Raw genomic sequence first — 144,179 nt, forward strand, 5'->3', positions numbered from 1 at the left:
TTCAAGAATGGTAAACATCATTAAATGCAAATTAGTTTAAGAAAATAAACTGGTTCGTTCTGTATTCTAAAGTTATATATTTTGAATTATAATAAAACAAACTAAATGACGTTACAGTTTTTTCGCATTTTTTATAAAATTCCATTTGCACCAAAAAAAATCTTTCCTAAATCAGAGATGCTCCTCTTCCCCCTCAAGAACAATGACGTCCCCTCCCCTCAAATGCATCCCCAAAATGAGATCCCCTCTCCCTAAAAATTTCAATCATGCTGTCTGCTCTGAAGTCCCACTCGTTGCACTTTATTTATCTATTTATTTAGAAGCTAGACAGCTTCACATAGATAGAGGACTGCGTGCCAAGCGCCTTGGCTCCGGACACACACAGGAAAGATTTACAACACTAGAAAAGGAAAGAACACTCAAGGCACAGGCGGGATTCGAACCCACGATCTTCGGCTTGGAAGACGAAGCTTCTACCACAGAGCTATGGAGGCCCCCTCGTTGTACTAACTACCTTAATTTTGATAACATATAAATTGACCCCCTTGAGTGCCCACTCAAGGGGATCGTGGCACGAACCGTACCATAGAAATTTTAAAGGGGTATCCTGGGTGCTGCTCACGATTGGGGGAGGGGACAACTACGAAACACATAGATGCAGAGGGGTACCCACCTTGGGGAGGTCATGGCGCGCTGCACCATCGAAATTGTTATGGGGGGAAAGAAAGTATTTCGAGTTGGTATTTTCCCTGTTATGGGGTCTTATTTTGGAGGGGGTGCATCCTTGCTCTTAAGCGGAGGGGGGAACCCCTAGATGCAGTAATTTTGCAAACTTTTTCTGCAAAATAATAGTTGTAACATTTTTTATTAGAAATAGTTCATTAAAAATTTTAATATTTTCTCTCTTTTTCTTTTTTTGTAACATAGATACAGCATATGCAACTTTCAAGAGAAACAATATTAACTTTTGTGTCAAAAGAAACTGTATATCGCTTTTCCAACCCCGTGGCGTTATGCATAAGCTTTGGAAAAAGCAGCAATAAATAGTTGGATACTGTGGTAATAAATATTGAGAGTTCAGAGATTGGTAATAAAATGATATGTATGACTTATTAAGAACGTGAGTAAATAGCCCAAGCAGTACTTCCTTTCAAATGAAGAAATTCACAGGACATCAGTGGACGCCCAAAAACAGAAGCACAACCTTAGATATTGGGCTTTGGGAGGGGGGGGGGGGTACCTTCATTGAGTCTCAAGCAATTCTCACTAATCCTTGAGTGCTTATGAAAACACGAAGATTGCTAATGAGCCACAAGTAAGTCCGTCGTCATTTAGGGGGTTCGGGGCATGGGCGCGCATAAGCAAAATTTTAAGGGGGGAGGGGGTCAGATATTTTTTCCATGGTTTAGTAAGATACTTTCCGCATAGAAACCGATTTCAGTACAGTTTAGAGTTATTAAAATTTGACATTTTTAATGATTTATTCATTAATGGCTGGAGAAATGTTTTTACTTTTTGCTAGAAAAAAAGTACGAAAAGCAAGGAAGTTCTAATTTCCAAGGTGGGGCTTGAGCCCATACTTGCCACCCCCCCCCCCCTCCATGTGGACGAAAGGGAGGAAGGTCGAAAGTCCCCCTTGTTTTGGAAAAATAATGCTTTTTATTAGTTATAAGTGGATAGCGGGCGTGTTTTTCGTTGTTTTCCCCAAGTCAATTCCCATTGAGTGCACACCCCCCTCCCTCCATGTCAAATTTCGAAATGAAGGACCGCAGAAAAATATTTCCGATTGTGCTGCCCCCTAATAGAGAATATGTTAGAATCCCCCCCCCCCCTCCATTTCAAAGTAAACGCAAACCTACCTGGACTTAAGGCTACCCACCGATTTGTTACGTTTAAACTATTATTTATTAATTTATTGCAGCGAAAAGGCAAGGAGCAAGTCACTACTTCATTAAGTTATTTACTTAGCCCAATTTATATAATATGTGCATATATGTATACAAAGGGCAAATGTATGTTCAAACTGACAAACTAAAAAAAATTCCTATCCTCTCCTACTCCATGAGTAACAGACATTAAATTAACGTGACTAGGGGTGCACCCCCCCCCCCCTGCCCGTTTACAAATTCCCTACTCTTGATTTTCTCCTGCAATAGAAACTGAGTATTTTCCGCATCGTTCCCTTGGTTTTTTTTTTTTTTTTGAAATGACGAGCCTGTCGGATGCTTGTACACTCAAAATAGCCTTCATTAAAAAAAAAAAAACGTTTAATACAGAAAAATGTTCATATAGCAAACGGATTAAGGAGAGAAAAAAAACGATAACACTTGTTTAAAATATAAAAGAATTTTCCAAGTAATGTGTTTCATATGATACATGATAGAATTCTGAATGGATTAAAATTTGACAAACTCTTAATAAAACTCTATGCGAAACATAAAGTTAAATAACAATTCTTAATAAAACTATTTAATATATAAAGCTGAATAATTTTCTTGTAAATATACAGGCGTCTCTCGTATTCGTTCCGTGTAATATCGAAATCGTGTTATACGAGACTTTTTTAAACTTATTAACATATTTTTTACACTAATTAATCATGTACATCGTAAAAATCATGTCAATATGTATCGTGTTTTATCGAAACCGTGTTATACGAGACTTAGAAATAATGTAAATCAAAGCATGTCTATCGTGTTATATCGAAACCAAGTTTCATGAATAACAAAGTAAAACCGCATTAGAGTTATCATAAAGCATATCTACCACTACTATTATACACTTAAGTTTTGCTGATACCTTTTACTTAAAATGCAATGTTGATTTAATGCTCATTTTCTTCACTCACTAGAATACTTTGCTTAATTTCTACTTTCCTCATACCCCTAATTTCTTACACCATAAAATTACAGATAGTGATCTCCAAGTTTTAATGCCAGCATGCCAAAGAAGTTTTGTAAATGCTTTTCTTTTGACATTTATGAAACTTATGCACCAGGAAAAACTAGAGTAGAGCTAACTACAGGAATAACTTAGAAAAGCATATTCATTCTTGGTATGATAACAGCAAGAATTTATTTTAAAATAAAATAATACACAGATTTTTTTAAGCCGGCTGTGTTACAATTCTAAGCAAAATAATTGTACCAGAAATAAAATATATCTGTGACCAAGTAAAAATATTCAAACCAAACTTTTTATCTCGAGGAAAATTAGCCAAAAAATGTTAGCATTTATAAAGAGGGTTTTAGTCATAAATTAAGTGACAACATCCCTTTATATTAATTCTGTAAATGCTTTTTAATACATCAGACACAAGAATCATATATTTAGACTATACTATATGACTGATGTTGAATGCACTTGAATTTCAACAAGTCGGTTTTAAAGCATTATTGCCAGCAAAATTAGTACTTCACAGCAGACTTTAATAAAATAACTGTTGTGCAAGTTCTAAATTCAACTAGTGTGCTTTAAGTTTCTATAACCTCATCCATCTTCTTATTATTCAGGATCAAACAATTGACATCTTGGTAAACTATGGAACCCTTCTGAAAAACAGATACATTAATAAACAAAAATGTATTCATAATTCAAAATACAAATTGAACATTCAAGTTTGGGCCACATTGAAATAATTATTTTTATACTTATATTCACAGGAAGTTTGTGCATTAGATAAACTTAAAACTGATTTCTGGCTGCAAAGCATAGACCCACCATTTCAAAGATTCTATTGGTTGTTCTTACTCATTGAAAGTTCCAGTTAAAGCATTATTACCAGCAAAATTAGGACTTTGCAGCAGACTTTAATAAAGTAACTGTCATGCAAAGTCTAAATTCAACTAGTGTTGTGCTTTAAGTTTCCATGAAATCATTCATCTTCTCGCTATTCGGGATCAAACAATTACCATCTTGGTAAACTAACATGGAGGAACCCTTCTGAAAAATATACAATAAGCAAAAAATGTATTCATAATTCACAATACAAATTGAACATTCAACTTTGGGCACATTAAAAATTATTTTTATACTTATCCCACAGGAAGTTTGTGCATCAGATGAACTTAATACTGATTTGTGACTGCAAAGCATAGACCCAACATTTCAAAGATTCTAATGGTTGTTCTTGTTCATTGAAAGGTCCTGTTAAAGCATTATTACCAGCAAAATTAAGACTTTGCAGCAGACTTTAATAAAGTAACTGTCATGCAAAGTCTAAATTCAACTAGTGTCGTGCTTTAAGTTTCCATGAAATCATTCAACTTCTCGCTATTCAGGATCAAACAATTGACATCTTGGTAAACTAACATGGAGGAACCCTTCTGAAAAATAAACAATAAGCGAAAAATGTATTCATAATACAAATAGAACATTAAACTTTGGGCACACTGAAATAAAGCATTTTTATACACATGTCCGCAGGAATTTTGTGCATCAGATGAACTTGGAACTGATGACTGACCAGTGAAAACCCACAATCTCAAAGATCTCAATCATTGCTGTAACAATGACTGCTCACTGAAAGGTGAACTTATACTTCAGGTTCTATTGACGAATGTACCAGGTGCCCTACTAATTTAATAGAATAGTGTTTCATGCTTAAATAATTTAGCTCTTAGCAAACTACAAAAATCTTTCATTTGTTGCTAGACAAAGTTAAAGTTCAGTAGAGATTAAAAATCTGGCATATAATTTTAAGTAATGAATTAAAGAGCTAAATAGTTTCAATTATGTAAGGATTAGGAAATAAGTATTTTACTCATGATAAACACCTATTTGTTACACATCTATAATGCTGGATAAGAATAATACCTAAAATTCATGAATTTTGACAGTAAATTAAACAGCATACTGATTTCTGACACCAAGAATATGAAAATTAATAAATGTTCATTTTTGGCACACCCGGGAAGGCTAATAGGGAGAATATTCAACAAGAAGAAAAGATATGATAGTTGAAGGGAAGGGGACTTAACAGGAAGAACCTTTACAGAGTTAATTTTTGAAAGAAATATTTTGCCAGGAAATTGAACAGTTAAAGGGCTATTCCACGGAAAACGGTAATTTTTTCCCGCATGTGACGTTTCGTATATTTCATAAAAAAATAATAATTAAAAAGGATAATGAACAAAATTTTGTTGCTTAAGACACACAAATGCATGTGTGACTTCCTTAGCCAAAACTTTCTTCTAAAATTATTTCTTTTTTTATGAAATACAGAAACCGTCACGTGCGGGACAAAATGACTATTTTCAATGGAATAGGCATAGACATATTTTTTTTCTTCAATGGTTTAAATAATTATTTCTAAACTTATGAGTTATGTTTCCTTTACATTGGAACCATAGCTTTCAAAATCTGCAATTTGTTTCGTCATTGCTGTATTAATAGAGCAAAAATATTAGCTTATCCACAAGCAAGTTACCAGAGGTTGACTTTAGATGTTCTGTACGTGACGCATGTAAATAAATTTTAATTTAAATAACAAATTGTTTCAGAAGTATCTTTGTATCAAATTTAAAGATTAAAATAATTGCTTACCCCAGGTTCATTGAAATATTAAGAGATATGATGAAATGTTAATGAAATTTAAGCGTATTTTTGTCCCACATGTGACGGAGGAATGGCCCTAAATAGTTTCAACTATGCAACAGGAAGAGAAAATAAATGTCAGAATGAAGTCATTTGATGCTCAACTACACAGGAGACAGAAAGAATCCTTACTTAAGACTTGATATCTGAAAGAAAGTTAATTTTGGCAGAAAATTAAATTTGCTGCTAAATATTCCTAATTGTTCAAGGAACAAAAATGCTTTACAGTACAATTTTCAATAGCGTTCATTAGAAACACATCTTTGCATGCTAATGGCTAACAGGAGGAATCTGCCCTTAAGAATAGATGAGAGGAATAAATTTAATTCTGGCAGTAATTAAATTAATCATACATCAAAATGGTTTTACTAAATGAAGGAAATTAAACAATTTACTCACGATAATAGATTTCCAGTTGACGCAGATCTACGCACGCTAAAGGCTGACAGGAACAATTCTGACAAAAGTCAACACGTCTGAGAAAAATGATTGTTAATTTTGGATAATTAAGCAGTACAGCAACTCAGTAGCTTTAATTATGCAAGGAAAAGGAAACATCTAAATGTTTCACAAAGGATAAACGTTTAATGATGTGAATACATGCACGCTTACAGGAAGAATCCTTAAGGACGTCTTAAAGAAATGTACGTAAATTTAGGCGGGAAATTATAAGAAGCCTAATAGTTTCGATTATTCAAGGGGGGGGGGGAAGCAAAAATCTCAAGCACACGAGAAACGTTTATTTAATGCACACCTATGCAAGCTAACGTCTAACAACAATTTCCCATATTATATTAGATATGTGAAAGACGTCTAATTATGGCATAAATAAATATAAATTTTGTCCGGATAGAAAGTACAGATGCACAGAATGATAATCTAGAAAAAAACCTAAGGCCCAGCCATAACAAATCTTAATACATGCTTTTAATTTCATGACCGTTGTACTGTCCAACCACAGATTGCATGGAATTTTCAAACGTCCAAATCAACGAATCTATGTGAATAAGGGGGAAAAGTAAAAATTTGATGCGCGTATTCCGCTCATTTGAATGAGACTCTGCTTCTGCAAAATCTGACATCGGTAAAAAAATAATAAATTTATCCATTTCCGGCTGTAAAACGGTGTTTGTCATTCCATAAAATCCGTGGTCAGACAGTAAGCATAAATAAAGGAACACGATCTTTTTCAAAATAAAAAAAACAAAAAAATACAACTTAATATAGTCACATCCAAGAAAATGTTTCACTTACTTTCATGCATATCTAATTGTAAAAATCTCATCATAATAAATACATCAACACATTTCTCATCTTCAAGCCGTTTTTTAAACCACACACGAGGTACAGGAAGAATCCTTGTCGCCAAGTCTGAGAATGATATCATTTAGCACCAAAATATAGGGTTGCCTCCCGTTTATCTGTCAGGATCGTTCCTGCATTGACCGATTTTCAATTAACACACGCGGCTAAGACGCTACATTTATTTTACATTAGGGTTTGGGGGGATCGATCCTAAACAAAATAGGCTAGAGATTTCCGCAGCGTACCTCTCCTCTTCGTCAGCATCCATCAGAGCCAATCGGTCAGAGCAAAGTTTTGTTCGAATAGTTGACCAGTTATTCCGGAGATTCAGGTTTTGTCATAATTGAATTGAACGCCCCACTAAAATGAAAACTACATTTTTTGAAAAAATTAAGAGCCTTTTCTTAACCTTTATCCAGTGCCCGACTAACTGAAAGGGAGGCCCTAGACCCAAATATCGGGAAGACCAACCCCCCCCCCCCCCCAAAATGGAAAAATACCCCTCAAAACTCCATTTTCTAAAAATTTTAATGGAGCAGTCTGCGCCATGACCCCCTAGTTGAGGGGGGGATACTCCTGTGTTCACGGTTTGGCAACGGTCCCATCAGCTGTCGGTCTGTGGGTATTTTGACCATAGTGCTAAAAAAACTCGTTTTTAGGGACTAGAAAGTCAATCGTCAAGGTGTGGCGTGTGAAAATGGCTTCTACTCCTCTACATTTGAACGAAGCCATTGCCTATTTGGTGATATTTTGATAATGAAATTGTAATCCTCACTCCAGTAGAATAACCCTAAACTCTGGTAGGTAGCATTCATTAGGGCCGTGGTGGCTTGATCTGTAAAGCGTCGGACTTGTGACCGGAGGGTTCCGGGGTCAATCCTTGCCGGATGGAAGTTTCCACTGTCTTCATTAATGGTGACTGGGGGGACGTTAAATATGAGAGTGGGTACAAAGTCCTACGAGAGAATCGATACCTCTGGGGGTGCTGGACCAGGGATTGCTCGGTTTCTGGTCTGGTTCAAAACATCAGAGCTGTCTTCAGGGTCCCATCCGACTGGTTAAGCTACAATTAATGGTAGGTACGGGGGACTCTGGGATGAAAAGTTAGCTTTCATTGTTGACCATTTTTTTGTTTCTTCATTCCCTTGAAATCAGTCTTACTAGTAAAAGAGTTAAGTTACCAGATCGAGTTCAGCCTTATCACAACAACGGTCTAGAAAGATTGGGCGCCAGTGTAGAATATATTACCGCTAATAGCGTTTATAACTTACATCCACCATGAAAATAACAATTTCCGTCTGTTGAGATCAGAAGACACTTATTTAAAAGCAAATCTTTTACTGAAGATATTATAACATACATGAATTTCATATCTACAATCTTTGTTGCTAACCAAATTAACGGCATAACCTTCTAAAAGCAAAAACATCTTGTTTCCTTAACTTATAAGGACAGAACATTTGCATAATTCAGTTCACGGTTTGCAGTGATCCTTTTCACTTTAAAAATATATAAGAAAATATGCAAATGTGCTTTCAAATGTACGTACGAAAAACAATCAAATTAAAAAAATTCTAACAATCGGCCCCATCGGGCGTACATTCATTCTTTCTTAGTTCAAAAATAATATTTACAATATACTGAAGTTTTTCCTTTGATAAAGGTTTTGTTAAGAAATCTGCTAAATTATTTTTACTACTGATATATCTTAAACTAAATAAATTTTCTTTGATCAGATCTCTTATGAATTGATATTTTATATCTATATGCTTAGTTTTAACATTTTCTGGTGAATTTTTGGAAAAATATATAGCAGATTGATTATTACAAAATTGTATAGGAATATTTAAGTTTTTAATGACATTAATTTCTTTTAATACTCTCGAAAACCATACAAGTTCTTTAACACTTTCTGTTAGAGATACAAATTCAGATTCCATTGAACTAAGAGCGATTGATTTCTGTTTATTCGATTTCCAGTTAAATGGAATACCGGCAAAATAAACAATATGCCCACTTGTAGAATACCTATTCGTTAACTTATAACCCCAGTTTGCATCAGAATACGCAATTAAACTAGAATTGTTAACATTCGACAAATTAATTTTTAAACTTTTAGTATTAAACACATAATTCATGATATCTACAGTAACAGTCCAATGTTTAAATAAATATCCATTGCAAAATTGAGACATGACATTTACTGCAAAAGAAATATCTGGTCTGCTTCTCGCAGCTAGAAATGATAAACACCCAATCAAAGTTCTATACGGGTATTTTTTCATTACATCATTTTCCACAATTTCTTTCTCGTTAACCCTTTGAGGTAATTCAACACTGTTTTTGAAAGGTAAATTAACATGATTTCTTGGCAAATCTTTAAATTTTTCCATTAGTTTATTTATATAAGTTTCTTGATGCAAATAAATTTTATTGCCAATCTTTTCAAAATTTACACCCAGTAAAAATTTAATTTCCCCCAAATTTACGACGTCAAACTTACTTTTTAGTAATGCTATAATTTCATCAATTTTACTTTTACTTTTTCCAAATAATATTAAATCATCTACGTAAACCAACAAAACTATTTCATCTTTAAGTTTATAAGTACAATTACACCATTTCATTTTTTCAAACCCAAGTTTGAGTAAATTAGAGTCTAACTCCAAATTCCATTGTCTTCCGCTTTGATGAAGCCCATACAGTGCTTTATTAAGCAACCAAACCTTATGTTCTTCACCTTTAACTTCATGTCCAACAGGTTGGGTCATGTATACCTTCTCATTTAGACTTCCATACAAATAGGCAGATTTTATGTCTAAATGTACATGAGACCAACATAGCACGGATACAAATAAAATGAAAAACAATCGAACAATTGAAAAACAAATGACTGGCGAGAACACCAAATTGTAATCAATGTTTGCCCGCTGTTTCCAACCAAGAGCCACTAATCTTGCACGGAATTTTTTAATTTTATTCTTATCATCCCTTTTTATGCTATATACCCAACGGTTTCCTATGATTCTAGAATTTTTGGGGGGTTCAACTAAAGTAAATACTTTTCTTTCTTTGAATATTTTTAATTCTTCATTCATCGCTCGATCCCATTCAAGTTTTTCTGGAACATTTTGACTTTCCTGGAAGGTTTTAGGTAATTCTACGTTATTTACTTCGTCCTGAAATAAAGCGAAATCTTTTTCGTCACAAGTAAAATTATTTTCGTTCTCCGAATTCGATTCGTCACTATTTTTATTTTCCGACTCCGGTGTTTGATCATTTTTCGGCTTAAACAAAAATGCATCAGGTTTAAATTCGATTTGTTGCTCCTCACAATATTCTTTTACTTTTTTTAAAGATCTTAACCTAGGTTTTCCCTCAGGTGGATAGTAATAGACGTCAACTCTATTGCTCTTTTTTCGCGGTCGTTCTTTTCTTTCCCACTCAGAAATGTTTAAAGGTTTTAGTTTTCTATCAGCGTCAGATTTTTGTTCCTCAATAACTTCATGTTCCTCTTCAATCGGCCAATTTAGCGTACCAATTTTAAAGTTTGCGTACTCATTTTTACGACCTTCACCGAAAAGACTTTCTACCCCGTTTTTACGCTCGTCTATACTAACATGAATAGTTTCTTCTATAGTTTTTTCTTTCGGTAACCAAATTCTATACCCTTTTCTATTTGTTGCATATCCGACAAGTATGCCAATTTTAGCTCTGTCGCTTAATTTATGCCTTTTAACTTTAGGAATATGTACATATGCTAGCGATCCAAATAATCTGAAATGTTGTACTGAAGGTTTATGACCACTCCAAATTTCAATTGGTGTTTTACCTTTTGTAAGTTTATGCTCACAACGATTGTAAATGTGAACGAAAGTATGCAGGGCTTCAGCCCAAAACCTTTCTTGCAATCCACTGTCATGCAATAATGCTCTAACTCCATCTAAAGCTGTACGGTTAAATCTTTCTGCTACGCCTACTTGTTGAGGTGTATAAATAGAAGATCGTTCAATTTTTATCCCCCGTTCATTTAGAAATTTTTCGAATTGCTTATGGCAAAACTCTAAGCCATTATCAGTTCTAACTGATTTTAATTTACAATTTAATGTACGGTCAGATCTGGCTAGATAGGATTTAAAACAATCAAATACTTCACTTTTGTTTTTTATCGTAAATACATCTACTTTTCTAGAATAGTCGTCTATTATCGATAAAAAATACAAACTACCTCCCAGCGAACGAACTGGAGCGGGACCCCACAAATCCATATAACATTTATCCAACACATTATTAGTTAATGTTCCATAATTTCTGTTTAAAGAAACTCTAGTAGATTTAGCAATTTTACAAGTCACACAAGAATCGAAATTTCCCGTTACGTTTTCAATACCTTTGACACTCTTGTTAACACTCATATTTTTTAGTAAATTAGCATTAACATGACCAAATCTTTTATGCAGATCATTTATGTTAATGGAAACATTATATGCATTCACATTAAATATTTCAGATTTCCTATAGTTAGGTATACCGTAAATAACATACAATTTCCCCACTCTATGAGCTGTTAAGAAATATTCATCATCTTTAGTAAAAATTCTCATTTTGTTATTACACCAAATTATTTTGTACCCTCTTAAATCAATATTTGCACCTCCAATTAAATTCCTACGCATATTAGGTGTATAATAAACATTTTTAAGAATTAATTTCACAAAATTTCCATTATCTTTTACATAAAACACTATATCACCTATGCCCTTTATTTCACTAGTGCAATTTTTATCCCCAATTAAAACTTCACGTTTAGATACAGGATAAATGAATTCAAACCATTCTTTGTTGTTGCAAAAATTTCCTGTTGCTGCACTGTCTATCAAAAATTCCCCGAGTTCTATCGTATCTTCATTACTTGAGACTGACGAATTCTGCACTTCCATATGTTCCGTGTAAAAAATGCGGCTGTCTGGTCGAGACGATTTACTTTTGACATCCGGCTTTCTTCTGTTCTTGAAATAACAGTTTTTAGATAAATGATTGTTCTTTCCACAAAATGTGCACGGCCCCAGAAGATTTCGTCTTTCATGCGATGTTTGCCTCAGCTTGCTTCCACTGTTAACGCTCGAGAACTGACTTTTCTTCCATTTAGGGGTTGTATTCAAGTTCGAACCGTCCTCCAATTTGGAAATGTGTGCGTTATCTACGGGTAGATTTCCCTCGTCTTTCATTTTTAACTGAATTCTTCCCGATTCGCTTATTAACTGCTTTTCCACACTGTTGTAAGTGAATTCATTATCATCCAGGCGATATAATATTTGAACAAGGTTTTCAAACTCTTTGGGTAGTCTTCTAATTAACTGAAATGTTACTAACAGTTCAGGTATTTCAAATCCAGCATCTTTGATTTGAAGTTGCTTTTCCTTTACTCTTTGGTAGAAGATTCCAACTGTTTCTTCATCTGGATAATATCTCAGTTCATAAAATTCATCGATTAAAGTTGCTATACGAGCACGGGAACAAGGTTCGAAGTTTTCCTTTAAAATAGTCCAAGCTTCTTTTCCATCTTCGGTACACTGAATCAATTTTAAATATTGCCGTTCAACACTTGTGTAAATTGTTGTGTAAGCTCTGGCTTTTTCCTCTGCGCGAAATTTCTTATCAGTGCTTCCGGGGATGTTTCTGCTGGTTGTTTTGGTTCCCCGACGATGAATTCCCAACATCCTCTGTCAATTAGAACAACTTTTACATCACACTTCCATGAACTATAGTTGAACGCATTCAGCTTTGGAAAGTTGATACTACTGTAATTTTCTTCTAGGCTGTTCTCCATTCTTTTCTGATATATCAAGTCCAGCGATATGACGAAAAGTCTATAGTTATTTATCAGGGTTTTTAAGGCCCCATAACCAATGTAGAATATATTACCGCTAATAGCGTTTATAACTTACATCCACCATGAAAATAACAATTTCCGTCTGTTGAGATCAGAAGACACTTATTTAAAAGCAAATCTTTTATTGAAGATATTATAACATACATGAATTTCATATCTACGATCTTTGTTGCTAACCAAATTAACGGCATAACCTTCTAAAAGCAAAAACATCTTGTTTCCTTAACTTATAAGGACAGAACATTTGCATAATTCAGTTCACGGTTTGCAGTGATCCTTTTCACTTTAAAAATATATAAGAAAATATGCAAATGTGCTTTCAAATGTACGTACGAAAAACAATCAAATTAAAAAAATTCTAACAGCCAGGAACATTGGGCGCCGTGGCGCAGAGCATATTGGGTGCCGGGAACATTGGGCCCAATGTTCTCAAAGGCATTGGGCTTAATGTTCTCTCTCTCTCTCGCTCAAAGTGCTCAGTGCCCAATCTTCCCATTTCGTCACAATAAAGCTTTTCCTTGCATGTTAAACATTACCAAATTACATCAATATACATTCGTTTTATTTATAAATTAAAAGGGGTTTACACCAGCTGGAAGTCATGGCATGGCTGAAACTGAGGAGTTGAAATCTTTAAGAGGCATCCTTTCAGGGACTTTTTTTATTTGGTCCCGTTCGTAGTGGGGGAGGGAGGTGGCATTACTCTTGTGATGGAAATCCCTATAATTAATACGATTATCATTATTTTTTATTTGGGGGGGGGCGCAAAAAGTCTTCGCCCAGGGCCCCGCAAAACATAGGGCCGCCACTGAAAACGAATGAACAACTTAAACTAGTTAGTTTCTGTATGAAACACCCCGCTAGCTCAGTCATTTTGGCAAGGACTGCAGTTTCGTGTTTATTAGCACTCATCGCAGCCCGGCATAGGAAAGTGACTGAGCTGGAGATGGAAACCATTGCTTCGGTCACTCGTCTGGTCTGCTAATTCTATATTGGCTACCAGTTTGTTTGGCACTCTATGCCTCCTTAAGAGGTTTTCCATCTCCAGCTCAGTCACTTTCCTATTCCGGGCTGATGAGTGCTAATAAGCACGAAACTGCAGTCCTCGGCTGGAAATGACTGAGCTGGCGGTGTATTTCATGTATTTCTGCTTTAGCCCTGGCTAATGGGCGGTAATTTACTGAATATAGTTAGTTTCTGGTTTCATTTTACATTCTGAAAAGGAAAAATAAAGTAGAAAAAGTAAGATCTTAAATTTATTCACAAGAGAACTATTCTCCAATTTATGCTTGAACAGTTTACCTCCCTTTTCAGAGCCAGATTTAGAGGAGGGCAGGCAGGGATACTGCCCCTGGGTCTCCACAACAAAGGGGGCCCCACAGAAAGTTTTTTTACAAAATATCCTAACTTTCACGGGTCAGCAAATTTTACATTTTTTCTCTCCTATATATAATAATAATATAAAAAAAATAAATAGCAGTAACTTTAGGATGTATTTACTATTAAAAGTGCTGATCGAAAATATCGGATATATATCTAAGTATCGGATATTTTCGAAAATATGATGATCTTTTCGAACCCTGATTAGAGGCCTCCACTCCTTCGTTGCCCCGGGGCCTCCACACTTCCAAATCCGGCCCTGTCCCTTTTTATTGTTTAGTTCTAGCTATAACTAACAGGTGAAAGATCTGAAGAAAAAAGCCCATGCTGCGGTTGGAGGCCGTGCCCAAGGCGAGTGTTTTAGGGGCTATACTTATTGTTGGAAAATATACTTTATATCAAAATGAGCTGTCAATGATAATGTTCATTTCAAAAACATTCTTTTACTGTTGAAAGGCAGCTCATGTTGCAACTAAACCCTAGACTTAGCTTAAGTAGCGAAATGACTGCCATGTTGGAGCTGAGTGCTGCTTTCTTCTTATGTCTGTTCTGATGAAGTAGCATGTTTTGCTTTTTGATTGTGACCTTTCTTGATTGCGGATTAGCAAGCAGGGCCGACGAGAGGCCATGTCAACTTAGTCGGAAAATAGGAGCCCGTCCTTTGAGGGAGACCCGGCGACCAAACTGACAAGAGGCCCACCTTGGCTTTTCGGCGGCCTTGTTAGGAAGGAGTTAATAAGAAACCTCGATCACGGAGCAAGACACACAGACGCTACTTCATCATAGCAGACACTGGGAGAAAGCGTTGTTTAGCCCCAAGGTGGTGGACGTGTCGCGCTGCTTGAACTCTACGATCGAGGGCTTTAGCTTAATCTTAAAAGTTTAAATTAAACTTTTTTATGTTAATGGTTCTATAAAGTATCTATAAGTTTCAGCATAATGTACAAGGCAACTTGTTTCAACTTGTTTGCAGCGAAAACTTTTAGTCAACACATAACATTACAAATTACAGAAAACTGTTATATCTAAAACTAATTACTAATGCCAAAATAATTCATAACTAAAAGAAAAACAGTTCAATCTCTGAACCAGGGGAAAGAAAAAATAAACTAATGAAAGTCGATTCCGTCTTAAAATAAATGTCGAGTGCCAAACTATAGATAATGCTGCCAAAGTTTTCGCCAAACCCCCACACCAGTCACATGATACATGTTTGAACCAATTTTCTTCATCAGCAAGAATGAGAAAGCTCAGTCTACTCCATAGAGTAAAGAAATTACATAGAGAGGCCCCGCTATACTAAGAAATTGAAGCCGGAAGTTGCACCGCTGTATCCCAAGTTCCTTATCTTCTTGAGTGAATAAAATATGACAACGTATATAAAGTACAAATTGAGAATGAAACGAGCTGATGTGTGCATCACATGACTTCCTTTTACTCCAATTTAATATCATTTCCCCATTATTCGCTATTTTAATGTGATTCAATATTTATTCTCTAAATATCACCAACAATGGCCAAATTGAAACCAAAAAAAAAAAAAAAAAAAACTCCGCCAAATTTGTCGCCAAGTTGGCGACAAAACTTGGCGACCAAAAGACTGGCGATATATCGCCAAGTGTCCGACAAATTATAACGCCACTTGAGTTTACATCGAAATTAACAATGATTTCCCCTCAAAAAGGTGCAAAAGACCCCCTTAGGAACATCCGAAAGCAACCAAAAGGGGAGGTGCACAACTAGACCCCACTACGAGTCTATGTACCAAATTTCAACTTTCTAGGACATACCATTTTTGAGTTATGCGAGATACATACGCACATACGCACATACGCACATACGCACATACATACAGACGTTACGAGAAAAGTCGTTGTAATTACCTCGGTGATGGTCAAAATGGATATTTCGCGTGTCTATACATTCTTAGGCACTTTTCCGCATGTGGTCGAATCGAAAAAAAAACTCAACATTCATTTGGGGGTGAGCAAAATGGAAATTAAGGGCGATTTTTGAGTGAAAATTTTTTCGCGAATACAATACTTCCTTTTTTGTAAAAGGAAGTAAAAAGGTTAAAAAACCAGCAAACAGTCCTCTGGAGTTCTGACTATAGTGCCTAGAAAGAATAGTGTGCCTATCGGCGCTTTTTCCCCTTCGATTCTTGAAGACAAAATGTATGAAAACCGCTAGAGGGCAGTGCGGTCGAGGTGTACGTTCAATTTCGCGGTGTTTACATTAGTAGACGCGGGATTTTGTTACAATTTAGTTCCGCGTTTCTCTTTTTTACCTTTATTTCATGAATATTTCATGAAACAGCGTTTAAGGCTTTTAATGGAGGCATCAAAGTTTAATATTAGAAGAAGTAAAGCTTCATCTTGTTTCGTACCAGGGTGCAAAAGTGGATACAAAACATGCAAAGAAAAAGTTTCGCTTTTTAAAGCTCCAGCAGATGAAGAAAAACTAAAGAAGTGGAACTCGTTAATTCCCAGGTTAGATAAAGTTTTTGATAAATATTGCTCAATTTGTGCTCTGCATTTCGAAAAACATTTTATTGAAACGCATTATAAGCATATTCAGAAGCTGCGCTTCCTTTTAAAAGAACATTTTAAAGATATCATAAGCAATGTTAGACAAAGGAGAGGGACGAGGAGGTTCCCCATTTTTTTTTAGTTTTTAAGGATACATTTCTTTCGCTGTTTTACATATGAGATAAAAGATAAAGATACATAAATACTTTTTTTGACAGTGATAGCGTCAGATTCAAAAACTACTTCTATTTCGAAAATTATCGACAACAAAACCGTTTGCTGACAGGTTCTAAAGAACGTTGTAAAAATAAGCAAACTAGCAGTTTGACGTTGATGAGTATTACCGAAAATTCAACAAATAATCAAGCCAGCTGTTTGCCAATTGCAGTTATTTGCAAATTAGTATGTAGTTAAATATGTGATCGGAGCAAGTGGCCCCATTATTTTTTTAATGTAAGGAAAGTCCTTGAAAATTAAAAAAAAAAAAAAAAAAAAAAACAGGTCGGAGTCGGTAGGTTTTCAAGCGACTCCGACTCTTCGACTCAGACTGAGAAGCCCTGATAATTTTAATTAGCTTCAAGAATTTAGAAGCAGTTTTATTTTGTAACTAGCGGTACCCGCACGACTTTGCCCGAAGGAGAAAATTAAAAGGTCATTTGATTAGCCTGTATATTTACAAATAATGGATGATGAATTTCTCGCCAATTGGCTATGTTCATTCTCTCTTCCCCATGTTACGATTCCACGTGAGGATAATTTCGTAATTTACTCGTCCATTTTATGATAATTCTGCTTCGGAAACTGTTTTTTAAATTTAAAAATAAAAAAAGAACAAAATCGAATTTTCGATAAATCGCTTCGAGGTGCACACCCCCATGCTACAAACTAACTTTGTACTAAATTTCATGAAAATCGGCCGAACGGTATAGGCGCTGTGCGCATCACAGGGATCCAGACAGAATTCCGGACAGAAATCCAGACAGAGAGACTCATTTTTATTATTAGTAGAGAAATAAGAGACGCGCTGTTATTGAATACTTAAGGGCCATTCATTAATTACGTAAGGATGATTTTGGCAATTTTTGACCCCCCCTCATGTAAGGGTACGTAAGAATTCCCCCCCTCCCCATTTTTATGTAAGATTCCATTTTGTTTTTCAAAATGATAAAATAACAAATCTTGAATCGTTACATCACTGGAATCGTTATTAAATTCACATTATTAAATTAAACCTTTTGCGTAAAGAAATAGTTACTGAAAAGAATCTAAACTGAATGTTTTTTCGACTTTTTTTTTTTTTTTTGATGTAATATTAATTACAAATAAAACATGCCGTACGCAATGCGACTCCTTTATTATGTTTTACACTATAAATTCTTTGTAAAACAAATAAAAAAAAACATCTTATCCTAACACGTTTCTTACCTTCCAGACGCAAATGGAACATAATCTCTGCCAAATCACTTGACCGCGCAATTTCTAATGTGAAATATCGACTTGGAAAATATTATGTAAGAATGAGTTTGACCCTCCCCCCAAGTAAGGGTACGTAGAGGCTTTTCCAACCCCCCTCCCCCTCGGGACCCTTACGTATTTAATGAATGGACCCTTATAGTCTACTATTTTCATTGAAGTAAGGTAGTTTTATAATAAGGTAATAAGGTAATTTTATATGCTTCAAAAAATAAACGAACATCCATGTAACAATTAGCACTTATTACAGAATTTGTCTTTTGCGCAAAAATAAGTTTAATCCGAAAAACGGGGCTTTTAAACTGCGAAATCAGCATGCAATCGCTGATTTAAAACGAGTCTGATTGAGGAGCATAACGTACTACTCGAGTGTAGCGCCACCTGGATTTTCCTCAGATCTGACCTCACTTTTTCCCCGCCGATCGGCACACTACTCTTTCTAGGCACTATAGTTCTGACGTAACTTGACGTCATTGTTTCCGGTACTGCTCTCATATCTTTTACAACTCGTCTCTCATTCCATTGTTCGCCTCGACTGTGTTTTAGTCGGGTGAACCTGTCTTCGTTTTTAATGCACTGATGACGGCACTTGTATTTTAGAGTGCCGAAACAGCTGTTTGCTGTTTTTTTAACCTTTTTTCATTCTCAATTTGCACTTTATATACGTTGTCATATTTTATTCACTATGCAGTACAAAGTTTTCGACTACTTTTTACGTATCCTTAGCTTCTTGTTAACTATCTTGAGATACATTTTGATTCAAAACATTCCATTAATGAATCTCAATTGGTAGTTAATTTAAACTTAGATATTGTTGCAAGTTTATGAAGCACGCTTTTGAAAGTGCATTACAACATAAATTAAAATATAAACCAATCCGCAAGCTACTTTATTTGGTTGCTTTCATAACCCCGCCCATAATTGCACCGCTGTATCCCATAATTCCGGCTTCAATTTCATCTCCTTTTTACCATATACGGGGCCTCTCTATGTATATTTCTTTACTCTATAGTCTACTCTTATTACTGTCCAATCACGGATTGTATGGAATTTTCAGACGTCCAGATAAGACGAATCTACCTGAATTAGGGGGGGGGGGAGTAAAAATGTGATGCCGGTATTCTGCTTATTTGAATGAGATTCTCATAGACTAATAATAAGAGTAGACCGAGCTTTCTCATTCTTGCTGATGAAGAAAATTGGTTCATAGATGTATCATGTGACTAGTGGAAGGGCTTGGCGAAGACTTTGGCAGCATGGTTGCTAGATGGCAGCATTATCTATAGTTTGGCACTCGACATGTATTTTAAGACAATGTGTTTTCATTAAAAAAAACTTCCAGGTGCAGAGATTGAACTGTATTTCTTTTAGTTATGCATTATTTTGACATTAGTAATAGTTTTTGATCAGTTTTCGGTAACTTTTATTTCATTTGGAGCTGTCAGCGTTGGCGTGAACGAAATGGCGTAAACGTTTTGCGTTAGCGCAAAAATGTACTAATCGGTATCTTAAATTGAAACTGTAGGTAAAAATCTTACCGTTTGCTGATTCTTCTTGGTCGCTTGCTTCTTTTTTTGCTTAGAGAGTTATTGAAATTGACTGAAGAAAATGCACAATACTATCTAAACGAAAAACTCACTATATTAACAAAATATTTACAACTTAGAATAACAAATTTACAAATCAGACTCCATAAAAGATCATTCTTCCGTGTTCCATCAATTCTATTTATTTTATTTCGCGCTGGCGTTGATCGTCTGCTACGATTAACGCCCGCTGTTGCTAGGATATCCACCAGTCACATGGTTTGGTTTATGAGCAGCAAAAGGGTTGCCATAGCTCGGTCTACTCTTATTATTAGTCTATGGAGATTCTGCTTCTGCAAAAGCTGGCATCGCTAAAAAATAATAGATTCGTCCATTTCGGGCTGTAAAAGGGATGTTTGTCTTTCCATACAATCCGCATGGAGCATAGACTAATAATAAGAGTAGACCGAGCTATGGCAACCCTTTTGCTGCTCATAAACCAAACCATGTGACTGGTGGATATCCTAGCAACAGCGGGCGTTAATCGTAGCAGACGATCAACGCCAACGCGAAATAAAATAAATAGAATTGATGGAACACGGAAGAATGATCTTTTATGGAGTCCGATTTGTAAATTTGTTATTCTAAGTTGTAAATATTTTGTTAATATAGTGAGTTTTTCGTTTAGATAGTATTGTGCATTTTCTTTAGTCAATTTCAATAACTCTCTAAGCAATAAAAGATGCAAGCGACCAAGAAGAATCAGCAAACGGTAAGATTTTTACCTACAGTTTCAATTTAAGATACCGATTAGTACATTTTTGCGTTAACGCAAAACGTTTACGCCATTTCGTTCACGCCAACGCTGACAGCTCCAAATGAAATAAAAGTTACCGAAAACTGATCAAAAACTATTACTAATGTCAAAATAATGCATAACTAAAAGAAAAACAGTTCAATCTCTGTACCTGGAAGTTTTTTTTAATGAAAACACATTTTCTTAAAATACATGTCGAGTGCCAAACTATAGATAATGCTGCCATCTAGCAACCATGCTGCCAAAGTCTTCGCCAAGCCCTTCCACTAGTCACATGATACATCTCTGAACCAATTTTCTTCATCAGCAAGAATGAGAAAGCTCGGTCTACTCTTATTATTAGTCTATGGCATGGAGCATCGCGATGATTTACTTTTTAACTGTTGCCATTTTGTGTTTGTTAACAAATAAATGTTTGTAGTTATTTTAAGAAAGGCTTTTAAAATAATTTTTAATTTTCCTTCTTTGCTTTGCTTTTGAGATAAATCGGGAATTGGTATGGTCGTCAAGATTTGGCGTGTGTAATTTTGTTTTTGTTGGGAATATTGCTTCTTCGTCAAGCATGGGGAGGGATCAGAATTATAAGAAAGATTTTTTTTATGAATATGCTTTCTCGATTTTTTTTCGATTTGGTTGCCGAAAAAAATGCATAAATAATTATAATAACCATCTTTGCAATTTTATGATCTCTCTCCTCTTCCTTACAAAAAATTGCATCTTTGAACTTGAATATCCTACATTTCCAGCGGAAAGGGCTGAATCTCATGCCTTTGTCTATTGCCACCAAAGATGGCGTACAATTGCATTTTTAGGACTTGATGGAATCACCCCCTCTATCGAAGATTGTCCGATGTTGCGTTTATGGAACTCCAATAACAAAAAGTGACTGAGGGAGTTCCAAAACAGATTCCTTCCCATTAAGCTCCTAAGGACGGTTTACCTTAATCTCTTCCCCTCCCCCCTTCTTTAATGCAAAGTAAAGAAAACTATGTACAAAAGTTTTACACGTGTGAAATCTTCTGTAAAAACTTACTAAATAATTTCTGCATTAATTTATGATAATTTTCTTTTTGTCTTTCAATTTAACTTAGGAAAATAACTTCACAACGTTTTTGCATTACATGTGGTTAAAAAAAGTGGTTCCAGAATTTTCTAAAGTAAAAACTAATTAAAAGTCTTTCTTTGGCAATTTGTGACTATCATAGTGAAGAATTTGCTGTGATGGCATTTCTAACCCCCCCCCCCTAACAAAAAAGTAAGGAAAATATGGCTTCTGAATTCCCAACCAAGTGTTTTTTGTCTGTTTGTGTGATGCTGACATTACAGGTCAGTTAAAAAATTTCTTTTACATGCGAATATAATAAAACAGCTTATTTGATTGATTAAAATAGTTTTTATTATGTAGTATTACACATATCCATCGTTACAAATAACGAGTTTTTCAAATGATACACAAACATATTCAAAAGGTTTCTAAATCATTGAAGAATGATTTCTTATTTTGATGAGAGATTAATAAAAACATATATCCAGCAGAAAAGGTTCAGCAAAGTATCTTCATGTTCTTAGTCTGCACTTTCGGTATTCATGAACAAAGGATTCACATCTTTCGAAGGAATTGTTCACCTTCAAATAGAAAATAATCCTCCGAGAAGGATGTTGCTGAATTCCATAGGGGAATGAAGTTTCTCCATTCAATGGTTGAACTACAGATTGCACCAAAAATAAAGTTCAAAATCAGCAGAATTTGAGAAAAAAAAACTATAATCTATACATGTTGTGCTTGGCGAAAATTTTCAAGCGAATGTACAATAAATTTTCACACCAAGAAGCGATAACTCGCGGGAATGAAACAAATCGAAACTGGAAATTCCACGGCAGCACAGAACGACTATCAACAAGGCTTAGTTTCAGCCAACCCTTTTTTCCTTACTGCAAGGCACTTCAAAGGACACTTCGAGACTCATGCTGGATGGCACGGATGAAGTTTCGCATGTCAGCGCTAGTCAGGCACAGGAAGATGATGTCGATGCACGTCAACGGCAAAGGAGACAACTTCCGGGAGAGGAGGTAGAAGCACTCGAGACACCGATCGGCAAGATTCCTCCTCTCCTCGACTTGCTTCAGTTTCGAAGCGAGGAGGTGGCCGTAGACGGGAAAATCCCGCACTGGGCCATCACCGACCGAAAGCCGTCGGATCACTTCATTGGAAAGACACGGGGCGATCCTGGATGCGGGTCGCCTGGCAACGTGGTAGAAGGACAGCCTGGATCCCTCCACCCGGGAATCCCTCATCCTTCGGATCTCGGCCTCTCGCACCGAGAGCAATAGGATGCAGCGCTCCATCTGATCCGGTGGAAGCTTCATCTCGTTCCAATCTATCGCGATGCCTCTGCAGGCGTACGTTGCGAGGATCACTCCCCTGACGTCGTAGTGATTTTCTCTCAGAGCGATGTGCAGCGGATACCTTCCATCGTCAGCTTTGACGTGCGGACACACCCCCCTCGACACTAACTCTCTCGCTATCTGCACAGAACCCCTCAGTGCAGCGTAATGCAGAGGGGTGCGCCCCTCTTCATCCGGGCTGTCGAGTGCAGAATCGGCCTCCAACAGCGATCTCGCTGCACATTCATGTCTCAAGGCCAGGGCAGTGTGCAGGGGCGTCATTCCACGAACATCCTTCAGACGTGTGTCTGCACCACTAGCGAGCAACTTCTGGATGATTCCGACGAGTCCCCTCACCGCAGCGTAATGCAGAGGGGTGAATCCGAGTGCATCCTGGATGTTGTTCTCGCCGTCTACATCCGCTAGGAGCTCTGCTGCTGCCTCATTCCAGCACCACAGAGCCAAGTGGAGGGGTGTCCTTCCCTCTTTATCCGTGGCCCGGGTGTCGCATCCAGCATCCAGTAGATCTCTCATCCTCTCCAAGTCACCATCCCCTACTGCTCCATGCAACGCAAAGGAAACAGGTGCGACCCGATGTCTCCTAGAAGAGAGAGTAGCATAGACTAATAATAAGAATAGACCGAGCTATGGCAACCCTTTTGCTGCTCATAAACCAAACCATGTGACTGGTGGATATCCTAGCAACAGCGGGCGTCGATCGTAGCACACGATCAACGCTCACGAGAAATAAAATAAATAGAATTGATGGAACACGGAAGAATGATTTTTTATGGAGTCCAATTTGTAAATTTGTTATTCTAAGTTGTAAATATTTTGTTAATATAGTGAGTTTTTCGTTTAGATAGTATTGCGCATTTTCTTTAGCCAATTTCAATAACTCTCTAAGCAATTAAAGATGCAAGCGCACAAAATAAATCAGCAAACGGTAAGATTTTTACCTACAATTTTAATTTAAGATACCCGATTAGTATATTTTTGCGTTGACGCAAAACGTTTACGCCATTACGTTCACGCCAACGCTGACGTAGCAGTTCCAAATGAAATAAAAGTTTCTGAAAACTGTGATCAAAAACTAATGCCAAAATTATGCATAACTAAAAGAAAAACAGTTCAATCTCTGCACCTGGAAAAAAATTATAATGAAAACACATTACGTCTTAAAATACATGTCGAGTGCCAAACTAGAGATAATCCTGCCATCTAGCAAACCATGCCGCCAAAGTTTTCATCGAGCCTCCCACTAGCCACATGATGTATCCATGAACCAATTTTTTCATCAGCAAGTCTGGGAAAGCTCGGTCTACTCTTATTATTAGTCTATGGAGAGTAATTCCCTTTAACACACATTCGACTTAAGCTCGACACCGTTTACCTTCTTTCTAAAAAATCACACTCTGAAAACACTGACGAGGAACGCCGCCCGCTTTGTCTGGTGGTCAGAGTAGTACGACTACGATCGGGTTCGAATCCAGGATCGGGCATGAATGTACCTTCTCTCTCATGTCCTAGTCCTTTCTTTGTGTGAATGTGTTGTTGTGCTGTGAATGGTTGCCTACCCTATACTGCCGTGTGCAGGTAAACGGCAGTATCTGCAGAAAAGAGTTTTTGAGATATTTGAAGAAACGCGTTTTGGATTCAATACTAACAAAAGGGGAAAGTTGAAATTAGACGGCATTTTCGCGCCTTTTTTTCAGCGGAAACCAAATAAGCGAGCTTGTACTATAAAGATAACGTACAATAGATGACAAAAATGCAAAAAAATGAAAAATTTGTAGTTACTGCCCTTTACCTGCACACGGCAGTATAAACTAGCACTTGTGGCATGTGGGTACTGTGGAAGTCCAGACTTTACACCAAACTACGATACAAGCGAAACAGCGCACCCGAAATTGCCAGCTTAGCTGCCACACGACAAAAAACAACCGACGAGAAACGAAAACGATCGGGATGACGTTCGGAATGGACGTCTTGCACGATTTTCAAACTCATTTTCAAATGAAAGAGCCTGAAAAACTACGAGTACATCGAAAATGACCAATTAAACTGCAATTAGTAAGCATTAGTCATAATCGAAACACGCTTTAAATTGCTATGACGTCACGGACTGAAGGAGACAGTGAAGCTTGTCATCACGGGCAGTGACTTCCCCCAACATACCGGTTTCCAAGCGTACTTTAGCAGCAACATTATTCAAGTTTTTAAGGAAAGCTTTTTTTTAAAAGGATCGCAAAACCAGCATAAATGAAAGAAAACGAGGTGTGAAAAATATTTGCTGTTTTCAGAAAGCAATATTGTTTTTAAAAAAATTAAAACCTGGTAAAAAATGAAACATAATTTTTCAAATAGGCATATCTTTCAATTTTTCGACTGCGTATTGTTTATTTGTATGGTATTTTGAAAACATGTTTTCGCAAGAACTAAGAGTTATTATTGCTTCTAAGATTATCAGAGAAAGCGAGTGCGTTATAAGCGTGTGGAGGATTTCATTCCTTTTTAATTTATATAAGCCCAGGTAGCATCAACTCATCGGATTTTGCTCGGCCCGATCATCGACTCCTCCTAAACTCATCGCGTAATGCACGCTGATATCGTTGTAATCAGAATCCGAGAACGGTTTTCGATGAGCTGTTTTTTATCGGAAAAGTATATCCTTACGATCAAATTTTCCGATGAAAATTTGCCGAGCTGCATTTCATCGGAAAAAGAGATCGTAACGATAAAATTTTCCGATGAAAATTTGCCGAGCTACATTTCATCGGAAAAAGAGATCGTAACGATCAAATTTTCCGATGAAAATTTTCCGAGCTGCATTTCATCGGAAAAAGAGATTGCAACAATCAAATTTTCATTGCCGAGCTGCATTTCATCGGAAAAAGAGATCGTAACGATCAAATTTTACGATGAAAATTTTCCCAGCGAAATTTCATCAAAAAACGAAATCGTAACGATCAAATTTTCCGATAAAAATTTGTTGAGCTACATTTCATCGGAAAAAGAGATCTTAACGATCAAATTTTCCGATGAAAATTTGCCAAGCTACATTTCATCGGGAAAAAAGATCGTAACGATCAAATTTTCCGATGAAAATTTGTTGAGCTACATTTCATCGGAAAAAGAGATCTTAACGATCAAATTTTCCGATGAAAATTTGCCAAGCTACATTTCATCGAAAAAAGAGATCGTAACGATCAAATTTTCTGATGAAAATTTGCCGAGTTACATTTCATCTTAAAAAAAGTAGGTCGTTTAAATTTTCCAATAAAAATTTTCCCAATCTAAAATTTTTGGAAATCTCCCAACTGTTAAAATAGGATAAGTTTTATTATTCGAATATCCGACTGTTGATCAAACGTAAGGCTATACGGATCAAAATTCAGGGTTGAGAATCGGAGGAGAAATGACTGAGACTTTGACTCCGAATCCGACTCCTGGATTTTGGAAGGGTTTACTCCTATTTGCAGCAAAATCAATTCAATTTTAACTCCACGATTCCAACCCTGATTACCTCACTGGAATTGTGAACAAAATGAGACTTCGACTCTTGAATGTTTCCTCTCTATCTCCAAAACAATTCCACTCCGTTCAATTTGACTCCCAAAATTACTGACTCCGACTCGGTTTGCGGGCAAAATGATCGACTCCGACTCTTCACTAGCTGGCGTCAAAAGTATATTCACTGAATAAAATTCTCACTTTCCGTTCAGAAATCTGTCATGGCCTTGCCACCCGATAGATGGCGTCACAAATGATTTTCCATTTAATACATTATTTTCCTCCTTGGACAGCGCATTACTTGTCTAATGGTTGGCACATGAATCTCGTATTCCAGAGGTCTCGGGTTCGATTACCGGCTAAAGCGACTTAGATTGAACTCATGAATCACGTTCATCAAAAGTTTTTTAATTAGAAATTAAATAAACAAGTTATTAAAAAAATTAAAATATATTAAATAATCGTCACAAATGACGTCATCCGAAAATACCCCATCCTGAAAGTTTTCAAGATGGCGGAAGGGTCACGTGATCATCCAAGATGGCGGACTCCCCTTCCCACTGTTATTTTTTCTCCCTCCTGCTTCTTTCTATATCGCAGTTGTTACTACTTCTCATCGTATTTTCATCCTAAATTCATCGCCTCGAACAGCACTGCTTATATATTGCTCCAAATCTCATGGTATTTTCATCCAAAGTTCATCGCCTCGGAACAGCACTGCTCGTATATTGCTCCAAATCTCATCGTATTTTCATCCTAAATTCATTGCCTCGGAACAGCACTGCTCGTATATTGCTCCAAATCTTATCGTATTTTCATCCAAAGTTCATCGCCTCGGAACAGCACTGCTCGTATATTGCTCCAAATCTCATCGTATTTTCATCCAAAGTTCATCGCCTCGGAACAGCACTGCTCGTATATTGCTCCAAATCTCATCGTATTTTCATCCTAAATTCATTGCCTCGGAACAGCACTGCTCGTATATTGCTCCAAATCTCATCGTATTTTCATCCAAAGTTCATCGCCTCGGAACAGCACTGCTCGTATATTGCTCCAAATCTCATCGTATTTTCATCCTAAATTCATTGCCTCGGAACAGCACTGCTCGTATATTGCTCCAAATCTTATCGTATTTTCATCCAAAGTTCATCGCCTCGGAACAGCACTGCTCGTATATTGCTCCAAATCTCATCGTATTTTCATCCTAAATTCATTGCCTCGGAACAGCACTGCTCGTATATTGCTCCAAATCTTATCGTATTTTCATCCAAAGTTCATCGCCTCGGAACAGCACTGCTCGTATATTGCTCCAAATCTCATCGTATTTTCATCCAAAGTTCATCGCCTCGGAACAGCACTGCTCGTATATTGCTCCAAATCTCATCGTATTTTCATCCTAAATTCATCGCCTCGAACAGCACTGCTTATATATTGCTCCAAATCTCATGGTATTTTCATCCAAAGTTCATCGCCTCGGAACAGCACTGCTCGTATATTGCTCCAAATCTCATCGTATTTTCATCCTAAATTCATTGCCTCGGAACAGCACTGCTCGTATATTGCTCCAAATCTTATCGTATTTTCATCCAAAGTTCATCGCCTCGGAACAGCACTGCTCGTATATTGCTCCAAATCTCATCGTATTTTCATCCAAAGTTCATCGCCTCGGAACAGCACTGCTCGTATATTGCTCCAAATCTCATCGTATTTTCATCCTAAATTCATTGCCTCGGAACAGCACTGCTCGTATATTGCTCCAAATCTCATCGTATTTTCATCCAAAGTTCATCGCCTCGGAACAGCACTGCTCGTATATTGCTCCAAATCTCATCGTATTTTCATCCTAAATTCATTGCCTCGGAACAGCACTGCTCGTATATTGCTCCAAATCTCATCGTATTTTCATCCAAAGTTCATCGCCTCGGAACAGCACTGCTCGTATATTGCTCCAAATCTCATCGTATTTTCATCCTAAATTCATTGCCTCGGAACAGCACTGCTCGTATATTGCTCCAAATCTCATCGTATTTTCATCCAAAGTTCATCGCCTCGGAACAGCACTGCTCGTATATTGCTCCAAATCTCATCGTATTTTCATCCAAAGTTCATCGCCTCGGAACAGCACTGCTCGTATATTGCTCCAAATCTCATCGTATTTTCATCCAAAGTTCATCGCCTCGGAACAGCACTGCTCGTATATTGCTCCAAATCTCATCGTATTTTCATCCTAAATTCATTGCCTCGGAACAGCACTGCTCGTATATTGCTCCAAATCTCATCGTATTTTCATCCAAAGTTCATCGCCTCGGAACAGCACTGCTCGTATATTGCTCCAAATCTCATCGTATTTTCATCCTAAATTCATTGCCTCGGAACAGCACTGCTCGTATATTGCTCCAAATCTTATCGTATTTTCATCCAAAGTTCATCGCCTCGGAACAGCACTGCTCGTATATTGCTCCAAATCTCATCGTATTTTCATCCTAAATTCATTGCCTCGGAACAGCACTGCTCGTATATTGCTCCAAATCTTATCGTATTTTCATCCAAAGTTCATCGCCTCGGAACAGCACTGCTCGTATATTGCTCCAAATCTCATCGTATTTTCATCCAAAGTTCATCGCCTCGGAACAGCACTGCTCGTATATTGCTCCAAATCTCATCGTATTTTCATCCTAAATTCATCGCCTCGAACAGCACTGCTTATATATTGCTCCAAATCTCATGGTATTTTCATCCAAAGTTCATCGCCTCGGAACAGCACTGCTCGTATATTGCTCCAAATCTCATCGTATTTTCATCCTAAATTCATTGCCTCGGAACAGCACTGCTCGTATATTGCTCCAAATCTTATCGTATTTTCATCCAAAGTTCATCGCCTCGGAACAGCACTGCTCGTATATTGCTCCAAATCTCATCGTATTTTCATCCAAAGTTCATCGCCTCGGAACAGCACTGCTCGTATATTGCTCCAAATCTCATCGTATTTTCATCCTAAATTCATTGCCTCGGAACAGCACTGCTCGTATATTGCTCCAAATCTCATCGTATTTTCATCCAAAGTTCATCGCCTCGGAACAGCACTGCTCGTATATTGCTCCAAATCTCATCGTATTTTCATCCAAAGTTCATCGCCTCGAACAGCACTGCTCGTATATTGCTCCAAATCTCATCGGTATAGGGAGCAAAATTCATCGGATTCCGATGATGGGATTCTACTATTGCCGATGAGATATATTGGAGCAATTTCCGATGAAAACTCATCGGAATCAGATCATCGACCGATCAAAGTTTGATCCTATTTCGATGAATGGCGGATGATCGGCCGATGAGTTGATGCTACTCGGGAGGCGTTCTTTTGATGAGCGATTGAATTATTTACGAGTCATCACAAGACATCAAGCTTTTGAGTCGCGTTGGAAGAGAAGTTTCAGCACGGGGTATCAAGCGAGAATCAACTATAAACGCCACAAAAAATTGTAGCGCGGGAATGCCACAAATTTATCTACAGAATGCAACATCCAGCTCTGTTTTCGATCACGTGACTTCGCGTCACAGTGTGGGAGCTCTTTAAGTTTTTTTAATGCGAAAATTTAAGGTTATACGCAAATTTTAATGTTGATTTTTGAATTTTATTATGATCGAATACGTTTAGAAAAAACATTTTCAAGAATCTTATTTTCCAGCATATAATCCGCGGTTTATCTGTTAAAGAAGTGTAATTTTAATGAGATGCAGATTATCTGCTTCCGTGGATTATCCGTGTTTTTTTACTCAACACTAACGTATCGAACCTCAATGTTTACAACAGGATTCACCAACAGAGACCAGTGCACTGCCTGTAGGTTGTTTATTTTACATAGCTCTAATGTTCCTCTTACACTAGGGGTTCTCAAACTGGGTGCCACAGCAACCTGGTGTGCCATGGTAAGAGGCAAGGAGTGTGTGTGTACAATGTATGTTACATGTCCATGTTATTAATTGTATGTTGGGTTTGCCACATAAGGTCATATAGACCAATAAGGCAATCCACCTGTTTTTTTGATTTAGTATACTAAAGATTCACTAGAACGTGACTTTATCATCATCAAAAAGCCTAATTGATGGTAAAGCATTATGCTGGGCAGTTTATAATAACCAGGCCAAACTTATTACAGAAGACTGATGTATAAATTTGTTACTTTTTTTAAAAGATATTATGTTTCTGTAAGTTTTGCTTCAACATGGCTCAGTGCAGATTACTAGTATAAAAAAGTTGCATATTGTTCTCTTAGCCCAATTTGTGTAGCCGATAAATTTCCAAAGATATATGTCGAATTTTTTCCCTGTGATTTGATAACATAGAAAAGTAGATTATTGGCCGAAGGCCGTGGTTAGCTTTCTTAGTTTCGCTCTGGTGTCTTTATAATATCCGGTGTCTATATAACACCACAGCATCGGGTGGGGGATATGATCATATGCTGCAGATATATGCAGAGTTGTGTGCATAAGTAACAAAAAAAAAAAAAAAACTATTTTGTCCCAAATATGACGATTGATCTTTCTCCTTTCCATGGAATTTCTAATAATGTTTTGAAGTTATCAAATGTGGTTTACCATAATTAAAGACTATATCAATTCATTTTAGTTTTATAGTACTTTTCAGCGTTTTTGTCTTCAACTTTGTGTCGAGTAATCTTTGCCCCGAGTTTTCCATATTACGGCCCATGTAATGAGACCAAATCGCTTTTCGTTGCTAAAACTGCTGAAAAACAAAATTGAAACTTAAATTTCCACTTAGTATTATTTTTTTCTTAGTTTCTATAAATCACAGTTCGTGATTTTTTTTTTTTTTTTTTTTTTTTTTGACTTTTTTTAAGAAACCAAAAAAGTCGGATTTTTTTAATTCAAATCAATTTTTTTTTAATTTCTGAAAATCTTCAAAAAATTGTAGTTATTAATTACTTTACCATTTAAAAACTTAATATATTTCATTCAGTAGATAAATTCATTCAGTTTACTTTTTAAACTAAGATAAGTTCTCTTGACTATTCAATACATTTTTAAGATTTATAAATACGCGACAATTATGGTTTGCAATACCCGATCAATACCAGTATTGGGTATTTTTAAAACGTAATATCGGTATACGGAACTTTCAAATACCGGTATTAATACCGGTATTTGAAATTTCTGAATAAATGCTTGAAAACATATTGTTTCGTTGCTACATTTCATAATTCTGCACAAAAATTGTACTATTTATGAAAACTTATTGTGAACAAATATAAAATGAAGGAACAAATGTCATAATAAAAAATCAATAACAGTAAAAAACATAATGCATCTAGTGAATTGTCTCTAAACCTGGAACTCACTTTAGTGCTCAACTCTCTTACAGTTGAAAATACTCTTTCTGAATTCGCGCAGATCGGTGGTACTGTTTGCAATGTGCAAAACACCTCCTCTAATTGTCTAAAAGTCCTTCATTTTCAAATAATTCGGTCTCTTGCGTGTTATTTTTGGATGAATTCTTTTGTGCGTATGTGAGTGTGTTTCTTTTGTATTGAGTGTATTATTGATATTATTTTTTTAATTTACGGCTAGTTGTAATTTCTTTCCGAGAGATGATACTTTTTTAACATCAACATCATTGTCTCTTGAGCAGGAGAGATTTGTGTTTGCTTTTCATTGCCCTTTTGCTTTTTGGTTTGATATTTACGATAAACTTGACTAAATATGATCTTGTTAGTTTCTCTTATTTGTTTTGGCCTTCTTTTCAAAATTCTTCAATAGGGAAGTTGCAACCTATTAAATGTTCATATTTTGGCTATTGGATAGTGTTAATTGACCCTCAAAACTAAAAAATTCACCATCGCCGATTTTTAAAACACCGTGATTGATTTTTAATGAATTTTTAAAAATCCACGCGCAAAGGTGCTCTCTTCTGAAACGTCACGAGCCTACGTAACAGGGCACTAATGGGCAGCCTTCTGCCGAAGATCCCTTGTTTTCGCTAGGGACATTTTGAGCGCGCTGACATTTTTATTTTTTAGAAATTCAATAATCCTTTTGAACACACTATGGAGGCCGGATTCGTTAAAGCACAATCTAAATAATCTTCCTCAAGTAACATCAATGATGATATTCGAATATTTCCGAGAGGATGAGAGGTTTAATGCTCCAGAAACGCGAGGAGATAAGCCTTTTACGTTTCGTCTTCAAAGTCGAATGCACGTCCTTCGGTTTCTCCCCTATCGGAAGAGCGCATGCCGTCACTTCCTATGCCATTTGACGTCACAAGCGCTTGAACTTTAAAAATTAATTTAAAAAAAACTACTTATCGTATCGCAAAAATTTTTTCACCTATGATATTCACACATGTTACTCTATCATATAAGAATAAAATTGAAAAATTGAAAACTTCCCTATTATAATAATGTAAATATCTGAAAATATGTTTTAATTGAATATGCTTTACCCCTATGTAAACTTTCAAGGCACTATACAATTTCTAAATATTATCTTGCCAAGAATAAAGCCTAATAGAGAAACAAGACAACAATCCAATACTGGTGACAACAAATTACCATTTGTTATACTAACATGAAAAAGTTTTTGTCGACATTTAGTACAGTTGAGACAAATAATTAAAAAAGAAATCATCAAGTATTGCTGCAATTGATGGTTGGAATAAATTGTCCAGGGTTCGTACTCAATTTCTGAAATAAAATAAAGGAGTTTCGAAGGAGTAAAATGAGATTTTAAAGGAATACTTTTGGGCTATCCCTAAATGTTCTCACACTTCGTTTTCGACAGATTTGACGCCCTTCCCCCTTTGTCACATTTTGCCTTACTCCTTCCCTTGTCACATGTCATATTTTTCATAAACATATTGCTATAATAACTGTATGATGTCACTTTTTGTCACCCTCTCTCTTCCCCTCGTCACAATTTCATGAACCCTCTTTCCCTCAAGGCATGACATCACTTATGGATGACCCTTTTTGCAATATCATAACTTCAACTTAATAAACAATTGTTTTTTAACACAACCACATAATATAGTATATCCTCTTGTGTATTTTTAAATAATAATTAGACAAACTGACTTTTGCTGCTGAGAGTGTGAAGCAACAATCATAAAACTTGAAAATAACAACCAAGCACCATTTCAGCTTGTTTTACTTCACTTATGAAAAGTCTTAGTCGTCTAATAATACAGTAGAAGACCATTATGACGCCGACCTGTATAATGCAATTCTCTATAAACTGCACAACTTTTCAGAAGTAAACAATAGGTTTTCGAAGCTTAAAAAATCCCTCTGTTTTGCTTTGCAAAAATAAAAATTTTTAGGCAAATTAAATTTTGAAAGTTTTTAATGTTTCCATCTTAATTCAAAGCTTTTAGATTTAAAATTAGTACTCATAGTAAACAGAAAATACCAGATGGCTCTTGAAAATGCAGCTCTTATGCAAACCATGAAGCTAGCAGAAGTGCAGGATTTTGATTGTGAAACATTTATTTGTGAATAACTAATTGTAGTGCTTTCATACTCATTGCAGATAAAACTCATTCTGAAGTGCTAATATATAGGTATATTCTGAATGTTAGTTTCAAAATTTATGAAATGATCTATATAATGCAAAAACCTGTATAACGCAAAAGCTCTGGTCCCAAGGTGTGCGTTATAACGGTCTTCTACTGTATTTTCACCTTCAACATTAATGACTTCGATGATCATTTTGCAAATCACATCTTCATGAAAAAAATAAATATATACGAAATTACTACATTAAAATCGCCTTTATGACAAAGTTAAGTTGTCGATCGAAGGATTTTAAGTAACTATCATAGAGGAATACTAGCTGCGTTGCCCGGCATTGCCCGGTCTACCTTGAAAATAAAAATTGTGTCAAGTGACGTATATTCAACAATCAAGCGTAAAAAATAAATAAAAAATAAATCATGATTTTCCTCCAAACAATGACGACAGATATTAAAATACTTTTAAGAAATTAAATCCAGAAAGATGGATTTAAAATGCATAACCATGGAAACACAAAATAAACTAAGTTTAAGGAATTAAAATGCGAAAAAAAAAATGGTTCACAATTTGAATGGAATCAAGATTTCTTAAACTTGATTTAAAAAGGCTTGTCACTTTTTTTCCTTTTGAGATAAAAGCTTATTTTTTCGACCATAGGTCGAGTTAGATCTGGAGTAAAAATGGTCGCTTTTTCCTATGGCGTCAAAAAGAAAGCTGTGGGACAATTCCTTCACTTTTTATTGATTTATTTAATGAAGAAAGTAGTACCTAAATTTCAGCTAAGTCTAAAACAATTCGAGCTAAAAACGCAAATAACTCCCGCCGTAACAAAGTTAGAGCATTAAAACAAATTACGTAGAACGCGGAAAATTCTACCCTTTCTAACGATATGTAATATTAATATGTGCAAGTAATTTTTCACCCCATATTTAAAAATTTATGTGAAAATTGGACGTATATTTGAATAAAAAAAGAACTATTCATCAAATTTTATTCGAACTAGTTTACAAACCTTTTCAGGACTTAAAGGAACAAATTGTGAAAATCTCAGCGCAATCGACCGGGTAGTTCTTGAGCTTTGCGGGTTCAAACACACAGACTTTTTTGGGGACTTCATTTTGTACTATGTAGAGATTATGCAGTCTTGAACCAAAAAAGAAGGAGTATTGAAGGAGTCAAAACCAAAATGAAGGAGGTTGAAGGGCCCTTCAAAAAAAATTTCCTAAATGAAGGAGTATTGGAGGAGTTTTGAAGGAGCGTATGAACCCTGGATCTGGCTGTCATTCAGCTCGTCCTGGACACGTTGACTCGAAAGAGCCACATGTTGGTTAGCAGATCTATGACCTCTCTGAACCACGCCTAATCTTCGGCCAGTAATTCTTTCGATTCTAAATAGTAGTCGAGTCTTCTCACATCTATTTTCTCCATAGCCGTTCCCACTACGCTAGTTAATGAGATCGCTCTATAGCTATTAAGATTATCAAAGTCTTTATCCTTCTTATGTATAGGTATAATGATACAGTAGAAGACCATTATAACGCACACCTTGGGACCAGAGCTTTTGCGTTATACAGGTTTTTGCGTTATATAGATCATTTCACAAATCTTGAAACTAATGTTCAGAATATGTCTCTATATTAGCACTTCAGAATGAGTTTTATCTGCAATGAATATTAAAGCACCAACATTAAAATTAGTTATTCACAAATAAATATGTTTCACAATCAAAAGAAAGTGCATTATCCTGCACTTCTGCTAGCTTCATGGTTTGCATAACAGCTGCATTTGCAAGAGCCATCTGGTATTTTCTGTTAACTGGAAGGTACTAATTTCCATTTGAAAGCTTTGAATTAAAATGGAAATATGAAAAACTGTTTCAAAATAACAATTTTTATGTTTGCATAGCAAAACAGAGGTATTTTTTTAACTTCAAAACCTATTGTTTGCTTCTGGAAAGTTGTGCGTTTTATAGAGATTTGCGTTATATAGGTCGGCGTTATAACGGTCTTCTACTGTAGAAGATTTCCAGTCAGCTGGTATGATGCCGGTTTTCCAAATTAAATTGAAAAAGAGTCAGAATGGTTTCAAAAGCTCTAGGTCCAAGGTGGACAAGGCAAGGGGACAAGACAAAATAATCTGTACAAATGTACAGATATATATTTTGAATATAAACTTCAAAATTTTTGAGATGATATATATAACGCCAAAGCCTGTGCAACACAAAAGCTCTGGTCCGAAGGTGTGCGTTAAACTAATTATTATTTGAGCAAAAAGTAAAAATGCTTTGCTTCATTTTTGTAATTGAGATATTACTTTCTTATTTTGCAAAAAATGGGGCCATTGCATTCATCAGCCCCGGCTGGTTCAATGGATCACTTTTTATGTCTGGGATTAGCGGACCACAGCCAGTTTTGAGCCCTGTGTAACGTGGAAGTTAAACAAGATTAGATCTGAAATACGTGAAATACACCGCCAGCTCAGTCATTTCCAGCCGAGGACTGCAGTTTCATGCTTATTAGCACTCATCAGCCCGGCATAGGAAAGTGACTGAGCCGGAGATGGAAAACCTCTTAAGGAAGCCAAGAGTGCCAAACAAACATACTGGTAGCTAGTACAGAATTAGCACTGACCAGACGAGTAACCGAAGAAATGGTTCGGTTCAACTCGAATTTTGAAGGCAAGGCAGGTATATTCAGTAAGTTACCGCCCTATAGCCAGGGCTAAGGCAGAAATACGTGAAATATACCACCAACTCAGTCAATTCCAACCGAGGACTGCAGTTTCGTGCTTATTAGCACTCATCAGCCCGTCATAGGAATGACTGAGCTAGAAGTGGAAAACCTCTTAAGGAAGCCAAGAGTGCCAAACAAACTGGTAGCTAATACAGAATTAGCACAGACCAGACGAGTGACCGAAGAAATGGTTCGGTTCAACTCGAATTTTGAAGGCAAGGCAGGTATATTCAGTAAGTTACCGCCCTATAGCCGGGTTAAGGCAGAAATACATGAAATACCCATCAGCCCGGCATAGGAAGGGTACTTCGGGCTGATGAGTGCTAATAAGCACGAAACTGCAGTCCTCGGCTGGAAATGACTGAGTTGGCGGTGTATTTCACGTATTTCTGCCTTAACCCTGGCTATAGGGCGGTAACTTACTGCAGGGGCGTAGCTAGGGGGGGGGGTTTGGGGACAAAACCTCCCCCGAAAAGTTAGTCTCAAAAAAAAAAAGAGAAAAAGAAGAGAGAAGAGAAAGAAAAAAAAAAAAGAAAAGGAAAAAATTCCAAGCGATTATACATATATATATATATATATATATATATATATATATATATATATATATATATATAGGGCATATTCCAAGGTATTTTTGACATTTATGTAGAGTCCGTAACATGACCTTTTTTGCCATAACTTTTTAATTTACTGTTTGATTAGCATATTATTTTATTTTGATCTTTTCCCACCAACACACCAGCTCAGATTAAAATAATTTGCAAATCAAACGGTAAATTAAAAAGTTATGGCAAAAAAAGGTCACGTTACGGACTCTACATAATGTCCAAAATACCGTGGAATGCCCCATATATATATATTATATATATATATATATATATATATATATATATATATATATATAAAAGAAGTAACCGGGTCTAGCTACGCCACTGACTTACTGAATATAGATTAGATCTGTACACCAAATGGGAATGGAACCCCAAGACCTCCCAAGTTAACACTTTATCCCCATGCAATGTCAGCTTCTGATGCATGGGCTCCACTCTAAAAATTGGCCAGGACTGAAAAGCGCGTGGCTCCATTTCGCGACACCAAAATGTTAGCGCTTAGTTTGTTTGATGTTTTAGACATATATAATAATGCTAATTCTTGATGCTGTAACTATATAGTAAAACCAAATTGTAAGATTAAGTAAAAATTAAAACCTAAATAAAAAATAACATAACATTGTCCCAGATTTTTAATAAATTACAATAAAAAAACTTACTATTTGCTACTGCAGAAAAAAAGCTTCAGATTTTATAGTTCATGTTACATAAATAGTTCATATTTCATACAAAAAAATAGTAATTAAAAAAATTCAGGTATGAGATTCTTGGCTATAAGATGCATTGTGATAAAAACTTTAATAAAATTTTCCAGATTAAGATAAGAATGGTTGAAATCAACAGATTGAGTGACTTATTTAATTATTTTTTAGGGAAAAAAAAACAGCTCATCATTTTAACTTTAGCAGATGGCCCAGTTTATTGTCCTCAGAAGAATAAGACCTTTTTTGAGAGTGAGAGATTCAAAAGTAAAGATTTGTTTCACCTATAAAAATCATTTTGAACATGGAAAAAAAAAAAAAATTCGATGGCCGAAATTTTTGAAAAGACGGAATTCCGTCCCTTGGACGGAAGTGTGGCAACCATGTTCTGATGATTCAACAACATACAACTTACTTGGAGGGCTGTCCTTTGCAATCTTGGGAGTGGCGCTTTGGTGTTGACGGCAGCTCACCATTTGCTTCACGATCACTTCCCTAGAACAGAGGTAACACAGGGTTCTTAGGAAAGAGAACATACAGTCGGACCTTCGTATATCAAAGTAGCAAAGTGTCGGAAAAAAATTCGATGTGTAGAAATTTCGATATATAGAAACGATCTTATTTTATCCTAAAAGTCTCCTAAAACATTAAAATTAAAGCTAATTTATACGCGTATGAAACCCAATTTCTAATTTATACGAGCATCGGATTAAATACAAGTTAATAATTTAAAAAATACAGTCGAACCTCCATATATCGAACTTCCACATATCGAAATATTCTATATATCGAAATCCCAGCAAATTTCAATGTTCATTACGTAGAAAAATTGTTTCTATATATCGAAAAAAATTTCGAGACATTCGTAGATTTTTTTTTTCCACTTTTAACTGTTTGTTTCTGAAAACTGAAGGTTACGGAAGAAAATTACGTTCACCAAAGGTTGCTACGAAACTCATAAGGAATCTGGGGTTGAGGGGTGTGTAGATAGGTCGTTGTTTCATTCTGGAGTTCTTAAATTCCCTCAAGTTTATTTCAAATCTTAGTTTTAACCAGTAGCACTGTAAAATCAGTTTCAAGTTCTCCCTTTTCTCTGCTGATTATCATTCCTAGCCTTTTTAGCTTCAGTAAAAATCATTCAAGTTAGGTAGAATGATTTTTTACTTTTCTCTCGATTACGTTGTCAAAACGAAAATCCCCCTTATGTTGCGGATCAAGTTGAATTGCCGAAGAATGAAGATGTATAAAAGCGCAAAAGTGTGTAATTTCTGTTAATTTTTTAATTCTTAATTTCCATTTAATCCGATGCTCGTATAGATTAGAAATAGGGTTTCATACACAAAAATTAGCTTTAATTTCAATGTTTTAGGAGATTTTTATGATAAAATAAGATAATTTCCATAAATCGAAATTTCTATATATCGAATTTTTTTCCGGCAATTTGCTACTTCGATATATAGAGGTCCGACTGTAATAGAAATAACATATTTTTGCGCCTTCATACATCGCCATTCTTCCTCAATTCAACTTGATCCGCAACATTAGGGGATTTTCGTTTTGACAATGTAATCGGGAGAAAAGTAAATAATCAATCTACTTAACTTGAATGATTTTTACTGCAGCTGAAAAGACTAGGAATGATAATCATCAGACAAAAGGGAGAACTTGAAACTGATTTTACAATGTTACTGGTTACAACTAAGATTTGAAATAAACTTCAAGGATTTTAAGAATTCCAGAACGAAACAACGACCTATCTACACACCCCTCAACACCAGATTCCTTTGTAGCAACCATTAAGAAACATAATTTTCCCCCCTAACCTTCATTTTTCATGAGACAAACAGTCTGGGAAGTGGGAAAAAAAAATCTACGAATGTCTCGAAAAAAATTCGATATAAAGAGAATTTTTCGATATATAGAAACAATTTTTCTATGTAATGAACATAGAAATTTGCTGGGATTTCGATATACAGAAAATTTTGATATGTGGAAGTTCGATATATGGAGGTTCGACTGTATTTGTGATTCGCTACAGTGGCGGATCCAGCCGATTGTTTTGGGAGGGGGCCATCCGAAAGTTTCGAACAAACTCCGAACTCACCAGAAATTTTATTAAAATGAAGTTTTAAAAACTCAATTTTCGGGGTATCGAGACGTTAGGTGATAAGGTGGATTTGGGAATCTCTCTCAAAAATGTTTCAAAATTTAAATTTCCGAGTAATTTTTGAAAATTAAGAGACTAAAAACGCATTTTGTCTATTTTTGATGATGTATGGAGAAAGCTCAGGTTTTGGGAGCTGACCCCAAAATACTTTTTGAAAATAAAGCTTAGAAACCAAAATATTCTGCCAATATACATTGAGAAGTTAGAAGAGGAGGGGTGCTCTTCTAGCTCTTCAGCTGTCCAGCCTAAAAATGCACCTTTAGGTAATGTTTGCTTACATTAAAGAAAGTGTGAAGGTGCTTTCAATCCTTCCTTCCTGGAATTATTTTGCCTTTGAGGCTCTAAAAATTCGATTTTTAATTATATTTATACATGTTTTATAAAGGGATGGAAGATTCGTGAGCTCCTCCAAAAAACTCCTTAAAAGCTATCATCACGATATAAACTAGGGAGGGGGTCCTATCAAAAGTCGTTTGTAATTGAAGTCCCAAAAAATTTCATTTAATTTGCTTTTAAGCAAGTTAAGTCATAAGAGCTGGATAAGCAAGTTTCGGTTGACATTTTTTTCCAAATAAAAGACTTAAAATGCAATTTTTTGCTACATATCAAGGCATCTGTGTAAGGGCATGGGAAAAGGGGGTTCTCCCCCTAGTTTCGAATTAAAGCCATAAAAACGAAAATTTAGGCTCTCTTTGGTCTTGTGAGCAATAGGTATACTCTGAGACCAGCAGTATTTAGAGGTCGTCCAAGTGTTTGTAGTTGGAATCAAGAAATGATGTAAAAGATGGAGAAAAATTTTGCAAATAAAAGTTTTGTTTTGAGGATAGGGATATAATTTATCTCCCAATTAAGGCCTATACTTCTTTTTCAGTAAAACACATGTGTTAAATTTTGTTATCGTCTCATAATATTTTTTCCTTGTTTTTTCTTTAAAAAATTCCTACAATCACAAGGCTTTGGGAGGGGCCATGGCCCTCCTCTAGATCCGCCCCTGATTCGCTAACAAAACAAACACTAGTTAAAAAAATATAAAACAGTGGCGTAGCCAGGGGGGGTCAGACCCCCTCCGAAATGACTAAGTATAGATACTGTCGGCCCCGCTTAATAGAACATCGTTGGTTCCAAGAAATATTATTCGATTAAGCGGGGAAATATTTCTTGTCTTTCTGAATTGACAATATTTGTTTTAAAACCTAATAATACTAAATCAATAGCTATATAAATGAAGTAATTAATATTATTGCTAAAGCATTTTTTGAAATCTGTATTAATAATAAAGCTGAAAGTCTGTCTGGATCTCTGTGACGTGCATAGCGCCTAGACTGTTCGGCCGATTTTCATGAAATTTGGTACAAAGTTAGTTTGTATCATGGGGGTGTGCACCTCAAAGCGATTTTTCGAAAATTCGATTTTGTTCTCTTTCTATTTCAATTTTAAGAACATTTTCCGTAGCAAAATTATCATAAGATGGACGAGTAAATTAGGAAATTATCATGACATGGAACCGTAACATGGGAAGAGCGAATAAACATAGCAAATCGGCGAGAAATTCATCATCCATTATTTGTAAATATACAGGCGAACCAAATGACTATTTGAATTTCTACTCCGGGCAAAGCCGTGCGGGTGCCGCTAGTAACTTGAATAAAGAACAAAATTGTTTAAGACTCAGTTTACATGTATATTACAATTACAACCACGTGTGAAAATTATAAAAAGTAACTCACTACTAGAGGTATGAAATCTTTATTTTGGCACTTTTTTTTGAGTACATTATTTTTTAAAAAAATTAACTTGTTCAAGGTTATTTTTTGAACACTTTTCTGACTCCCTTTTGCCTCTCCTCTTCTACCGTGTTTTGCATTTAATATTTATCAATTTACTATAGTCTAAAATGTGTACACTTCTTTGTGTTATTCAATTATCAACTGTGCTATCATTTTATTTTTTGGTATGGCAAAAAAAAAAAAGAAATTTTACAGACTAGTGGAATCTTTTTGATGGAATAGTGATGTGGATCGGGTAAATACCCAGCGGGTGGGTAAATATTTTTTGGGTATTTACCCAAGGCCTGGGTAAATACCCAAAAACTGGGTATTTTACAAAAAAAAAAAAATGCAAAAAGTGAATGGGAAATTTTTTTTTCAATCCAAATATAAAATAATTGGTAAAACTGATACATACATATGTATTACACAGGTTGTAATATTTTTCATTGAAAGACTTGATGAAATTATGAAAGAAACATATTGTGTGAGCCAAAGAATCTTTCTTTTCAATGTCAAAATTGAAGAAGTATTAACAATTCAATGATGAACTTCAGGATTTCAAAATCACAAGCTAGGTTAGACATTTCCAAAATGAAAAAAAAAAAAAAAGAAGCATGAGGGATGTTTGGAAGAATAAATTAAGAAGTTATTAAGACACTATGATGTTATTTATTTATTTTATTGCTGTTTAAGTGATAACATGGCAAATATAGAAACAGTTTTCACATTAATAAGCAAAAAAATAATAAAAATATTGTTTTCTGTTGCCTTGCTCATTTGCACTTGCTCCCTAGTACTTCATGATTCATTCAAACTATTTTTAATACATGGAATTAGTGATGTAGGGTGGGAAGGTAAATAATTTTTTTGGTATTTATCCGAAGGTAGCGTATAATAAATCCCCTAGTACTTGTGCATTTTGCAAAAAACATTTAGGTGGTATCAAAATGTGATGATTTTCTTTTTAAAACATAAACCGTAAAATGAAAGATTAAAAATATAAAAATTTAGATATTATAATTTTTTTAATTAAAGGCTTAGTAAAATTTTATCAAAAAAAAAAAAAAAAAAAAAGAAAAAAAAACCTCAGAATTTAGAATGAACTATTCTAAAACTTAAATAGGATGACAGGATAATTTACAAGAGAATTTTGATATAATTTTCGTGAATTTGTCTTTGCCGGTGGTAAATGATTATTTCCACACCAGGCATTTGTATTTTCATTACATTCTCTCCCCATTTTTTATCTTTTCAAAATTTGGCTGCCGCTTCAAAGTATGCATTTTTTGGATTTGTAGTGCATTTGCCTAACTATCCATTTGTGTTGCTTCCTCGTTCTGATACTGAATGCTTTGAGATTTCCAATGCTGATGAGTTCAATCTCAAAGCAGCTTTTCTTTTTCTTTGGCTTTGTTTATATATTTTTTATACCCCCCCCCCTTTTTTTTTTAAATGCTTAATTCCTTTTTGTTATTTGCCATTATATATACATGAACAGCAGAATACACCTGAACACTTGAACTAGGTTTGAAGGAAAGTTCTATAAAAGATATAAGTAAATAAATAGTAATAATAAATTGGGAGCGACATTTTGTTACATTTTGATGTAATGCAGGGACTTACTACTGGGTTATAAAAGATTAGGACCTTAAAAAATTAATGTTTGCTTTTTTTTGTAACCAGTTAACCTTTTTACGTTTTGTAGAATGGCTTTTTATATCTGAAATTTGGCTATCAACATTGATTAGGCATAATCCAACACATTTCATGTGAATATCATATTAGATTGCTAAGTTGTTTCACACAATTATTCTTTAAATATGTGATCAAAATACAGTTTCTGGACAAAAATTTATTGTTTTGTATATGGTTGGTTATTTATATATATATACATAGTGGAATACATACAGAAAAGTATTTTAGTTGAATATAAATTTTTGAAATAAATACCCGGGTAAATACCCATTTTGGGTATTTACCCCTAAAAATAAATTACCCGGGTATTTTACATCACTAAATATGAATGATGTTTCTCTCGCCTTTTGTCCGCAAAAAATATTAATTTATATTTTTACGCCAGTTATCATTCTTACTTAATTTATTCTCAGCATTATTTAATTTTTTTTAGCAAAAATATCTGTGAAAGCTGATCAATATTATTCGATTATCCATGGAAATTATTCGATTAAGTGGGGATCTCTAACATTGCGTCTATGGGGAAGTATTCGGTTTCGGGGGATCTTATTCGTATAAGCGGGGTATTTGTTTATCCATCACCCGATTACACGGGGCCGACAGTATACGATTGAAGAAAAATGCATTTTGTTGAAAACTAGAATTTTACTCAAGTAAAACAAATGGAACAATAAAAAATAAGCATATTTATTTCTCTTGTATCATTGAAGTACAGTCGGATCCCGCTACAACGCGATCCGACTTACGCGAAATGGCTATAACGCAAATTTTTCAAGAGTAATGAATTTTTTAATGCGGACACAAATTACTCCTTGCAACATGAAATTTTTTGGAAAAGAGTGGCGGAGAGTTAGAATGGGCTTCGTTGACACTAAATACTGGTTTGGTGAATGGACTTTCATCCCTTTAGCATCACTGAAAGTGGAAGTTCACCCACTGTATTAGCATAAACAACGCTTTGCTTTAGTTGATACAAATAACCGCTCCGATTCTTAACTTTTTTTTTCATTTTGCATATGAACGTTCATGAAATACAGTCTGATGACATTCTGATCCCGCTGCATAAACCTTCTTCATTTTTTAAATTATAAATATATTTACTATATCGATATTGTTAAGTGCTATAATAATGATGTAGTGTACATACTGTAAGTACCCCATACTGCGTTATTTTAAATTTCTCTCCCCCATTAATCATTGATTTTGTGCTAAATTACAGAATTTTACGTCAAATAATAAAGCTTTTTCTAAAATACAGAAAAAGTCGGTTCTTCGTAAAAGATATTGCAATATATAGTTAATAAATGGTTTGAAACAATATGAGGGGTGTTTACAAACGTTTGAAACAATTGGGTATGCTTATAAAGAATTACTAAACATACCTTGTTCCACAACGCGAAATTCCGACTTACGCGAGGTGTCTTGGAAAGCATCCCTCGCGTAAGTCGGGACTCGACTGTAGATGCTAATTCTGAGAATATACCTGTTTAGAATCTAACTAAAGGCACTTCTCTGTCTAGCTCCCCCCAAATTTCTTGAAATTTTGTCCCTGTGTAGGCTTTTTGGGGAAGTGGGGAATCTTATTTTGCATTAAATTTTGCTGCTTGTTTTAAATTCAAAACCATTACTTCTCATTAATAAGAGTTAAATAAAATCTTCAAAAATTAATTTTGGTTATTTATAAAAAGATCTCCATATCAATTTGTCAAATTTCCTTGCCCCCCCCCCCCTTCCCCAAATAACTTCCTGGCTACGCCATTGTTGTAAAAGGAAGGTTCCTTTTCCTGTAATCTTAACTAATAATAAATCTGAAAGTCTGTCTGGATCTCTGTGATGCGCATAGCGCCTAGACCGTTTGGCTGATTTTCATGAAATTTGGCACTAAGTTAGTTTGTAGCGTGGGGGTGAGCACCTCGAAGCAATTTTTCGGAAATTCGATTTTGTTCTTTTTCTATTCCAAGTTTAAGAACATTTTCCCAAGCAAAATTATCATAAGAAAGACGAGTAAATTACCAAGTTATCCTAACGTGGAACCGTAACATGGGCAAGCCAATTGGCGAGAAATTCATCATACATTATTTGTAATTATACAGGTGAATCAAAAGACCTTTTAATTTACTACTACAGGCAAAGTTGTGCGGGTACCACTAGTAATTTATAAATCAACAGATGAAGGAGCAGAACTATTTTATTTGTATATTTTTATTCATGTAACTCATGTATAAGTCTTTTCCATTTTTCATATGCCTTTTCACTAAAATAGACCCTAGAGAATTTTCTTGCAACACATTTTGTACAATGTGTACACTTGTACAAATCAAGGTTGGCAAGGTTTTGGACACTATGGTAAAAACCATGGTAAAAATCCTGGTTTATACCGTCCTGTCCAAAACCCTTGTGTCCAAAACTGTCCAAAAGTGTACAAAACTGTGTTTTTAGAAAAATTGTATTTTGTGAAAAAACATTAAAAACAGAATAAAATGTATTAAAGTAATGCTTTAGATTGAACATTTATTCAATGTGAACATTCAACTTATTTGTGCAGCTGATTTTAATCTAGTTACGTAGAAATTAAAATCTTCATTAAAAATTTTAATTTGTACGCAAGTTTTTTTTTTTTTTTTATCATTAACCAAATTTTTTGACATTTATGCATGTGTGCAAAAGAAAGTGTTCAAAATATAGTTCAATAATTGACTCAAATGCAATAAATTACAAACTTTTGTAGTTACAGAATGTATTGTATTAAAAATATCAACGAAAAAAAGAATATCACAAGAATTTTATAATTAAGTGTTTAATCATCAATTTCTTGTTCTTTAATCTGTGATTAAAAAAGTAATTTTTATTAAAACATTATGTAAAAATTATTTGCAAAAACCATTAAAAAAATTTAGCTTTTTTTTTTTTTTTCACCTCAATATTTATTGCACATTTAATAACATTCCTTTGAGTTATAAATGGAACTGAAATGAGTTGTCTTGGTAGTGTTGTGTATTTCTTTTCAGAATTCTACCAACTGTTACATAAGGAAGTTTTTATGTACTAGTTACTGGCATTTCTTTGAATAAAATATTTTTTAAGTGAAAATTTGGAGAAAAATATTATCAAATACTCATTAATTAAACCTCATTAATATCTATATTTATGTATTATGAATATTGCATTAAAACAAATTGATTAGATTACACCCCTTTAGCTTCAGCGTAGTTTTGGACAGTTTAAGACAGTTTCGGTCACTTTTGGATAGTTTTAGACAGTTTTGGACGGTAAAAACCACCTGTCCTGTCCTAAACCAGTTTTGAACAGTCCAAAACCCAACCCTGGTACAAATAAGTTACAATTTCTATTGACATTTGGGGCTAATTCTGGCTCAAATATTTCTTGAGCAACATTCAATAAACCGAGCACAAGAAAAAAAGTTATTTTTTACAAATAAGGTTTTTTTTTGTAGTTAAATTCTTAAAATCCTGTTCTTTTCTTGTTAAAAATAATTATAAAGCCCGATCCTGCGAACCTGAATATTAAAATTAGCAGAATTTTGCACATTAGTGGAATAATCACGCATTTTTGTAACTCGTATGAAATTAAAACTTTAACTATGAAAGTAATTACACATTAAACAGTTAAATCTCATCAAATTCAATCGAGTTTTCTACATCAGTTTTAACGCTGCATAGAATAAAGTTAGTTCATAATTTATTCCCAACCTACTTTGAGTAAAGATAAGGTACAGTAACACCTCGTTATATCATGCTTTTCGGGGGGGGGGGGCAAAGAAAAAGCGCAATCTATCCGAAAGAGCAGCTATAACAGAGGTCATTAAAAATAGTTATTCATACAACATACAAGTAAATTAGCATTTGTTCATCTTGACATGATTTTCAAATGGTTTTGATATAGTTTGCGAATGTACTGTCACACATATTAAAATTTAAATAAGTCTAAAATTTAAGTCAGGGTTCATACTCAATTTCAAAAATGAAATGAAGGAGTTTTGAAGGAGTAAAATGAGATTTTGGAGGAGTACTAATGGGCTGTCATTATATATATATAAATATCACACTTTTTTTTCAACGTATTTGAGCTCCTTCCCCTTTATCATAAAGTGTCACACTTAAGCGTCACTCCTCCTTTTGTCACATGTCACATTTTTTATAAATATACTAGCTGCGTGCCCGGCGTTGCACGGGCTACTTAAAAAATGAAAGAGATGTCCAATTGATGTTTTTGTATTACTCTGGCATCAGTTTCTAAAGCGCTAAGGAGTAAATAAATAAGCGTAATGCAAGGTTTGCAAAACAACAGTAGAGCATATTTTTGGCAAAAATCTCTTTAACGTTAATCATAGTTATCAATGATACAAGTAATGAGTATTTTCAATAAGCACAAAAGATGAAAATATATGCATTATCAACTATAATCTGTGCTCACGTTAAAATGAATTACATCTGATAGACTATATCTGAACTATATTCAGTAAATTACCGCCCATTAGCGGTATATGGCGGTGTATTTCACGTATATCTGAACTATTTATGAACAATTACCATCAGCTTTTTACATAGAATGACAGATACTTTTTGGTTGATTACGTGAAACTAAAGCACCAAGACTAAATAACTACTAATAAGCATTAATTTAATACCAAGTCATCAGATTCCAATTTAGCTTTAGTTAAAATCCTTAAAAACAATCTTTTTTGCTCAACTCTGTTTTTCACATAGAAATCCAAACAATCTTAATGTAACATGTTCTTTTAACGATATAAACTGTATTTTAAAAATAGAAACAGGAAAGAAAAAGAGACTTGTTACAATTCGAAAACTCATCCATGTGACGGGAAAAAGTCCAACAAAATAAACATAATTAGTCGCACATCCTAAGTGTACCAAAATATGAGGCCTGTGAATGATAAACTTACACTACAATCAATAAACATAGCTAAAGAAACAACTTTCATATGCTGAAAAGAGTTAAGAACACTGAATGTAAAAAATAAAAAAAAGACAGACGATAAAATAAAGGATATGTCCGAATAGGGCAACCAATTTTTAAACTAATTTAAAATGAAATTCTAGATGGAAGCGTTGTTTTAAAATTTGGACAGCAGCCAAAAAAAAAAACATTTATTGGATTTTTACTTGCTCACGTATATGCAAAATGGCAACAGGAAAGAAATAAAAATTCCTGAATAACGTTATGTTAATTAACGTTTTAATTAATATCTCCGCTAATTAAAGTTGCACAATTACGAGATTGGTCCTATTGTTTTCTTTGGAAAATTTTAAATTTATCGGTATCTCGTTTGACTCTCGAGTCGCAGCAGTTCTCGAGAAGATAGATCTTCAGACAGACAGACAGACGGACGCGAACAGATTTTAATATATAGTAGATTGTTACAATAACTAAATAACTGTGTGATGTCGCTTTTTGTCACCCTCTCCTCTTTTTCTTGTCACAATTTCATGAACCCGTCTCCTCCTCAAAGCATGACATCACTTGTAGATGACCCTTTTTACAATATCTTAACTGCAATTTACTAAACAATTGTGTTTTTAACGCAATCACTTAATATCTACTTATGTATTTTTAAATATTTATATAACAACTAGACAACCTGACTTTTGCTGCTGAGAGTGTGGTAGTGGGAAAAACAATAACCATAAAACTTGAGAAACAGCCAAACACCATTTAAGCATATGAAAAATTATCATATAAGCTTTTGGTTGTGTTGGTGAGCTTTTTGCACTGATGAAGAGGCTCCATTGTAGCCTTGAAATAGCTATATGCTGTATCTACTCCAATATTTGTGCTTTATTTACGTTGTTTTTCACTTTAATCACGATTTAAGCATGTTTTACTTCACTTATGAAATGTCTTAGATATCTAATAAAATTTTCACCTTCAACTTTTATGACTTAATTACGATCAATTTGTAAATCACATATTTATGAAAAAAATAAATGCACGAAATTACTACATTGAAATCGCCTTTGTGACGAAGTTAGTTGTCGATCAAAGTATTTTAAGTTACTGTCATAGAAGAAGATTATGCAGTCTTGAACCAAAAAAAAGAGTTTTGAAGGAGTTAAAACCTAAACGAAGAAGAGCTTTTAGAAATGACAAAGGCGGCCAAAACCACCAAGGATACCGACTTTGGTGACCACAACCAAAAAAATCATTGTGAAAGCTACGCAAATCCTAATCACAGCATTAACACGCTGCCAAGGTAGGTTTGCCCGAACCAGAGTAAAAAACTAAAATCCTAATTGCGCCATAAAAATACAACTCATATGAAAAATTAACATAATAAAATTAGGCTAACAGTATTTTGTTCACTTACTTCAAACGTTCATATTCATTAATAAACTTGTTATAGACATTTGGTGATAACATTTTTATTTCTAATTGAATTTCAAATTGAATTTTACTTCCATCACTCAGAAGAATAATGCAAGAAATGAAAACCAGACAAGAACTCTGGAAAATATACAAAACAATGAATAAATAACTTTAAAGGGAAAAAGGCATAAAAATATATTGGAGAAAAAAATAGATTTAACTGTGTTAAATCTTTATTTTTTTTTGCGTGTGTACCGGCAAGGTGGGGGGGGGGGGGCTCGAAGTTTGGTTTTTTCCGGAGGGGGTACGCGATGGTCTGAAGTTTGGGAGTCTCTGGCTTATTGGTTGCATTAAATTTCTATGAATTGGTGCAAGGGGAGGGGACAGAACTCCTTAAGTTCGCCAGGGGCACAAGCCCCCATTGGCGCGCCACTGGTTTCCGATATCCTTAAATTTAGGTATTTAAAAAAAGGAAAACGTAACACTTCAAAAACAATCAAACTTACAGATTCCATCTTTCTTCGAAACAATATTTCACTTTTTTCTGAAGGATACTTCAGGAGTCTTTTAAGGAAAGTTCTTTTAAAATGTATTCTGAAAAGAAAACCAAAAAAGGACAGCACAGGTGAGACTTATCAACAACGATTTTGCAATTTTTATGCTAGAAAATTACAAAAAGAAATGGAAAGATAAACATTGCAAAAACAGCCATTTAAATTAACCAATTAAAATAATTTATTAATAGTAACATGAAAAATCCTCTGGAAAGAGTTCAATATCTTAAGTGAGAGAATTCTGTCCATCTCTTAATAATTAGACCTTTGTCTCTACATTTGCTTTTGTCCGCAGCTTATACCTTCATCCTCACATCTGCAAAAAGGTGAATGTACATGAGGCCATGGTGAAAAAATATTCACTAACTTTCCGTTATATGGCCTTCCAGTGTTATGCACGTGACTTTTTGACACTTTTTTGCAGATAACTATAAAAACCAATTGATATTTTTCTATTTTTCTCAATAGTTTTTATTGGAGTAACAGAAGACATGCAGGAGTTTTTAGGTGGTAGTTTTTTTTCATATGATAATTCTAAATTTTGCTTACAAAATTTTAAATGCAGCGTTACATACTCAGAAAATCTGAAAATAAGCTATACCCAGGGTTTGAAAATATCATGATATTTTCAAAAATATCAGACATTTTGATGTACAGTGGCTCCCAAAAGTGTTCGTACACCTACGACTTTCAATGAAATAGGCCCTTATCGATTGGTTAGAATTAATATTTCCGAATAGGTATTTTATTATAAGATCTATGATCTATTTTTAACAAAACTACATGAAAACTTTTAATAAAACATTAAAACTCAATTTTTTAAAAATCAAAAACCAAAAAGTGCCGGAAATTTTATCTCACAAAAGTCTTCGTACACTTTGAAAAAATGTCAAAAAATTAGTAAATAATCAAACTTTTTACTAAGTTATTATTTAGTAGAATATCATGCAGTAACAACAACAGCCTTTAAACGTCTGGGAATAGATTTCATTGTTTTTTCTTTCTTTTTTTGTGCAATTTCTGAGTAAGTGTTCAGCCGCACTACGAGTCTTACTGTTTCTAGTTCGCTTTTTATTTCAATGGTGTATTTTCGTAATCTAGCCACCAGATATCTCCAAATATGTTCCATTAAGTTTAAATCTAGCGATTGAGGAGATATTTCTAAGCTTAAGGACAAATTTTGAGGCGCCAAACGCGAATCGTTAGTTCTTATCGTTATCAAGATAAAAAACAAAGTTGTTTCCGATTACCAAATTTTGGGGTAATAGTTTCAAATTGCTTCTTAAAATATTTAAATGAACAGCATAATTCATTATTTCATCAAAAAATTCTAAATTTCTGATTCCTGATGCTGAGATGCACCCTCACACAAGAACACCTTCACCGTCCTGATTAACTGATCCAACTAAGTTCTTAAGATTAAATTCCTCATTTTTTTCTTTCATTTACAATTATACAACAATTTAACCCAAAATGTTGAATTTATTTCCGTCTATGAGTAAGACGTTGTTCCAAAACGTTTTGACCTTATTTATCATTGATTTTACGACGGAAAGTGTAAGCTTACTGTTTTTCGTACGAACAAGAAAATTTCTGCGGGAAGCGGTCCTATTTAATCTAGCTAATCAGAGAACTTAGCGAACAATTTTAGGTAAAAATTAAACGTAAAATGTTTCATTCAATTCTGCAGAAACATTTTTAGTTCTGAAATGTGTATTTTTCATATTTTTTTTAACTGTAGACATTCGATCAGACTTTGTTAACTTTGCCAGTTGACCTTTTCTTACCTTGTTTTCGATCCGATTCTTGACTTTAAAGCATTTTATCAAGCCCTTCACCATAGAATGGTATAAATTAACCAATTTAGAGACATTTCAAACCAATTTACGGCTACTGTGAGGGAAAAAATCAAATTTCGAATCGTGTTTGTTGTTTTTTACGCATACCTGCCATTTTAAAATATTAAGCAAAATATTAGGGAATGAATACACAAAAAATTAAAGGCAAATGACTTTACAGTATCATTACAATGATTACAATGCAAAAATAATAAAAAAACCACATATGATAATTCTAATTATGAATTTATTCGAAACTATTTCAGTGTACGATGATTTTTGTGGCGTATTTTTTCTCTGACTCTTCGTTTTTTTACAAATTTCAAAAATAAAATCTGGCAATATTCTAAAAAAAAAACTACTGGGTTTTATTCAGAATGACATAGGAATGGTGTGAAAAAAAATTGGACTTTATATTCGAATTCAGTTTTGAGTTATTTTGGTTTTACTACAAAATTTCAAGGTGTACGAACACTTTTGGGAGCCACTGTATGTTCAGTAAGTTACCGCCCTATAGCCAGGGCTAAGGCAGAAATACATGAAATACACCTCCAACTCAGTCAATTCCAGCCGAGGACTGCAGTTTCGTGCTTATTAGCACTCATCAGCCCGGCATAGGAGTGACTGAGCTGGAGGCGGAAAACCTCTTAAGGAAGCCTAGAACGCCAAACAAACTGGTAGCTAATACAGAATTAGCACTGAACCAGGCCTTCAAAATTCGAGTTGAACCGAACCATTGTTTTGGTCACTCATCTGGTCAGTGCTAATTCGTTATTAGCTACCAGTTTGTTTGGCACTCTAGGTTTCCTTAAGAGGTTTTCCACCTCGGTCACTCCTATGCCGGGCTGATGAGGAACACGAAACTGCAGTCCTTGGCTGGAATTGACTGAGTTGGCGGTGTATTTCATGTATTTTGATGTATATTGGATGTTTTGATATATATCTAATATTTTCAACTCATACAAACTAAAGTCTTCAAAATAAGTAAATGCATCCTCAAAAACTCTTTATTTTCATATATAAAGGGTGTTTTTTAGAGGTTTAGAACTTTAGGTTGGCAACATTGTTTGGTATGCGCGCCATTTTGAAAGTTGTCACTTGTTTTGTGTTTAATTTGGTTTGCCATTTCATCATGAATAGACAATAAGACAATGCACCCTCTCACACAGCACGTGTCACAACTGATTTATTGAAAGAAATGTTCGGTGAACGAATAATTTTGCGTAATGAACCCGTGAATTGGCCTGCAAGATCATGGCTATTAAACACTGCAGGACTATTGTTTGTGGGGCTATGTAAAGTCTCTGATCTACATGAATAACCCACAAACGATTGATGCATTGGAAGAGAACATTCGCCACGTTATCACTGACATATGGCCTGCACTGTGACAAAAGGTGAGAGAATTGGACTTCCCGATTGGACTTACTCCGAGCCAGCAGAGGTGGCCATATGCCGAAAATCATATTTAAATAAAAATGGCAAAGAATCCTCCTTTCGAGTAAAGCCAAATTCATGGCAATTAACACCATATAACTATGTTTTATTTGAACCTAAAGTTCTATACCTCTAAAAAAAACACCCTTTATTATTACAATATGTAGACTTAAAATTAAGACGTCTTTCATAATTTAAATCTAGTATTTCATTTTACATTTTTATCAACATTAATGGAGTTAATTTAGCATTAGCTTTTTTACTTATTTTTCTTCTGTTAGCTACTTTTACACAGTTATATGATACAGAAATAAAAAAATATGCATTTGTCAATGCACAGTCAAAAGACATTTTCTTTTTTTTTCTGCCCAGCTATTAATATTTAATTAAGCACATTTAGTTTGAATTAAAATTGTTACATTACTAATAATTTTATGAATATAAAATACAAGTAAAAAAAGGAATATTATATTACTTTGTTATATTAATGATGCATTAATACACCATAAAAATATATTATTTAACCTTTTGGCTTTTTTTTAATAATAAATGAACAATACTACTATGAGTAATATAAATTTTTTAATGAAAATACAGTAGTTAAAAAAATAGATAGAGAAAATATCATGATATTTTCAACATAAATATTGGATATATATCGTGATATATATTGACTGATATGTATCGGCGAACTTCAGCTATACCTCATATAATTTTGCGATTTTTTGTCAAGTTTTGAAAGATAAATGAACAGTATTTTTTGTACATGTGTCTAAGAGTACTCGTAGCAAGACAATATAGATGCACGCGTACATGCCGTGGCTGGATACATTTGATGCTATGCAGATACATTTGCTGCAGATATGTACATTGGCTGAAAATTGTTATCAAACACTGATTATCTTCAAAACTTAAAGATAAATTAATGAAAAATGTTCATTATTGCTTTCACGAACATAAGATTGAAAGCAAAAAGGCATTTTCTTACTAAACATTTTACCTACCCACTGCATGTTGATTTTCATTCCTGGAGATAGTTTTAAGCTATGCCCACAGATACTTTATATTTTTATCTTGCTATGAGCACCTAGATATTAAGTAAATATTCCACAATTTTTTTCCTAAATCTTGTACAATGGCAATAAAAAATATTTTTTTAGCATTATGTATGTGACTACATGCAGCAATGGGGGGGAGGGGAGGCAAACCTCCCTCTCTAGGTTTTGTTTCTTATTAAAATCCGGTTTACGTCGGATCTTTGCCAAATCCGGTAGAGGTTCTTTGGTACTCAGGAACTCAAATGGGGATTTTTTGTCCCCCTGGAGGGGAGGGTTTTGACCCCCTGGGAGTTTTCCTTACTCAAATTCAGTTTCCATCGGATCTTTGCCAAACGTGGCACAGAGGTCCTTTGATGCTTAAGAACTTATTTTGCCCCTGGAATAAACTTCTATACGAAGCAAGTCTTTAAACTAGACAAAAAGTTGTCTTAAAATGGAAAATAATGTGCGTATTTGTAAAAAGATAAAATAATCCATTAAGTAAAAACAATGACATTAAAAAAACCTGAAAAGTGCATAAAAGCACAAAAATATCCCAATTGAAATGCAGGAAAATAAATAGCTCGAGTCATTAAAAGTTTCATTAAAATACGATAAACTCTCCTAGCGTCACTTCTGATTAACTAGAACGAGAGATGCAAGAGCCAACTTTGTCCTTAAATTTTAATTTCATAGAATACATTCGAATCAGAAATTAATTCATTTCCTACTTTTACGAAATTAAATTCTGTAAAATAGTCTGTACCTTTATTACTTTCGAGAGGAAATGTTCCAGTGCTACGCAAAACAGAACTGCAAACACTAAGCACGCTAAGCACAGTGGTTAAGTAAAGAAGAGAGGTTTCTGCAAAGGGTTTCTTCTCTCCAATACGAAGCACATTTTCCGCGCGTTCGGGGAACCTCACTGGTCGACCGGTGAGTAACCGGTAACCGCAGCGTTCTATCATATGTGGGTTGCCTCACCGGTTACCATTTTAAGCTGTTGATTGGTTGATTGAAACACGTGATCAGTATCTGTCAGGAGATCGGTTAACCGGTAGCAACCGGTTGAGTTCGTCGAACGCAAGCAATAAAAGCTTACGTTCGACGAGCACAACCGGTTAGTTAATCACGTAACAGCTAATGATCACGTGCTCCAATAACGCTGCGGTTAGTACCGGTTACTTACCAGTAGACCGGTGAGGTTCGTCGAACGCAAGGTAAGGAGTTTGTGGTGAAGATGTTCTTGTGTGAGGGTGCATATCAGCATCAGGACTTGGTAGTTTGATTTTTTTTTTTCATCAAAGTAATGAATCATGCTGTGTACAGACCCCGAAGTAGTTTTTTACGGAAAAAAGTAAGAAATAATGAAACAAAAATTAATAAAGTAGGAAAAAATTCACTTAAAAAAGTAGGAAAGCCCGTCTGATGAGTGCTAATAAGCACGAAACTGCAGTCCTCGGCTGGAAATGACTGAGCTGGCGGTGTATTTCACGTATTTCTGCTTTAGCCCTGGCTAATGGGCGGTAATTTGCTGAATATACCTTGCCTCGCGTTCAATCTTCGAGTTGAACCGAACCATTGCTTCGGTCACTCGCGTCTAGTCTGCTAATTCTATATTAGCTACCAGTTTGTTTCGCACTCTTGGCTTCCTTAAGAGGTTTTCCATCTCCAGCTCAGTCACTTTCCTATGCCAGGTTAATGAGTGCAAATAAGCACGAAACTGCAGTCCTCGGCTGGAAATGACTGAGCTGGCGGTGTATTTCACGAACACCTAAGGTGTTGGTTTAAAGCGCCCAAATCACTCGAAAACTTATGTACGGCTCATAGCATCGGTCTTGAAAGCTTGTTGAAACATTTGGTAAGCTAATCCGTTGCCCACTTTTCAAGCAGGAGAGCAAAATTTCAACTTTAGTTTGTTCTTTTAAATCTGCCATGCAATGAGTTCGCAGGCGGAAAGAAACAGCACCTGAGAAAACCAACCCTACGAACAGACGGTATCAATTAAACTGACGCCACTTGCACAGCTGGTTTGTGAAGGTCTCTACTTGAGTCATCTAGCAGGAGAACACTCTACTACATCTAGGATTGGCATCGCACCATTAGTCCGGTTTCATTTGGGTCCCCCCCCCTCGTATATGGACATTTTTTAAAGTGTACGAAGACTTTTATGAAAATTTTCGGCACTTTTTGGTTTTTTAATTTAAAAAAAATTAAGTTTTAATATTTAAAAAAACAACGAGCTGATGTGTGCATCACATGACTTCCTTTAACTCCAATTTTAATGTCATTTTCCCATTATTGGCAATTTTAATGTGATTCAATAGTTTACTCTCTAACTATCACCAAATTAAAACCAGATTTAAAAAAAAAATTGTCGCCAAGTTGGTGACAAAACTTGGACTGGCGATATATCGCCAAGTGTCCGCCAAATAATAACACCACTTGAGTATACATCGAAACAATGATTTCTCCCCAAAAAGGGGCAAAAGACCCTTTTAGAACCACCCGAAGGCAACCAAAAGGGGAGGTGCACAACTAGAACCCACTAGGAGTCTACGTACCAAATTTCAACTTTCTAGGACATACCGTTTTTGAGTTATATGAGATACATACGCACATACATGCGTACGTCACGAGAAAAGTCGTTGTAATTAACTCGGGGAATGTTAAAATGGATATTTCGGGTGTTTATACGTTCTTAGGCACTTATCCGCGTGTGGTCGGGTTTAAAAGGGCAGATCAAGTTAGGTTACTCCAAAAACGGATAGGGGGTTGGAATTTTTTTAGGACTGGCCCGGTCGCATATTAACAACCTTTACTCAGCCAGGGACCTTGTAACAGTTTTGGGATTTCTGATTGGACAGCCAACGCAAATGCATCAGTCATGTTTTTTTTATTCATCCAACGCATGATAACAAATTTCCTCCTCAGAATATCTGAATTCACGTTTGAATCTCCTTCGAATAATGTCTAGAAGATCTTATTTCGAAATGAAAAAAAAAAAAAAATAGAGCATGTAAAACAAGTTATAAACAAGATGGATGGCGTTTTCACTTGGTAGCCAATAAGTAGTCTCCAAATTTGTACATGGTCTCTAGCAAAGTAAAAGTCGTTTATATGCGGCGCGCGGTCATTCGTTCACGCACGTAAGTAGTGCTGATCTAAAAATCAGCAACTAGGCTAAATCTAAAAATTAGTAAGTAGTGTAGATCTAAAGCCGTAAAAAAATAGTTTCATTTAGTCGGGTTTCGATAACATTGGGAAGTTTAATGTTGTTGGAAAGGAGGTTGAAGAAAGAAATAGGAATGTCTAAAAATAAATTTTAGTACTTTTTAAGTAAAGATGTCAGCATTCTACACTCAATAAATCATGGCCAGAAATACTTTTTTTTTAACTGTGCCCGCAGATAATCGGGAGTTAACTGTATTACTTCAGATAACATGTTAAGATTCTGCGTAAAATCATCGCGCCACTTAATTCTTATAGGCCGTGACAATCGCTGAAACTCATGGCAACAAAGAGGTCGCTACAGGGAACCCCCGTTTCCATTCCGTTGCCATTGATTGGTGGATGCAGGGATTCCGTTCAGCGCCTCTTGCGGTCAAAATGGGCGACGTCCAATCAAAACTAAACAGAATTTGAAGTGTTGGCATTGATTGGTGGATGCATGAACTGCATCGGTTTAGCACAGAAAAGTCATAAATTGTCAACGCCCGTTAAGCGTCAGCGCCATCTAGTGGGGAAATGGTAAAATAAATAGAAACATTAGGTCATGTGACACATGACTGTCATTTATTGAAAATTAAAATCATGGTTTTGGTCACGATAGATTTTTTACAGCAACAGAACCTACATTAACAGGTAGGAGGTATTATTTTTTATTTTTCGATAACTTTTTTTAATTTTTTTTTCGCGTGATAACCGAACTTACTCTATCACTTATTGTAATATGTGCAGTGGTTTCGAAAATATGATTTTTTGAAACAGGGTCCATCATTGGTGTTCAATCTGTGTTACTACATTTATTTAAAAAATATATATATACAATAAATAACAGAAGACAGAAAATGTAATATAAATTCAAAAAGACAATATATTACACATTGATCTTTGCTGTATTATTTACAATATTATAATAGTATTTTTTGTTCCTTAAAGTTTAAACATAAATATGCAGTAAAAAGCACTTAATAAGACAACGGAGTCATTTTCAAACAGAGTTATTTAGTACATAAAATACACCGCCAGGCCAGTTATTCCATCCGAGGACTAGTTTCGTGCTTTTTAGCACTTATCAGCCCGGAATAGGAAGTAACTGAGCTGGAGACGAAAAACCTCTTAAGGGGAGCCAAACAAAGTGGTAGCTAATGTAGAATTAGCACACCAGACGAGTGATCGCAGCAATGGTGCGGTTCAGCTCAAAGATTGATGGCAAAGCATGATAGTTTGCTGTAAGTTACCGCCCTAAGCCAGAGGGCTAAGGCAGAAATACATAAAATACACCGCCAGCTCAGTTATTCCATCCGAGGACTGCAGTTTCCTGCTTATTAGCACTCATGAGCCCGGAATAGGAAGTAACTGAGCTGGAAGCGCTCCTCTAGCTCAGTTACTTCCTGTTCCGGGCTCATGAGTGCTAAAAAGCTCGAAACTGCAGTCTTCGGATGGAATAACTGAGCTGGCGGTGGTAACTTACTGCAGAATTATTTAGTGTTCCAAAAAGTTACTGGTGGGTTTGAAAAAAAAAAGTTGGAAATGCTAGGAAAGCATAGTTCTTGCTCTTATTCCTGCACGAACCACAAGGTTTGACACCTTTATGTTGATAGTTTTTGAGTTAATGATGTGAACTGTCAAGGAACCTAAGTCACAGTGGTGTCACATGTGTTCGAGTTTCTAAGAGCAGGAAACACTGCAATAAATGATGTGATGAGTACAGCTGAAGTTGTACACAAGAACTTTGATTGGCATCGCAGATAAAGATGGCAGGAGCATGGGCACCCATATAGGGAAGGGGGGGGGGGGGCAAGTAGGGGCTCAAGCCCACCTTAGAAATGAGAACTTTCTTGCTTTTAATTCCTTTTTTCTTTGCAAAAACGTAAAAACATTTCCTCTCCAGTCATAATTGAATACGTTATTAAAAATGACAAATTTTAATAACTCTGATCTGTACAGAAATCGGTTTCCATGAGGGAAATATCTGAGCCCCCCCCCCCCTTAAAATTTTTCATATAGTCGCCCATGGGCAGGAACCACGTGTGTCTGAAAGGAGCTCATAACCGCTTATTAAGCATAGTAATTAGTACACTAGACGTTAAATCATGAATATCAGAAATTTGCGACTGCGCATGCGCGCGGACTTAGCTCATTGGGCTTTCTGTTTTAATTTTCCAGTTTTTTTGAGCAATCACGATTGCTTATTGCTTTCATCTGACTGTTTTTGGCGTCCTATCATTTTATTTTCCCACCGCCACCCTCCGCACCATCACCGTCGACCGGCTCCTCACGATGCTGCTAGCCGTCTCCAGGTTGCATCCATGTCCTACACACACAACTACACACACACACAAACACATACACCTACACATACATACACACAAGCATACATACAGACACCTACGCGTACACACACACACAACTACCCACAAATTCATGCCTGCACACAGACACAAACACATATGCCTACACACATACAAATATGCCTACACACATACACATATGCCTACACACATACACATATGCCTGCACACATACACATATGCCTACACACACATACACATATGCCTACACACATACACATATGCCTACACACACATACACCCTACACACAAACACACATACCCCCCACACACAAACACTCACGCCTACATACACACACTCGTGATTGCGAAAAACATAATTTGAATTCAAGATGTCAAAATTCAAATTATTATTATTTTTTTTTTTAAGCAGAGCAAAGAATTAATGAATGAGACTATAATGGTGTCTGCCCAGTTTCACCGACACGAAATTTCCTTCCCCCTTGTTTTTCAGTTTTAATCATACCTTTTGGTATATTTAAGGGGAAAGAAGGTTTAAATGTCGGAGAAACTGGGTTAAACTTTTAGAATATTTTGCGTGACACACTATATGAAGGTATACACATATGAATTAACTTTATAATTGTAAGCGAAAAATGGCACTTCAATATTTATTGGTTTGCTTATTTTCTAAATAATGCATTTGACACAAACATAACACATTATGAGTTTTAAAATGTATGAAATATGAGTGTGGATATCCGTGTTTCGCAGCGATTTGTCAGCAGGTATAATTTTTGTAATTAATTAAAGCAATACTGATGAAATGAGTCCGTGCGCATGCGCATTAACTGTGGCAAATTTGTGATAGCCGCGATATAACGTAGAGTGATGAGAACAGCTAATGTTGTGTCACACAATAATCTTGGTGAACATTTTCCAAGTTCTTAGGTCATAATTGTTGAGAGAGTGTCAGATATCCAAGCCGAAGTATTCAACAACAATTCACCATTCGACAAGTTCTGATATTTTCTCAAAATTAATGTTAGACCAATTTACTCTAAAGTCGTATGTTCGAAAATAGAAGTCGTAAGTCTGTGAGTCCAGCGCGTTTACGCTTCTTGACTTCTATTTCTCAAGCAAGTGTCAGACGTCGAAGCAACAATAAACTAGAAAATGTCATGGAACGTTTAGTGAAAATCATTTCAGCCAAAGGACGAATAAAACAAAAGTCATCAGTCTTTGTGCATTGAACGCAAAGTTCTTGAGTCATTACCGTTGGCTGAGTGTCATGTATCCTCAAGCAGTAGTCATCAACCATGATCAGTTGGCACAAATTAGTATTGGTGCAAACTAAGAGCAGTTGGCACAAAATTCGTACGTAGATAACATAAATTAGTGTCATCAAAAATGCAGAAACTTCAACTGTAGTCGAAACAAATTTACAAGTCCGCGCTAAAATACTTTCCACGGTGTGTTGCGAAAAGTCATCACTTTCAAAATTGAGGTCTGATAAATGAGCCGTTCAGCTGTCAAATCAACTAGATCCATAAAGAGAGATATATATACACACATATCTCTTATATAATTAAAAACTGAGCGTATCTATCTATGTCCAAGCTTCTTCTCCCGAACGACAGTGAACTGACCATCGAAGCAGGTATCGATGGATTCGTCATCTACCCGTCTTTATGTTCGGCTATTTAACCTAATCCTCCGATAATAATTAGCGGAGATTTCAATTAAAAACTATTCATTATGACACTTAGATTTTGACATAAAATCCCTATTTTTCGAAGGCTTTCCTCCATTCAAATGATTATTCAGTGCTTCATCTCAACTTTCCGCAAAAACGCTTTTATAAAAATGTATAGCGGTGAAGAAAATCATTGAGATGAAAGGTCTGTTGGCACTTTTTTTTTCTCGAATATGAACAGGAAAAATTCTTGTTTTTGTTTTGAGGCTTTTCCTGTAATCAGGGGATTTTAAATGTTTACTTTTTGGGGGGTTTTCCGCAATCTGCCGCAAAATTTCACTGACTTTTTTTTTTGTGTTTTTGGTTCAAGCTTGAGTGTTGAACTCGCGTCACTTGACATAACTTTTATTTTCGAGGTGGGCCGTGCAAAGCCGGGCGACGCAGCTAGTATATTATATATATATATATATATATATATATATATATATATATATATATATATATATATATATATATATATATATATGATTTGTATACTAAACTACTTATATGGCGACCTTTACGAATTAAAATAAAGCAATACTCCAAAGGTGGAGTTAGTCGACTTGACTTGAGAACAGCTCAATTAAGACACAGATAATCACTTGAATGACTTCAATCAAAATCATCTGACACAGCAGTTATTGGCAAACGATAAAAGCTCTCTTGTGACTATTTCACAGGGGGTGGAGGGACTCTCGATAGCTCATCAGCTAATAATTGCTTGAAGGTCTTGCTCGTAGTTCGCAATGAGCAGCATGATGCTGATGCCAGTAGATATGCCCAATACTTGCACGGCTAGCTGATATGCTACGGAACTCTGCTCATGTGGCACTGATGAAAGCTCCGGTAACTGCAAAAGAATGGATTGTAATAGATTCGAAATAATATAACACTTTTCGCATTATTGAAGTTGAACAGAAAATTTCGAAAAGGACCTACTGTCTGACCATCGGTTACATGGAAAGGCTAATATCCGGTTTGTAGGCGGAAATGGACGTATCTATTAGTTTATAGGGGTGTTAGTTGGTTTGTTTCAAATGTGCACTTTTGCCTCTCTATTATTTAGCCTTCGTTTTGTAAAAATGAAAATTTGCTCACAGCAACATTTTTTAAATCTAAAGTATATTCGATCTATATTCTCACGGCAGAAATTGATTTATTTATTCACAACAAAGTTTTGAGCTTACTATTTTGCTTCTACGTTCCTGAACGAAATGAAAATATTTTATTTTGCTTTTGTTGTTTCCATGGTAACTATTTTTGTTTCCCCTTATTTTATTTTTGAGAAATTTTATTTTATTTTTGAGATAAATGATTATTTTATTTTTTTTATATTATATTATTTTATTTTTTCTTATTTTATTTTTGAGATAAATGAATAAGGCACTAGTGACATTATAAAACGCGTGCATCAAAATCCCATCGCTATTTTTCCTTCTCCCCTTCTAGATTCATTCAGATGGAATCGTCTTTACTTGGCAGATTGCCAAATTACATACAATCCGTGGTCAAACAGTATTCGCAACTCCAATAAACTATAGTGCAGCTACTGTCTAATGGCGGATGAAAAAGGTAAAATAAACAAATGCTTTAACATATAACTTGCTTTGACGCTTAGCGAATGACAATAATTTTTCATCGTGTTGGTTGGTGGGAAGCTTTCTTTTCTATTCTTCTGAAATTATATTACACCATAAACTGTCTGAAGCCTATAATTTACCCCAAAGAAAACACGTAGAATGGAATGTTTTACCTCTTTCTTTAGTAATATTAATCACCGCAAGGTATAGCGTATTCGAAATCTGGAGTTGCGAATCTCGAGTTTTTTTTCCCTCCAAAATTGACCTTTATACTTTTTTTTTTTTCATGTATACACGTATAAGTCTACATTTTTTAGCAGAAAAAGTGAATACTGGTGAAAAACAGAAGACTTTCCGCAACCAATTCCGAAAAGGTTCGTAGCTCACCGACATTAAGCCTTTTTGAAGACTTTCTGAAGGTATTTGAAGTCTTTCGTGAAGACCTTCAGCAGTAGTAGACGATAGATGCGGTATCAGAGACGGACGTTGAAGAGCGTTTGTAAGTAAACATCATGGAGGAATATTTTTGCATGAAAATGTTATCCCAATGTTTAAAAATATAGTGAAATGTAAAAGCAATTTTGAATTTTTTTTAAATGTATGTCATCCAGTTATTCCGTCTTGCTACCAAAGTCACAACCCAAACACTTTATTACGTCGGACCCCGATTTAACGAACCCCTATTTAACGAATTTCGCGATTTAACGAATATTTCTTTTTCCTCGACAAAAATGAAGGCAAAACCCCCTATTTACCAAATAATAAACCCCGAATTAACAAACTATTTTAACAGCCGAAAAATTTTATTTTTGTTAATTGGAGTTAGGAAATATTGAATTGTTTTCCAAATGTTATATCCATATTGTTCGAAATAGAAAAAGACTTTTCTTGGATTAAATAAGCAATTTTTGACGTGCAAGGGGGCAACCAATGACTATTGATAGAAAGCGATAGTAAAACTCCCATTAAAACTTACTTTTTCAAGTGCTCTACATGGTCTGGAGACTAAAAACTTATCTCATGCAGTAGGCTGCAAATGATACAGTATTTTCCAAGCTCCAATAAGTCGAAAGAGAACTATTTCGAGTCAAATACCAAGGAAATTGTCAAACATCTATTACCCAGTAGTTTAAATTTTCAAATTAACTAGGGTGTAATAAGTCGTGAAATGCTGAATAAAAAGTTTCTAATTTAGCTTCACTTTCTAATTATGGATATTTTTGCGTAGTTGCTCATCGGGCTCCATATGCTGGGCTCCCAAAATGCTTGGCGCCCAAAATGCTCGGCACCCAAAGTTCCCGGCGCCCAATCTTCCTAGACCGCCACAAGTCGAAAAATATTGAGGGGTGTTCTGTTATCTAGAAGAAACTTTTTTACATGTAGTTTTGAACCACCCATAGACTAATAATAAGAATAGACCGAGCAATGGCAACCCTTTTGCTGCTCATAAACCAAACCATGTGACTGGTGGATATCCTAGCAACAGCGGGCGTTGGTCGTAGCAGACGATCAATGCTGGCGAGAAATAAAATAAATACAATTGATGGAACACGGAAGAATGATCTTTTATGGAGTTCGATTTGTAAATTTGTTATTGTAAGTTGTAAATATTTTGTTAATATAGTGAGTTTTTCGTTTAGATAGTACTGTGCATTTTCTTTAGTCAATTTCAATAACTCTATAAGCAATTAAAGATGCAAGCGCCCGAAAAGAATCGGCAAACGGTAAGATTTTTACCTACAATTTCAATTTAAGATACCGATTAGTACATTTTTGCGTCAACGCTAAACGTTTACGCCATTACGTTCACGCCAACGCTGAGGTAGCAGTTCCAAATGAAATAAAAGTTACTGAAAACTGTGATCAAAAACTAATTACTAACGTCAAAATAATGCATAACTAAAAGAAAAACAGTTTAATCTCTGCACTTGGAAAAAATATATATAATGAAAACACATTACGTCTTAAAATGCATGTCGTGTGCCAAACTATAGATAATCCTGCCATCTAGCAACCATGCTGCCCAAGTTTTCGCCAAGCCTCCCACCAGTCACATGATGTATCCATGAACCAATTTTTTCATCAGCAAGTCTGGGAAAGCTCGGTCTACTCTTATTATTAGTCTATGGAACCACCCTATAGTACATAGGTGTATTATCTTACCATGTCGACCAGGGCTATGTAGAGGAACATGCCGGCTGTTCCGGCGAACACCCAGCTGGTGGCGGAGTGGACGTTCCCCAGGGAGACGCCGATCACCATGCCGACGAAGCACAGCACCGAAGACAGCAGGTTGTAGAAGAGGGCCTGCTTCACCTTCATGCCCGTCTTCAGCAGCATCGCGAAATCGCCTGCAATAAGAGACAAGGAACGTTTTTTAGAATATCTGCCACCAGCAGTATCCTCAGGTTGTGTTCGATGAGCGTCCGGTAGCTCATCGGTTAAAATAATGACGTCATCTCCAATGCTTTAGCATTAGCTGACGTCACAGCTGTCAGGGCCGGATTTGGAAGGATGGAGGCCGCTAATCAGGGTTCGAAAAGATCGTCATACTTCCGAAAATATCCGATACTTTGATATATATCCGAATATTTTGATATATATGTGTGTATCCGATATTTTCGATCAGCACTTTAATAGTAAATACATCCTGAAGTTACTGCTATTTATGTTTTATTATTATTATAATTTATAGGGGAGAAAAAACGTAAAATTTGCTGACCCGTGAAAGTTAGGATAGTTTGTAAAATATTTATTGTGGGGGCCCTTTTGTTGTGGAGGTCCCGGGGCAGTAGCCCCGCCTGCCCACCCCTAAATCCGGCCCTGACAGTTGTCATGTGATCAATCGACCGGTCGTTACCGGTTGAGCTCGTCGAACGTAAGCTTATTCTCAAGCAATAAAATTAATATCTGAGAAATTCAAATGGCCGTTCTTTAACCCTCACAGTCCAATTTTTACCTGTCGCTTTTTTTTTTAAAATTATTATTTAACTAGAAAGTTTCTCGTCATGGTATGAAGGGTGAAAATTGCTTCTACATTTGAACGAACACTGAGAAAAATTAAGTTTTCAAAGATGAGTATATTTATGCTTTCAAATTTTCTTGGAAACCTTTTGTTTCAAATACGAGGACCCATGTTTTCAAATAGAGTGCTGAATTATTTCAAAAATGTGTACATACAATACTCAGTTTTGAAATTGTTAACATATTCAAAACTGAGCACAAATAGTACCTCAAAAATGAACACACATGTTGATTTGAGTATTTGATGAGTATTTGAATGTTTCAAATTTGAATACCACGTAGTCGGAGCCATTTTGACTCTTATCTGAAGAAAAATATTTTTGTATTGGAAAGGGTTCAAAGAAGGGTAACTAAATTAGTAAGGGGACTCTCAGATTTAGATTATGATACCAGACTTAATAGGCTTAACATGTATAGCCTGGAGCAAAGGAGAGTCAGAGGGGACATGATTCAGTTATTTAAATTTATCAAAATGAAAGATGTAAATGGATTAAATTTTTGCGGGGAAAGGGGTCATTGTTTCAAGCTATTTAAATCTCAGGCTAACTTGGAAATGAGGAAAAACTACTACTTTAGCAGGGTCGTGGGCACTTGGAATAGCTTACCGGAAGAGGCGGTAATGAGCAAGGGAGTGGATAGCTTTAAGAGGGCCATTGATCTTCATTGGGGACTAATTAACTGACTAGGGTCAGCCTAGCTGGGCCCAGAGCCTGTTGCTGGTCGTCACATTTGTATTTGTATAAATTTGAGTACTTTTTCGTCATTTTTGAAATGGTTGTTTTTAGAGTGAAGCCATTGCTTGTTTGGTGATATTTTGATGGTTGAAATTGTAACCCCTAACTCCAGTTGATTAACCCTACACTCCAGGAGGTAGCGTTCATTGTTGACCATTTTCACGTTTCTTCATTCCCCTGAAATGACACAGTCTTACCAGTAAAACAGTGAAGTAACCGGATCGAGTTCAGCCTCGCCACAAGCCTTTCCCTGCATGTTGAACATTACCAAAACATATTATCGAATAATCATGCCGTGGCGCGAGTTTCATTGTTGAAAGACGGGGGTTACTCGATCGTCGGCTATTACATATAAGAGGACGTGTTTATTTTGATGAGCTTTTTATCGTTGATTGTTTTTTGAGCAATCACGATTGCTTATTGCTCTCATTTGACTGTTTTGAATTCCTATCATTTTATTTTCCCGTCAGCACCACCGTCGCGTAGACCGGCCTCACGATGCTGCTCCTCTTGCGAAAACCGTCTCCAGGTTGCGTCCATATCCTACACACACACACGCATACACACACATGCCTACACACACTCATGCCTGCGCACAGACACAAACACACACTCATACCTGCACACAGACACAAACACATATGTCTACATACACATACACACACACAAACGCCTACACACACAACACGCACACACATGCATACATACACACACACACACACGCATCCACACATGCGCCTACACAAACACACGCGCATACATACATACACACGCTCGTGATTGCGAAAATCACAATTTGAATTCAAGATGCCAAAAATTCAAACTATTATTATTTTTTTACTTTTTTTCTGAAACCGATTAAAGATTTTTTTTATGGAAAAAATATATTAGCCGCATTGTTTAAAAAGTGCTACTACTTGATCCGTTCGTTTATTTAATTCTTAACCTATTGTTACAAATTCTGTAAATAGTAATTATTGTAGGAACGTAACCTGTAAATAGTTTCCCGTAATGAATATACAACCCCTTTTTCATTCGGCTAAAGTATACGACCCCTATTTTCTTTCTTTTCATTGATAACGGTCTACGCATTTCGCGAAGAGGTAAGAATGTTGTGGAAAATTCTTTTCGGTGTATTTAAGCCGTTAGCGATGGATAAACAGTCAGTTTGGATTGATATTTCGAGCTGAGGGCATTTTGCTCTGTTTATAGCGAGGCATTTCGCTGTGTTGTTTTCGTATTTGGAAGTAAATACGTGTGTAAACGTTGAGTTTACGGTGTTGTGTGATAATTGCTTAATTGCTGATGAATAATTTAGCAGTGGTTGAAGATCTTTCCTGTACATAGTGTAAATAAATTTCCTGTGTTTTTATCAAGAACTGTGTCTTCATTTCAAGAAAGTGGAAGTCGCACCGAATCCGTTACAATTGGCGCCCAACGTGGGGCCACTTCAGGACTTTCTTGCAGTAAGTGTGACTTTGGACATTTTTTTCATAAAGACTTTTTAAATTTGGACTTTAATTTTATGGTGATTACTCGCGCAATGGATGAACAATTAAAACAACTGCTTGATGCAATCAACTCTGTGAAGAGTGATATGGCGGCTAATCAAGAACAATTAAAAAATGATATGGCGGCTAATCAAGAACAATGGAAAAGTGATTTAATGGTGCTGAAAAAGGATTTAGCTTCTAACCAAGAGGAAATTAAAAACGACCTTACTTCGGTAAAGACTGTGATGGAAAATAAATTTAATGAGATAGAGCATCGAGTTGATGCTTTTGATGAAAAATTTGAAACAGTAGAAAACCGTATCGCAACAGTTGAGAATCATGTGGATGAGAAAATTAAAGACATGGAAAGGAGATTGGCGACCGCGGAAAGCAGCTCTGTACAGTTTTGCGCTCCCACATCTGTTGCTCGACCGTCCATTAAACTGGCCACATTTGATGGGAAAAGTTCGTGGCAGGTGTACAAAACCCAATTCATGATAGTGGCGGAAGCGAACGGATGGGACTCTGCTACCAAGGCCTGCCATCTTGCAGCATCCCTGAGAGGTGACGCAGCGGACATTCTTCAGACCCTTCCGGACAGCCAGCGCCTGGATTTCGCCGCCCTCACATCTGCGTTGGAGCTTCGCTTCGGTGAGAAGTGCCAGAAAGATTTCAGCCGACTCCAGTTGAAGTCCCGTTTCCAGAAAACCGGGGAAACCCTACAAGAGCTAGCGGCGGACGTCGAGAGACTGTCTCATCTTGCTTTTTGCGACTGTCCTGCGGATGTTCGAGACAACCTGGCACTCAACTACTACATCGACGGGGTTCGAGATCCGGAAATCCAGAAAGCTCTACGGATGGCGGATGTCAAAGACCTGAATTCTGCTGTTGTGTATGCGATGAGATACGAGGCCGCCCAAGAAGCAACCCGTGTGGATCGCCATCTAATCCGGACTCAGGAAGCTGTTGAGTCTGATTCCAGGTCGTCCCACCTCGCTGAACTTGAGAGGCAACTCGGTGACTTGACAAGACATCTGAGCAGCATAACAGCCCAAAAGAAACAAGAGCAGAAGTGCTGGAAATGCGGTAGTGAAGGACACCTGCGAAGGAGTTGTCCGGCTCGCCAAGCTACGCGAGGGAAGGAAATCACCACCACTAGAGCTCTGCAGATTTCCTCTTCTAGTAGTGGCAGTGATGGACTTTTCATTTACGCACATGTAAATGGGAACCCCTGCAGACTGATTGTCGACACTGGAGCCAATGTGACAATCATTAGGACAGATGTGGCTCGTGAATTTGGATTGAAACTGCTGTGGACATCGCCACGCGTAAGTCTCCAGACTGTGACAGGTGACAAAATTGAGATTGACGGTAAAGTGGACTTGGAAATAGTGTTTGGGAATGCCACCTACCATCATACGGCATTCGTCGCTAATATCACGGACCCCTTCATTCTCGGATTGGACTTTTTGAAGAAATATGACTTCACTCTCGACTTCAAGACTAATGAGCTGCACTCGATGAGAGAAGACATAGCCGTTTTCCCTGCAGAAAGTGATATAAAATCCGCTCATCAAATAATAGCTCAAACAGATTTATAGATTCCCTCAAGGTCAGAATCATTAATACCTGGCTCCCTTGAAGAAAGCAATAGTTTTCGATTTGGACTCATTGAATACCCTAACCTAAGCAATAACCTAAAAGGAGTGCTGGTAGCATCTACGCTTGTAGACCTTTCTAAGGATGTAATTCCTGTGAGAGTCGCCAACGTGAGTGAAAGGCCAAGGAATATCCGGAAAGGTGAAGTGTTAGCAACTTGTACTCCAGTAAACTGCATCATTAGAAGAATCAATTCCCCCGAGACTGTGTCTTCTGAGTCCTTGACATCGAAGTTAATTGGGAGTGCACCATTAACGAAAGACCAAAGAACTGCGGCGGAACAATTGGTGGATGACTTCAAGCATCTGTTTTCATCTACATCGGAGGATGTTGGCCGTACGAATTTAACGCAGCATAGGATCTACACTGGAGAACACCCCCCTATTAAACAGCATCCAAGACGACTACCGTTCGCCAAGAAGGAAGAGGTTGAGACCCTCCTGAAAGAGATGAAGGAGAATGATGTAATCGAACCTTCATCCAGTCCTTGGGCTTCTCCCATCGTCTTCGTCCGAAAGAAAGATGGCTCCACCAGATTTTGTGTCGATTACCGACGGCTGAATGAAATCACCAAGAAAGACAGTTACCCTCTTCCACGGATAGACGACACCTTGGACACTCTTTCCGGACACAAGTGGTTTTCGACCCTGGACTTGAAGAGCGGCTACTGGCAGGTTGAGATACACCCTGATGACCGAGAAAAGACAGCATTTACAACTGGACAAGGCTTATGGCAGTTTAAAGTGATGCCCTTCGGCCTCTGCAATGCACCAGCTACGTTCGAGCGTCTTATGGAGACAGTGTTAAGAGGACTTTTTTACGAATCCTGTCTGGTCTACTTAGACGATATCATCATCGTGGGACGCAGCTTCGAAGAACATCTGGCAAATCTTAGGAAGGTGCTGCAAAAGCTTAAGGAAGCCAATCTGAAGTTAAGCCCGTCCAAATGTAATTTGTTCCGCCGGGAAGTGAACTACCTTGGTCACATCATCTCTTCTGAGGGTGTGCAAACCGATCCAGAGAAGGTATCTGCGGTCAGGAGTTGGAGTCGTCCCGAAAACATCCATCAGTTGCGAAGTTTCCTGGGGCTCTGCACGTACTACAGGAAGTTTGTGAAGGGTTTTTCCAACATTGCACGACCTTTGCATAAGCTGACGGAGAGCAAGCAAAAGTTTGAATGGTCCAAAGAATGCGAAGATGCATTTCTACGACTGAAGGAGGCTTTAACATCAACGCCTATCCTCAGCCTGAAAAATCCTTCATCCTGGACACTGATGCGAGCAACGAGGGAATTGGAGCTGTTTTATCCCAAGAAATTGACGGAAATGAACATGTCATCGCTTACTGGAGCAAATGCTTATCAAAGTCGGAGCGAAATTACTGCGTCACCAGAAAGGAGTTACTGGCCATAGTGAAAGCTGTAGAACACTTCCATCATTACCTCTACGGCCGAAAATTTCTGCTTCGGACAGATCATGCCTCGTTAACTTGGCTTTTGAACTTCAAGAATCCAGAAGGCCAGATAGCCAGATGGATACAGCGGCTCCAGGAATATGACATGGAGATCAAGCATCGAAAAGGGTTATCTCACGGTAATGCTGACGCTTTATCAAGGAGACCCTGTCCTGAGAACTGCCACTATTGTTCCCGAATCGAGAAACAGTATGGAACGACTAGCCCTACCGCCTATCAGGTGACAGTGACTCCAACATCATCAGAACCTGATCCATGGAGTGATGACCAAGTTCGAAAAGATCAACTTGAAGACCCCGACATAAAACCAATTTTAGAGTTCATGGAAAGTGACAGTCGACGCCCTAGCTGGCAGGACGTTTCCATCTTCAGTCCTGCAACAAAAAGATACTGGGCTTTATGGAACTCACTCCATTTACGGAACGGCGTGCTACACCGGAAATGGGAATCTGACGACGGCAAGACATCTAGGTGGCAGTTACTACTTCCTCGATCCAGGATTTCAGATGTTCTGAAAGAAATACATAGTAGTGCGACTGGAGGACATTTTGGTGTCTTGAAAACTCTCAATAAAGTTCGGGAGCGCTTCTTCTGGAGCAAGGCGAAGGACGACGTGGAGAAGTGGTGCCATTCTTGTGACGCCTGTGCTGCTCGTAAAGGACCGAAGAAGAGAAGCAGAGGGAAGCTACATCTGTACAACGTTGGAGCTCCTTTCGAACGAATTGGGATCGACATCCTGGGTCCTCTACCAAGAACTGCTGATGGGAACAAATACATTCTTGTTTCCATCGACTACTTCACCAAATGGCCGGAAGCATATCCCATTCCAGATCAAGAGGCTACTACCGTAGCAGAGACTCTAGTCCAACATTGGATCTCGAGATACGGAACACCTTTGCAGATTCATTCCGATCAAGGGAGGAATTTCATCTCTGCTGTGTTTAAGGGCCTATGTCAAATTTTCGGAATTGAGAAAACTAGGACAACACCACTACACCCACAATCGGACGGCATGGTGGAGAGATTTAACCGCACAATCCTGAACAATCTCTCACTTATGGTATCCAGAAATCAACAGGATTGGGACAAGAAGCTACCTTTGTTCCTGCTGGCCTACCGCAGTGCTGTCCACGAGACTACTGGATTTGCCCCATCTCAGATGCTCTTTGGAAGAGAGCTTCGGCTACCTTGTGATCTCGTCTTCGGTCGTCCTCCGGATGCGCCTTCATCGCCTGAGGAGTACATCCAGGATCTCCAGGCCCGGTTGGAAGACGTTCATAACTTCGCACGAGAGCGAATCAACATCGCGGCGGAGAAGATGAAGACCCGATACGACACAAGGTCTACTGGACATGAATTCAACGAAGGCGACAAGGTTTGGTTATGGAATCCCATCCGACGGAAAGGTCTGTCACCCAAATTGCAGTCGCATTGGGATGGACCCTACAAAGTCCTTAACCGACTGAATGACGTCGTAGTGAGGATCCAAAAATCACCTAATGCAAAACCTAGGGTTGTACATTATGATCGGTTAGCCCCATACTATGGCCATAGTTCATGAGTATTACGTAAACAACCATGGTTGATAACATAAAAGTTGTAGATAATTTTTGCTTTTAATGTTTAGTAATATTTCTTGTTATTATTGTGTTTTCTGTATCTGTTAGTTATTAATTAATGTGTATATTTGTAAACTTGTGATAGAAGTTTGGCACCCTTTCTGGGGATTGTACTGCCCGGGACGTGCAGTCCTTAGGAAGGGGGCAATGTTACAAATTCTGTAAATAGTAATTATTGTAGGAACGTAACCTGTAAATAGTTTCCCGTAATGAATATACAACCCCTTTTTCATTCGGCTAAAGTATACGACCCCTATTTTCTTTCTTTTCATTGATAACGGTCTACGCATTTCGCGAAGAGGTAAGAATGTTGTGGAAAATTCTTTTCGGTGTATTTAAGCCGTTAGCGATGGATAAACAGTCAGTTTCGTTTGATATTTCGAACCGAGAAGATTTTTGCTCTGTTTATAGCGAGGCATTTCGCTGTGTTGTTTTCGTATTTGGAAGTAAATACGTGTGTAAACGTTGAGTTTACGGTGTTGTGTGATAATTGCTTAATTGCTGATGAATAATTTGGCAGTTGTTGAAGATCTTTCCTGTACATAGTGTAAATAAATTTCCTGTGTTTTTATCAAGAACTGTGTCTTCATTTCAAGAAAGTGGAAGTCGCACCGAATCCGTTACACTATCTATTTCATCAAGTGAGCGAGGCATAGAAATTAGCTCCAAATGTTAAAAGGATAATTTGCAGTCTCGGCTAATTTAGAGAACATTGATCAAATGCTAGGAAGTCGATGTTGGTATACGGGAAAGTAGGCTCGCTTCATTCTAGACGGAACTTCTTGTTGATTCCTTGTGATGTGTCTACTTATTAGATGCAGGTATGTGTGCATACTCGTTTTTTATCATTTGGCAAATGTCGGAATTTCTTTCTGTGAATTCTGTACCTCAGTGCTAGACTAACATAAGTCCAACGAGCTGATGTGTGCATCACATGACTTCCTTTTACTCCAATTTAATGTCCTTTCCCCATTATTGACAATTTTAATGTGATTCAATTGTTTACTCTCTAAATATCACCAACAGTGGCCAAACTAAAACCAAATTTTAAAACAATTTTTTTTTTTTTAATCTCCAAACTTGCCGCCGAGTTGGCGACAAAACTTGTCAACCAAAAGATTGGCGATATATCGCCAAGTGTCCGACAAATTATTAGGACTCGACCGATGCATCGGCTTGGCCGATGCATCGGCGCCGATGGTTCAACAATTTAGCCATCGGCATCGGCGGCCGATGCTAACTTGCAGGAAACATCGGCCCATCTGCCTTAAAAAAGATCGAAAAGCCGATGGAATTGGCCGATGTTTTTGAAAAAAAAAAAAAGACTTTTGCTGTTTTACTTTTTTATACGAAGTAAAGGGAGTTATGGTTTTCATATAAAATTGTTTAATTAAATTTCAGTATGAATTTCCATTTTAGTTACCCCTGAAAGAGTTTTTAATACTGCATTCAGGTACCAAACAAGTTAATTATTGCGTTGTTTCTTGCAGCTGGATGTACGTATGTATCTCTCCATAAGTCATAACTCAAAAATAGTAAGCTGTAGAAGGATAACTTTTCGCATGTGGGGTGTGCGTACATTCCAGTTGTGTACTTCCCTTTTCGTTTTCGATCGGGTGTTCTGAAAAGCCTGTTTACTCATTTTTTGTGGCTATTAATTACTTATTTCAATGCAAAACTAATATAGCGTCTCAGACTGACGATCATTTGGTGATATATTGCCGAATTGGAAACTATGGAAACAAATAAGAGATGGCAAAACCGGTTTTGTTTCATTCTGTTAGATTCCCGTTGAACCGACGGTAATTTTTAATTTTTTGATATTTGAATCACAGTAATGCAGTCTTTTCTGTCTCGCTTCGGCGGAGCTACAAGTTTGGGTCCCGTCGAAATGCATTTTCGGGGGCCTTATTTCTCTATCACAGAAGTTGTAAAACATTTATCATAAGCATTTTTGTAACTCCCACGGTGCCCCTATGGTTATGGGGTCTCTCGCTCAATTGCAACATTTGCTATATTTTAAATCCGCGACTGCACGTCAAAACTAACTCGGGTGCAAGTTTTAAAAGGGTTTTTTCTGCTCAATGTTTACGATTATTTTGAACTCTATTTTTTACGACTATTTTTTGTATTTCCGAGAACACTTGTGTGCCCCTCCTCCCACTCTCTCAATTTCTGAAATTAAACTCTAGTGGTACTTCTTAGTTCAGTAAATTACCGCCCATTAGCCAGGGCTAAAGCAGAAATACGTAATTAATAGCACTCATGAGTGCTAATAAGCACGAAACTGCAGTCCTCGGCTGGAAATGACTGAGCTGGCGGTGTATTTCACGTATTTCTGCTTTAGCCCTGGCTAATGCCCCCCCCCCCCCCGGTAATTTACTTTATATACCTTGCCTTGCGTTCAATCTTCGAGTTGAACCGAACCATTGCTTCGGTCACTCGTCTGGTCTGCTAATTCTATATTAGCTACCAGTTTGTTTCGCACTCTTGGCTTCCTTAAGAGGTTTTCCATCTCCAGCTCAGTCACTTCCCTATGCCGGGCTGATGAGTGCTAAAAAGCTCGAAACTGCAGTCCTCGGCTGGAAATGACTGAGCTGGCGGTGTATTTCACGTACTTCTTAGTTGTTTAAAACTAGCACCATTCATAAAACTAGTATGTTGTGGCCATCACGAAACTTTCTTCTATATTTTTCCTTTTTCTGATCCCTCCCCATGCTTGACGAGGAAGCAATATTCCTAACAAAAACAAAATTACACATGCAAAAACTTGACGACCATCCCAATGTCTGAATTATTGTAAAAACAAAACAAAGAGCGAAAATTGAAAGTTACTTTAAAAGCCTTACTTGAATTAATTACAAATATTTTATTTATTAACGAACATAAGATGGCAACAGTTAAAATTTTTAAATCATTGAGATAATATTTCCTATCATTTCCATACAATTAAAATCACGAGAAATACGCAGACGACAATCTATTACGATTTATCTTTCTTATTGTTGCATTAATAAAACTATTTTTATTCGCAAAAAAAAAAAAAAAATCAACACCTCTTGGAGCGATTGGAGTCAAAATTGAACCAAAGCCTGTTTACGTATGGATTCACATATATTCCAAATTTCAACCAGAACGTAGCATTACTTCTTGAGATAGGGCACTCACAATGGAAAAAAAGAACGGGCCGATTGCGCTACCCCCTTTTTAGCTGTTGACACCAAAATGAAATCAGCTCTTATACCCACTAAGGGCTACTTGCCGATACATTTTTCTTTCATTTCGTTCATTATTTCTTGAGATACAGCAGTCACAATTGACGACAAAAAACGTTCTATAACTCAACCCCCGTTTGAGCTATTGACACCAAAATTGAATCAGCACCTGCTCCTGTTAGGGGCAACATATGGACCAAATTTTGTTTGATTCCGCCAGTTACTTCCTGAGGAATAGCAAGCACGCGTAACTCAAAAAACGTCCCATTGCTCCACCCCCCTTGGAGGAATTCGCGCCAAATACCAATTTGCACAAGTTCACATAGGGGCACATATGTGTACCAAATTTCGTTCAATTTCATGCGGTAGTTTTTGCTGTAGAGCGGCCACAAAAAACTGGTCACACACAGACGTGACACACATACACACACACACACACATACACACACACAGACAGACAGACATTTTCCAAAAATAGTCGAAATGGACTCAGCACACCTCAAAACGTTCGAATCCGTCAAAATTCGAAATTCGAAAATTTGCACGAATCCAATACTTTCTTCTATATATTAGATATAGAAGAAAGTAATTAGAGAATTTTTTTTTCAAGCTTTATCTATTGTTTAGGAAGAATTTAGAGCATTAATGTAAGAAATTGATTAAAGACGTTTTGAATGGTGACATAATTCGGAAATCAAAGGGACTTTTGAATTTTTTTTTCGGAAGTGATGAAGCAGATTCAGAAACTCTTCCGAGGCGTTGGTGGTAGCTGCTGATTATTTTTAACTAAAACTAATTTAATATTTGCTTTGCTTTTTGTATCATAGTTTATGACAACAGGAGCTGAAAGTGTTAGTATTTTCAAATGATAAATGGATGCTCTCGAAGGAATGTTTTCGTTTTTGACAAAACAAATCTTTAACAAAAATGGTTTTATTGCACCAAAATATGAGTTTTATTTTATTATTATTATTTTTTTTTTTTTTGCGATCGTTACATTGCAGTTCACTCTTTCACACTTAAAAATTTTATTACTGTATTGTTTAAGGGTGTTTCTTTGTTTGAATTTTATTTTCATATTTTTGTAATTAATATCTTTGTTCCCACTAGTTTATTTTAAATACTGATGATTGTCAGCTTCTTTCTTTTGTTTTGTTTCCGCAACTCGGTATTTCATTAAATCCCTTGAATACTTCAAAAGAACTGTTATTTTATTTTTGGGGCGGTTTTAAATCAAAAATACTGTTAGTTTATTTTACATCAGAAATAAAATTTACGCTAAATTTGTTTCCTCTTGATGTGTGTGTAGTCCTATCTCTTCCTATTTCTTACTACTTTTTTAAGTGATTTTTTTCCCTACTTTTCCTACTTTTTTAATTTTTGATTCCTCATTTCCTACTTTTCCCCCCAAAAAACCCTCTTCGGGGTCTGTACTACGTACGTATGAGTTTTCAACGTACTATTTCATAACGTTTTTGAGTGACGCAAATTTACGCGCATGAAGACATCACAAGAGAATTTGCGATAATTAACTGAGGAGGCGTTCAAAATGGATATTTCGGTCATCTATATGTTCTTAGGTGCATATGCATGTACAGATGTGCCGAAAAAACTTGTGAAGTATAAATTGGATGATCGTAAAATAGAAATTTAGGTCGAAATCTATTTTTTTTTTGTGATTACGATTCCTTATTCGTAGAAAGGAAGTAAAGTGAAATGAATTAATGATCCTTTAAATCCCTGACAATCTTATCAATACATTTCTGTTTGACTTTTTTTTTTGCCATCGGCCAACGGCATCGGCCATCGGCAATCGGCCATTTGGAGGAAAACAATCGGCCATCGGCCATCGACCCTCTTTGAACAATCGGCCAACAATCGGCATCGGCCCATCGGCCAAAAATTGCCATCGGTCGAGCCCTACAAATTATAACACAACTTGAGTTTACATCGAAATTAACAATGATTTCCCCCCCCCCCCCAAAAGGGGCAAAAGACCCCCTTAGGAACATCCGAATGCAACCAAAATTAAAGGTGCACAACTAGACCCTACTAGTCCACGTACCAAATTTCAACTTTCTAGGACATACCGTTTTTGAGTTAATAATATAATACACACATACGCACATACATACGTACATAAGGACGTCACGAGAAAATAAGTTGTAATTAACTCGGGAGTCGTCAAAATGGATATTTCTGGTGTCTGTACGTACCTAGGCATATATCCACGTGTGGTCGGGTCAAAAAAAAAACTCAACATTCATTCGGGGGTGAGAAAAATGGAAAGTAAGGCCGATTTTTGAGTGAAATTTTTTCGCGAATACAATACTTCCTTTTTTGTAAAAGGAAGTAAAAAAGGCTATTGTTACGAGTTCGGTACAACTTCAAACTTTCTTTAAATGACGACAAAGTTCTTGAGAAAAACACGGGAGATTTATTTACAGCTATGTACAAGAAATGTAGTAAACAACTGCTAAAATAACCATAGCAGTTAGGCAGATACGGATTAACACCGTAAACTCAACGGTAGCACACGTTTTCACATCAAAATACGCACAAACACAGCGCAAAGGCTTCGCAAAACAGAGCTAATACACGCTCTGCAGCCAACGGCTGAGACCAGTCTGACTTTTTATCACGCCGCGGAGACTATTTATAAATCCTTGAAAAGTTTCCACAATATTCCATTGTGACATTTGGATTACGTTCTACCAATTTCTCGTATTTTCTTTTTATTCCATTCACAAATCTTATCGGGGGACCATATACGTCATTCGAATGTAAGGGGGCTCATTATAAGAAACTATTTACAGGTTAAGTTTACTACCGTAATTTTAGATGAGAGTTAATGGAACAAACGCCAAAAATAGCCAGATAATTCAAGACAATTGTGTAGATACATCTAGTAAAGCATGAAGTACATCTACACATTAATAGCGCAACGACTAAGATCTGATAGCTACGAAACCTCAACTGCCTCCTGTAGTTTTAGTTCGTAGGAACAACTCTCGGTGTTAGAAGTTAGAAATTGCACTTTTATAGCTGTGGAATTTTCATTCATTTTAAAACTATGATTAATATATATTTTTTGACATAATTTGGAGAACACTGATTTAACCAGTTAAAATCACACTCGCTTAGTTATTTTACTATTAAAAAATACACAAAAAAAAAGTTCTCAGCCATATTAAAACACATCTTACAATAAAATCAAATTCCAATTTACTAATTCGAGCAATATTAAAATTGAAAAAATGGATACCCAACAAATCGCTTTTGAAAGGTTTGTCTGAACAACAAGAACAGAAATAAACAAATAAATAAGTAGAATTATTCTTCTGCTACATTATTTATCGTCTGCAAAATTTAGATCATGTTTTATCATCAACTCTAAATAATAATTTCGAGTAAGATAGGCCAAAAATTCAGTTATGGTCACAAGTACCCCATGGCTGAAATACCTAAATCAAACGTCAATCTTGACCAGAACAAGATTTTGTATCAGTTGTGGTCACATGTGCCCCATGGCTGAAATACTTAAATCAAACGCAATCTTGATCAGAACAAGATTTTATATCAGTTATGGTCACATGTGCCCATGTGACTGAAATGCTTAAATCAAACGCAATCTTGACCAGAACAAGATTTTATATCAGTTATGGTCACATGTGCCCATGTGACTGAAATGCTTAAATCAAACGCAATCTTGACCAGAACAAGATTTTATATCAGTTGGGTCACATGTGCCCCATGTGACTGAAATGCTTAAATCAAACGTCAATCTTGACCAGAACGAGATTTTATATCAGTTGTGGTCACATGTGCCCCATGGCTGAAATACTTAAATCAAACGCAATCTTGATCAGAACAAGATTTTATATCAGTTATGGTCACATGTGCCCATGTGACTGAAATGCTTAAATCAAACGCAATCTTGACCAGAACAAGATTTTATATCAGTTGTGGTCACATGTGCCCCATGGCTGAAAGACTTAAATCAAACGTCAATCTTGACCAGAACGAGATTTTATATCAGTTATGGTCACATGTGCCCCATGGCTGAAATACTTAAATCAAAAGTCAATCTTGACCAGAACGAGATTTTATATCAGTTATGGTCACATGTGCCCATGGCTGAAATACCTAAATCAAACGTCAATCTTGACCAGAACAAGATTTTACATTTCCATTCTTACCCAGCTCGTGCGGTAACTCGTGGCAAAATACAGCTACAGATGTACTGATGCCCCCTTCGACTCCAAAAGCAAAAGCAGCGCCTGTGGGAAAGGAAAACACGTTCAGAATGTTTTGAAATTTCAGAATTGGGTTGTTTCATTCAGTCAAAAGTAATACTTTAAGTCACTGAAATTGATAGAATAAGCAAAAAAAAAAAACATGGACCCAGAAAATACTTTCATTTTCAAAACGCTTAGTTTTTAGTTCATTTTTACTTTCTTCTATATCTAATATATAGAAGAATTGGATTCGTGCAAATTTTCAAATTTCGAATTTTGACGGATTCGAAGTTTTGGAGGTGTGCTGAGTCCATTTCGACCATTTTTGGAAAATGTCTGTGTGTGTGCGTGTGTGTGACCAGTTTTTTTGTGGTCGCTTTACGGCAAAAACTACCGCATGTAATCGAACGAAATTTGGTACACATATGTGCCCCTATGTGAGCTTGTGACCATTGGGTTTTGGCGCAAATTCCTCCAAGGGGGGTGGAGTAATGGGGCGTTTTTTGAGTTATGCTTGCCTGCTATTCCCCAGGAAGTAACAGGCGGAATAAAACAAAATTTGGCCCATATATTGCCCCAGCAGGTACAGGTGCTGATTCAATTTTGGTGTCAATAGCTCAAACGGGGGTCGAGTTAAAGAACGTTTTTTGTCGTTAATTGTGACTGCTGTATCTCAAGAAATAATGAACGGAATCAAACAAAAATTTATCGACAAGTAGCCCTTAGAGAGTATAAGAGCCGATTCTATTTTGGCCTCAACAGCTGAAAAGGGGGTAGCGCAATCGAATGTTCAATCTTTTCCAAATGTATCAGTCATTTTTGGAACACCTTGTATGGTGTAAAAAAAACCATAGGCCGATAAAATCTTCATGTGCTGCTTGGAGGTCAAAATTCGCATAATGAACAACAACAAACAAAAAAAAAGAAAAAACATTTTTTTAACACGAAGGCACTAATTTTTGTAACTTTTTTAATCGAGCGTGGGAAGAAAAGTTGCCAGTATATACTTTCTTTAAACTAAAACAAAAATCATAGAAATACTCAGTATTTCACCAAGTGTTTTATTTTCTTTTTCTTTTTTTTTTTGGTAAACATATGAAAAATTTTGAATGAAAAACAAGCCATATTCTAAAATACGCACATAACCATTATTACATGTTATATTGTACATGTAGCAATGTTAATAAACGTGTAGCAATCGAAAGATTTTTGACAAAAAAAAAATATTTGCCCTTGTGTCCCCGTTATCGATATAAGGTCTTAAAGTCAGCCAACATTTTCAGAAAAGTGTCAAGTTCAAAGACTTGGCGAAAATCTTCACCGTTTGCGTTTAAGTGCTTGGAAGACGTGTCCTGATACTTTCTGAAGATTTTGCGACTTTTCAGCAGACTTTAAGACCTTATTTTTCGACAACGAAGGCACGAGGGCAAATAACTCATGCATACAGAAAAAATGTTTTACAATAATCTTTCACTTGCTACTAATTTCTTTATTTATTTATTCATTTATTTTCGTAATTAATCTATCGTATGGTTTTCAGGTCAGTGGGTAAGAGATTTATAAAAAAAAAGTCAGGAGAATATCTTACCTATTGCCAAACCATCACAAAAATTGTGTAAGCCGTCGCCCATGATTACCATCCACGCCACAGCCGACACAGACTCTGGAACTTCGTGACTGTGTCCGTGACCGTGGCCTTTATGCTCTGTAACCGTAACCTTAGTTTCAGAGATCTTGTCTTTGATTGGGTAGTTCGTGGAGTCATGGAGTGAGTATTCTGACATCATGTAAGGCTCTGGTTTCAGCACTGAAAATGGTAAAATGTTTTTGAAAAAAAAAAAATCATTGTAGTGCACTATTATGTTGTTGTACTCTACTGTCTGACCATCGATTACATGGAAAGGCTAATATCCGGTTTATAGGCGGAAATGGACGTGTCTATTAGTTTATAGGGGTGTTAGTTGGTTTGTTTCAGATGTGCACTTTTGCATCTCTATTATTTAACCTTAGTTTTGAAAAAAGGAAAATTTGCTCTCGGCAACATTTTTTTAATCTAAAGTATATTCGATCTATATTCTCAAGGCAAAAATGAATTGATTTTGTTATTCACCACAAAGTTTTGAGCTTACCATTTTGGTTTTACGTTCCTGAACGAAATGAAAATATTTTATTTTCTTTTTGTTGTTTCCATGGTAACTACTTTTGTTTTCCCTTATTTTATTTTAGAGAATGCAATAAATGAATAAGGCACTGGTGACATTATAAAGCGCGTGCATCAAAATCCCATCGTTGTTTTCCCTTCTCCCCTGCTAGATTCATTCAGATGGAATCGTCTTTACTTGGCAGATTGCCAAATTATATACAATCCGTGGTCAAACAGTACTTCCACGATAATGGATATTGTCCTTAGAACACATAAAATGAAGGTAAACGGTTTGAAGCACCTGTACAGAATTCGTCTGTCAAGTAGAAAAAAGATGAGAGGTAAAAGAGGAGGTCGCTGTGACCTCCTTAAACAATTCCCTCTGCGATAATTTTTGTCCAAACATTCGGCAAATTTCAAGACTGCAACGGTAATAGTAATAAATAATAATAATTTTTATTATTATCATTAATTTTCATTTTTAAGAAGTAGTGTTCAACGGGTTGGAAATTATAGGCGGTTAGTACGGGGTTCAAAATGATAAATTTGATTGATTCACGTGTTTGAAGAAAGAAGATTTAACTTAATAAATGGATGCCTCAATTGCCAAATCGATTAACTCTACTTTTTTAAAAAAATCCCCATTTCTGCTTAAATACTGCTCAATCGATGCTTAGCACGTGAATTGATATTAAAGTTTTGGCTCAGTACATTTCTGACCACGTGATGGCAGAAAGCGTAACACGAGGGCCTGTTCACTCCTACGGATAACACTACCTTCTTCATAACTTTTCTCTACTTTTTAACACGCTTTTATTAGCTTCACCTGTATGTATGTATGTATGTATGTATGTATCTATCTTGTAACGGAATCTTGCAGCTCAAATTTCGCCCACTTCCTGTGATCGGATTCTTTTGAAATTTGGCAAGCGACCTCAGATCCGATGACAATGCAATATTCTATAATCAAATTAATTAATCAACTCTTTTAATTGTTAGTTTCCTCCAATTTTAATCAATATTTTGGCATAAGTCCAACAATGTGAAAAGGAATAATTTAAAAAAAAAACATTAATAAATGCTTGTAAAAATTATTTCACAATATCTACAAAAACCTTTAATTTTTCTGCATCAGACAAAATGTGTTCCAATGTTCCAAGGTAATTAGAACATAAAATATAATTGTTTTAAACTAATTTCATGCCAAAATTTAGGTGAGCCTTCAATTGGAAATTCATTGCTGATTAGACCATTGTTGAACAAAACTTTTATTCAAATGCATCTCAAATCTTCAAAGTAATATAAATATGATTTCCGCAAACATACATCGATGACTCACAGTAGCTTCTCATTGGGGTGCCCTTGTCTTAACTTTATGATATTACCTCGCACTCGTTTTATAAATAATTTCGTCGCCTGATAATTCTCCAACATAAGACTAAAAAACAGAAAAATAAAATAATAGTTTAAAAAACTAAAAAAACACGCTTTCGTAGCAAAATGAACTAAAGAGTGAAAAATAATCTTTGGATGATAGTAGTTGACCAATCACTTAATTTTAATGTAATACAAAATAGCGTGGGGGGCTTCTTATCAGTTGTCTTGAATTTGTTGTCCAAGCAAAAATGTAAATAGACAGCCCCCCACGCTTTTTTGTATTACATTAAAATTAAGTGATTGGTCAACTACTATCATCCAAAGATTATTTTTCACTCTTTAGTTCATTTTGCTACGAAAGCGTGTTTTTTTAGTTTTTTAAACTATTATTTTATTGTTTTATGGAGTTAGTCGATTTGGCAATTTCCAAATCCAAATGTGAGTTTTATATTTTTCTCGTGTTACAAACTAATAAAAATTGAACTGAAGCTTTGAATTAAAAGAACGAGGCAACTTAGTTGAATCAACTTCCGAACGAGCTGTCATCAAGAAGCGTAACCTGATAGGAAAGTGAAGGAATCGGCTCTGCAGCGGGCTAGTTGAGTCAACTCGGTTCAGCTTTAACAGCGTTGTGAAGCAGCTGCTCGAATGAAATTGACAAATAAAAAAAAGTTGATTTAACTAAGTTGCTTCGTGTGAACACAATGAAAAACACCAGTCAACTATTTGACACTCAACTTTTCCCGAAGAGTTGATTCAACTAAGTTGCCTAATGTGAACACAATGAAAAACACCAATCAACTAGTTGACACCCAACTTTTTTCGGAGAGTTGATTACGCTAAGTGGTCTAGTATGAACACAAGAAAAACATCAGTTAACTAGTTGACACCCAACTTTTTCCAAAGAGTTGATTAAACTAAGTCGCCTAGTGTGAAACTGACTGAAAAACACCAGTCAACTAGTTGACAGGCAACTTTTTCGAAGAGTTGATTCCGCTGAACCTAGTGCGTAAGAGGTCTTGCAATTGCCATTTGTCTTGAGTTTTGCAGCCGTGTCCCGAATTTTTGGTTTATTCCTAGTTTCACCGATAGTTCAAATCCCCCCTCCCTCCACTTGTTCTATTAAAAGGCATGATTGGAACTGAAAAACATGGGGCAGGGCTGATTTTATGTCGAGAAAACTGGTGGGACTCTGAATTTTTTTAGAGAAGATCATTTAAATCTTAATGACGTTAAAATTCAATCGCTCAATTCTTTTTCTTAGTGTCACCTTCAGGGCCCCCTTCCACCTAACCAACCCCCCACCACCTTTGACTACTTTTTTTTTTTTTGGTGCCCCAGCCACTTCTCTGCTTCAATGGGAGAACACCTGCTTCCGGCTCGGCTATTGACTGATTCAGACTGATGAGTCCATAACAAGGATGAAACTGCAGTTTCTGGGTATCATCACCGTGCTGTCGGTATATTGCATGAAACACAACTTCATTTCATCTTCACAAACCACGAGAAGAGATTTTTACTTACTTTGGGTCAATTCCTTTTCGTTTCCAATTAAATCCGTAGAGTTTCTTTTGTAATGAGACAATTTCTTTCCAACAATTCCTTGAGAAACGTCGTCGCCAAGAGAATTTGAAAACACTGCTTGGAACATTTTGGAATCTTCTTCCTTCTTCTGTTTCCTGGCGGCAGTTAACGCGCCAAGAAGTCTTTCGGCGATGAAAAAGAAGAAAATACCGCCAAGTGCCGCAAATCCTCGCCAAATGGCGGTTTTTTTCGGCCGAATCGGCTGCTATTGAGCTATCGTGTGTGTGGGCTCCTTCGCCACCAAGCATTGCCTAGAGTTTAAAGGAGAAAACGTGCTGTATAAAACATTTAAATCCTCACTTTGAAATAAAGAAATACCTACAAAAACACACACAGATAGTCTGATCATTGATTACATGGAAAGGCTAATATCCGGTTAAAAGTCGGAAGTTGACGTATCTATTAGTTTATAGGGGTGTTAGTTGGTTTGTTTCATATGTGCACTTTTGCCTCTCGATTATTTAGCTTTAGTTTTGTAAAAATAAAAAAATTGCTCTCTCCTAGCAACATTTTTTAAATCTAAAGTATATTCGATTTATATTCTCTCGGCAATTGATTTATTTATTCACAACAAAGTTTTGAGCTTACCATTTTGCTTTTACATTCCCGAACGAAATGAAAACATTTTCTTTTTTTTTTTTTTTTTTTGTTTCCAAAGTAACAATTTTTGTTTTCCCTCATTTTAATTGTAGAGAATGCAATAAATAAATAACGCAATAGTGACATTATAAAACGCGTGTATCAATATTCCATCGCTATTTTCACTTCGTCCCTACTAGATTCATTCAGATGGAAGCTTCTTCACTTGGCCGATTGCCAAATTACATACAATCCGTAATCAAACAATAGACATGTACAGATGTCGCGCATTGTTAAGAGAACTACAATGCGCGTCTCACCAACCTGCGTGAAATGAGAAAGAGTAAATCAAATTGATCATATCAAATTGAAGGAAATTTAAAGTTCTACAACTTTGTTATTGACAAATTTCATGAATACTGATCCTGGAAAGCACTAGGAGCAAATGTTTGACAAAAAGAGAGAATTTTTCCGAAAATCATCGATTTTTTATAACATATACCCAAAAAATTACTGGATATTTGACACATATGTGTAGAAACAGTTTCATAGTAACTGTATTTAGCTTGAATTTTTATTTAAAACGCATTTTTTCCACCGTTTCCGACATTTTCTCGAAAAACCCAAAATTTTCTTCCCCCCTCCCTCCCACTTTTAGCTCACCACCAGGGTCGGGGACTTTTAGTATGTTTACTTACTAACTACCCCTAACAATATTCTGCAGTCAAAAATTATCGCATATTCCATGCACGCTACAATGTATTTATTGACTGGACTAATAGCATAGACAATTAATTTCTGTTTCCAAAACTTATAATCATAGACTAATAATAAGAGTAGACCGAGCTTTCCCAGACTTGCTGTTGAAAAAATTGGTTCATGGATACATCATGTGACTAGTGGGAGGCTTGGCGAAAACTTTGGCAGCATGGTTGCTAGATGGCAGGATTATCTATAGTTTGGCACTCGACATGTATTTTAAGACGTAATATGATTTCATTATAATTTTTTCCATGTGCAGAGATTGAACTGTTTTTCTTTTAGTTATGCATTATTCTGACATTAGTAATTAGTTTTTGATCACAGTTTTCAGTAACTTTTATTTCATTTGGAACTGCTACGTCAGCGTTGGCGTGAACGTAATGGCGTAAACGTTTTGCGTTGACGCAAAAATGTACTACAGTCGGCGCTCATTATAACGACCACTCATTATAAAGACCAATCCATTATAACGACCAGTGGTAAAAGTCCCATCTTTGTTCCAATGAACTATAGGTTAATTTACTTCCGGTATAACGACCGTTCTGCATCATCTAATCCAATACAGCGAACGAATTCAGCGAACACTATTCCTGGTGTTTTTTCCAACGATACTAATATGTAACTTGAAATGACCTTTATTACTGTTTACGGACTGGAAGAAAGTGAAGATTTCAAAGTGGGTATCCTTACAGCTTTGCATCTTTCTAAAACAGCATGGAATTCAGAAAAGACGCATCAAGAATTGCCTCCACCATGTTGATTTTAAAAAGCAAAGGAAGAATGCTTAAATGATTTGTCAGGCAATCCAAGATGAAAATTTCGACGAAGAAGATGAAATGCTGTAAAAAATTTCTAAAAAAAATGAAATTGGTAGAAGTGTTAAACTTTGACTGTTATGCTAAAATCAATTATTATTTAGAATGTGACAAACACGTGTCTGTCAGAAAATGAAGTACCTCTCGATATTGTGCACAAAAACAAATTAATGTATAATGATCAGATGAAGAAGAAGAAATTGAGACCAATGTTCCCAGTATGAAAAATGTTTCAAATGCTCGAGAGACGTTTAAGTGTTTCTTTGAAAAGCAAGAAAAACACTATTTATCATCTATAACTGAAATGGAAAATTATGTTTTGCAAAAATCACATGTGCTAAAAAGGAAAGCAACTGTTTCTGATTTTATCTTCAGAAAATAAATGATTTGTAAGTACTGTAATACAATGTTTCCTATATTTTCTACTTAGAAATATTTTGTCATAATATTTTGCACCCAAAATTTAAAAAAAAAAATTCCCATGACAAAAAAATAATTTGGGCATTTTACTGGAATCTATAAAAAAGTGCCAATTGTATTGGAACAACGCAACATGCATGATGCATGCGTATATTATTAAAAAATTCTATCTCTTATAATGACCGCTCATTATAAAGACCTTTTTCTCTGGCACGGAGACGGTTGTTATATCGAGCGTCGACTGTAATCGGGTATCTTAAATTAAAATTGCAGGTAAAAATCTTACCGTTTGCCGATTTGTTTTGTGCGCTTGCATCTTTAATTGCTTAGAGAGTGATTGAAATTGGCTAAAGAAAATGCACAATACTATCTAAACGAAAAACTCACTATATTAACAAAATATTTACAACTTAGAATAACAAATTTACAAATCGGACTCCATAAAAGATCATTCTTCCGTGTTCCATCAATTCTATTTATTTTATTTCGCACTGGCGTTGATCGTCTGCTACGATCAACGCCCGCTGTTGCTAGGATATCCGCCAGTCACATGGTTTGGTTTATGAGCAGCAAAAGAGTTGCCATAGCTCGGTCTATTCTTATTATTAGTCTATGCTTATAATATATCAAAGGAGTATCAAGTTCAAACATTTTTGTTCTCCTTACGTGAGGCATCAGGTGTAGCAAGGCATCTCCTGACAAACTACCGATGGCTAAGCCAACCAAGAATTGCAGAAGCGTATGGTAGAACCATTTTTGCATGATGGGAATGACAGCCACACTCAGCAGGCCGCAAAGGCTGATGACGATGACAGCCAAGCAAGAATACATCCATTCTGCGGAGGAGAAAAATGTAAATCAATCTTTTCAGGTTGCGAAGAACAGATTCGCAGTCTACTAGCGGAACAAACTGAATCGTTTTCTTTAGAGCAGAGGATCCCAAACTTCAGACCTCCGTGGACCCCCTCCGGAAAAATTACGAAATTCGCGGACCCCCTCCCTCCCTGGCACGCACAAAAAAAAAAAAAAAAAGATTTGCAACAGTTAAATCTTTTTTTTTTTTTTTTGAGCAATCACGATTGCTTATTGCTTTCATTTTACTGTTTTTGACGTTCCTTTGATTTTTCCCACCGCCACCCTCTGCACCATCACCGTGGACAGGCGGGCTCCTCACGATGCTGCTCCTATAGCGAAAGCCGTCTCCAGGTTGCCATCCATGTCCTACACACACACACGCATACATACACAACTACACACAAACACACATACATACAGACACTTACACATATACACACACAAAAACCTACACACACAAAACTACCTACACTTTCATGAATGCACACAGACACAAACACACATGCCTACATACACATACCCCATACACACAAACACACATATCCCCCCCCCACACACACACACTCGTGATTGCGAAAAACATAATTTGAATTCAAGATGTCAAAATTCAAATTATTTTTTTTTTCCTAATATATTTTTACGCTTTTTTTCCCATTAACTTTATTTATTCTTTGTTCTGTACATTTTTCAGAGCTTTTGTCTGGATATCATTCTTACATTACTATTTTGAGTAAAGGAAGTAAAATTCTATTTGAAATAGGGAAGTTTCAAGCTATTAAATGTTCATATTTTGACTATTGGATATTGTTAATTGACCCTCAAAACTAAAAACTTCATCATCGCCGAATTTTAAAACACCGTGATTGATTTTTAATGAATTTTTAAAAATCCACGCGCAAAAGTGCGCTCTTCTGAAACGTCACGAGCTTATGTCACGGGGCACTAATGGGCAGCCTTCCCGTCGAAGATCCCTTGTTTTTGCTACGGACATTTTGAGCGCGCTGATATTTTTATTTTTTAGAAATTCAATAATCCTTTTGAACACACTATGGAGGCCGGATTCGTTAAAGCACAATCTAGTAATCTTCCTCAAGTAACATCAATGATGGTATTCGAATATTTCCGAGAGGATGAGAGGTTTAATGTTCCAGAGAAAAACGAAGAGTTAAATGCGAGGAGGTAAGCCTTACGTTTCTTCTTCGAAGTCAACTGCACGTCCTTCGGCTTCTCCCGCGGCGGAAGAGCGCATGACGTTACTTCCTGTGCCATGTGACGTCACAATCGCTTGAACTTTAAAAATTAATTTAAAAGAAACTACTTATCGTATCGCAAAATTTTTTTCACCTATATGATTTTCCTACATGTTACTCTATCATATAAAAATAAAATTGAAAAATCGAAAATTTCCCTATTCAATCTTCTTTACTAATAATAAAGCTGAAAGTCTCTCTGTCCGGAGGATGTCTGGATGTCTGGATATCTGTAGGATGTCTGTGACGCGCATAGCGCCTAAACCGTTCGGCCGATTTTCATGAAATTTGGCACAAAGTTAGTATGTAGCATGGGGGTGTGCACCTCGAAGCGATTTTTCGAAAATTCGATGTGGTTCTTTTTTTGTTCCAATTTTAAGAAAAAGACTATCATAAATTACGAAATTATCATAACGTGGAACCGTAACATGGGCACAAGCCTATTGGCGAGATACGAAATTATCATAACGTGGAACTGTAACGTCGGTACAAGCCAATTGGCGATGAAATTCACCATACATTATTTGTAAATATACAAGCGAACCAAAAGACCTTTAATTTTTCTATTACGGGCGAAGCCGTGCGGGTGCCACTAGTAAGGAATAAAATGTTTAATTTGAAGTATAATATTCCAGCTGAGGTAAAAATGTGCCTCAGTGTTTGTCTTTTACTTCACATACTTTTGTAACAATATAAACTTCGTCATGCACACAAAATTAGTTTATGTGCAGTGTGTTTACTTCCGAAGGAGGGGAGGGGGCTGCTTCCTGCATGTACTTAAGCAAAAACTTTTTTATTCCCAATAAGTGTGCTTTCTTCTATATATATAAAAATGAATGTTTGTCTGTATGTCATCCATGAACTCAAAAACTACCCGGCAGATTTGTCTGAAACTTTCACCGTTTGTTATTTTTGGTACTGGGAATGTTTATAGACCAGTTCGAAAAAAATCCGATCGATAGTTCCTTTTTTATTCCAATTTAAGTCACAATCCATTGGATAAATAGGAATAAAATGATCGGCTGCAGATATTAATTCGCGTGAAAGATCTCTTTGATAAGAAGTGAGCTGTTGCCATTTTTCTTGAGTTTGAACAAATAAATTCTTTCTTTATTGTTTTATGGCTGTTCATGCAACGGGGCGATTTAAAACTTTTTCTATTTGATATTTTTAGCGATGGATTGATCTTGCAAACTGCGTGAGTACAAAATTTGAGTCACGGCTTCACTGGATACCTGGACCGATTATTATGAAAATTGCTATATATATGTATTTTTCCACGGAGAATGTGCATAATATGCTCATTGAAGCCACTCGCCACCAGGTGGCACTGCAGAGTAGCAATTTCTGCCCCGTTCAACCGATTGTCGTGAAAATCAGCACAATGATGTATTTTTTTGTTGGCGTAGCAACGCGCGTCGGATACAGCTAGTTACAAATAAAACATCGTTCTTCAATCTCAATAATATATTTAATGCTTTAGCTGTATAGTACCACGGACCCCAGGGGGTCCACGGACCACAGTTTGGGAAACTCTGCTTTAGAGGAAAGGTTATTAAAAACTCTTTTACGTGGTGCTTGGAAAAGAATGGTGTGGTATCAGTGGTGTATAGTTCTGAGAGATAAAATGGGTTGGAGATCAAACAATCCTCCCAGATTTCGTAATTTACTCGTCCATCTTATGATAATTTTGCTCGGGAAAATGTTCTTAAAATTGGAATAGAAAAAGAACCACATCGAATTTTCGAAAAATCGCTACGAGGTGCACGCGAGATCCTGACAGAGAGAGAGAGAGAGATCCGGACAGAGAGACTTTCAGCTTTATTATTAGTAAAGAAGCTACAAATACCCGCCCTGCAACCAGAGTTAATGCTGAATTGCAAAAACATTCAAATGCAAAAAATTGTAGATTACTTCCATTAACTGCAATTTCGAGCAATTAAAGGATGTTATTTCTTATTTTACTTTTCGAGCCCAAAGGTATTTATTTAACATTTTCAGGTATTTGCTTGCAGTTCTGTGTTATTTTGTTATAAAGCTTTTTTTTTTCCGCAAAATACGGTAAGTCTGCTGGTTTGAGCTTTGTTTCGTAAATTACACATGCAACCCGGATCTTTGAATATCCGGAATGTCTTTGGTCGCAGTTTCTCCGGAAAATCGAAGTTCTACTCTTAGTTGTTAAGAAATAAAACATGTTAGTTTGCAAGCATACATATTAATTTGATACACAGACAGTGTTGCCAGATTGGGGGAATTTTCCCCATTTTGGGGAAATCTGGTGCTCTCTGGGGAAATTTTGGGGAAATGGGTTTTGAGGGGAATTCTTCGGGGAAAATTTTTTTTCTTGCGGAAAACTTGGGGAGAAAAAAAAAATGGTTATTTCTTATCTCTCGGTCAGGCGCTTGTATTTATGACTAGTGGCACCCGCACGGCTTTGCCCGTAGTAGAAAAATTAAAAGGTATTTTGGTTCCCCTGTATATTTACAAATAATGCATGATGAATTTCTCGCCAATTGGCTTGCCCATGCAACGGTTCCACATTATGATAACTTGGTAATTTAGTCGTCCATCTTATGATAATTTTGCTCGGGAAAATAATCTAAAATAATCTCTAAAAATTGGAATAGAAAAAGAATAAAATTGAAAAGCGCTTAAAGGTGCACACCCCCATGCTACAAACTAATTCTTTGCCATATTTCATGAAAATCGGTCGAACGGTCTAGGTGCTATGCGTGTCACAGAGATCCTGACACAGAGAGAGAGAGAGAGAGATCCAGACAGAGAGACTTTCAACTTTATTATTAGTAAAGATAAAAAAAGATAAAGATAAAAAAAAAAAAAGCGAAAATGAGAAGAAAAAAAAAGTTGGGGAATTTTATGAGAAAATTTGGCTATTTGGGGAGAAAAAAAAAGTTTCAAGAGATAAAAATATCAGAGGAAGTCGATTCATGTTATGAAAATATTAGTGGAAAAATAATTTTTGAATTTGGGGAATTTTGATAGAAAACATCGCTTTTTGGGGAAAAATTGGAAGGGAATTGGGGAAATCTGGATTTGACCATCTGGCAACACTGTAACACAGATCGCCTGAAAGAAAGAAAAAAAGTAGTTTCTGAGAAAGGTGTGTATTTACGGTCCATTGTAACCACGCCGCTGCTTTTCTTGTGGGCGTGGCTTCGAAACATACAGTGGCCTTGATCCAGCTCGTAGATGATGGCCGGACACAGGTGCAGGAAGCTGACCGGATTGAGACTGCTCGTCTGGTTGATGCCGAAGGTTTCTAGGATCTCCTTTGGGCTCAGGCACTGTTCGAAAAAAAAAATATATATTAATTTGAATTTTTGGCATCTTGAATTCAAATTATGTTTTTCGCAATCACGAGCATGTGTATGCGCGTGTGTTTGAGTAGGCGCATGTGTGTGTTTGTATAGGCGCATGTGTGTGGATGCGTGGTGTAAGTGTATGTATGCATGTGTGTGAGTGAGTGTTGTATACGTGCGTGTGCGTGTAGGCGTTCGTGTGTGTGTGTGTGTAGGCGTTCGTGTGTGTGTGTGTGTAGGCGTTCGTGTGTGTGTGTGTAGGCGTTCGTGTGTGTGTGTGTGTAGGCGTTCGTGTGTGTGTGTGTATGTGTAGGCGTTCGTGTGTGTGTGTGTGTGTGTGTAGGCGTTCGTGTGTGTTTGTGTCTGTGTGCAGGCATGAGTGTGTGTATTTGTAGGAGTGTGTGAAGTCGTGTGCTTGTATGTGTGTGAGCGTGCGTGTGTGTAGGACATGGACGCCTCAGACCAGGAGACGGATAGCTCAGGACCGGGGGACAGCCGCGCCTGGAGGACGGCGGGCGATGGTGCTGCAGAGGCCCCTGGTCCAAGCTGAAAAAGGGACCGTAACATCAAGGACGGTCAAGTGAGAACAATAAGCAATCGTGATTGCTAAAAAAAAAAAACACACAGATTAATAAGTAGAATGGGTGCCACAAGGGGGATAATGGCGCAACATGCGCCATCAAAATTTGGGAGGGGAGACTTTTCTCTGTCAATGGTAAATTCTTGGGCCAGAGAAATTTTCCTACAGACGTGAACCCAACGAAGCCTAATGCTGTCGTGGGCTGGTACAGGGCAGTAACCGAAGGCGGATCCAGAAAATGTTCAAGAAGGGGGCGATTGTTTTTCACTCTTTTCTCTTTGGAACTTCAACTTCTAAAAATTATCGAAGGAGTGTACTGAAACGCTCCCTTACCTATCCCTAATATCATCTAAGATCGTCTAAAATTGAGATTTTGGAACTTCAATTTCGAAAAAATTCCTATAGAAAGTTCTTGTCTCTATCCCCAGAGTAATAAGAGATGTGCTACGATTGCGTTTTAAAGACTTCAATTCCGGAAAAATTCCGGTAAAGAGCTCCCTTTCTTCTAACGCCATCGAATAGTACGTAAAATTGCGGTTTTGAAACTTTAGTACTGAAAATACACATGAAGAAATTTTCTGTCTCTCGGCTCAAGGAGCGGGGGGGGGGGGATCACCCCATTTGCCCCTTCCTTGTATAAGTCTTTGGCAGTAACTGCAAATTTTTCCTTTGTTTGCACAAGTTGTAGAGTCAAGTTGCTGATTTAGTTTCTGCTGAAAAAAAAGTTTCATTCCAACATCTCCCTGTTGTTAATATACAGGGTGGTTATAAAATAACGTGAGGTGATCAGAGCCCTCTAGCGAGTGAAGTATTGGACGAAACATTGCCAAATTTCATGAGCATACATAGCAGACCATGGGATCTCGATTTCTACAATAAAAGGAAATAGTACCAAAAGTCACCACCAGGAGGAATTTTGGCGCTGCATAAGTGTATTACTAGCGAATACTAAAGAACTAAATGCCAAAAAATGCAGCACATATCAAGTTTTTTGCTACAAATAATTGTTGCTTACAAATGAGGTTCAATAAAAACAACAAGAAATTTCAATTTGTAACAAGAGAAGAATTTTACCAAAAGTCGCCAGGAAGAAATTTCGGCGCGGCAACAAGGATTTCTTTCTGAATAATATTCATGTAAGGTGGTGCACCACCCCATATTGGGGTTTAGGTACTGAATGTATGGCGGCAACATTTCTTTAATAACAGTTTTATTAATCATGCTTTTCCTACGGTATGGAGACCGTGGTCGCCCAATCATTCACCTTGTTATTTTTAACCATGGGGATTTCGTAACGGTGTTGTGTATCTGCGACATGTTCCCGATATCTCAACTTTCAAAACTAGAAAAACGTTAAAGGTAGGCGAAATTAATCTCCCCCCCCCCAGAGGTGTGGAAAATATTGTGCATCGTATGCTGTACCTGGAAAATCTCGATGTTGGTCATATTAAACCTCATTTGTTGATAAAAATCATATTTTGTGAATAAAATTTATGCATATTTTATCAGTTAGCATTTAATCCTTCAATAGTCACAGTCATACACCTTTTAAACGCCAAAATTTCCCCTGGTGGCAATTTTTTGGTACTAATTTGTTTTTATTTCAGAAATCAAAATCCCATGGTATACTGTGTATGCCTATGAAATTTGGCAATGTTTCGTCCGATACTTCACTCGCTAGAGGGCTCTGAAGACCTCACGTTATTTTACAACCACCCTGTATTGTATCCAAAGCAAGTTTCTTCAAATATCTCGAAAACACATTTCTGCAGATACTGTCATTTACCTGCCTAAGGAGGAATGATTCACGATAGTATGTAAGAAAGTGCATTAAAATTTCTCAATTCATACATACCTGTTCGATGATTATTTCAGGTCCATGGTTTTCCAGCTCCTGATGCTGATCTACGAGAGAGGACAGATTCACCAGTAATTCAGGAATGTCTTCATCTCGCACCTGATAACGGTAAATATGCTCAGATGAATCCAGATTGCTGTTCAGGTCTGATGACTGACCAATCATCTGATAGCCAGAAGTGGTAGAATGGTGCTGAATGCGGTTGTAACTCGACGGGTGAGCGCTTTGTTTGTTGTGAATTAGATGGTTTTGTGTCGGCGGTAGAATTCTTTCGAATTTCGATGAAGCAGCCGTTGGATTGACGTTTAAGTTGCTTTTGTGACCACCGTCATCTGAAAGGAAAATGGTTTTCATGAATGTTTTTAACATAAGGGAAATTGTTTTCAAAAGTTTCGAAATCTACCCCAATTAATGACCATTGTTCTCTACTTAAATAAACTGAACGTAGTTTCTAGAAAATGTAACTTTTGAAAGTATAAGTATGTCATCTTTTGAAATACGTAATTTTTTGTAACTCTTGTTTAAATATTTGTATGCAAAATGCAGCGGATACAAGAGTTATTAAAAAAAAATGACTCAAGATTTTTAAATGAGTTCAGTTGTAATATGATTTTTTTTTTGCATTTCATCTCATTTAAAAAAAAAAAATTTTAACATAAAAAATAAACAGTGCATTGCAACTTTCAACAGCATTTTAGTTAATCAATATAATTGCGCTCACTTCTTATTGCATAGATAATTAAATTCGGACACCTGATTTGAGTCTTATACAATAACTTTTGAAATACACTACACCCTCGTTTTACGTAGGTTTATTTTACGCGGTTTCGATTATACGTGGATTAAGATTTGACACCTTTATTTTACTTTACGCGAATGGTTTGCGCAGGCCGAGGACTGCTGATGGCCTTTGAAAAAAGTGAGAAAGGTGACAAATTTGAAAACAAAGGTGACTAAAAGGTGATAAAAAAGTAACTAAAAGGTGACCAAAAGCAATTTGTTAAGAACTCAAAAAACAGAAAAGGATTATCCCTTTTTACTGATTTTTACCAAATTAGCCTATATGCTTTTTGTAAAGATTTCTACAGTTTCACTTTCAATAGATGTTTTAATTTTTTCCATTTTCTTAGTTTCTTCACAATCCTTTCTTTTTTGTTCTTCTTTTTGCTTCTGTTTCAATTCCAAATCCTTTTTCCTTTTACATTCCTCCATGTATGTTGTGTAATTTGTGTGTGCTTGTTGTGCACATTTAATCATTTCTGGACCAATTGGTAAAGAAAGCAAATGAGGATATTCCTTTACAGCGTCTTTAATTATAAGTATGCTGTTTAAAAATCTTTCAGTCCTTGCTGTCTTATTTTCACAAAAGAGGTGCTTTGAAATGGAAAATAGTCTTTTAATGTCAGCATTACCATGTGATAATGCAAGTGAAGCTTTTATCACCTTAGAAACATAAGGAAACTTTAGATCATTGGAAGTTGAGTCCTTTTTTGAAATGTGCTGCTGCCAGTAGATATCAATGGTTTTGTTTTTGGATGCTTCATCATCTTTTTCCAGCTGCAAAAGTTTCCATTCACCTTGCAACCTATCGAGTGGAACATTTAAAAAAGGCATGATTTTGACAACCTTTATCAAATCCTTACAGCTTCTAGATTTACTTCTCTCTTTCGAATTCAAAAATTTAAAACTTTTCAGTAACCCGTTTGATATACAACTTTGTTTCTATTACATACTTGCATGCAGTCACACAATGCTTTTTAACAGCTCTTAAAAACGTAACCTTTTAATTTTCTTTCAGTTTTGACAGTTCATCTGTCACAAACAACGAGATCTTCAAGAGGTAGTCTGTTACCAACTGCAAACAGTTCATCTGGTCTACGTTTGAAAAATCAACTTTCTTTATGACAGAGGCTTTTATAATCCGAACCATAAAAGTCTGAACTATGGTCTCTATTTCTTGGTACAATTTATGTATCAAAGGCGTTTGGCATTGAAAGTGTTTTTCGTGAACTGCATAAACAAATCAGGAGATGAAAAGATAAAATGCAGCTCAGCTTTTATAGAAGGTCTTTTTAAAACATTTGCAAATGACCTGCATTGCATAGCTGAATTCTTTTTTAAAAGCACATGTTTAAAAAAATAATACTGAAGAGCATCCCACTGTTCCAGTAGTCTGTTTGCTGCAGGTCCAAGGGTAAGCCAATGGGTAGTTGTGTGTTTCAGGAACTTGTGATGAGGTGTATTTAGTTGAGCTTGCACTTCTTCGAAGTCCTCATAACAGGAAGGTCAACCATCAAAATAGCTATAAGTACTAAGAAGAAGTTCAGATGCTTCTTCACCTAAATACTGCAATGCTTTGACATACGCATTATGAATTGTATGAATACTGCAAGTACCAATATTTATTAGGCTTTTTCCTCGTGTCTCAAAGATAATAGTGTCAAACAACCTAAAAACCTTTTTATTAACATAAGGACCATTCAAAGGAAAGCATGAGACATTTATTCATGGATAGTTACTCTCGGTAAGTGTTTCACATAGCTTCTCAATCGAAATTTCACCAACTGCCTTGCCCAAGAAGAAAGTTTTGAGATGCCTTCTTGTGATGCAACATTGGCTTTCAGACCAGTATTTTATTAAAGTAAGAAAAACAACGTTAAAAAAAGCACTAATTTGCTAATTACAGCAGACACGTATGAAAAGACATCCGACAAAAGTCTGATGTCTTTTCATCCATAAGCTCATTACCTTTTGCATTGAAAAAGGCGTTCCCTGTAACACCGAAATACGTGTCTGCTGTAATTGGCAAATTTGTGCTATTTTTAACGTTGTTTTTCTTACTTTACTTTTCAGCACAAAGGTATTTATTTATTACAATATTTTATTGTTTGTTGCAGTTCTTTTTTGTCTTTGACATTAGTAGTTTCATCAAAGCTCAAAGTATAATAGGATAAACATGCTTCTTTTAACATACATTCCCGAAAATAAGGAGCAAGTCCATCTGTAGAAGGGATAGAAAGACTGGTTCTGCTCATAGGGTGCAATTGCAAGCGATTAAAAAAATTCCCTGATTTCCCAGTAGCATAGCTATTTTTCTTAAACAACAAGGTGGGGGAGGGGGCATATTTAAGGCTATTTTTTTTAATTAATATCACTGTTAAAGCTATCATTCAGTTACTTTTCAAAGATTTATTTTTTTTAAAAAATCCTAAGACGCGTTTCAAGAAAGGTGAGAAAGGTGACAAAAGTTGCAAAAGGTGACTAAAAGTAACCAAATTTTCAAAAGGTGACTAAAGGTGAGAAAGGTGACTGACTCCTCGGCCTGTTTGCGGTTTTACGCGGAAGTGGCAATGCAAATAAAATTTCCCCCTCTTTTTAAAATCCGAACTCCTAAAGATTGCAGATTACGCGTAATAAACTGCACTTTGGCGTGCTAATAATCGAGCTTGGACCAGTGGAGACATTTTATGCGATTGGTTCCAGAGCTCTTTCCAGAAGTAAAGTTATTTAACTGACACAGTTCAGAACTCACTGGAAGAAGAGCTTTTAGGAGCGACAAAGGATGACGAAACCAACGAGGATACCGAAATCAGTGACACACAACCAAAAACGCTCACATTGAAAATTTTGAGCCATTCCTAGACAATAGAAATGATGTTTCTGATTTGTTTGTGAAGGAAGATTCTATCATGGAAATGACGCAAGCAATCATGGATGCGTTAATGCTCTGCAAAGAATGACAGAGAAAAATTCTCAATGACTGCCAAAAGGCTATCATAGCCAGCTCCTTTTTATAAACCCAAAATTAATTTATTAACCGACTTCAAAAAAGAAGGTTATGATTTCGACTTGCGGGTTTTTATGTATGTTTTCGGATTGCTCCCAAACCCCTGGACCGATTTGAGAAATTCTTTTTTTGTTTGAAAGGGTATACTTTCCAGATGGTCCAGGGTTGGCCGGATTGGACCCAACTGGGTTGGACCCAATGGGTTTTTTTGAAAAAACCCTTTTAAAAAAACCCATTATTTTGCCCACTTTTGGGTTTTTTAAAATTTTTGCGAAGTTTTTTAAAAAATTAATTAATTTAAATACTTTTACAATTTAAACTTCTATTTTATTTGTTCTTCACGACAGACAAGGACATAAAAAATGAATTTTGAACTTTAATAGTATTTCTTAACTCTTAACGACATTAAAAAATACTTCAAAGATTTAAAAAATATATATTTAACTTTTATCTTTAACTGGTCAATAAATAACTCAAATTATCTTGACTAAGTCCTGTCACGTCTGGTTTTCTCAATATTTGTAGATTGTACAGAGGAAACTACTCTAGCAAAAAGGCTTTCATCTGAATTATTTTCTGCAACCCGACACGTCAGAAATTTCGAATTAACAAGTTATATTTTTTTTAAGAAATTAACAGGTTTTACAAATGGTCGGACAGAAAACAGAATAGGATGTACAGTATTTTCATTATCTTACAAAAAAGTTTAATATTTCTTAATCTGTACACAGAAATAGAAAAACAGGCAACATAAAATTCAAAGAAATGTCTTGATTAAGCTGGAATTCAGTAAATAGGGATTTAAACTACTTGAGGTTCTACAGTAGTTTTGCATAACAAAATGAATTACAATAAAGTAAAATGCAAAAAAAAAAAAAAAAAAATGTAGTAATTAAAAACGAACAATAGATTTTATCACTCAAGAAGTAATTTTGCCTTAACTGTTGGTAATCATGGAAACTAAAAAATCTGAAACTTCACCATTCTCGGGTTTCGTCGTCTTTCATACTTTTCTTCAGAAAACGCTGAATTTTCCAGCTTTTTTTACCCCAAGACAATTCTTGTGCTTTGTCCATATACTTACGCTACAATATGCTACAAGTACCCTACATTTTCCCTAAAAAAAGACAAAAAAACCCACATTTCTTTTAAAAAAACCCAGCTTTAGTTGGGTTTTTTTTGGGGGGGTTTTATTTTAAAAAACCCAAAAAACCTTGGCTCCATGGGCTTTTTTTAAAAAAACCCGGGTTTCTGCCAACTCTGAGATGGTCCCATGGTAATTTTGTCTTGATCTGATAGGGGTGTCGGAGAAATCTCAGAAACTTTAAAGTTCATACATTGTGGCTACGTAGACGAGCTTGCGTCAGCTGAGCGCTAAGTCATAGGTCACGTGGTTTTGCCGTGAACGATGTATTTTCAAGGCAGAGGTTTTATCATGGACAATACCTTTGTACACTTTCTTAACGGGTCTAGCACGCCATCGGGATGTTTGATTTTCCGGCGCAGCGTCGCCTGTTAATTTTAATTATATTCTTTCTAATGTGTTTATTACTCACTAGTGGCACCCGCACGGCTTCGCCCGTAATAGAAAAATTAAAGGTCTTTTGGTTTATATTTACAAATAATGTATGGTGAATTTTCTCGCCAATTGGCTTGTACCGACGTTGCAGTTCCACGTTATGATAATTTCGTATCTCGCCAATTGGCTTGTGCCCATGTTACGGTTCCACGTTACGATAATTTCGTAATTTACTCGACCATCTTACGACATTTTTTTTCTTAAAATTGGAATAAAAAAAGAACAAAATCGAATTTTTGAAAAATCGCTTCGAGGTGCACACCCCCACGCTACATACTAACTTTGTGCCAAATTTCATGAAAATCGGCCGAACGGTTTAAGCGCTATGCGCGTCACAGACATCCTACGGACATCCTACAGACATCCTACAGACATCCAGACATCCTCCGGACAGAGAGACTTTCTGCTTTATTATTAGTAAAGAAGATGTAGCAAATCAATAAATTAAAAGTATTTTGCCATAAAAAGAGTTGAATTTATTAATTTAATATTTTTTTTGCTAATAAATAAGTTTATTTAGTCTTCAAGTTTTTTTTTTTTAATTTCAGTTTCAAATATATTTAGTGTCCAATTCAAGGGGAATTGAGACGAAAATCCCTAACCCCCTCCTCAGACGATTGAATTTATGTTCCTAAATATATATATCGTAACTGTCGCGTAAAACGAGGGTCTACTGTATTACGATTTATTAGTGTATGAAGTCGAAGTTTGAAAATTTAAAGAGCCGGAGTCAGAAATTTTCCCTCAAAGTCCACAACTATGTCAGTGCTTTCGGAGCCACAGTCAGAGTCGGACAAATTAGGGATAAAGGAGTCTGGGTCAAAGGATCTAAGACTCCCGGAGTCGCTGATTTTTCCTCCAACTCCGCAGCCCAGGTGACCACGACAGGTTTAACATGCCGCAGTCACCCATAGCGAACATGGAGGATCTTCTACCGTTTGGCATCGAACCCGGAACCCTCCAGTTACTAGCTCGACGCCTTCTCGATCAGGTCACCACGACCACTCAAAACGCTTTGTAATCCATGAAGGCTTACCTGGATAGATTTTGGTCATGACGTCATGCGATAAGTCTGACGTGGTTGGTTGAACTCTGTACTGCGTCGTCGAATGAGAAGCATGTCTGTGGTCTTTCGTCACCTTCTTTGGGGCGTGGTCGTCCGCCTTCTTCGAATGGTCGTGGGTCTCGTGCATCTTCTGAAAAGAATCTTCTTTGTGGGCCATGACGTCATGATCGTTGATAATGATGTTTCCAAGGCCTAAACTCTCCAGAAGGTGTTCGAAACCTGGAAATTCATAAAAAGGAAAACAAATTTTAGGTATTTGGCAGTAAGATATGCCGTCCGTAAGTCCGGGCAAAGGCAAAACAACAAGTTATATATCTATCGCAGGCTACCATTAAGCAGTAAGTTACCTCCGTTAAGCCAGGGCAGAGGCAGAACTACATGAGTCTACGTACCAAATTTCAGCTTTCTAAGGCATACCGTTCTTACTAATAATAAAGTTGAAAGTCTCTCTGTCCGGATCTCTCTCTGTCTGTCAGTATCTCTGTGACACGCCTAGACCGTTCGTCCGATTTTCATGAAATTTCGCACAGAATTAGTTTGTAGCATGGGGGTGTGCACCTCGAAGCGATTTTTCGAAAATTCGATTTTGTTCTTTCTCTATTCCAATTTTAAGAACATTTCCTCGAGCAAAATTATCATAAGATGGACGAGTAAATTACCAAGTTATCACAACGTGGAAGCGTAACATGGGCAAGCCAATTGGCGAGACATTCATCATATATTCAGTAAATTACCGCCCATTAGCCAGGGCTAAAGCAGAAATACGTGAAATACACCGCCAGCTCAGTCATTTCCAGCCGAAGACTGCAGTCTTCGGCTGGAAATGACTGAGCTGGCGGTGTATTTCACGTATTCATCATATATTATTTGTAAATATACAGGCGAACCAAAAGACCTTTTAATTTTCTATTACGAGCAAAACCGTGTGGATGCCACTAGTGCGAAATAAATCCGCACATACATACATACTGTAACGGATTCGGTGCGACTTCCACTTTCTTGAAATGAAGACACAGTTCTTGATAAAAACTCAGGAGCTTTATTTACACTATGTACAGGAAAGATCGTCAACAACTGCTAAATTAATCATCAGCAATTAAGCAAATATCACTCAACACCGTAAACATAACGGTTACACACGTATTTACTTCCAAATACGAAAACAACACAGCGAAATGCCTCGCTATAAACAGAACAAATACACACTCTCAGTACAAATTCTCAATCGAAACTAACTTTTTATCCATCGCTAACGGTTTATATACACACCGAAAAGAAATCTCTCAAATATTCCACACGCTTCTGGAACAGAGTAGACCGTTATCAAATTTTATCAATAAACAAAAAGGAAATAGGGGGTCGTATACTTTAGCGGAATGAAAAGGGGTTGTATATTCATTACGGGAAACTATTTACAGGTTACGTTACTACAATAATTACTATTTACAGGATTTGTAACAATACGTACATACAGACGTCACGAGAAAACTCGTTGCAATTAGCTTGGGAATTGTCAAAATGGATATTTCGAGCGTCTATACGTTCTTAGGTATATACATGCGAGTGTGGTCGGGTCGAGAAAAAAACTCAACATTCATTCGGGGGAGAGCAAAATGGAAATTAAGGCCGATTTTTGAGGGAAAGGTTTTTGCGCGAATACAATATTTCCTTTTTTGTAAAAGGAAGTAAAAAGAATCTCACCGTTGCAATATTGTCTCCAAATTCGCCGAATCGCCGGCAAAATTTGCTGAATGACGACATTTTCATCGTCCGGTATTGGGAGGTCGCAGTGACTTCCCACAGAGCTCACCAATACATCTTTTCGAGTGGCCAGCTTTCACTCCCAGAGCTCTAAAGCTCGGCCTTAATCCCACTAATGAACCAACTTCACACTTCAGGGTCCTCCGTACCTATTAGTGCCGACAGCCTGGTGTAGTGGTTCCAGAGGCGTAGGTTCGATCCTGGCCCCAGTCGGTGGATTCTCAAGATGCAAAACATCAACAGCATCCATGCCGAAAGATTATGCGGCATGTAAAAGTTCCTTCGAACACTCGTTTGGCATGGAGTATCTCTTGACAATATTAAATTCCTAGAGCAATTTCGCATCCAATAGAGGCCAGGTGCCTCCACCTGGTGGGGAAACTGGGTGTCGAAATTCTCGTGGTAAAAGCATCCGCAGATAGTGGTGGTGCATGAAAAAGTAGGGGAACGCTCTAGACCTACAAAAGGTAGTGACTCTAACTCAGCCTCGTTACAGAAGAAGAAAAAAAAAACAATGCTTTAAACCAGGGGTTCTCAAACTGGGTGCCGTAGGAAGAGACGAGAGGTACCGCGGAGTGTCCATGGTATCAATACACATTTAAGGTAGGTGTGCAAAATAAGGTCATTTTCCTCAACAAGGTCGTCTCATTGATGTAGCATAAAAAAGTTTGCTAGATCATGACTTCATCATCATCAGAAACATTAACTGATGATAAAGTGTTATCAGCAAGCTGTTTCTAATTACCAGGCAACCGAACCAAACAGAAACCAGGTAACAAAAGTTACTACGGAGGAGTGATGGCAAAACTATGTGACCTTATTTTTCCGTAAGTTTCGTTTGTACATGGATCACGGTAGGTAACCTAGAATGAAACAATTTATTTTTTTGTTTTTGAAGCCTAATTTGTGTTTCTAATAAGGATAAACCTTTCTTTGTTAAAATAGCTGGAAAACAGTTAAAAATGAAATTTTCACTGGTTTAATTTTTTTCTTAGTTTTTATGAATCACCTGGTGCGAAAGTCAATTCAACCATAAATGAGCGAGATTTAGTTTATGAACCTCTGGGTGGTCTTATTTGGTGCAGCTACCTTATACAACAATAGAGATGGACTGGGGTGTCCGTGAGATAGTTCTAATTCTTCCAAAGGTGCCGCGAGCAGCAAAAGTTCGACAACCCCTGGTTTAACCGCTTGGATGGGACCCGGAAGGCAGCTCTGATTTTTTGAACCATACCAGAAGCCGAGAAATCCCTGATACAGAACCTTCAGAGGTACTGATTCACATAGAGGGCTTTGTGAACACAGCATATTTAACGTGCCCCAGTCACGATTAGCGAACACGGAGGATCTTCAACTGACTCGGCCCTTTAGTTACTGCAAAAGGACGCATACGGTAGGATGGTTCGAAAAAATAGTTTTTTTTTTTAAATTTCGGAATCGCGTTTCCTCTCAAAAGTTGTAGTTTGATGTCAATTTGGGAAAAACAATAAAAAAAATCTCAGTTGACAGCTTTAGTTTGCGCATAAGGCTGAAAGTTTGGAAAAATATACTAAAAATTGAATTTTTCAAAATATAATAAAATTATTTTTTTATTTTATTATTATTTTTTTATTAATTAAATTAATTAATTTATTTATTTATTTTTGTATATTTTCGTTATACAACAGCCATAAATTGTAAGTATGTAGCGTAGTTTGAACCTAAAATATATTTTATAGCTTTTACATAAGATTTTTCGCTTGCGCACACGCCTTAGATTGGGCAGGAGATTTTAGTCCAATTTAAGGCGCATGCGCAAACAAAGGATCCTATGTAAAAGCTATAAAATATTTTTTTAGGTTCAAACTGCGCTACATACTGACAATTTATGGCTGCTGCATAATGAAAAAATACAAAAAAAAAAAAAAAAAAAAAATTATTATTTGAAAAATTCAATTTTTAAGCATATTTTTTCAAATTTTCAGCCTTATGTGCTAACTGAAGATGTCAATTTAGAATTTTTTTTATTATTTTTCCAATCACAACTATTGAAAGGTAACGCGATTTCGAACTAAAGAAATCGATTTTTTCGAACCACCCTAGTCTACAGCCTGGGACGCTCCCAAACTGACTGCCGCTGTTTTCTTCGTTGGAGTCAGGTGTTTTCCTTTTTGCTTCAGCAACAACATAATAAGTCAAAAAAAAAAAAACAAAAAAAAAGAAGAAAAACAAATCTGCGTCTGGCGATGGGTCCTCCGGGGCCTTTTCATTTGAGTGCTGGCAAGTTGCATTCAAAAGATGTGTTCGCAATCCGAATGGGGTTGTTTCCTTCAGTCAAAAGTAGTTCTTATAGTCACCGAAATTGATAGAATAAGCAAAAAAAGAACAATTAAAGAAAAGAATGAAATTAATTTGAATTCAGAAATTTTGAATTCAAATTATGTTTTCCGCAATCACGACAGGACCCTACTCATTGGACTTATTGTTTCTAGAAACGACTCCTGTCCCCGCAAGCTTGCCCTTCCTCCTGGGGGTTACTTGTGCATAGTTAGGTATGTGTGTGCAGGCGCACGTGCATGCATGTGTACGTGTAGGCTTGTGTGTGTGCGTAGACCTGTGTGTATGCACTTAGGCGTGTGTGTATGTGTGTAACGGCTTGTGTGTGGATTTTATATGTGCGTAACGATGCGTGTGTGCGTGCGTATGTGTAGGACATGGACGCCACCGACCAGGAGAAGCGGCTACCGGGGAACAGTGCTCAGGACCAGAGGCCGGTGGGCGGTGGTGCTGCAGAGACCCCTGGTCCAAGCTGAAAAAGGAACCACAACATCAAGAACAGCCAAGTGAGAGCAATAAGCAATCGTGATTACTCAAAAAAATGGACCCAGAAAATACTTTCATTTTCCCCCAACAGTTATTTTTCAATTATTTTTTTTTTAAATGTTCGATTTTGCAAACAATACGTGGTCTTGATGACGTCACAAATGATGCTCTTTGCCTCATCTTTCTACCGCGTTTCCACGTTATGATAATCAAGAAGCGAATTAAATATTGCGCTCTACGCTTGCTATCAACTATATCCTTGCCAATACACGTGACTAAAGATGCGAATTAAATATTTTGCTCTCTGAATGGAAACACTGAATGGCATTTCATCATTTGTGACGTCATCGGCAGAAGCGTAAACAATGAAAGCGCACCGATTTAAGTATTTTTTTAAAAATATTAAACTTAAACAAATTATTTAAAAAATAGTTAGATCCTATGTTTTTAAGCATGTTCTTTCGGAAAAAAATACTTTTAAAATTTTGGAAACGACCCCATCGCGAGAGCATCTTAGCACGTTCGTAGTTCGACAGCACGTTCTTCATCCATTACTTTTCGTCGAGGCATGACAACACTATGAGGTATAAACCAACCTATGGTAGGGAGGAAGTCGGGAAGGTACGAACCAACTCCCTCATTTCGTATATAAATTTTACTCCATTATATTATAAAAATCAACCAAACTTTATTAGCATCACACATAAAGTGGTTACACCTCAAGAAGTCGTCGCTCAATTAAATTAAAAATCTATCGAACACGATCTCGTGCGTCATTTAATTTTTAACAATGAGGTGTTGCCATTCGGCAATTTGTAAATAAATATATTTAACAATTGGAATACATTACAAATATGGATGAGATGTTGCCTTTCTTTTTTTTCTAGAGATGATCAGTACTATGACCATCGATTACATGGAAAGGCTGATATCCGGTTTATAGGCGGAAATGGACGTATTTATTAGTTTATAGGGATGTTAGTTGGTTTGTTACAGATGTGCACTTTTGCCTCTCTATTATTTAGCCTTAGTTTTGTAAAAATGAAAATTCGCTCACAGCAACATTTTTTAAATCTAAAGTATATTCGATCTATATTCTCACGGCAAAAATGAATTGATTTATTTATTCACAACAAAGTTTTGAGCTTACCATTTTGCTTTTACGTTCCTGAACGAAATGAAAATATTTTCTTTTCTTTTTGTTGTTTCCATGGTAACTATTTTTGTTTTCCCTTATTTCATTTTAGAGAATACAATAAATGAATAAGGCACTAGTGACATTATAAAACGCGTGCATCAAAAAATCCCATCGTCATTTTCCCTTCTCCCCTACTAGATTCATTCAGATGGAATCGTCATTACTTGGCAGATTGCCAAATTAGATACAATCCGCGGTCAAACAGTACGTGGGAACATTGGAAAAGGAACCGGAATGTCAATAGCGGTCAATAGAGGATAGTAAGCAATTTTAGTAAGACCCCATTTGGAATATGCTGTGCAGTTTTGGTCGCCTTATCTGAGGAAAGATATTTGTGTATTGGAAAGGGTTCAAAGAAGGGTAACTAGACTAGTAAGGGGTCTTTCAGATTTAGATTATGATACCAGACTTAATAGGCTTAATATGTATAGCCTGGAGCAAGGGAGGATCCGAGGTGACATGATCCAGTTGTTTAAATTTATCAAAATGAATGATGTTAATGGACTGAATTTTTGCACAGAAAGCAGGTCGAGGGGTCATTGTTTCAAGCTATTCAAATCTCAGGCTAACCTGGAAGAAAGGAAAAACTACTACTTTAGTAGGGTGGTGGGCACTTGGAACAGCTTACCGGAAGAGGTGGTAACGAGCAAGGGGGTGGATAGCTTTAAGAGGGCCATTGATCTTCATTGGGGACTAATAAATTGACTAGGACCTGCCTATTTGGGCCAAGAGCCTGTTGCTGGTCGTCACATTTGTATTTGTAAAAAAATAAATAAATAAATAAATATAAAAAAAAATTTTTTTGAATTTTGACATTTTGAATTCAAATTATGTTTTTCGCAATCACGAGTGTGTGTGTGGGGGGGGGGGGGTATGTGTATGTGTGTAGGCATATGTTTTTGTGTCTGTGTGCTGGCATAAGTGTGTTGGTAGTTGTGTGTATGAGCGTTTGTGTGCGTGGGGGCGGGGTATGTGTGTGTAAGTCTATGTGTTTGTGTCTGTGTGCAGGCATGAATGTGTGGGTAGTTGTGTGTGGGGGGGGGTATGTGTGTTTGTGTGTAAGGGGTATGTGTATGTGTGTAGGCATATGTTTTTGTGTCTGTGTGCTGGCATAAGTGTGTTGGTAGTTGTGTGTATGAGCGTTTGTGTGCGTGGGGGCGGGGTATGTGTGTGTAAGTCTATGTGTTTGTGTCTGTGTGCAGGCATGAATGTGTGGGTAGTTGTGTGTGGGGGGGGGGGGTATGTGTGTTTGTGTGTAAGGGGTATGTGTATGTGTGTAGGCATATGTTTTTGTGTCTGTGTGCTGGCATAAGTGTGTTGGTAGTTGTGTGTATGAGCGTTTGTGTGCGTGGGGGCGGGGTATGTGTGTGTAAGTCTATGTGTTTGTGTCTGTGTGCAGGCATGAATGTGTGGGTAGTTGTGTGTGGGGGGGGGTATGTGTGTTTGTGTGTAAGGGGTATGTGTATGTGTGTAGGCATATGTTTTTGTGTCTGTGTGCTGGCATAAGTGTGTTGGTAGTTGTGTGTATGAGCGTTTGTGTGCGTGGGGGCGGGGTATGTGTGTGTAAGTCTATGTGTTTGTGTCTGTGTGCAGGCATGAATGTGTGGGTAGTTGTGTGTGGGGGGGGGTATGTGTGTTTGTGTGTAAGGGGTATGTGTATGTGTGTAGGCATATGTTTTTGTGTCTGTGTGCTGGCATAAGTGTGTTGGTAGTTGTGTGTATGAGCGTTTGTGTGCGTGGGGGCGGGGTATGTGTGTGTAGGCATATGTGTTTGTGTCTATGTGCAGGCATGAATGTGTGAGTAGTTGTGTGTATGTATTTGTGTGTAGGTGTATGTGTATGTGTGTATGTGTTTGTGTGTGCGTGCGTGTGCAGTTGTGTATTGCAACATTCACACTACGTCCGCACATCCGTCACCGACGTATGTTTTTTTCCCTAAAACCAGTTTTCGACCAGCGTTGCCATGACAGCAAGCCGTATTGTACGGGACCTGTCGACGGGACGAGAAGCCAGATTTCTGACGGCTCTGACGTCCGTAGAGTTGGGCGTCGCATTGCATTGGTCTCTACGAGATGAGCCCGCTCTCTCTATTGGATGAGAGACTGACATGTGCCTTTTTCGCGTTCCGCAAAGTATGAATGCTTCTCCCTTTTCGGAAAACGTTACTCTGTCCGCTTTACGTAGCGAACGTGATGTGCGGCCGCTGTTTGAATGTTGCATAAGTATGCGCGTGTGTATAGGACATGGATGCAACCTGGAGAGGGCTTTCGCTATAGGAGCAGCATCGTGAGGAGCCGGTCGACGGTGATGGTGTGGAGGGTGGCGGTGGGAAAATAAAATGATAGCACGCCAAAAACAATCAAGTGAGAACAATAAGCAATCGGTGATTGCTCAAAAAATACTGTAATTCTCTTACCTTCGAATGTCATTTTCCCGCCATGTCCGTACTTGGTGAAAATCTCATGGAGGAAGAATCTGTGGTCTGATATGTGCACGGCTTGCGTCGTGGAATGTTCAGGTGCGTCGGAGTGGCTTCTTCGGTGTTCTGTCACTGCCGGACGATAGGTGGTCGCTGCAGCACGGGACGACGCCACGAAAGACAAAATGGCAAAAAGAATGTGTGTCTTCATCCTAAATAGTTGCTTCATCTTCATTTAAGATCACAGTCTAAGGAGAAAAGTTTAGTAAATTAACAAGAAGAATTAAAATTAAAAAATTTAAAAAAACTCCGACTGGGTCGCAACTGTAGAATCAAGAGGGAAAATTGAAAACCCTTTTAAAAGCCTTATGCTATTAAAAATCAATTACAAGTATTTTATTTGTTAACAAATAGAAACTGGCAACAGATAAAAATTTAAAATCATTGCTTTTAATTTCAATGTCGGCCAACAACGAATTCGGTTACTAATCGCTGAATAAAGGCTTAGCCGTATTTAAAATCTACTTTATAAAAGCGCTATAATTCGAATTCTATATAACATGGAAGTTTCAAACACATTCTATCAGACGCAGAAAAAAATACTCTTCATTTTGGTACTAAATTAAAAAAGTTTTTAAAGAGGTTTGCACTGCAAAAATCATGAAAAATCTTTCAGAGGTTTTTAATTAATATCTTCGTTAATTAAAGTCATCAGAAGACGCAACCTAGCTAAGAACAGTCTCGATCAACTCTCCTTTGGAACAAAGTTTCCTTTTTCAAAATCAGTTTAGGCGCTAGAGTGCGACAGACAGATACACAGACACATACGTAGATACACAGACACGTCAAACTGATAACCCCCTACCTTTGTGCGTCGGGGGTGAAAAACAATCATTCAAAATCCGTAAGCTGTAGTGGCTCGCGAAAGCTATAGTTTGGACCTTGGAGCAAGAATTATAAGTGGAGGGATCAAGCCCAATCATTGACTTAGCAAAAGCTTGGGCTAGTTAGCTTGGGCAACGATCTCAAGTCACGTGACTCAGCAGCAACGAATGGTTGACACGTTTTGCGTGAAACGAGCGAAAGAAACCTGGGCGGTCATTCCAAGCTCGTTAGCTTGCGAGATCGAGATTCTCGCTCACGTGATCGATTGTGACGTAGAAGTTTGATTTCTACGTCACAACCAATCACGTATGCGAAAATCTCGATCTCGCAAGGTGACGAGCTTGGAATGACCGCCCTGATTCCTTCCAATGTTTCGCTTGAAAATTTATCACGTGACTTGGTGTCTTTGTTTCACGAATGAAAGTCTTCACTCCCTCCATTTTACCTCTTCTCGATGGTTTGGGGCAAGCCTAACCTGGCAGTATTGTGAAGGCTACGCAGATAATGAGAACAGCATTGCGACCCTACCAAGTTAGGCTTGCCCCAACTATAGATGCCGCTCAAGGCGGCGATTCAACCCTGCGGCGGCTCACTAAGTGATGATCTTTATGGAGTCTAGGAGCTTAGCGAGAAATTTGAGAGATATTGCCAAGTTGGCGATATTTATGGGGAGGAGACTTTTCGTCATCACTGTCACATGACCATCATCGAGGTCACGTGACACTCAACCAGAGCGGTAACCAAAGAGGGGCCGGTTGGGCAATGTCTGTACCAAAAAAATGTTGACCGTACTAATATGTTCCAGATAATTTTCTACATAAATAAATAATATTACACAAAAAAAACGAAAAAAAAAACAGTATCACTATTTTTTGCCCTCCCTCCCTCCCCATTGTGTAAAATCTGATGCCCGACTCGATGTTTCTTCTTAGATACGGACCTGAAACCAACTATACCTGTCCCGGATGGGTTGGAACTTGGAACCACCCCATCCGGTTCTGGATACGAACCGGAAAATCGGCCCCCGGGCCGATTCACCCTGCCGCTTGTGCACCCTCACACACCCTCTGTGCACCTTCGCTTTTTTTTTTTTTTTTCATTTCCGCACTCAAACCTTAGCACCTTTACTTTTTTTTTTTACTTTTTTTTTGGGGGGGGGGGGGGGGCCTTGAACCTGTGTGCACTAGAGTGGTTGAAAAGTACATGTAAAAAAAAATTCCTCCTAGATAACAGGACACTCTTCAATATTTTTACTTGTGGATGGCAATATACCGGAAGAATTTTAGCTTCCTATTTCAACTGAAAGAGTGTGCTAAGCCCCTCCCCCAAACTTCATCAGTATGGGGAGGGGGGTAAAAAAATACATTGAACTGGAAAAACAATGCTACATATTTTAATATACACTAATAATATGCATATACATGGAAATAAAATAATTATTAACAAAAAAAAAAAAAAAAACAACTGGGGAAATTAAATGTTTCTAAATTCATGGCATTTTCTACGCCATGTTACGGCTAATGTTAAATGAAGGGCTCATTGAGCACCCTCTTAAAATTTGAGTAAGAAACTGAAACTTTTACAGCATAATACTATTAGTAAGTCTAAAAAAATAGGGAGTTTCCTGGACTCTAGCTGAAAAAAAAAATTTTTGAACCACCCTAGTGTGCACCTCCTGTTTTTCTCCCCCCTCCCTTTTTTTGCGCCCTCGAACCTGTGCTTCTTTGTTTTTTTTTTTTTGTTTTTTTTTTTTTTTTGTCATTTAGGAGTCAGGGTTGACTGACCTCCTCTTGAGGGACCTAGTCCGCCCCTGCATTCATATACGTAGAGAGATAACGTCAGATTTTAAAAGCGTTGATTAAAATACGCGTTTACCTGTCAGAAAAATGTAGTGTCAACCATCGACGCTGCGAGGTAACTAGCGAAAAACGAGTTTTTTTATCCTCGTCCTCGTGGCAATCTGAAAAATCAGAGCAACATCAACTTTGTACAAGTAAAGATACTAAGCAATTCGTAATTGCTCAAAAAAGAATTCCTCTTTGTCGAACATTTTTAATGTCTATCATTGAACTGTCCTCACTTTATTTTTAAAAGTATATCTAGAAACGAACTGAAGTACAAGTTTTCGGAAAAGCTTTACAAATGCGGAAGCACTTGAAGAAGTATTTGTAAGTATTTTCTCAATGACAAAGATAATACTGAAGAATGAACGTGTCATTGAACTCAGAGTTGTCTCGACTGATACTCAAGGTTGAAGTAGAAGTTCTTTCTCTGAAATGTATTTTCAAAAAAAAAAAAGGGATAAATATAATCAACTAATCGTATGAATTTCCTCTATTACATTAATTTTTCTTATAAAGAGAAAAAATTCGAAATCTTTATTTTATTTATTTATTTATTTTATTTTGTCTATGTAGTCTATAAAAGTATGTCAGCTAGAAATCATTATGACTGGAAAGCAAACGTGGAAAATAAGGTGATGTAATTTTTTTTACATTTTAATATGATCAAATATGTAAACGGGTTAGGTTGATAATGGAACTAACTGATCAAAAGTTTACCGACTTGAGCATAAATTTGGGTTTCGCTTCAGCTCCTGCATTAAGTGTACCGCTTGAGCAAAAAAAAAAAAAAAACTAGGAGCACACGAAAATTTTCCACCAAACAAAACTGTGGTTCAGGTAAGAAATACAGTGAAGTAGTCAATTTCCTTGATTCTAGCAGTTAGCACTTTCTCTGCAAGCAGTTAGAACTTTCTGATAGGAGGAGCGTCATTCACACATAACACTTACTGTGTATTTGGTTTTCTTTGATTGGGCTAGCAGCTAGAACTTTCTGATAGGAGGAGCGTTACTCACACATAACACTTACTGTGTATTTGGTTTTCTTTGATTGGGCTAGCAGCTAGAACTTTCTGATAGGAGGAGCGTTACTCACACATAACACTTACTGTGTATTCGGTTTTCTTTGGTTGGGCTAGCAGCTAGAACTTTCAGCTAGGAGGAGCGTTACTCACACATAACACTTACTGTGTATTTGGTTTTCTTTGATTGGGCTAGCAGCTAGAACTTCCTGCTAGGAGGAGTCACTCACACATAACACTTACTGTGTATTTGGTTTTCTTTGATTGGGTTAGCAGCTAGAACTTGCTGAAAGGAGGAGCGTCACTCACACATAACACTTACTGTGTATTTGGTTTTCTTTGATTGGGCCAGCAGCTAGAACTTCCTGCTAGGAGGAGCGTCACTCACTCACAATATCTAGCATGCATTTGATTTTCAATCTCTAATTTCCGCTCGAGACACCAATGGGGAAGGATGTCCGATCTCACTCCCCCAATTTATGATCAAGCCGCCACTGCGGCCGTTAATCTTGATAAAACCACCAGTTAGTTTACCTCTCGAGCCAAATTCCTTCCATGGGGCCGCGCAGAGTGGTAAGTTCTGGTTCCTTTAATGATTCTTGTCTCATTAGACTACTTAGACCAAATTAATTTAACTAAATTTAAATTGTATCAAGATGTTGAAAAGGTTAACTTTGAAGAAGTTATTAATTTCACTAATGATTCAATTAGTTCTTATTTTCATCATTCTACCTTCTCCGCGCTTAACTTTGCTGACCATGAAATTTTATTTGATTTGCAACTAATGAGATTTGATGCATCTTCGATTAAAATTGAAAAACTTAACGCAAACCTACTGAAACTTCAAAACAATTTTGACCAGTCATTTAAAAGAAATGAAGAACTTTTAACAAATTTCCTAACTAGTTGCTTTTAATTCAGAATTACTATCAATTTTTAAAAGAGATCGAAGAGAATATGAGGAAAACATGCAAAAATTGCTTGATAGCAAAATGAAAATATTGGAAAAACGGGTCCAACATTTAGAAAATACTTCACAGGGTAGTGAGGAAATAAATCCAGCTAAACCTAAAACTTCTAAGAAGAAGAAAAATTTAAAAATTTAAAAATTAATTTGAATTTTGACATTTGGAATTCAAATTATGTTTTTCGCAATCACGAGTGTGTGTGTGTGTGTGTATGTATGTAGACGTGTGTGTTTGTGTCTGTGTGCAGGCATGAGTGTGTGGGTATGTGTGTTTGTTTGTGTACAGGCATGAGAGTGTGGGTATGTGTGTGTTTGTGTCTGTGTGCAGGCATGAGTGTGTGGGTATGTGTGTAATGTGTGTATGTGTGTGTAGTTGTGTATGTGTGCGTGTAGGTGTGTGTATGTATGCGTGTGTGTGTAGGATATGGACGTAACCTGGAGACGATTTTCGCTAGAGGAACAGCATCGGGAGGCCGGTCGACGGTAGAGCTGCAGAGGAGGATTTAAAATAAAATCATAGGAATTCAAAACAGTCAAGTGAGAAAAATAAGCAATGTGATTGCTCAAAAACAAAAATTAAATAAAGATATTGAAAATAACCCTAAAGCTGAGAAAACTTTAGAAAAATTTCAAAATTCTGGAAAAACTTTTGAATTAACAAATGATAACAAAACTCTATTGAAAAAATTGAGCTATCTGCCAACAACCCAAATTTGGGGGGAAATTTGGAAATAAAAATGTATTTTTATTTCCAAATTTTTCACCATACAATCAGGTTGAAAAAAGAAAATAATGAAAGTAATTATTAGAGATACATGAAAAACACCGCCAGCTCAGTCAATTCCAGCCGAGGACTGCAGTTTCGTGCTTATTAACACTCATCAGCCCGGCATAGGAGTGACTGAGCTGGAGGTGGAAAACATCCTAAGAAAGCCAAGAATGCCAAACAAACTGGTAGCTAACACAGAAATAGCAAAGACCAGACGAATGTCCGAAGGGCATAGTGCCCGGCATAGGAGTGACTGAGCTGGAGGTGGAAAACATCCTAAGAAAGCCAAGAATGCCAAACAAACTGGTAGCTAACACAGAAATAGCAAAGACCAGACGAATGTCCGAAGCAATGGTTAGGTTCAACCCGAATATTGAAGGCACTTTGTAACTTACTGAATATACCTGCCTTGAATTTCAAAATTCGAGTTGAACCGAACCATTGCTTCGGTCACTCGTCTGGTCTGTGCTAATTCTGCATTAGCTACCAGTTTGTTTGGCACTCTTGGCTTCCTTAAGATGTTTTCCACCTCCAGCTCAGTTAGTCCTATGCCGGGCTGATGAGTGCTAATAAGCACGAAACAGCAGTCCTCGGCTGGAATTGACTGAGCTGGCGGTGGCTATAGGGCTGTAACTTACTGAATAATTATCAGAGGTTTACCAATCAGTACTGACCTAAATTGGATCGGATCAAAGACAAACTCAAAGAAAATAATTTCTCTATAACACACGCAACATAGCTCCACAAAGAGGACCTCAAAAACAAAAACACCCTCTGTTCCTTATTCATTTAGTGAATAACTCATCTAATAAATCTAATTGGGAACTTAAAAAACTTGGAGAATTCAATATTAAAATTGAAAAATCTAAAATCAATGTTGGAACTGCCAACAATACAATCACTCTCCCTTCGGCTGCAATCGGACCCCTGTTTGCCTAGTTTGTGCTGGGCCAAATAGGACTACAATCTGCAGTAAAAACAATGAAACAAAAATTACCCCTAAATGTGCCAATTGCAGTGATCAACACACTGCAAACTATTCAAAATGCCCATAAAGCTTATCCATGGTAAATGGAAAAATCTTTAAAAATCCAAACAATAGGGTTGTTTCCTTCAGTCAAAATTAGTACTTTTTATCACTGAAATTGATAGAACAAGCAAAAAAAAAAAAAAAAAAAAAAAATTTAATAAATAAATAAAAATAAATAAATAAAAAATATTAACATGGACCCAGGAAATACTTTCATTTTCCCAACAGTTATATTTTAATTAATTTTTTAAAATATCCGATTTTTCAAACAAGGTGTGGTCTTGATGACGTCACATTTGATGCACTTTGCCTCATCTTTCTACCGCGTTTCCACGTTATGGTAATCAAGAAGCGAATTAAATATTGCGTTCTACGTTTGCTATCAACCCTATCGTTGCCAATACACGTGAGTAAAGATGCGAATCAAATATTTTGCTCTGTGAATGGCAACACTGAATGGCCCTTCATCATTTGTGATGTCATTGGCCGAAGCGTAAACAATGAAAGCGCATCGATTTAAGTATTTTTTTTTTAAATATTAAACTTAAACAAATTATTTTATAAAGATCAGATCCTATGTTTTTAAACATGTTCTTTTTTTCAGAAAAAAAAACACTTTTAAAATTTTAGAAACGATCCCATTACTCCCAGACCCAGTTTTCAAACTTAATTTTCAATGTGCCCGTCGACTTTGAGAGAATATGGACCCCCCCCCCCTCAGTTAGGAAGAACATGCTCGTGGAGATCCGTGAACCAAAGAAGTTTGCATCACAGGAATAGAAAAATAAAATTAAAAACATCAACTATAGTCAAGTAACAAGAATAAAAAGATCAAGTAAAAATAAATAAAGTACAATTACTTTTATATTTTCAAGAAAATGTTTAACAAAATAAGTGTTTATTACTTTTTCAATTATAGATATTTAAAAAAAAAATAAACTCAGGATAAAAATACACGCGAAATTTATTAGTACGATACAACTCGAACAAATACGCGATAAAAATCAAAAGAGTTGCAATTTTTATTTAAAAAAAATTATTTGTCCACACTTTTTAGCCTACTTTCCCAGTAAAAGTCAGAAAAAGAAGAAAAAAGCTTGAAAGAAGGCTTAATGCATCTTAAAAATATCGCGAAAAAAAAAGTCAAAAATAAATAAAATAATTAAATAAATATTGAAAAATTAAAAATTGGAAAGTAGGGTATTGAGATGGGAAAAAATGTCTGTCGGTCTGTCTGTCTGTCCCCCCTAATAACTTTTGAATGAATAGTCCGATTCGAACAAACTTTTTATTGTTCGAATCGACAATTTTGTCGCCATAAATCGATCTAAATTTTAAGATCATAATTATTTGTTCTACTTTGTATATCTGTTTATGAAACACTATTTAGCACCCCCCACCCCCCAAGCAATAACTTTTAGTTTATGTATTCATTGTTTAGATATGAGTAAATCAACTGTTTTTCTTCAACAAGCCATACTTGCTTAATGAAATTATTACCAAGTGTTTGTGACATCTCAAAATACTGTGGGGTAAATAATGTAAGTATAATTCATGCCTAAGTGTTTCTTCGGGGAAATTGTGTACCAACTTCAGCAAAATCTTAATAAAAACGCGAGTTTAGTTGTTAGATTTACATCAATTTGTCGTCTGCTCTCAAAACCAGCCCGTAACAAAATTTTGTTCTTTTTTTTCCTCCTCATTTTGAGCAATCACGATTGCTTATTGCTTTCATTTGACTTTTGGTGTCCTATCATTTTATTTTCCCGCCAGCACCCTCTGCAGCACCACCGTCGACCGGCTCCTCACGATGCTGCTCCTCTAGCGAAAACCGTCTCCAGGTTGCGTCCATGTCCTATACACACGCGCACGCATACACGCACGTACACACACACACAAACACATACACACACGCGCGCACACACATACACACACGCGCACACACACATACACATACAAACACATACACACACTCAAACACATACATACACACCTACACATACATACAGAGACCTACACATACACACACACCTACACACAACTACCCACACACTCATCACACTCATACCTGCACACAGACACAAACACACATGCCTACACACACATACACATACCCCCTTACACACAAACACATATACCCCCCCCCCACACACACATAAACACACACGCCTACATATACACACACACTCGTGATTGCGAAAAACATAATTTGAATTCAAGAGGTCAAAATTCAAATTTTTTTTAAAATTCATGTTTTTGCTGCCGCTAAATGTTTTCTGGCTTTTAGTTGTCTTTTTTTTTTGCCCCCCCCCCCTTTCAGTTCCAATCGCGCCTCTGATTTCTGAAGATTTCTTTTGAATAACTGTTAGGTCTGTTTTAGCATTGCAATTTAAGTAAGATATTTACAAGCCCTAAGAGCAACACCATACTAGACATAGTGTGGTATTGCTAGGTTATGTAGAGTAACTACATAAGTATTTGGAGGGGAAAAAATGAAATGAATATGTTTATGCAAATGCTCGCAATGATATAAACTACATCATGAATCAATAATCGTAACATCCCTCACCATTCAGCAAAATTTTCTCTATATTAAACTAGTTGTCTGGGGATGTACACTTAACATTAGAAAAAAAAAAGAAAATAATCCTTTTTTTACAGCTCGCTGCCATCCAGAATATAGAATATTATTGCAGTTCTACCCCATTTCCATTTTTTCCAAATACATAGGGTAGACCAGTTACATTTACGCGGATTTGTTTTCAATGAATTTTCTAAATTCTATGTTTTAACTTAGGAAATTTTAGACAATGCAGTTTTATAAAGCAATTAATGGAATCAAAATTGGGACAGACACATGGGCGCCCATATGCAAAGTTGCAAGGGGGGGGGGTCAAATATTTTCCCCGTGGTTTAGCTGGGTATTTTCCCCGTGGAAACTAATTTCAGGACAGATTAGAGTCATTAAAATTTTACATTTTTAATAACTTTACTCCCTTCTCCACATTAATGGCTGGAGAAGAAATGGTTTTTACATTTTTGCAAAGGAAAAAAGTACTAAAAGCAAGAAAGTTCTAATTTCAAGGGGGGGGGCTCGAGCCCCCCATTGCCCCCCTATATAGGCGCCCTTGGATAGTCAGTTGTTGCTCAGTTTGTGTTTTTGATCGTTAAAAAAATTATTTATGAGTCCAAGTCAGCTGCGTAAACTTGGCCCGGACACGGGGCGTTTATCTCGGCACCTAACGTGGTTCTGCTAGTGTTTTGAACATAATATCTTAACATCGTTAAAATAAAGCAAATTTATTACAAACTGAATAGTGTATAAAGTAAAAGCTGAACGGGCATGAAGACACATGATTGTAAGCTATAAGATACGAATTTGGAACCCAATTAAAAACTAAATGGCGATTTTCAAAACTAAATGCTTAAAAATACTAAAAAATGTTCAGACAGTTCGGAGCGAAAAAAAATCAGGGCACGTTCGGAAGTAAGACACAGCAAGAACGTGCGCAAAGGTGCTCAGACGTCAACGCGTAAACGTGTCCCGTCACCAAGTTTGGATTTATTTTTACATTGTAAAAAAAAAATCAATAACATTACAATTCATACAAATACAATTCTCAAACGAGCTGATGTGTGCATCACATGACTTCCTTTCACTCCAATTTAATATCATTTTCTCATTATTGGCAATTTTAATGTGATTCAATAGTTTACTCTCTAAATATCACCAACAGTGGCCAAATTGAAACCAGATTCAAAAAAAAAAAAAAATCGCCAAATTTGTCGCCAAGTTGGTGACAAAACTTGGCGACCAAAAGACTGGCGATATATCGCCAAGTGCCCGCCAAATGATAACACCACTTGAGTTTACATCGAAATTAACAATGATTCCCCCCCCCCCAAAAGGGGCAAAAGACCCCTTTAGATACACCCGAATGCAACCAAAAGAAGAGGTGCAAAACTGGACCTCACTAGGAGTCTACGTACCAAATTTCAACTTTCTAAGGCTTACCGTTCTTAAGTTATGCGACATACATACGCATATCCACACATACATCCGCACATACGGACGTCACGAGAAAATTCGTTGTAATTAACTCGGGAATCATCATTATGGACATTTTGTGGGTCTATACGTTCTCAGGCACTTATCCACGTGTGGTCGAGTCGAAAAAAAAAACTCAATATTCATTCGGGGGCGAGTAAAATAGAAATTTAGGTCGATTTTTGAGTGAAATTTTTTACGTGAATACAATACTTCCTTTTTTGTAAAAGGAAGTAAAAAGGATGAAATTCTGCTAATTTTATATATTTGTTCTTTCTTAACTACGTATTATTTATTCACAATAAGCTTTAAAACGTTCAACTCGAATTTTACTCGACTTGTTCGAAAGCATATTATTCTTCCTGCATGATAGAACGAAGCTCGATTGATGCTCAAAAACTTGTGAGGATATTTGCAAGGACGCAGCATCAATCTGTTATGACTGTCGGCTCTCCAGTTATAATTCATTTTGAAATTATTTTCAAATAAAAAAAGAACCGACTTCAAAAAACAAAGATGAACTAAGAAGTATAAAGAATAATTGGTCATACTTACATATGATTTCCTACCCAAACCTATAAATCAAATTTATTTTACAGTTCCAGTACAAAAATCAACTAAACTAAACACCGAATAATAAAATAAACACTGACTTGAATTACTATACGATGAATTTTTTTAATACCTAATTATATACGATCTCTTAATTTTTAATAACATTTTGAAGTCGGGGCCTCCTATAAACTACTACCTAACGTAACTGACTATCCACCGAATCCAGAATTAAACACTAATTTAACAAAACGCGAAAGTCTTTAAAAATAAACCTACTCAGTTAATTACCAAAAATGAATTTAACATTTTTGGTTTAATTGTTATATAATTGTAAATAGAAGAAAAAATTAGGAACTTAATCTTAAGAACTTAGTTGGACCAGTTAATCAGGACAGTGAAGATGTTCTTGTGTGAGGGTGCATGTCAGCATCAGAACTTGGTAGTTTGGAATTTTTTGATGAAATAATGAATCATGCTGTTCATTTAAATATTTTAAAAACCAATTTGGTTATCAAAAACAACTTTGAGCCAAAAATTTGGTTATCAAAAACAACTTTGTTTTTTTATCAAGGTAACGATAAGAAGCAAACGGTTTTCAACGTTTGCGTCTAGTGCCTCAAAAGTTGTCCTCAAGTTTTGAAAATATTCCTTCAATCTCCAGATTTAAACTTAATGTATTATATTTAGAGATATTTGGAGGCTAGATTACGAAATACAGCTTTGAAACGAAAATAGTAAGAAATAGTAAGACTCGAAGCGTGATTGAACACTTACTCGGAAATTACGCAAAAAAAAAGAAAAAGAAAAGAAAGAATAAAATATATTCCCAGACGTTTAAAAGGTGTTGTTGATATTGTATGATATTCTATTAAATAATAACTTAATAAAAAGTTAGATTATTCAATGATATATAGATATTTTTTAAAGTGTACGAAGATTTGTGACATAAAATTTCCGGCACGTTTTGATTGTTGATTTTTATAAAATTAAGTTTCAATATTTTTTTAAAAAAATTCATGTAGTTTTGTTGAAAATTGATCTTACATCTTATAAAAAAATACGTATTCTGAAATATTAATTCTAAACAATGGGATAGGGTCCTATTTCTTTGAAAGTCGTAGGTGTATGAACACTTTTGGGAGTCACTGTAGTTAATACACTGAGTTTTTTTAATTTCCCGAATGTCTCTTTTCATTAGATGCACTTAAGTGTAAATATCCGTATTTTATCATTTGGTAAATTCTGGAGTTCTATTCGGCAAATTGGGAATTTCATGACTCCCAAAAATTTACGTCGGGACACCCCTTGATGCACCACAATGTACGTTAAAAGGTAAATATAAATTATGAGTACAATTTTGGGAGAATCAAAAGCCGCAATTGATGGTAGGTTTTTCGAACAGAACTCCAAATTTTGCGAATGGAACTCCAAATTCCGGCGAACGATTTCGCCGAATCGTTAGACAAAATTTGCCGAACGAAAACGTTTTTGGAAGTCAGAGTGACCTCCCATTGGGGAAACCCCTGAGATAATCTTGCTATCCTTATTAGCCAATGAAGAATAGAAGAATAATAGCCAATGATCGAGTAACCCGCGAGTTTCAACAATGAAACTCGCGCCACGCCATGATCATTTCATAATGTGTTTTGGTAATGTTTGATATTCAGGGAAAGGCTTTATCGTGACAAGGTTGAAATCGATCCGGTCACTTAACTGCTTTACTGGAAACATTAAATTGGAGACTGGAACTGAAAGAGCGTTCAAATGCGACCGTAGAATGATTGATTGGAACTAAATTGACACTGGAAGCGATGAAAAATAGTTTAGAATTGATGTCTTGGGGGTTTTCGTCATTGGGTTGGGACGAAAATCAAAGAAATGTAAGAAAGAAAGGTGAAGTTTGAAACGGAAATTATGTAAATTGCTTGAGTTGAGAAGTTTTTTCTAAGTGCTCAACCCCATGTTTAGTGTTATTAATAAGAACTATGTTTTAGCGAGTTCGTTTCCCAGTATATAATCAGACGTTAGAGAATTCAAAAAAAGAAAAAGAAAAGGAAGGAAGAAAAACCCGGGTTCACACAGGTAAGCAAACGTTCACGTGTCATTCGGGGAAAAAAGGTACAAATGCTGTTTTTACTTCCTTTTACAAAAAAGGAAGTATTGTATTCGCGAAAAAATTTCACTTAAAAATCGACCTTAATTCCCATTTTGCTCACCCCCAAATGAATGTTGAGTTTTTTTTTTCGACTCGACCACACGCGGATAAGTGCGTAAGAACGTATAGACACCCGAAATATCCATTTTGACGATTCCCGAGTTAATTACAACTAGTTTTCTCGTGACATCCCTATGTGCGAATGTGCAAATGTATGTCGCATAACTTAAGAACGGTATGCCCCACAAAGTTGAAATTTGGTACGTAGACGCCTAGTGGGGTCAAGTTGAGCACCTCCCCTTTTGGTTGCATTCGGTTGTTTCTAAACGGGTCTTTTGCCCCTTTTGGGGGGAAATCATTGTTAAATTCGATGTAAACTCAAGTGGTGTTATAATTTGGCAGACACTTGGCGATATATCACCAGTATTTTGGTCGCCAACTTGGAGACAAATTTGGCGATTTTTTTTAAAAATCAGTTTCAATTTGGCCACTGTTGGTGATATCTAGAGAGTAAACTATTGAATCACATTAAAATTGCCAGTAATGGGGAACGAAGAAACGGAAAAATGGTCGAGAATTAACGCTATCTACTGGAGTTAAGGTTAATTCACTGGAGTTGGGGTTACCATTTCAAGTATCAAAATATCACCCAACAGGCAATGGCTTCGTTCAAATGTAGAAGCAATTTTCACCCTCATACCTTGAGGGGCGATTTTCTTGTACTATAGAGATAATAACTAACAGTATTACGTAATATAATAAACGACAGTACATTCATTAAGTAACATAATAAGAAACAGTTTATGCTAGCAGTAATATTCATTACACGAAGAAAGATGCTCCCTAAGGCAGTGGCGTAGCTAGACCCGACTTTCGGGGGGGGGGGGGGGGGGTTACTTCTTTTATATATATATATATATATATATATATATATATATATATATATATATATATATATATATATATATATATATATATATATATATATATATATATATATATAATGTATGTATAATCGCTTGGAATTTTTTCCTTTTCTTCCTTTTTTTTTCTTTCTCTTCTCTCTTCTTTTTCTCTTTTTTTTTTGAGACTAACTTTTCGGGGGGGGGGGGGGGGTTTGTCCCCCAAAACCCCCCCCCCCTTAGCTACGCCCCTGCCCTAAGGCAACACTATTCCTTGCTAGATCGCACTTACCATTAGCGAAACTATTACTTCGAAATCAAAAATCCACGCTTGAGCGGCAAGCAAATCGTTTTATGTCACTACTAGTGGTACCCGCACGGCTTTGCCCGTAGTAGAAAATTAAAAGGTCATTTGGTTCTCATGTATATTAACAAATAATGGATGATGAACTTCACTCCAATTTACGTTCGAATGCAGAAGCCATTTTCACCCGTCATACCTTGACGGGCGATTTTCTACTCAAACTTAAAAACGAACGAAACGAAATTATAGTAAAAATACTAGCTACATTGCCAATTTAATTTAAGTAGTAATTTTGTTAATTCTAACATTTGTTCTAACAATCAGTTATTTTAATGATTAGTGGGAATATAATATTAAGCCCTCTTAATTAAAGAACGGCTTATTTAGTAGTTATGTTAAAAAATAGTGTTTAGTAAACTTGAGGATATACTGGCAATTTATAATTTTGGTAGAAGCTTATTATTGATCTATTTCCCCTCCATCAGCTATTTTCACCTCAGAAATAATGACATTGATAAGGCCTGTCACGGAGGTGAGGTTCTTTCCCTTAATATAGGCCTAATAGATACATTTTTCATGGAAAACTTTTTCTCCTTCGTTGCTACAGTCTGCACATGTTAAGCATATGAAAACATGTTCACTTCTTTTTTTACATTCATTTACATCCCTGAAATTCAAGTGCACGGAGGTGAGAAGTCAGAGTAACCACACTAAATTTTCAGAGCAAAATCTATCTCCTTGTTTTTCGACAAAAATCTCAACTTCAACTGTGACTGAAAAGAAACACGGGGGCTCCCTTGTCCATCCACTATAATATTAAAATCTGTTCGCGTCTGTCTGTCTGTCTGTCTGAAGATCTATCTTCTCTAGAACCACTGCGAATCGGGAGTCAAATCCACTATAATATTAAAATCTGTTCGCGTCTGTCTGTCTGTCTGTCTGAAGATCTATCTTCTCTAGAACCACTGCGAATCGGGAGTCAAACGAGATACCGATCAATTCGAAATTTTCCAAAGAAAACAATAGGACTAATCTCGTAATTGTGCGACTTTAATTAGAGGAGATATTAATTAAAACGATAATTAACATAACGTTATTCGGGAATTTTATTTCTTTCCTGTTGCCATTTTGCATTTGCATGAGTAAGTAAAATTCTAATAATTGTTTTAAAAGAGATTTTTTCGGCTGCTGTCCGAATCTTAAAACAACGTTTCCATCTAGAATTTCATTTTAAATTAGTTTAAAATTGGTTGTTCTATTCGGATATAGCCTTTATTTTATCGTCTGTCCTTTTTTTATTTTTTACATTTAACGTTCTTAACTCTTTTGAACCTATGAAAGTTGTTTCTTTAGCTATGTTTATTGATTGTAGTGTAAGTTTATCATTCACCGGCCTCATATATTGGTACATTTAGGATGTGCGACTAATTATGTTTATTTTGTTGGACATGGGTGAGTTTTCGAATTATAATAACTCTCTTTTTCCTTCCTGTTTCTATTTTTGAAATACAGTTTGTATCGTTAAAAGAACATGTTAAATTAAGACTGTTTGGATTTCTTTAAGTGAAACAGAGTTGAACAAAAATATTGTTTTTAAGGATTTTAACTAAAGCTTAATTCGAATCTGATGACTTGGTATTAAATTAATGCTGATTGGTATTTATTAAGTTTTGGTGCTTTAGTTTCACGTAAGCAACCAAAAAGTATGTGCCATTTTATGTAAAAAGCTGATCGTAATTGTACAAACAAATGTTTCAGATATAGTCTTTCAGATTTAATTCAGTTTAAAGTGAGACAGATTATAATTGATAATGCATATATTTTCATCTTTTGTGCTAATTGAAAATACTCTTAACTTGCATTATTGATAACTATGATTAACTTTAAGGAGATTTTTGCCAAAAATATGCTCTACTGGTGTTTTGCAAACCTTGCATTACGCGTATTTATTTACTCCTTAGCGCTTTAGAAACTGATATCAGAGTAATACAAAAGCATCAATTAAACATCTCCTTCATTTTTTAAGTAGCCCGTGCAACGCCGGGCACGCAGCTAGTATAGTGGAAAATAAAATTTGATGTCATTACTGCCACGTGTTAATGAGGAATGGTATTTTGTGTTTAGGTAAAGGAGGTGAGAATTTATTATGTGACATGACTTCTTGTCCAATTAATACGAACTAAAACACAATATTAAAAAATTAAATATACTTAAACAATTAGTATTTGAGACACTTGTGAAAGGAATAATACATTAATAAGTATATACTTTTAATTAAACAAGTTATTAAGAAACATCAAGTCACACGTGTGAAAAATTCACATGTGAACCAAAAATATACTAAAATAAAAATTATTAAAGATTTATTGGCAGGTTTAAATAGATATATTTTTGATGAAATTAAAAAGCATTGTTAAATGAGTTGTTTCTTAAAGTTTTTTCTGTAAAAGGCGTGTGACAGAAAAGTTACACTTTTTGAAGAATGCCCCTTGTATTTTTCATTTGGCAATTCTATGGTGTCGGACATAAAAAATGAAGAAAAATTTCTCAGTTTTAATTAAATTTCTGAAATATAAACTGTTCCAAAATGATTAAATTTATTTGCAAGATACTTGCTACATCCCACTGAATAAAAAAATCATGTTAGTTTTTCAAAATAGATCCCTTAAGTATAAATTTAAAAAATTTAAAGAGTTGGTGTCGGACGTAAACACACAAATAGTAAAATTGTTGGTTCACTTAAAAATTATTAAAAGTCTGTGAATTGGCTTACATTTTAATTTTAAAAACAGCTTAATTCTAAAGTATACTTATGATTGAAGCATATTTCACAGTTTTCAAATGATATTATAAAGAATAAAATTATTTACAAACTATTTTTAGCTTGGTGTCGGACGTAAATTTTCGGTGCCGGACGTAAATTGTTCATATTGGACGTAAACTATTGCTCTTAAATGTAAATACATAACAATGATTACAGTTACAAATATGTAAATTATAGGTTACATATATTGAAACAAAATTTACCAAGTAAATTCAAAAGCAGGGTTGATTGGGGACGTGGGGACACTGGGGTAAGTGGCTTACCCCCTAAAACTGAAGTATGTATATGGTTTTTATACTTTTTTACATTGATCATGTTATGGTTCATCACAGTGATTAGTTTTGCATATATTTGGGTTACGCAGGATTTTTTTTTTTCTAGGTCAGAGAACTTAGTCAAAAAAAAAAAAAAAAAAAAAAAAAAAATCTGAAAAATATTTTTTGGCGAGTTTAAGCAGAATTTTTCAAAGTGTTTCCCGGTTAGCATATATTTTTTATGATCATTAAACATTCATGTACAGTTTAACTTAGATTGCATACTGCAATCAGAATTTTTGGATAAAATATTGTCCAAAACTGTTTTAGAGGAGGGCCCCCCACTTACCCCGTAAAATTTCGCTAAAAGAGGTCCCAACACTATGTGGTAAGTGGTTCCACCCCATAACAGTGAGGATTTGAAAATCAAAAGCAACTCTGATGTAATATTTGTATTAGTGAAATGCAAGACAACTATGATGACTCTTAGTAGGAATGGATAGTTCAGCTACAGAAGCTGGCGATTAGTTATTTCTGAAACCTATCTGATAGAAAACCATCAAGATTTATATGGGTTGAATGTTGATAACGGTTCTTCCTTAGCCAATTTTACATAAACGCAGTCATTTAGTGTTTCCAATTGCTTTTTCCAATTATAGTTTTGGCAAATTTGCCAAAATTGATCTTAATCAACTGTATTACGTTCATTCAACACACCTTTTCTCAAAAGAGGTCCTACTTACCCCTAACAACCCTAAATGTATATACAGTAAATTCACTAATTTGTTTTTTCATGCATGTTTCACTTTTACTTTGAAATCAAAGGCAAAAAAAAGGAGAAACACAGTTGAAAACATATGTTGTCTAAAAGAATGTAACAGTGTTGGACGTAAAAATTTTTTTACGTCCGACACCCAGATTTTAGAAAAAAATATTCACTTGTTACAAAATGAAAATAGGTTACTTCAATGAGATTGAAAATTTTACTTTGTACCCAAAAATACATGTATGTAGCTTTAAAATTATTGGCTCAGCATAATTAACTGCACATTTTGGTGTCGGACGTAAAACACTTAATGTACCCCACAGGAATTCTTTTACAAATAAAAATGAATTATATTTTGCCACATTTTTGCAACATCACTAGCAATACATTGTATCTTTAAATGGTTGTTTATCTCAATTCATAATATTAGAATGTAGTTTTTGGAAAAAACAGAATTTCGTCTAGAGTCACCAAATACGGTTTGAAAATACTCAAGATGTTGACCTTAGTTTAACCTCCTGTAACTTATTTATAACTGAAGTGATCAAATTTTAGACAGGCATTTCAAAATATACAATTCTTTACCTTTAAAATGATATCTTATTTGTTTAGAAATCTTAATTTTTGAAATTTGATCATCTGGTTGACCTTATCGTGGAATTGCCCCATTGCTATTCAAAAATAAATGCAAATGTTATGCCGTGATATGCAAAAACATACAAAACCTCGAACAATTTGAAAAACCACTCTATGCACGCATATAAGTTTGAACACTTGTTAACCGCTATATTTTCCCCAAAAAGAAGTTATTAACGGCTAGTGAAAAGTGGTTTAAGTCACAAAACGCTGCATTTCATATCTCGATGAATATTGGTCCTACTAATTTCAAACTTTTTGTGTTGGAATTATTTTTCAATGGAGATTATTTCTCTATATATAAGTAAGGGGAACTGGGGCCCGTATAAAAAGTTAAATTTTGTAGTTTATGACTCATTTTTATTTTTGCTTCAAACTTTCAACATCTTAACTCTACATCTGATTTTAAACATTTTTGCAATTGGAAGTATGAATCTAGGACTAACGGTTGCGAAAATAAAGGTCTTGCAGGTTAAATCGGAACACCTTGTATATACACACATATATTCACACATACATGCACATATATTCTTTGTTTTATTTATATGGATTACCTACCGTGCTATTCCTTGGGCTTGGAAACAATCTCACGAAAAAATGCAATGAAACATGATTGCTCAGCCGACAACCTAAAAGAATCTAACAACATTCCGGGACCACAACGGATAAACACTCTGATTTGGAGTTGAGCAAGCAAGGGGCTGAAGAGGTTTGGACGATATCTTCTATTTGTACAAGATAGCATTTAATCGCGACTGAAATGGGGGGACTTGTGCAGCAAGACGCGTGTTCCTTAAATTTCTGATCATGCAGAAATTCACGATAGTCGATGGTCAAGAGAGAGTCATTGAAAGGTCATTGTTACTGTCAGAGTCGCTGCGGGGAGGGATGGTCTGAGAGCCTCATATATTAAATAGGGCGAAGGCAATCCTTATGTATTAAACTAGCTGCGTCGGCCGGCTTTGCACGGTCTGCCTCGAAAATAAAAGTTACGTCAGGTGACGCGTGTTCAACAATCACGCTTGAACAAACAAAAAAAAAATCAGTAAAATTTTGAGGCAGATTCCGAAAAAATAACCAAAAACTAAACATTTTAAATCCCCCGATTACAGGAGAAGCCTTTTCTTTAAAACAAAACCCAGAATTTTATTTGCTCACATTCAAGACAAAAAATGGCAACAGATCTTTCATCTCAATGATTTTCTTCACGCTACAAATTTTAATAAAAGCATTGCTGCGGAAAGTTGAGATGAAGCACTGAATAATCATTTGATTGGTGAAAAGCCTTCGGAAAATAAGAATTTTATGCCGAAATCTAAATGTCATAATTAATAGTTTTTAATTGATATCTTCGCTAATTTTTATCAGAGAGTTATGTTACATAGCCAAACATGAAGACGGGAGGATGACGAATCCATCGATACCTGGTTCGATGGTCAGTTCACTGTCGTTCGGGAAAAGTAACTTGGACATACGAGTAGATGACTACATAGATACATAGGTACATATATAGGTACATACATAGATACATACACGCAGTTTTTAATTATATAAGATAGTTAATGAACAATCTAATGAATGATGTTTTTGAACGCTTTAACGCACAAAATTAGCAGATTACTGCATACACGTGTTTCGGAGTTATAGGGAACTCTTTTTCTCAATGTAAAGTGATGAGCTTTTGGACAAGAAACATTTCCTACAGGACAAGACTATTTATACTGTCTCTTGTTCGTTCTCTTCAGACGATAATGTTTAAAACGTTCGCGGCGCATATCGCGTCATCGCGGGGAATTAAATATTTCTCAATGTGTGGCATTTTCTATGCTTCGGCTAATGTTAAATGGAGGGGTCATTGAGCACCCTCTTAAAATTGGAGTAAGAAGCTAAAACTTTTACAGTATAAAACTAATAGTAAGTGTAAAAAAAATGTTCTGGACTCTAGCTGAAAAAAGTTTTTTTTTGTCAAAGAATTGTTTTTTGCTGTAGTAAAAGTTTCGTTTGCCTAATTAAAAATTTATTCTGAATATTTTTCATCCTACCGGATTCACCGGATTTCCGCGTATCCGGGTCAACTTTGTTGCCAGTTAGCGATTATAAACGAGGTTCTTCTGTACTATAGCTGCGTGAGCTGTCAAAGACAGCGACATAATACCTACCTTAATTATTTTTTAGAAAATAAGACAAATTTTATGCGTACAGTGCATAATAGATGTTGCGTAAATATTTTTTAAACATACTAGGGGGCTCCTTCTCCTGCTCGCTGACGCTCACAAACCCCCGAAGATTGCTTCGAAATCTAATTTAATTTGCAAAGATTTAAATCGTCAATTAAAAAGAAACAGATTGACAACGCATTATGAGTTCCCTTTGGGACAAAAAGCACCCCTTTCCCAAAAATAACTTGTTCAAAATAACTTGTTTCAGTATAACTTGCATCAAACTTGTAGAACCGCAAGGGCTAAGGGGCTTCTGAGCATTGTAAAACTGCAGTTTTGTACGTTTGAAAAATCGCTTACATATTCGTGGTCTCTAGTAATATATTTTACTCTTTAGCTCGATGCTTGAATTGAGTTAGAGTCTAAGATTTTCCGTTAACATCGAAGCCATTAAAATTTGGAAATAAGAAAGAAGAAACAAACGTATCGAAAAGACGTAACTATGGCCACGCCAAATAAAACATCAATAATTTTAATGGAGATGAGATTTTTCGAACTTGATTAAAACGACCTGTAACTTTTTTTTCCTTTTGAGATAGAAGCTTAGTTTTTCGATCATAGGTCGCGTTAGATAGGAGTAAAAAAGGCGCTCTTTCCAGTGGTGTCAAAAAGAAAACTGTTGGAAAATTCTTTCCCTTTTTACTGATAGATTTAATGAAGATAGTAGTGCCTAAATCTCAGCTAAGCTTTTAAAAAATCGAGCTAAAAACGCAAATAACTCCCGCCGTAATTAAGTTAGAGCATTGAAACAAATTGCGTAGAACGCGAAAAATTCCACCCTTTCCAATGATATGAAAGTAATTTTCTCCCCTTTAATAGGCAATTTACGGGAAATTTGAGAAAATTTCTTACAAAAAAAACTAATTTGAATTAAAATAATAATAATAATAATAAACCGAGGTACAAACCACCGGGGCTCGAAGTAATTTTATGCAAAATTTCAAGGCTGTAGGTGCTATGGGGTCTCCTGAACGCAGGGCCGCCACAGACTTCCTTTCAGAATTTCTTTGACCTTACTTATCTTCTTTACTAATAATAAAGCTGAAAGTCTCTCTGTCCGGAGGATGTCTGTAGGATGTTTGTGACGCGCATAGCGCCTAAATCGTTCGGCCGATTTTCATGAAATTTGGCACAAAGTTAGTATGTAGCATGGAGGTGTGCACCTCGAAGCGATTTTTCGAAAATTCGATGTGGTTCTTTTTCTACTCCAATTTTAAGAAAAAAAAATCATAAGATGGACGAGTAATTACGAAATTATCATAACGTGGAACCGTAACATGGGCACAAGCCAATTGGCGAGATACGAAATTATCATAACGTGGAACCGTAAGATGGGTACAAGCCAACTGGCGAGAAAATTCACCATACATTATTTGTAAATATACAGGCGAACCAAAAGATCTTTTAATTTTTCTATTACGGGCAAAGCCGTGCGGGTATCACTAGTTTTTAATATAAAGAGATTCCTTGAAAAATTTCAGAAGCATCTTTGATTTTTTTTTTTTTTTTTTCAATCTTAAATTTGAATGTGGGTTACTGGGTGATCTAATTTATACAAATGAAACGCTATCTTTTGATACCCCTTCGCAACCTAAAATGTCTCGAATTGTGTTATTGATTTAAATTTTCATTGATAAATCTCGAGCAAGTCTAGAAGATCCCGATAAGAGAAAAATACGTCCTATTATCTGTCCATGATTGTATTCGAAAAATTATGGGGTTTTTTTTTTTCAGCAGTCACGATTGCTTATTGTTCTCACTTGACTGTTTTGATGTGCTATCATTTTATTTTCCCGCCAGCACCCTCTGCAGCATCACCGTCGACCGGTTCCTCATGATGCTGCTACCGTAGCGAAAACACACACACGCGCACACACAAATACATACACCTACACACACATACACAAACACATACACACACACATACACACACTCAAACACATACATACACACACACGCATACATACAGACGCCTACACATACATACAGACACCTACACATACACACACACCTACACACAACTACCTACACACTCATCACACTTATGCCTACACACAACGACTCACACACTCATCACACTCATGCCTGCACACAGACACAAACACATATGCCTACACACACGTACAGATTCCCCACCACACACAAACACTCATACACACAACTACCCACGCACTCATACCTGCACAGAGACACAAACACACATGCCTACACACACATACACATACCCCCTACATACAAACACACATACCCCCCACACACATAAACACACATGCCTACATACACACACACACACACTCGTGATTGCGAAAAACATAATTTGAATTCAAGAGGTCAAAATTCAAATTAATTTTCTTAATTATTATTATTATTATTATTTTTCAAATTTTTTGGCTGGAACTGAGTTAAATAAAAAATTTAATGGGTACCGGTAGCATATTAAGTCGCGTTGCTTGACAACCAATACGCAGTACTGCCATTAAGGGAAGGCGACCCGTCGGCATAAATTTGCAAAATTTATTTGGTACAAATAAAAACGAAATCATTTTCAAAGCATTGAGTTTAAAAAAAAAAAAATCAGCATCCAAAATCTTAATTTTAAAAGACGTTCAGTCGTTGTTTTCATTTTTGCTGCTGACGTCACAAGTGAATAAGTCATTAGGGTTACTGGAATAAAGTTTCGGCAGGATATTGCCAAACTTCACCAAATGAAATTTTTTTCAAGGTACATAAACAAACTACAGTAAACAGTAAAAATCGTATTTTTAATTCAAGGGAACGAAATATAAAACCACAGAAGAGAAAATTACAAAAATACATTAGTGCGCTAACTCAAGTTTTATCCAAATAGTATGTTCATCTAAATTGCTGTCCTCCAGGGGAGCTTCAACGGGAGGTCACGGGAAGTCACTGTGACCTTTCAAAAATTTCCTTAATAGGAAAATTTTGCTTCACGATTCGGCAAAAATAGGAGTTCCATTCGACAACATTATCATCATTCGGCGAAGGTTGGAGTTTCATTTGGGAAAATTATCATCATTCTGCAAAGTTTGGAGTTCCATTCGGCTTGAAATAACATACACTATATAACCAAAAGTATTGGGACACTTTGAAAAATTCACATTTATACAGATTTCTCGAGAAATAAATGACCAATTGCTATTGAATTTTTTTCACATAAAAGGTATACTTCAGTTGTCCCTTTCCAATAAAAAATTAAGTCTGCTCTTCATTTAGGGGACCAGCAACAAATTGAGGAAACAAAAAAAGGTTTTTGATCATATTTCATTGTAAATAGCTGAGAATAAGCTATAAATTTCAGAAATAAGTTAACATACTATGTATAATTTATTCTTATATTTTCGTGAAAGTATTTCTTACACTTACGGAGTTATAAGCGTTTCTTTCAAAAATACAAAAATTTTTTGAAGGTTTTCGGCTCATTCGAAGAGTTTTCCGTCAAACGTTACTAAACTTTTGGAACATTTGACAGCCTACAGGAAAAACATAATAATAAAGTTTGAAGTTGAAATATTGAAAATTTAATTTAATCATTAATTTTTCACTGCGCATGCGTTAAAGATAGCAATGTATAATAGATATTATAATTTTCCCAGTTAGATCTTAACACTTATAAAAAAATTCACTTCGATATCTTCAAAATGTAAAAAGATATCCCACCAAAAACATTTCGTAAAAAACTAACCAAGTCTCGATGGAGCTGCTTGTTTATCTCTAAAATGTAATGAAATCTAGACAAAGTCATGACAAGTCTAAGGTTCCTTACTGCGATTTCTTTATTATTATAGTTGTGTGACTTGGCCGTTAAAGGGTACACAAGGGTACAAAACCAGGTGCTCAATGACACCATTGCACCAATCTGTCGCCAGAACCGCTACCCACTGACGATGGAAAATTGCCACTTGGAAAACGTGTAAACAAAATTGACTTGTACCCACTAACGTATAAAGAATGTTCAACGGCCAAGTCACACAACATTAACTATAATAATAAAGAAATCGCAGTAAGGAACCTTAGACTTGTCATGACTTTGTCTAGATTTCATTGCTTTTTAGAGATAAACAAGCAGCTCCATCGAGACTTGGCTAGTTTTTTACAGAATGTTTTTGGTGGGATTTCACTTCTTTTTGTAGAAACATTTAATTTGTGTAATGTTCGAGTAGACTAAAGTTAGGCTAGATTAAGTTAGAAGATGGTGTCCCACTACGCTGGACTTTTGCAATGACAGTCGATTTTTTTATGTACCAATAGTAGAAGGGGGCATTACCATATCTCTAATACACCTGAGACCAGCGGAGGGTTCTTCATTAGATACTTCAGACATTCGATTTTTGACGTCAAATGAAGCGGCCCGCCAAGTTGAATATTTTTTGTAAAGGCGGTATGTCGATCTGTAATAGTTTGGTTGGGCTCTTGTGTTTTCTAATCAATGTCACTCCAGATCTTCGATTAGCCTAGTTTTTATAGTTTTCCCTTTATGTAGTCATCAAACCCTAACTCTGTACCAAATTTCACCTCTCTGAGTTTATGGGAAGTACTAGTTCTATTTTGGAGTGAGTGTCATAAATACGAAACTTTGCTTTCGCTTAACTTCGGAACTAAATGACCTACAGTCTTGAAATTTCGGATTTTAAGTATGTGATTAAAGCTTACTGAATGACGAAAATTTCTGCGTTCTGGTCTCATCCAGAGGTTCTCAAATAGGGGCCTGAAAATGCGGCGAAATGGTTCCAGTAAAGGATGGTACGGCAGTGTTTGCTTCGCGCTCGACTTGGCGTGCCCCCAGATCAGCGATCTAATGAACCAAATTTCAATCATTCTTTGATACGCGACGACTCGTGAGGGATCGTTCGCAAATAATGTGTTTTTATCATGAACCACTCAGCACGATAACAGGTTAGTGTTGCCAGTTTGCGAACGACCCCTTACCTTTCGTCGCCTACCATAGAACTATTGAAATTCGGCTCATTAGACGGCTGATAACTTTTTGAATTTTAAAGATATCGAAGTGGATTTTTTTAATGAGTCACAGAGACTATCTGTGCTTTGCATTATGAAATTCATAAATTGCTATCTTTCGCGCATGCGCAGTGAAAAGTTATTGCTTTAAACGTTCAAATTTCATCAAATTTTCAATCTTTTAACAACAAATTTTATTATTATGTTTCTCTTGTATGCTGTCAAATACTCCAAGAGTTTAGTAACGTAAGACGGAAAATTGTGTGATATGAGTCGAAAATCTTCAAAAAAGATTTGTATTTTGGAAAGAAATGCTTATATCTCCGTGATTGTAAGAGGTACAAAATATAAAAATAAATTCTACATAGTATGTTAACTTATTTCTAAAATTTATAGCTCACTAGTGGTACCCGCACGGCTTTGCCCGTATTTACAAATAATGGATGACGAATTTCTCGCCAATTGGCTATGTTCATTCGCTCTCCCATTCCACGTCATGATAATTTCGTAATTTACTCGACCATCTTATGATAATTTTGCTCCGGAAAATGTTCTTAAAATTGAAATAGAAAAAGAACAAAATCGAATTTTCAAAAAATCGCTTCGAGGTGTACACCCCCATGCTACAAACTAACTTTGTGCCAAATTTCATGAAAATCGGCAGAACGGTCTAGGCGCTATGCGCGTCACAGACATCCTACTAGAAGATTCCCAGCTATTTACAATGAAATATGATCAAAAACCCTTTTTTGTTTCCTCAATTTGTTGCTCGTCCCCAAAATGAATAGCAGATTTAGTTTTTATAGGAAAGTGACAGCTGAATTATATTTTTTATCTGAAAGAAATTAAAGAGCAATTGGTCTTTTATTTCAGGAGAAATCCGTAAAAATGTGAATTTTTCAAAGTGTCCCAATACTTTGGGTCATATATAGTATATATATATCAACGCACAGCCAATGCCGCTGAAGCCTCAGACTTGAAATTTGGCAGGCATGTCCACATGATTACGAAAGTATCCACTAAGAAAGGATTTTTCGAAACATCAATTAGTGCGGGAGAAATTACTTGAAACCCCTTAATTTCCGTGAAATTAAAACCGGCAATTGAAATTTAAATCCCTTATTTTCGAAGGCTTTCCTCCATTCAAATCATTATTCAGTACTTCATCTCAACTTGTGGTCGATAGCGAATTTTAAATTTGATATTGTTTTTGTTTCTCACGTGATTCTTCGAGGCTTTTCTCAAGTCAAATAATAATGCTTCTGCAGTAAAATGTGGATGGCCTGTGTTTGCAAAGATAATCAATACTTTAAAAGGACCATTAATGACTGTTAGGGATCGGTTAAGGAGAAGGGCATATATATAAGGAGTCCAGGGGCCCCGGGACCCTCCCAAAATTAGAAAAAATTATAGGTAATAAGTAATTATTATAGGGGATTTTCTTAACTAGGTGCACCAAGCACTGTTATCCCTTGCTAATTCCATTACCCGAGCAACGCCGGGTATGGGAATGCTAGTCTCTCATAGTTTTTTAACCGACTTCAAAAAGGAGGCGGGTATCAGTTCATGCCGTATGTACAGTGGCTCTCAAAAGTTGTTCGTACACCTACGACTTTCAATGAAATGGACTACTATGCATTGGTTCGAATTAATATTTCGGAATAGGTATTTAATTATGAGATTTATGATGTATTTTTAACAAAACTACACGAAAATTTTTAATGAAACATTAAAACTTAATTTTTTAAAAATCAAAAACCAAAAAGTGTCGGAAATTTTATCTCACAGAAGTCTTCGTACACTTAGAAAAAATGTTGAAAAATTAGTAAATAATCTAACTTTTTACTAATTTATTATTTAGTAGAGTATCATGCAGTAGCAACAACAGCTTTTAAACGTCTGGGAATAGATTTCATTGTTTTTTCTTTCTTTTTTAATGCAATTTCTGAGCTTCGAGTCTTACTGTTTCTAGTTGGCTTTTTTTTTTCAATGGTGTCTTCTCGTAATCTAGCCGTTAGATATCATCAAATATGTTCCATTATGTTTAAATCTGGCGATTGAGGAGATATTTCTCAGTTTAAGGACAATTTTTGCGGCACCAAACGCAAACGTGTACTTCTTATCGTTATTTTGATAAAAAAAAACAAAGTTGTTTCCGATTGCCAAATTTTAGGCTAATAATATAAAATTGTTTTTCGAAATATTTAAATGAACAGCATGATTCATTATTTCATCAAAAAATTACAAATTTTCAAGTTCACTCACAAATTCAACACAAAAATACCTGGTGCTGTTATGCACCCTCACACAAAAATACCTTCACCGTTCTGATTAACTGATTCAGCTAAGTTCTTAAGATTAAATTCCTCATTTTTTCTTCTCTTGACAATTATACAACAATTTGACCCAAAATATTGAATTTATTTTCATATATAAGTAAGACGTTGTTTTTTAAAACGTTTTGAGCTTATTTATCATTGATTTTACGACGGAAAGCGTAAGCTTACTGTTTTTCGCACGAACAAGAAAATTCCTGCGGAAGAGGCCCCCTTTAATCCAGCTAATCAGAGAACTTGGCGAACAATTTTAGACGAAAATTAAACGTAGAATGTTTCATTCAATTCTGCATAAACTTTTTCAGCGCTGAAATGTGTATTTTTCTTAATTTTTTTAACTGTAAACCTCCAATCACGCTTTGTTAACTTTGCCAGTTGACCTTTTCTTACCTTGTTTTCGATCCAATTCTTGTCTTTAAAGCATTTTATCAAGCACTTCACTATAGAATGGCATAAATTAACTAATTTAGAGACATTTCAAACCAATTTATGGCTACAATGAGGGAAAAAATTCAAATTTCGAATCGTGTTTGTTGTTTTCTACGCATACCTGCCATTTAAAAATAATAAGCAGAATATTAGGGAATAAATCAACAAAAAATTAAAGCAAATGACTTTACAGTGTCATTACAATGCAAAAATAATAAAAAAACCACACATGATAATTTTAATCATGAATTAATTCGAAAATATTTCAGTGTACGATGACTTTTGTGGCGTGTTATTTCTCTGTCTCTTCGTTTTCTGACCCATTTCAAAAATAAAATCTGGCAATATTTTGAAAAAAAAAAAAAAAAAAAACTATTGGGTTTTATTTAGAATGGCATAGGATTGGTGTGAAAAAAAATTGGATTTCATATTCGAATTCAGTTTTGCGTTATTTTGGTTTTACTACAAAATTTCAAGGCGTACGAACACTTTTGGGAGCCACTGTATGTATGTTTTTTTTTTTTGGTCCACTCTCAGCGTCTCACTTAGAGAACCGATTTTGACGATTCTTTTTTAATGGATAGGGGATGGCTCAACTTAGGTCCCATTACTTTGTTTGACCATATTTGTTTTACAGAAAAAAAGTTATGGGCAAAAAACAGTAAATTTCATGCGATTTCCCTATTAAATGGTTAAATATGAAACCCATTGTTATAAAAGTTTATTGCCATATAACAGTAACATTAATAGTAATTGTAATGATAATTTTGAATAAAGGCTTCTCTGAAGCAAGCATCAAGTTCCTTCAGTGTCATTGCTCCATAGTGGGGGTAAACCTAACCTGGAAGCGAGGGGATGCAGTAATCAGGATCTGCTTAGCCTTCACAATACTGCCAGGTTAGGTTTTCCTCAACTATACAGGATTGCATCACAAACAACTTGTATGCTGTGAAATGCAAACGGAATATTTAAATGGTTATAATCAAATTAACACACAAATTATGAATTCCAGAGAGGAACAAAGATAAATTTTTACTGTCAATCGCTTAAAGTTTAAGGCGTGCTTATAGTTTTGATCCTTATTTTTAGTATGGAGCATTTTTATGAAAAAAATATGGTGAAGTTTCGTGATGTTAATTTCTCACTTTTACTGAAATGCCCACATTTTACACTAAAAAGAATGAAATAAAAAAATTTTGAAAAAAAAAAAAAAAAATAGAACCGACTTCAAAATTGCTCTAAAAAGTGAAAAATAATTTTATTTTTTAAACACCATCGATAATACTTTTAAACATAATTTTTGAAGTTGGCGCAAAAACGATAGATAAGATCATTCACAGTCATACTCAAGTACAACTATAAATTTAACCAGGTCTAGTTTCTTCACTACCACATACATTATGCATTTATGACAGCTTATTTGAGCAAGGATATAATTGTTTCGTTCCTAACTTTGGATGATTTTCTGAAAAAAATATGAACGGAGCATGGTTACACTGGATTTTACTTCTTGCTTTTGCGCCAACTTCAAAAATTATGTTTAAAAGTATTATCGATGGAGTTTAAAGAATAAAATTATTTTTCACTTTTTAGAGCAATTTTGAAGTCGGTTCGATTTTTTTTTTTTTTTCAAAATTTTTGTAGAAAAAAATTTAAGAAGCTTACCGTTTTAGCAATTAACCCCCGATGACCGCACAGCAGTCGATCCGCCTCTTGAATTAAATGCCACTTATTACGTTTCTCGCATTGGCAACAGCTTTTATACGGTAACTGACAAAAATGGATGGAGGGGCCGTGGTAGCCTGATCGGTAGGGCATTGGACTCGGGGCCGGAGGGGCTCGGGTTCGATCCCCGCTGGTCGAAGACCCACCGTCGTCATTAAAGGGGACTGGGCGACGTTAAATATGCTCGTGGTCTCAATGTCCTCCAAGTGAAACGATACCTCTGGGGGTGCTAGTACCAGGTAGCTATTAGCTCTTGAACTAGTTCTAAATTCTCATTAACTGTCCGATCCGGTGATGGTGCTGCCATCTATCGGTATATAAAATAATGGAGGCAAGGCACATAGTATGCAGATCCCTCGACATAATACAGTTGTAGTCAGTTGTGACTCTTGAATAGAATAGAATAGAATAGACAAAAATGGATGACGGCAGAAAACGTCCTGTTCTTTAATTGTTCATAGAACTATTAGAGGGCGGCAAAAATGCCGTTTCGTTCCAGAATGGGCAGGATGCTACTCAAATGACCTCTCCAAACGCTGTGACGTCACCAAATGGTGACTGATAGATTTCGATTTGTAGTGAGGAAATGCAACAGTTTTCGGTGTAATGCACTTGCGCGAAGCCTAAGAATTATTAATAAGGTTAATTTGTTCATGACGACAGTTTGCAAACAAGTTGAGCTTTCAGAAATAATTTAATTAGTTAATTGTTTTCTCATACAATTATGACGGACAGAAACATTTGAAGAGTGTTAATAAACGATTCGGTCATTTTGAATTTTTCGCGGGGGGGGGGGGTGAGGTCAGAGAATACCTCAATACAAGTTTTACCGAAGACAACATAAAACATGCCCACTCATAGATAATAACACTAATTTTTCAAAATCAGGGAGGGAGGTTGACCCCCAAGGCCCCTCTAAATAAATCGCTTGCAAATAAAATTAACTTCGATTAGAGATGAAAGTTAAGTTTATGAGATTAAAAAAAAAAAAAGTGGTAACGTAAAAAGAAGGTTAACCCATTCAAACTGTCAAAGCTCGACATTTTTATGCAGCATTTTTAGGAGTTTTTGTTTAAAAATAAATTCGAATTGAAACTTTTTGAAATTTAAAACATATTTACCCGTTGTCTATCCTTATATTTTAACATAGGCGCCCATACGGGGGCTCAAGCACCCCCCCCCCCCACCCAGAAATTAGAACTCCCTTGCTTTTAGTACTTTTTTCTTTCCAAAAATGTAAAAACATTTTTTATCCAACCATTAATGATGAAAATATCTTGCTAAACCACAACGAAAATATCTGAGCGCTCGGCCCCCCCCCCCCCCTTAAAATTTTGCACATGGGCGCCCATGCATTTTTAATAGGCTACAAATTTGATCCGGTTAATACGGAGATCCGTAAAAACGAGAGCCGGATAATGGGTTTCGCTATACTTTCACCAGGTCAGCAGATTTTCGAATTTTCGACCTAACGAATGCAAGAAAAATTCCGTACAGTTTGTTTCAAATCTGAGAACCGCAGAAACGGAATGTAATAAAAGCCAATATATATTCTCTCAATGGGGACGTTTCAGAAAGTTTAAAAAGTATTTTTTTTTCTAAAGAGCATGCTTTCAAATATAGCTTGATATAATAAACATAGAGCTATGTATTTAAACATAGGATCTGACCATTTTTAAATAATTTGACTAAGTTTAATATTTTTGAAAAAATATTTTAATCTATGCGCTTTTAATGTTTACGCTTCTGCCGATGACATCACAAATGATGAAATGGCATTCAAAGTTGCCATTCACAGAGCACAATATTTTATTCGCATCTTTACTTACGCGTACTGGCACGATTGGGTTGATAGCAAGCGTAGAGCGCAATATTTAATCCGCTTTTTGATGATGGTAAGGTGGAAACGCGATAGACAAATGCGCCAAAGTACATCATTTTTGACGTTATAAAGACCATGCCTTGTTTTCAAAATTGGACGTTTTAAAAAATTAATTAAAAATTAAGCAAAATTTTTTTTTCTTGCTCCATGTTTTTTTTTTTTTTTGCCTATTCTACCAATTTTAGTGACTAAAAGTTATTTTTTGGCTGAAGGAAACAACCCCATTCCTTCAGTCAAAAGAACAACTTTTAGTCACTAAAATTGGTAGAATAGGCAAAAAAAAAAGCAGGAAAAAATTTTCACTTACTTTTTAATTAATTTTCTAAAACGTTCCAGTATGAAAATAAGGCGTGGTCTTCATGACGTCAAAAATGATGTA

General features: G+C 36.2%; 2 protein-coding genes across 2 annotated transcripts; both read right to left on the reverse strand.

The window, feature by feature from the left end:
• Nucleotides 1–21,927: 21,927 nt before the first annotated feature.
• Nucleotides 21,928–55,662, reverse strand: LOC129232485 (ankyrin repeat and protein kinase domain-containing protein 1-like). The gene is made up of 4 exons (XM_054866630.1): nucleotides 55,597–55,662; nucleotides 50,471–50,558; nucleotides 38,404–38,483; nucleotides 21,928–23,503 (listed from the first exon to the last, which is right to left on the reverse strand). Exons 2-4 carry the CDS (start codon nucleotides 50,477–50,479, stop codon nucleotides 22,462–22,464), a joined length of 1,131 nt encoding a protein of 376 aa, XP_054722605.1. The 5' UTR covers nucleotides 50,480–50,558; nucleotides 55,597–55,662; the 3' UTR covers nucleotides 21,928–22,461.
• A 7,128-nt stretch (nucleotides 55,663–62,790) lies between these two features.
• On the reverse strand, nucleotides 62,791–111,485 carry LOC129232446 (zinc transporter ZIP10-like). Its single transcript, XM_054866592.1, is given in 11 exon segments — nucleotides 62,791–62,934; nucleotides 65,828–66,015; nucleotides 81,081–81,161; nucleotides 82,708–82,926; nucleotides 86,164–86,422; nucleotides 86,424–86,474; nucleotides 89,466–89,635; nucleotides 94,038–94,209; nucleotides 96,660–96,994; nucleotides 103,065–103,313; nucleotides 111,272–111,485. Coding segments are annotated over 11 exon segments (2,082 nt in total).
• Between the last annotated feature and the right edge of the window lie 32,694 nt (nucleotides 111,486–144,179).

The sequence above is a fragment of the Uloborus diversus genome, unplaced genomic scaffold (assembly GCF_026930045.1).
Source record: "Uloborus diversus isolate 005 unplaced genomic scaffold, Udiv.v.3.1 scaffold_12, whole genome shotgun sequence".
Classification (NCBI taxonomy): domain Eukaryota; kingdom Metazoa; phylum Arthropoda; class Arachnida; order Araneae; family Uloboridae; genus Uloborus; species Uloborus diversus.

What these genes read in the sequence shown, in the direction of transcription:
- LOC129232485 (XM_054866630.1), bottom strand. An exon ending in TGCAAAGGACAGCCCTCCAA is followed by an intron (nt 23,504 to 38,403) that starts GTAAGTTGTATG and finishes TCTCTCTTCTAG; the next exon opens with GAGACATCGGGTCGCACCTG.